This window comes from Lissotriton helveticus, chromosome 4_1 (assembly GCF_964261635.1).
Source record: "Lissotriton helveticus chromosome 4_1, aLisHel1.1, whole genome shotgun sequence".
In the NCBI taxonomy this organism is placed as follows: domain Eukaryota; kingdom Metazoa; phylum Chordata; class Amphibia; order Caudata; family Salamandridae; genus Lissotriton; species Lissotriton helveticus.
The window spans coordinates 1,042,332,828-1,042,477,006 of NC_136063.1; positions in this window are offsets into that span (position 1 = coordinate 1,042,332,828).

Consider the following 144,179-nt stretch of genomic DNA (forward strand, 5'->3'; position numbering starts at 1 on the left):
TATTAGTTCATTATTTTCTCATTGTACACTTGTGAACACTGTTTGTGCATAGGATGCCTCTAATTAATATCAGTTTAACTCCCAAAGAGAGTAATAAATAATCAATAGGTGACCAAGCTGTAGGAAGGTGGATACCTGACTATGGTTACCCCAGATTTTTTGCCTTGGGTTTAGCTGGTTTTTGACTTAGTTGCCCTGGGATCCTGCTAATCATGGCCCCAGGCTATCTGCTCTCTCTATAAAATGGACTCCATGTACCTTAGGTGCATACTTAATTGGATTTGGGTCACTCTTATGAGTCCCTGTACAGTGTACTATAGGTACCCAGGGCATAGGTGCACCCAAGGCCTACCAGGGGCTGCAGCATATCTTTTGCCATCCCTGGCTGGCCATCCAAACTGACAGAACTGGCTGATCACTCAGCTGGGGCAAGGTCGTGTAATCACCCCTTGCTTAGATATAGTATACCTATGTCTAATCTTATATCTGGACACACATGCACCTATAAGTCACTCCTATGGCAGGCCTTAGCAACCCTTAAGGCAGAGTGCTTGGTTTTATGTGAGATGGTGCTCTAGCATGTACTGAGCCTGTATGCAGCTTTCGGAACCATGTCCTTATAGCTGTTCCAGGATATTGCCATACCATATACTCTTAAGTGCATTATAATCCTCACGGTTATTGCTAACTTTGGTTTGGCTTTATCAAAATATGTCGTGTAAGGTGTCATATGCTTTGGAATACTACCCCCTCGCCAGTTCTGGCGACGGGGGTAGCATTTCACCCTTCTAGAGGGAGAAGACATGTTACTTCCATTAATCCCGGTTAACGTTAACCAGAGCCTCAGCATCACAAAATGGATGCTGCTGCCACAGACACAAGTCTGACCTCCTGCTGCTGGGAGCCCTTCCAGTGAGGGAGGCTTGGTCAATAGGTTTCCTGTCACAGGGAGGTGCTAGCACCACCCCAGACAGGAGCTAGTGGATTGGGGCAGGGAGGGCTGAATGAAATGAGGCACTGCCAGGGGGAACACAACGTGTCCCATGCATAGTCCAGTTCAAACCGGTGCTGGGGCACTCCAGCCCCAGCTCTGGCGTGAAACTGGACAAAGGGAAAGGGGTGTAACCACCCCCTTCCTGGGTCCCACCCATAGGAGGGACCTAGCAGGTAATCCAGCCCCTTGGAATAAAGGTAGGAGCTGTGTCCTTAGACTTTAGATCAACTCTGATATGAAACTCTGGACCATTCGACATCCTACTCGACGTAGAAGACTGAAGAATCTCCCTTGTGGTCAAGGAGTGACCACCCTGTGCAAGCAGGCACCATCAAGCGCTCAATGGTTTGCTTTATCATTGCTCCCGCTAGAGCTCGAACAACAGAGCCTGACAAGTACCAGACTTTCAGACATCCAACAGCCCGATCAACAGCCACAGCAAAGCTGAGAGCCGTGGAGGCGACGAGAGACATGGGACCGGCCATCTTGGAAAGCCAGCAAAGTGCTTTCTGTGCAGCTCCTGAGGCACTCTCGAAGCTGTGCATTGGGGATTGAGAAGGCTCAGCCCCGAGCATTCTTTGCACTGAAGATCAGCTCTCCACACTCACTGAGTGCTGCGTGGGGACCTTTTGCATTTTCCTGCATGACGCGTCTTTCCGGTCACTTGCCCGTTGGCTAGTGGCCTCTGTGAGGACGAACCTTTGAATTTTTAATGCTGGTCTAGTTGCTCCAGACTGGCCCTTGCTCCCCTGAAAAGGAGCAGCCCATCAGACCTTGCTGGTCTGATCCAGAAGCCATCTTCGATTCCTGCCTGGGTTGCATTTGCCAAGGCCTGTTGACTTCAAATTCAGATCCGACACCGCCGACAGCGAGAGCCTTTGTGGGACAGTCCGTATCCAGCTCCTGGTTGTCGTCGACACCTCCTGGTCTACGAGGCAGCGGAGACAAGCTTCATGACATTACCTGATCGCAACCCGACATCGCCTGGTTCCTTCCTGGTTCCTTCCTGGTCACTGCCTAGTGACCCAGACTCTGTCCCCTCTGCTTTCAGGTACTCTTCATCCTTGATCCACCCTTGGATCCAACCGGGCTCTTCTCTCCTGGTCGCCTGCAGCTTCTTTTCTCCAAGGCTCCATAGAACTCCACGACAAAAGCCGACACACTTTGACACCTATGCACCCGCTTCCTGTGGGTAAGGTAACGTGAGTACTGTGGTGCTCCTGTAGAGATTTACACTCCTAGTGTTCTAGTTTTAAGTGGTTAAGTTCTAGTCCAGTCGGAAGACTTCCAAATCTGCAACTTTCTAACTTTACGCACCCATTGACTTCTATAGGTGCACGCGTGTGCATTTAGACACTGCACCCGCATCCTGTGGGCCTCCCACTTCCTAACTGCTGTTAGTCCAGTGTAGCCCCAGCGATTCCCAAGGCCCTAGGCCTTACCACTGTTTGTAACGTGGTACTTATACCACTATTTTAGTATATGGTTTAACGGGCCACCGGGGCCTATCCATATTGTGCAACTTATTGTATCCTTGTTATACGCTTGTGCTTCTGTGCTCATAAAGAGTACAGAGGGTTGTTTAGAAATAAATACATATATATTTTGAATATATAACCTGTGTGGTGTCCTTTCATTTGGTATTAAAAGGTTTGCATATGGCAAAACAGCTGGCTTCACATGCCCTCTTGAGTTTAGCCTAAGACTGCTTTTGTCTATGCTACCACTAGGATAGCTGGTCTATAAGGTTGACTTTACAACCATCACCATAAGGGTTGTTTGGACTGGTGCAAGGTGCTCACTAGAATAGTGAACATCATATACCAGGCCAACTTCTCACACAAGCAACCTATGAAAGGGCCTTTCACTGCATGGCAACACATATTGTTGCATTTTTAGCAACCTCTGAACAGTTTGAGCTAGAAACATTTTTGGGTTAAAATCTGTAGATTATGTAGCAGATGCTGGATTGTGTGGCAAATTTGGCAAATCCATAATTATGGGAAAACCACCATGGCCGCACAATTGCATGATTTCAGTGGCACTGGCGATACATTTACCACTGTATTGCATTCAGGTGAATATACCATGTGACGGGGCACTTCTCTCCCAGGTAATATTTAGTCTATTTTCTAATCATGAGCTTTCTATCAGTTTTTAAATCGAATGAAAATACTTCCAATGTTGCCAAAAAAGGGAGTAGAGCAATACATTTTGAAAAGTGATTGCCCAAGAACAAATAATTTGTCCAAGTGGGAAGCTGGGATGAAAAAAAAGTTGCTCCTCGTACCACATTTAGTCCAATGAACCATAATTGCATTGTCGGTGATTTCCTTCCCTGAAAAATTGTCATTCTAGTCATAGAACCCGATTCACAAAGGTAAACTTAGACATTTTGTCTAAACTTAGACCAAACGTCTAGGTTTACGACTTTGGGAATGCACAAAGGGCATTCAAGGGTAGTATCTTTACGTCTGTACTCGGGGGGGGTGAAGATCTAGCCCGAGTGCAGACATAAAGATAGTACTCGTAAATGCCCTTTGTGCTGTGGCATCAGGGTTCATGGATAGCAAACTTATTGTTGTATTTTACTGCCCAGCATCATTTACTTGCACCAAAGCCATTACTATGCCACTTGTCCCTTCTCCCATGCACCTCAGAGCTGCGTGGGGCCAGGAAAAGATTATCCTCCCCTAGGCTTTATAGCCATTGTCCAGTGCTCAGAGACCTAAGAAAAGTAGCAGTCTGCCCTAGGCCTCACAGCACTGGACCATGGCTCAGAGGTTTGTAGCTATTGATAGCATAGCAAGTGCAGTGTCACTTTTGTCTTGTGGGATTTTGAGGTCAGTGCACCCAAATTATGGCTGCTGTTGGACTTGGGCCTTAGGGCAGGTTCACCCCTAATCTTTTTGCTTTTATTTGTGACCCTGTGTAGTGATTTTTGGGTCTTGGCGCACTTTTTCCCTGTGTCCCAGAGTAAAGTGCGTGCGTGTAGTATGGCTGGCCTGCCCTCCCATAGGAATGCATGGGGAATGTGTGTGTCCATGTTAGTTCCTGATGTGTGGGGAGTGCAGGCTCGAGTTTGGTATGTATGAACTCGTGAGAATGAATGCTGCGCAATGGTATGTGCGGCTTGTATGTGTCTAGAAGGGAAGTGCTACTTCTGGACATTGATGTATGTGTGCAGTGAGGATGCTGGAGGGTGATTGGCTGGAGCTGGCTGGCATGCCAGGCTCCAGGAAGTCTGGATGGGTCTGCCCGGTGGTGAGTGTGAGATCAGCATGAGTGATGTGTGGGAGGAGTGCACCTGGGTCCTGGATGGGCTGGGGTTTTCCCCACACAATGCTGGCTCCGCCCCCCTGTGGTTTGTCTAACGACCCAAGCCTCCCCAGTGAATGAAAGGGGTGGTTGGGCCATCAAGGGTACTCCCAAGCCAGCTGCAACTGGTTTCCCCCCACCCTGCACCCTGAAACAAAGGAATTTACAGTATAAAAATGGGGCTGTGTCCCCACAGAAGTTGTTCTACTTTTGGATCCTTGCCAGAGGGGGCTGTTGCTGCTGCTGGGGCCAGGAGGACCGCCACTTGGACTGTCTCCCTGCCTGGAGACCCAGTGTGCTGGCTCTGGCCCTGCCTTGCCCCCCCTGCCTGCCTCCAGACCCTGCTGGAGCTTTGCTTTTGGCCAGAGCGCCTAGAAGCGCTTTATTTCTCCTGCCTAGCGCCTGGAAGCGCTTTATTTTGCCCCAGCGCTGTGAGCGCTGTATTTTCGTCCTGTGGCGCTTGGGAGCGCCCTTTCCTGTGAGGCTAGCACTTCGAGCGCTCTATTTTGTGCAGCCGGTGCCCACCCGGCGTTTGCCCGCTTTATTGCCGATTTTCGGCAGAGCGAGTGCCCACCTCGCTTCACATTTTATTTCGAGACCGGAGCCCACCCGGCATTGCCCCGTCCTTGGATTTGTATTTATCACGAGGGAGCCCACCCCTCGGATACTGAGCCCCCGCCTGCCTGCCTAAAACGGGCCGCCGCGCTGCCCGCGACGACCCGGAAGTGCTGGGTCAGTCTGCCAATCCCTGCGAGCCCCGGGAGAGGCGTACCGGATGTCCCGCCCCCGGAGCCACGCAGCGAGCAGAGAAGCAGCCGGCCGGCCCGAGGCTCCCGAGCGAAGGGAGAGCCCCGGCAGAGGAAGAGCCACCCAGGAGCAGAGTCGGAGCGTCCCCGCCGTCCCGGTGAGTGAGAGGCGTCTGCATTGTGTGCAGAGCGGCCCCGGTTGGCAGCGGGCCGCTCCGCAGGAGAGAAGGGGCATTCCATGGTGATTGGAGCCACGAGGCTCCTTGACGCATTATTTGATTATGAGTCCCCCGTGAGGGACTCCAACGAGTGGGCCATTCTTGTGTGGAGCCCTGAGAGAGCTCCGGGGGCATTTCCGTTTTCGAGTCCCCCGGGAGGGACTCCCACGTCCCGCCCACGCCAGTGACGAGCCCCGAGAGGCTCTTGGGCATTGCCTTGTGTTTCGAGCCAGAGAGGCTCCCGCCCCTTGTTGATTTAGAGCGCTGAAGCTCTTTATCCCAGCCCACGTTTGTTTTGCGAGCCAGAGAGGCTCTGGGGACACGAGTGTGGTCAGTAGCCCCGAGGCTCCCACACAGTGTCTCCTCCCCACCAGTGTTCTTGAGCCCACGTGGCTCCAACGTTTGCCTACCGGTGATTTACAACTGTCCAGCACTTAGTGGACAGTTGCTACGTTTAGGCTTTTGTTCTGTGCTGCCTGCGCAGCCTCCCCTGACATTGAGACTCAGGGCATTCCAGCCCCTTGCGAGGCCAGTTGGCCTGAGGGACAGTTCTAGTGTGGTGCTACGTGCACCCTGCGCATTGTGATTTACTTGTGAATTTGATTCCTGCGCAAATGTTCTACCTGCACCTCTGAATGTGTTTTAATGTTTCATGTGCCATTGTTTGTTGTTACCTTTGCTAAAAGTGACCTGCTTAGGTGATTCTTTATGTGTTATTCCCCTTTGCTAAAAGTGACCTGCTTAGAGGAATGTTTGTTGTTTACCTTTGCTAAAAGTGACCTGCTTAGGTAATTGTTTATGTTTTATCCCCTTTGCTAAAAGTGACCTGCTTAGAGGATTGTTTGATATTACCTTTGCTAAAAGTGACCTGCTTAGGTAATTGTTTATGGTTTATTCCCCTTTGCTAAAAGTGACCTGCTTAGAGGAATGTTGATGTTTTATTGCCTTTGCTAAATGTGACTTGCTTAGGTGATTATTTTAGGTTTCCTTCCCTTTGCTAAAAGTGACTTGCTTAGGTGATAGGTTTTCCTTCCATAGGTCCTGATGTTAAGGTCCTAGTTCCCTGCGTGATTTCCCTACAGTGTCTAGGGTGGCGTAGGAGGTATTTACCCTTTACCAGTAGTTACTGGTTGTATGCTACATGTAACCATTTTATGTGCTAAGTGTTATACCTACAAGTATTATCTCTAAAAAGTGCATACCCCTGACAGTGGTCCAGGTGGCCCTGTCCTGTACATAATCCCTTGTAAATCTTGCCCGTGCCTGTTGGCACATTGTAAAGTGTGTGTGTGTTATCTAATGTGTTTTTATTATTATAATACAAAGGCTATTTTTGATATAACCTTGTGTGGAGTTTCCTTTGTGGTGGGCATAGGGTGTTGTCGCTGGGGTGCGCGCGCAAACACTTTACACATCGCCTCTGAGATTAGCCTTGCTGCTCGCGTCACGTTACCTAGAGGGTGAGCAGGGGTTATCTTGGTGTGTGACTCCCTTGCCCTGACCTTAGAAATGGCGATCCCTGACTGACTTGGCGTGAGCCGTGGCCGGCCGGGGGTCCCGTTTCTAACATTGGTGGCTAGCGGTGCGGATTGGACTTGCGTTTGCGTTGTACCACAGTGGCGACAGGCCACATTACAAAACTCTGCAATTTTAGATAACCACATTTTGGGGATTATTGTTTTTTAGAGAAGTTTAAGTATTTCTTCTCCTGAAAGGTGTCATTTTGTATTTGTGTCCAGTTCATTTGTTCCCCGCCCTGCTCCCAGAGTCTGGTACCTGTGTCGCTTATGGTCAGGTTGAGAAGTCAGGGGTGGTAGAAACTGCCTTACCGGTCCGAGGGGAGGGTGTGTGTGAATGAGTGGTGTGTTACACTGGACAGAGGAGTGCAAGTTCTCTGAGATAGGAATCTTGCTGAATTTTGTAATTGTGTACTCCTGTGTAAACTCAGACCCCCAGGTTCCCTGTGTCAAACTCTTCTTGAGAACGTCCGCCAAAATGGAGCCTGTTTTTGATCTCTGTTGTCTTTTTAGGTACAGTAGGTCAGAGCTGGTCAGATTCTGTGAAGAGGGAGGCATGGAGGTGAGTGAGTTGGATACTCAGTCCCAGCTTAGGGACAGCCTGATCCTATGGCAAAAGGGTCAGTGGGATCTGGAGCACAGTGAGAGAGATAGGGCCCGGGCCGCACGTCATGAGGATGGTGAGTCTGTGGAGAGCCCTGAAGAATGTGAGTTGTATGATGATGACAGTGGATGGATATCAGCAGATAGTGAGGACCCCATAGATAGGGAGTCCCTTGCTGGGTCCAGTGTCAGTACCAGTGCCCCATCCCTTGTCCTGTCCCCAGAGGAGTGGTTGGATAGGAGGGAAGAGCGGGAGCATCAGCTAGCGATGGAACAGCTCAGGTTGGAGCGCGCCAAGCTAGAGGCTGAAAGAGCCTTGTTCAGGGAGAAGGTAGCCCTAGAGGATAGGTTATCCCCTGAGTGCAGTTGTGGTTTTCTGGATTCCCCAGGGAGGGTTGAATCCAGTGGTGGCAGCTATTTAAGTGTTAGTGTAGACAGTCCCACTCCCAGTTCCCCGAGTATGGTACCTGTTTCCCTAGAAGAGGAGTATAGGTTGCAGTTCAGGGACAGTAGGAAACTGTCTCACCAGTCTTGGGAGGAGTTTACAGAGGACTGTCAGTGTGCACTGATTGAGTGGTTAGAGGTTCCCACGGAACATGATTTTGACAAACTGTTTTGTCTTATTCTCAAGGAAAAGGTGCTCAGTCATTGTCGGCCGGAGTTGCGGCAACACCTGTTGGGGTTGACCTTTGATCCTTGGGAGCTTGCAAAGGAAGCAGATCGCTGGGACAGTGCGAGAGGTTCTTTAGAGTCACTAGTGAGTGATTCCAACAATAGTGGGTCAGGTGTCTTCCAGCCCAGTGTGGTGGAGGAGGGTGAGAGTAGCCCAGCTAGGTCCCAGGTTAGTGAGGAGGGTGTAGGGGCTGACTGCCTGTCTCAGTGGAGCAGGAGTGAGTGCGTGACCGAGAGTCCCCAGATGCCCGAAGCCCTGTCACAGAGCCTGGATGGTTTCTTTAGGGAACACCAGGATGGGAACCTAGACTTGCCTGTTAGTTCACTTGAGGGAGATCTCCTAGTGTGTAGAGGACCTGGAGCATCTGTAAGCGGAGCTTCTATGGTTCTAGAGTCTGGCAGTACCGCTCCAGTGGGGAGGGTACAGGAGTCCAGCGAAAGGAGTGATTGGGGGATAGTATGTGAGTCCCCAGAAGTCCTGGAGTGCCAGGCATTGGTTCCACCAAAGGTTTTAGACCGGAGGTTGGAAGGCCAGGTTCAGGGTCCGCCTGACCTGAAGGGTGGGACTACTGTAATCAGTGTCCTGACCAGTTCTTTTTCCAGAGGTACCGCCCCGGTTGGGAGGGAGCAGGACTCTGGAAGGGGGTGCAGAGGGTGGGAGAGCCCACCTCTGACCCCGGTGCAACCTGAGGGGTTAAACCCTAGGTTGGGAGAATGTTGTTTAGAGGGAACCCCTCGCAGGAGGAGGAGGAACCCTAGAAGAAGAGGTAGGGGGAGGAGAGCCTTCCCTGAGACTCCTGGTCCACCTAAGGTTGTAGACCCTAGGCTGGAGAACCAGTGGCAGTCTAGCCCTGTCTTGCAGACAGGAATGGTGGAGAGTGGCTATTATGTGCCAGGGGTTACTACCCCCCACTTTGTGAGTAGGCAGGATCCAGTGGTACCTGGGTGGCCTAGGGCCTGGTCCTGGCCGAGGGCAGCTGGAGAGTACCAGTGGGGTACCCCAGTTAGTCCCTACAGTAGTTTTAGAAGGAACCCTAGGGGTTCACCGTGGCGTAAAACAGGAGGGTGTCCCTGCAGTTGTGGGCCCGCGTCCTTGTTTTATCGCCCCAAGCAGGGAAGCCCATCACGGTGGTGATTGGTCTGCCCTGCGTTTTGGCTGAAAGGGGGTTGTGTTGGACTTGGGCCTTAGGGCAGGTTCACCCCTAATCTTTTTGCTTTTATTTGTGACCCTGTGTAGTGATTTTTGGGTCTTGGCGCACTTTTTCCCTGTGTCCCAGAGTAAAGTGCGTGCGTGTAGTATGGCTGGCCTGCCCTCCCATAGGAATGCATGGGGAATGTGTGTGTCCATGTTAGTTCCTGATGTGTGGGGAGTGCAGGCTCGAGTTTGGTATGTATGAACTCGTGAGAATGAATGCTGCGCAATGGTATGTGCGGCTTGTATGTGTCTAGAAGGGAAGTGCTACTTCTGGACATTGATGTATGTGTGCAGTGAGGATGCTGGAGGGTGATTGGCTGGAGCTGGCTGGCATGCCAGGCTCCAGGAAGTCTGGATGGGTCTGCCCGGTGGTGAGTGTGAGATCAGCATGAGTGATGTGTGGGAGGAGTGCACCTGGGTCCTGGATGGGCTGGGGTTTTCCCCACACAATGCTGGCTCCGCCCCCCTGTGGTTTGTCTAACGACCCAAGCCTCCCCAGTGAATGAAAGGGGTGGTTGGGCCATCAAGGGTACTCCCAAGCCAGCTGCAACTGGTTTCCCCCCACCCTGCACCCTGAAACAAAGGAATTTACAGTATAAAAATGGGGCTGTGTCCCCACAGAAGTTGTTCTACTTTTGGATCCTTGCCAGAGGGGGCTGTTGCTGCTGCTGGGGCCAGGAGGACCGCCACTTGGACTGTCTCCCTGCCTGGAGACCCCGTGTGCTGGCTCTGGCCCTGCCTTGCCCCCCCTGCCTGCCTCCAGACCCTGCTGGAGCTTTGCTTTTGGCCAGAGCGCCTAGAAGCGCTTTATTTCTCCTGCCTAGCGCCTGGAAGCGCTTTATTTTGCCCCAGCGCTGTGAGCGCTGTATTTTCGTCCTGTGGCGCTTAGGAGCGCCCTTTCCTGTGAGGCTAGCGCTTCGAGCGCTCTATTTTGTGCAGCCGGTGCCCACCCGGCGTTTGCCCGCTTTATTGCCGATTTTCGGCAGAGCGAGTGCCCACCTCGCTTCACATTTTATTTCGAGACCGGAGTCCACCCGGCATTGCCCCGTCCTTGGATTTGTATTCATCACGAGGGAGCCCACCCCTCGGATACTGAGCCCCCGCCTGCCTGCCTAAAACGGGCCGCCGCACTGCCCGCGACGACCCGGAAGTGCTGGGTCAGTCTGCCAATCCCTGCGAGCCCCGGGAGAGGCGAACCGGAAGTCCCGCCCCCGGGGCAACGCAGCGAGCAGAGAAGCAGCCGGCCGGCCCGAGGCTCCCGAGCGAAGGGAGAGCCCCGGCAGAGGAAGAGCCACCCAGGAGCAGAGTCGGAGCGTCCCCGCCGTCCCGGTGAGTGAGAGGCGTCTGCATTGTGTGCAGAGCGGCCCCGGTTGGCAGCGGGCCGCTCCGCAGGAGAGAAGGGGCATTCCATGGTGATTGGAGCCACGAGGCTCCTTGGGGCATTATTTGATTCTGAGTCCCCCGTGAGGGACTCCAACGAGTGGGCCATTCTTGTGTGGAGCCCTGAAAGAGCTCCGGGGGCATTTCCGTTTTCGAGTCCCCCGGGAGGGACTCCCACGTCCCGCCCACGCCAGTGACGAGCCCCGAGAGGCTCCTGGGCATTGCCTTGTGTTTCGAGCCAGAGAGGCTCCCGCCCCTTGTTGATTTAGAGCGCTGAAGCTCTTTATCCCAGCCCACGTTTGTTTTGCGAGCCAGAGAGGCTCTGGGGACACGAGTGTGGTCAGTAGCCCCGAGGCTCCCACACAGTGTCTCCTCCCCACCAGTGTTCTTGAGCCCACGTGGCTCCAACGTTTGCCTACCGGTGATTTACAACTGTCCAGCACTTAGTGGACAGTTGCTACGTTTAGGCTTTTGTTCTGTGCTGCCTGCGCAGCCTCCCCTGACATTGAGACTCAGGGCATTCCAGCCCCTTGCGAGGCCAGTTGGCCTGAGGGACAGTTCTAGTGTGGTGCTACGTGCACCCTGCGCATTGTGATTTACTTGTGAATTTGATTCCTGCGCAAATGTTCTACCTGCACCTCTGAATGTGTTTTAATGTTTCATGTGCCATTGTTTGTTGTTACCTTTGCTAAAAGTGACCTGCTTAGGTGATTCTTTATGTGTTATTCCCCTTTGCTAAAAGTGACCTGCTTAGAGGAATGTTTGTTGTTTACCTTTGCTAAAAGTGACCTGCTTAGGTAATTGTTTATGTTTTATCCCCTTTGCTAAAAGTGACCTGCTTAGAGGATTGTTTGATATTACCTTTGCTAAAAGTGACCTGCTTAGGTAATTGTTTATGGTTTATTCCCCTTTGCTAAAAGTGACCTGCTTAGAGGAATGTTGATGTTTTATTGCCTTTGCTAAATGTGACTTGCTTAGGTGATTATTTTAGGTTTCCTTCCCTTTGCTAAAAGTGACTTGCTTAGGTGATAGGTTTTCCTTCCATAGGTCCTGATGTTAAGGTCCTAGTTCCCTGCGTGATTTCCCTACAGTGTCTAGGGGGGCGTAGGAGGTATTTACCCTTTACCAGTAGTTACTGGTTGTATGCTACATGTAACCATTTTATGTGCTAAGTGTTATACCTACAAGTATTATCTCTAAAAAGTGCATACCCCTGACAGTGGTCCAGGTGGCCCTGTCCTGTACATAATCCCTTGTAAATCTTGCCCGTGCCTGTTGGCACATTGTAAAGTGTGTGTGTGTGTTATCTAATGTGTTTTTATTATTATAATACAAAGGCTATTTTTGATATAACCTTGTGTGGAGTTTCCTTTGTGGTGGGCCTAGGGTGTTGTCGCTGGGGTGCGCGCGCAAACGCTTTACACATCGCCTCTGAGATTAGCCTTGCTGCTCGCGTCACGTTACCTAGAGGGTGAGCAGGGGTTATCTTGGTGTGTGACTCCCTTGCCCTGACTTTAGAAATGGCGATCCCTGACTGACTTGGCGTGAGCCGTGGCCGGCCGGGGGTCCCGTTTCTAACAGCTGCCTTTTACTATCCATTCAGTGGCCCGAAGGAATGGGTAGGAACATTTTACCTTGTTTGCACCAGCGCTCAATGCACTACTGATACGGCACAGGTTCCCCTACCCTCGCAACCATGTTCCTCCTCTGCCAGGCCTTGCATCACAGGACCATGACTGTGAGACCCCTTGCAGGGGAATAGCTAATAATAGTGCAGCAGGTGCAGTGAAAGTGGAATTCTGGGGTGCTAGGTCCCAGACATACCTAAATTATGGCTGCATTTACAGGAATATGACTGTGAGGCCCATGGGATATGGCCCCTCCTGGGTCTTATGTATCATTAGTGTGGAAGGTACAATGGCACTGGAGCCCAAGGTGTTTTGGACCATATTTACCAAAATTATGGATTCATTATACATCATACTTGTGGATTGGGCGAGGGTGGAGAGAAGAGTGGTCCATTTACCTCACCATCACCATGACCCATGGCACCATCGCTACACCACTAGCACGCTCACCTGGGCCTCGCAGCCATGATCCAGTGCTGCGAGTCAGGAGAGGCCTTCCCTACTCTGGACATCACAGCCATGAACAGGGTGTAATAGAACGGAAACCCCAAAATAAACTCAGTGATTTTTGGTAACCTCTATATATATATCTTCTTGGTGAAACCACAAGCACACTAAGTGTCCTGCAAAGTAATAATGGAAAGTTGACTTCACTCCCGGGTGGATGCCTAGGGATAGAGTGGCTGGAGCATCTTCTTCAATTTTAGAAGTTAGGGTGTGATTCTTTTCATCAAGGTATCTCAGCCATGGCCTCATGCTGCAAGGTCCGGTGGAGGAAGGGCCCTCCCCTTTGCATTGCAGTGCTGGACCATGGTGAGAAAGGCTCAGGGAAATACGCATCTAATGCACGAATCTGGAAACAAATTGGTAACATTTGATTGAACTTGTACGTTTTGGAGAGACCTAGGCCAAACCTTTCCATCCAGTGTGACTAATATAATGTATTTCCAGTTAATTGAAATGTAAAATATATGCGCTTATTTTAGTAGTGTTAATATTTATGTTTTTGTTTTACTGATATCTGCACCAAGAAAGATGTATCTTGCTAAATAGCTCAACCATAGACAATCGATGGAACTTCAGATCAAATTAGGGGGGGGCTCACCCATTCCCTCTCTCAAAAGTTCTTGGACAGGCCCTGGTAGTATGTTTATGCTATTTCACGAACATAAAATGTTCTTAATTTTGAAGCTTAATGCCTGAATGTGCAGGCTCTTAGACAGCTTTCACATGATTGTGCGTGGGTGCCTGCCTGCTTTCTTTCCATCCAAAAAGGTGTGGGAAGGAACAGAAGCCACCGTCTGTGATGCAGAACTGCAGATGCCCCTCTGTCGAACGACTTTTCCGGTTTCCATTGTGTTTGTTTCAGGCTCTGTATGACGCAGTAGCCCGGCTAGCCCCACGCCCACTCCAACCTCTATGTGCTAATATTGACCCCAGTGGGTGCCCAGTGAATAGGGTTGCGGTCGGGGCACGCGCAAGGGAGGAGTAGATAGCATCAATCTCGCGCCTCCAAGCTGGCATTCAATCTCCCGGGGCGCGCCTGCATTGAGCGCGGCTCGTGCATCTGTCTCCTGGCACCAGCTGCCCGCCTTCCACACCCCCTTTTTTAAAAGTCATTCATCATGCGCCATTATTTGTCATTGTAAAAGCGCGATCCTAATTGGAGTACGGCTAAGCCTAAAAGCAGAAGGAGGCTGCCCTGTTGGCGATGTTTTAAGTGCTCGCGTGCCCCTGATCCCAGGAGAGAAATTGTTTTAAAACATACATTGTCCTCGTGATCGTTTTTGAGAGTCTGCCTTCAGTCTCACCCCGACTCTAATTATCCTATGCAATGTTCACTGCAATTGTAGTTTTAGGAACCAGAAGTGCTTGGGTCAACCGCTCTAGAAGATGTGACTCCACTAGTTATATGAAATATGTATATGCTACAGCCGAACTCAGGCACAGATTCACATTTGAATCTATGTTAATGCCTCACACGTAGATTGACTATTTACTTTTGAAATGTCCTTATCAACGTGGCACGTTTAAATACAATCTTACATTCCGACAAAGATGAGAGGGAGATAAAAAAAATCAGAGGAATGTAATTTGCCCATCAACTTTCATGACAGTGCAGTAAGTCTGTTCTGGAAGAAAACGAAAAAAAAAACATTTTATTGCTTTAAAACAATCATGAGGTTTGCGCTTTAATCGGGGTGTGGTATTTTTTTATTAAAGTGAATTAATAATAAACCACGAAAGCCCCCTTTTAAAAAAACAAAACGTTTAGATCCAAGATAATCAACACAATATTTTTAAACTCTTGTGATCGACTTCTGTTCTGCGACAGTGGTAGTAGATTGATTGCTTAGAATGTGGCAATCTTATCGGCACAATAAACCGTATTTAAACCCAATTTACCTGCCGTTCATTGTGTTATCGACCTCGACCGGGGAATGACCGAGCAGACTCCGCAGGGAAGTGCGCCAGTTAAGCTTGTAACTTCATTTCAGAGCGTTTTCTCTGATTTGTTAGCTCATTCTATGTTTCCAGCAGGGATGAATGACTCTCCTCTGCTGTTATTCTGTACATCATCTGGCGAGAAAGATCCACTCACAGGATACTATTCAATGGACCACTATTATTTTTTTCACTGGGTCAAACTGAATTTCAGAAACAGATGACCCTTTCAACCCAAAGACTCTGCTGGGGTTTTGTGCTTTCAGTGCTCTTCTTGCACATCTCTCATTTATTTATGAACAGGCCTCTTACAGCAGCGTGGCACTGGCGATCACATGAAAGCTTGCGGAAGAATCGTTCTGACTCAAATATTTTAGAATAAATGGTCAAAAATAAAGCATATGAAGCCATGAGCTCACAACATTTGGAAGCCATGAGCTCACAACATTTGGAAGCCATGAACTCGGCATTGTTCTAGAACGTGTGTGCCCGAGCGACAGTTAGACAGTTAAAATGTGTGGGGCTTGAGTGCTTAATTTGAGCCGGTGGTTTCTGTTGCTTAGCACCGGCACTTAATTATCAACACCGGCCATTAGGACTATCTGCCACACGGTGATGCTGTCTGTCTAATGTACAGATCAGCACAACAACAGTAGTGTATTAACATAGTAACAGCACAACAACAGTAGTGTATTAACATAGTATACATTAAAAATGGCTAATACCTGCCTCCCATGCCATTGTTATAGCTTTGGGGGCCTGGAATAGTCTGAATTGTCACACCCGTGGGAGCGTGTTGGTTAGTAGTTGTGTTAGTACTGCCATTGACAGAGATGGCAGGGACAATGGGTTGTGCAAGTTTCAGAAGGCTCTTTGACGAGTGCAATGACACTTGGTTTTTTTTTTTTTACTGATTAAGCACTTCATTTGAGTCTAAAAGAGAGATTCAAGCAAGCGTAGCAGTCAGGAGCAAAAGCCAGAATGAAACAGTGGGCAAAAGGAGGATATAACACACAGCTGAGAGTTGGCATCCAACATAGCAGAACAGGAGGAATTGTGCAAGCTTTTTCATCTCTCAAGGCAAAATATAATTTAGAGTGCTCTCCATTCAAAGACAAAAAAACAATAATTTGGTACCATTACTATGTTGTGCCGTAATGCCATACCTTGCCTTGTAAAAGAGCTGACCATTTCAGCAAGATCAAACGGTATATTGGAACCAGGCACTCAACACCCATTAGGCTGAAAGGGCTTCACCGCCCTCCCCACCTGTCTTGTTCCGTAGCCCAGACTGAAGCTGTGTGTGTGTGTCTGACCCATGGAAAGCCTGGGAAAAGGACAGCTGGAGAAGAGAACATTGAAATAAAATGTTATTTTCTCTCGCAGTAGCCTTCACCATATCCTGTTATTTGCCGCATCCTCAAAGTAGGCAATGTGGGTGGGGAGGTCAAAGGTGATGCACAACATCCAGGACACAAATAAATACAGTGGGGGTTCTAATTGTGCAAGGCAATGTGCTTTACTGATCACCTTTTGTTTTAAAGAGAGACAATGCTTGCCCATTAAGTTGGGATGTGAGACCCCCCCACCCCTCATCTGCACTTCAAAGGCATTCTCTGCCATCTTCCTGTGCTCCCAAGTAAACAAGGCAGAAATCCCAAATTGTCTTTCTTTGCAATTTCATTTATGTAGTGCTTACTACTCTTGTGAGGTTTAATAAGTGGTAAATAAATGCTTAAAAGGTAAGAAAGAGTTCTTTTTTAATGCAGTCACATCCATCAATCCAGACTTTTCTGTCAATGGAGGGGTGGGGGGATTTGTGGTTTTGGTTCTAAAAGTGGCAAGTATTGACAAAACCATAAGAACCTGCTAAATGATGATGGCAAAATAGGAGGGTGTGGTAGATGGATAGCAAAAAAGGTTATTCGGAAGCAGTCTCAATCCTCCGGGTAAAATGCTCATGGCTGCCGGTCCTTTTTTATTTATGCAATTTAATGTAAAGCAAACCCTGACCAAAGGCATCAGGGTTCTTTACATAAGCACCAGATTACCGTATGCAAAATCAGATTTTTTTAGGCACAGGGAGATCAAGTGATTTGGCCAGGATAACAGGATGTTGAGCTGATGCTGGAATTCAGACCGTGTTCCCTAGTTACAAAGATGGCAGCTCAGGCTGTTAGGCCACATCTTGTCAGTTAGTATTGGCATCAGTGACTGCTGGTGATCGTTGAAAGTGGTGGGACATAATACCGCCCAGAAGTTTACCCCATTTTTAAAAAAAATTTGCCTCATTTATACTCATTTTCTCTTAGATTTAGACCCAGATTAATAATCATTTTGCACTGGGTTTGCATCACAAAAGTGACGCAAACCTGCGCAAAAGATTTTTTCAATTTACTTTCCAGTGCAAAACCAGCTTTGCATTGGAAAGTTGCCTGAAAATATTGTAGAGCATTGCAAAGCACTGCTTTGTGTTACTCTGCATCAAAGGGGCATTCTAAATGGTACTATGTACTCACATTCAACCACCAATAGTTTTTGACGTAAAACCTTATCTACTAACAATGGTATACAGTGTTTTGCATCAAAAACTCCTCTTGAAAGCAGACGTTAAAAATGAGAAATGCCTTATTTCTCCTACCCTGTTCCACTTTGCTTGTGTACTGGACTGAATAGCACAAATCCGAAGTAGGAAACGTTATAAAGTTAGTCAAAGCATATTATTTTGTACTGGAAGGGCACCCTTCCAGAACAAAACCTATGCTAGAATGATGCAGACATCTTTGCACTATTGCAGAAAGATGTGTGCGTAGGCCTCAGCAGCCTAATCGTGTGCTAGCGCTAGGGAGAGAGCAGGATAGTGCCATATCCTGATAGATAAGGCTGCTCCCGCCCTCTCATGCAGCACAGCAACTTTTTTTTTTAAATAGTCCTCATACATGCCACTAGAAGATATTTGCTCTAGATGGGATCTCTCTGTGCCTTCCACACAAACAAGCTCAATTTCCGCCCCCGATGTCTGTGTGCGGCGTAAGGATTCACCCAGAGGTAGGCTGTCTCCTTGTCCAACTCCCGTTCCCTTCGATGGACCCTCATAGGTACCAGGGAGGACCGGACCACAAACCTCTGGCATAATCATTGGGCCAATATTAGTTCTTCGACCAGGCCACTAATGCGGACCAGACCCGATCGGCACTCGCTTCGACGCAAGCCATGTCTGACTGACTGACCATCATGATATTTTTTAAACAATCAGCAAATTTAGGTGGTGCCTCCCACTTCCATTCTCTACATATCTCTCTCCTGGCGATAACTATCACGTAAAACAAAAATTGTGAAGCAAAGTTATTCGTTTCATATCCTGGTGGCAAACCAAAAAAAAACTATCTAGGACAGCATATGATCGACGTTGATAGGGCTTCCTCTAAAAAGCTACATACAGCCGCCCAATATCTGAAAATCTCTGGGCAGTCTATGAACATATGTTGATCGTCCGCTGCCGGATGTTTAAATCTCGGACAATGTTAGTTATCCAATGTTACCTTGGATAATTTAGCCGGTGTCCAGTATACCATGTAAGCTGTAAACAAGTGATTTCTCCTCAGGTTTGCTGGTTTAATTAGTCTCTGGGACATAGAGAATGAATCCGTCCATATTCTCTGCACCTCCTCAGGACTTCCGGTTAAAACATTACTCCAGAGGTTCGCCAGTTCAAAGTCCAAGCTATCCTTTACTCCGACAACTGTCCTGTACCAGAAGGAGACCTCCCGTTTCCAAGCTCCACTCCTACAGATGGAATCTAGGATCGGAGTATCTGCTCCAATCCCCACTGATTGTCTTGACCACCATGCGGAGAGCTGGTAAAACTTAAATCTGGTTAAGGACCTGTTAGTTAAATTCGTAAAGGACTCCCAATTCATAAGGCGCGAGTTAACACAAAGGTCACCCCATCTCTTAAAACCAGCCGCTTTAAGTGGTTGTGACAGTTGATCTAAAAGACATTCCGGGGTACCAGGGGAATCCCAAATTGGAGCCTGTACGCTGTAATAGGGTATCCCCAAGACTCTCCGGATGTAACCCCAATTCTTAAGTGCGGCCTGCAGAATCTTAAGGCGGACTTTTTTAGAAAATCTTTGGTCCCCGAATTTGAAAAGAAAGAATTCCAGACCCTGTGGCTGATCATGCAACATTGCCTCATAGAGGCGACCCTGTGAAGAAGAATCTAATTTATTGGTCAATATTCTAAAATTCTTAAAGTGGAAGGCATGGCAATATAAAAATAAATCGGGTAGGGCCAAACCTCCTATCTTCAACCCTCTCCTCAATTTCTTCCAGGCAATCCTGGGTGATTTTGCGGCCCATATGAACGATCCGATCTTCCCCTGAAGGCTGGCGATATCCTTAGGGTTAAATGGTAGCGGGATAGTGTTAAAAAGGAAGGTTATTTTAGGGAGAATAGTCATTTTCACGAGATTGACTCTCCCATATATATTCAGTGGCAAGCTTCCCCATCTTAACAAAAGCTTACACACTTCCTTCGCTACTATCTGCCAGCTGATTTTAGGGATATCAATCAATTTTTGAGTTAAATGTATTCCCAAATACCTAATCTTTTATCTAACCCCCTGTATAACAGTTAGGTTGTTTCAACCCATTATATCAGTTTTCTCCTTATTGATTTTGTAACTGGATATCCTTCCAAATTCCTCGGCCAGTTCAAATAGCCGAGTAATTGCCTCAACATGATTTGAAGTGTACAAGAGGAGGTCATCCGCATACAGGGCGGTATTAAGCTCTAGATCTGCAATTTTAAAAGGTGAAATAATACTGTCAGTTCTAAGTGTACAAACAAAAGGCTTAATGTAAACATCAAACAATAAGGGGGACAGGGGACATCCCTGCCTAGTGCCACTGGAGATGTTGAACCATTCTGATAAGCCACCATTAACTAGAACTTTTGCACAAGGGTTCCGATATAAGGATTTAACTCCTTCAATAAAGATCGATGGAAACCCGAACCTCGTCATGGTAGCCCAGAGATACGCCCAGTTAACCTGATCGAACGCGTTGGCTGCGTCGATTGCTATAATGGCGAGTGGCAACCCCCTTTCCTCTGCAAAATCTATTGCCCCTATTACCTTGAACGTGAGCTCATTGAGCTGCCTCCCAGGTATAAACCCTCTCTGATCTGGGTGTATGATCGTTTTTATAATTCTGGCTAATCTAGTAGCCAGTATCCCAGAAAAGATCTTTAGATCTGAGTTTAAGAATGAAATTGGTCTATAAGACTCAATTTTTTGTGGGTCCTTATTTTGCTTAGCTATCAAAGTTATGGTCGCTTCTGACCAAGAAAGAGGGATGCTATCCCCTTGTATAAAGATTCTATTAAAAAGTGTCCTAAGCACCGGAACAACTGTCTCTGAAATATCAGAGTATATTTCAACCGGCAGACCATCTGGGCCGGCAGCTTTACCTCGACTCATTCATTTTCTTAAATTGTTCTCTTATTTCCCCCTCCGTAATTTCACTAGCTAAATAAATGTTGTTTGATTCAGACAACTGGGGTAGATCTCTCTGGTTTAACCAGGCACTAACCTCCTCTGATCCAAGGCTACTCTCTTCTTGATATAAACCCTGCATGAACCCCCTAGCCTCCTCCCTAATCGGCTCATCCTCTGATATCGGTAGGCCAGACTCTCTTTGGATTAACATCTTAATATTATTTCTGACCCTCTCAGTCCTCGACTTCCATGCCAGGAGGGCACCACATTTTTCACCATACTCAAAGTTCTTTATTCTACTGACCTCCCACCTTTCCTTAATGATCTTATCGCTCCTGGCTTTAAACCTTACTTGTAATTCTAGCATCTCTCTCTCCAACCTCAGGATACTCTCCCTAGCTGTCAAGGCAGTCAGCTGTAATTCTAGTTCTTTCTCCTTTATAGCTTTAAGATCATCTATTTCTTTTTTCTTAATGATTTTCCTCCTGCGAATCATCAGTGAACTCAGTAACCCCCGAAGGTAGGCCTTGAAGGACTCCCAAACTATTTGTTCGGTAGAGGAACCTATATTAAAATTGAAAAATTCAATTATTTTCTCTTTTACCTCTACCTTCACTCTTTCATCCAGCAAGAGTGTTCTGTCCAGTGTCCATCTATTCTCTGTAGTCCTAGACCCCAGATTAAACACTAGTTCAACCACTGAATGATCAGAAATACCCACCAGAATATGGCAGACCGATACTATATCCGCGAGCCATACCTGATCAGCAAAAAAATAATCTATTCTGGAATATTGCTTGTACTTTTTGCTATAGAAAGAATACTTTCTTATAGCGCCATATTTAGCTCTCCACAAGTCCAGCAAGTTAAAATCTTTCATAATATTCCTAAGTGTCAAAACTGTTTTGGTGGGAACACAATATTTCACCCTGATGGTGCGGTCTAACTGTTTATCAAAGACCAAATTAAAATCTCCCCCGAGTATGACGGGGGCCGAGGTCTGTAATAAGCTAGCACCAAGTTTCAAAAGAGGACCAGAATAATCCTCATTCGGACCATAATAGACAGCGCAAGCAAAAAATGAGCTGTATATAGAGAGGGTTGCCACGAGCCATCTACCAGACTGATCTGTGTCCCATTTCTGGACCTTAATCCCCTTATTTGCCCTGACAACAATTGCTACGCCTCTTGTGCACCCCTTCTGCCTTGAACATAGTACATCCTGAACCCAACCCACTCTACCAAAGACTTGTTCGCATGCTTTAGCCTCTAAGTATGCAACACAGCAAATTTGGCTGCTTTGTGAGGGAAAGAGACTAAAGGCCAGATTATACAAACTTTCACACAATGCAGAGAAGCAGCCAAAGTTGATGCAACACAGCAACTTTGGCTGCTTATCTGCATTGTGTGAAAGTTTTTATAATCTGGGCTTTAGTCTCTTTCCCTCACTCACTCTAACTCCCGTTCTCTCACTTGCTCATTCTCGCTCATAGTCACCGGCACTCACTGTTACTTGCACACAAACACTCATACTCACTGATTCTCATTCTCACTTACCTACACACATGCCAACACTCACTAACTCTGGGCCCTGGTGTAACTGCACATACTACACCATTGATAACTACACCCACAATTCCCTATACCTCCCCCTCACAACCTCCAATCAATAATATGTTCTAACACTGTCAAAATCCTTCACTCACTCCCTCGCACTCACTCTAATTTATTCATGCACACTACCAAACTCTCATTCTCACTTTCACTCTCATTGACACTCTTAAACCCACACACTTTCACTCAATCCCATTTATTCTCAGTCATTCACAAGCATACTCACAAACACGTACTCAAAAGCATAGAGAAATAAAATGTTTGTTTTACCTACTTGGCCTACTTAGCTGGTAACTCGGAGGCTCCATGGCATCAGCTAAGTAGGAATCTGGTGCTGGACATAGCAACCAGCAAGCCATAATTCTCAATGAGGAGTCAGATGGGGAAGCAAGGGCCGGATTGAAAAGAGGAATAGCCATCTCAATACCTCTCTCAGCTTCTTGATTGGCAGGGCTACAGAAATTATGCTCCAGGTATTGTATGTCGTTTTAGATTCTGAATGAACTTCCCCGATTCATGCCCTTATATAGGTACAATTCGTGTTGCCCTTATATAGGCATAGAAATCCAGTCCTTATTTAGGCATAGCCCATGCTACCCAAATACAGGCATGGCTACTTCCATCCGTTCATCTACGTCACAACGAGTTCTAGGAAAACCAGACTCTTAAGCTGTTAGGGACTTCCCCTTGCTTGAATATTGATTTCTCCAAGAACTCATTTATTATGCATGAACAACTATTTCTACCTACAGCTAACCCCGAATTACTTGCAAACTACCGACCTATATCTCTCCTCCCCATCTTCTCAAAACTACTCGAAAGACGCATTCACTCCGCCCTCACTCTCTTCACCGAAGCTAACTCCCTTCTTCACCCGTCACAGTCTGGTTTCAGAGCCGGCGTTTCTACCGAAACAGCCCTACTGGGAGTAACCGAACCATCAGGAAACTCCTTGATAATGGTCAGACAGTCGCACTCATTCTGTTAGACTTGAGTGCGGCTTTTGATACCATCTCTCACACCAAACTTCTGGCCACACTGGGCAGAAACGGTATCCGTGGTGAAGCACTTAAATGGATTGAGTCTTTTTTGTCACACAGAACATTTCAGATTACATCCTCCATTGCGTGATCTGAGACGGTTAGCACCCCTCATGGAGTACCGCAGGGCTCAATTTTGAGCCCTTTGTTCTTCAATCTCTACCTCAAACCCCTGGCGGATATAGCTGACCGGTCAGGACTCACCCTTATGACCTATGCAGATGACTCTCAAATCATCTTTTCACTGTCAGAGTCAAATCCAATGGCCCCATCCATTCTCAAACAAGGGCTTCTAAATATCTTCAGCTGGATGTCCTCCAACCAGCTGAAGCTAAACGGTGATAAAACCGAAGTCCTTCTTTTGGGAAAAAAAAAATCTATGGAACACCGTCCATTGGCCCTCCGAACTTGGCACCATCCCCACCCCTGCCACCCACGTAAGAAATCTGGGGGTCATCATCGATGATGCTTTATCGATGAAACAACAAGCAAACAAAGTGGTAGGCGTATGTTTCACCATCTTGAAATGGCTGAAAAAAATCCTATGGTTGCTGCCCCTTGCCACTCAAAAGACCGTAGTCAACGCACTTGTTACATCTCGGCTTGACTACGGCAACATTCTATATTTGGGCTCAAACCAAGCTGTCATTAAACAGCTACAGCTGGTTCAAAATTCAGCCGCAAGATTACTTTGCAAGATCCCAAAAACAGCCAGCGTATCGAAACATCTGAATGACCTACATTGGCTCAGGGTTGAAAACCGCATCAGGTTCAAAGCCCTAAGTTACATGTTTAGGATCAAATCTGGCACCGCTACAAAGTATCTGCAATCCCTAGCGACCTTGTACATCCCGGGAAGAATACTGCGCTCCCAGACCGCAGCATACTTTGCAACCCCGAGATTCAAACTAGTGAGAATGGGTGGTAGATCCTTCTCTGTATTGGGGCCTTCCCTGTGGAACACTCCCCCCCCCCCCCATATTCGCAAAGAAGAAAATTACGCCACCTTCAGAAAAAACATAAAGACCTGGCTCTTCCAGAAATAAAATAAAATTATAATACCCCTGCTTCCCCCTTCGTCTGTGCATCGAAAGTCATCGGCACCGGGAAACCCTTTTTGGGTAGCTGTGCGCCATACAAATGCAAAAAATAAATAAATAAAATAAATTTCTTAGGGGTTCATCCATGACGTTCATATGCCCGACTTTACGTCAAAGCCGGCATTCCTAAACACGTTTAAGGTATAAACATACCCTCACTTGCTATGGCAAAGCATGGTGTGTTTCGATGCAATTCAACTACCTACTTGCCCGACGCAGCTCGCTACAGCAAGTGCCGAAGGAAGCAGACTCTCCAGCTGACACACTGACAAGAAGCTGACATCCCCCTGCCGAGAATCCAGCTCCAGTGTTTCTGACTCCCCTTGCGGGGTGTTGGGAAATTGAATCCCGAGACAGAGATACAAACGTCTTTCATTCTCAAGGTATGGAGCTGATTAGAACCTAGAGCAACCTATGGCAATTCTTGGCAGAACTAAAACTTATGCTAAGCAGCACTTACTTCTTCCCTGGTACTAGACCTAGGTTAGGTACATTGGGGTAGGTGTATTTTAGAAGCACCAGTTGAGTATTTTAGCCAGTGTTATTTATGTATGTATTTTTATGTCATAGCACCAGACAATGCTATTACAGTATTATTTTATAATACTATTCTTGCTGTACGCATTATACTTTGCATTCTGTCTAACGATTATAGCAGTTCACCTCTCTTGCACGAGAAAGAAGACTGTTCATAAACCCTTTTATTGAAAACTCCTTTCTCACTATTTCTCTGCACTCACTTTGCCACTGGATTCAAGCAAGCCTGGCTGAAGACGGCTAAAATGCCAGAAACCGGTCCTAGGAAGCTTGTTTCCGGTCCAGGGAAGGCATGGCTTGGCAGTTCGGGCTGGAATGTTCCCATGAGGCACAGGGTCAGACTGATTTGCATATGGCCATGTCTGAACTGGAGTGGCAGATTGGGCTAAAGAACGGTGATGGATTAAACCCAGATCTGTTGACTGGGTGTGAGTGTTTGATTGGTTCAGATGCTCCGTCCATCACCACCCCTTTTGTACCGCTTTGTTCGCCATAAGTTGGCAGGGTATGCTCAGACGTGAGTCCCTTGCTCACTTTGCCACTGGATTCAAGCAAGCGTGGCTGAAGATGGCTGAAACGCCAGAAACTGGTCCTAGGAAGCTTGTTTCCGGTCCAGGGAAGGCATGGCTTGGCAGTTCGGCCTGGACTGTTCCCATGAGGCACAGGGTCAGACTGATTTGCATATCGCCATGTCTGAACTGGGGTGGCAGAGTGGGCTAAAGAACGGTGACGGATTAAACCCAGATCTGTTGACTGGGTGTGAGTGTTTGATTGGTTCAGATGCTCCGCCCATCACCACCCCTTTTTGTACCGCTTTGTTCGCCATAAGTTGGCAGGGTATGCTCAGACGTGAGTCCCTTGCTCACTTTGCCACTGGATTCAAGCAAGCCTGGCTGAAGATGGCTGAAATTCCAGAAACCGGTCCTCGGAAGCTTGTTTCCTGTCCAGGGAAGGCATGGCTTGGCAGTTTGGGCTGGACTGTTCCCATGAGGCACAGGGTCAGACTGATTTGCATATAGCCATGTCTGAACTGGGGTGGCAGAGTGGGCTAAAGAACGGTGACGGATTAAACCCAGATCTGTTGACTGGGTGTGAGTGTTTGATTGGTTCAGATGCTCCGTCCATCACCACCCCCTTTTGTACCGCTAAGTTTATGCGATTGTCAGAAACTAATCCCTTCTTGTTTATTCGAGAAAGTTTCTAGTGACCTCTGAGTTAGTCGACACACACAATTACGTTTAATATACTCGATAGAGACATACTGACCTTAGTCCTCTGTCAAATCTATAGTGTATATTATTCCAATGCGCAGAGCCTATTGGGAATATAGGAACTACACTACACAGGGAAGGGCCAAATTATGCAGCAGCGTTGACTACAATTTGAGGCAGGAAAAGGCTAATAGTGTGGAGTAATGTGCACCATTTTGTGATAGAATCATTTTATTATTTTGTAGTTTTTACTTTTTCTGGGCAGACTTTGCACCCTGTTGTAAACTCTTTAACGCCTAAATATTGCAATAAGTGGCAGAAACGTGACCAGTCAACCTTTGCCAAGGGCATTCCGCTATGCAGCAAAATATGTTGCCTTTTCTTTAGTAATTTGTTAACCATTTGAGTTGGAAACAAAATATCTTTAGGTTAAAATCTGGAGATTACGCAGTAATGATGGATCATGTGGCAAACGCAGCAAAATCCTATTTCTGCAAAAAAATGCAGCAGCCAAACAATTGTGTATTACCCAGAAACCAGAGATCCCAGAATCAGCCCGGTTGAGAAACAAAAAGGCTTTTTGTATGTGCAAAGCCCAAGTAGTGATTCTGTAGCATGTTCTCAAATTGCAATTGGGGTTTTGTTATTCTGTATTAGGACGGAGTGTGTTGAGGGTGTACCTTCTAAATAACGCCTCGCTGTCCCATGTACAAATGTTTTGCATCAGAAATGCGGTCGCACAACATTTGCTTTTTACCACCAAATTCAATTTGGTGGTAACCCATTCGCAAATGGAAAGGGGTCCCCAGGGAGACCTTTCCCTTTGTGAATCCATGCAAAAAAGTTTGTTAAGAGCAGGCAGTGATCCCAAGGTCCACTGCCTACTCTTAAAAAATGAAACTGAAACGTTTGATTTTATTTTTATGAGGAAAATGGCCTGTATTTAAAAAAAAAAGTTGCTTTATTTAAAAGCAAACACAGATAAGTTGGTCTGCTGTTCCCTGCAGGCCACCATTCCTGTGTTTTTAGCGATGTCTAGTGGGTCGCAAATCCCGACCTACCTCATGAATATTAACAAGGCAGGTCTATTTGCAACCCACTGGGAATCGCAAATGAAACTCAATAGAGTTTCGTACATTTTAAAAGGTGATTTCCTAATTGTGATTTACATGGAATCGCAATTAGGAACTTGCAGTGGCCCAATGTGCCTTAAATTTGAATGTGTGAGATACTAGTGTAAGTAACAAAAATATACAAGCCGTCACTTGATGAATACAATTTTGCATAATCTCCTATCACCTCCTATAACGGGCAGTGCTCTGTTACTCTTGGGCTAGGTCCATGCTATAGAAATATCAGCACATGCATGCTTTTACATTGTGAACAGGTATCCAGCGTATTCTCTGTGGATACCCCGTACCTTTGAGCTGTACGTGAGCCCACCTCAATTTGTGCCAGCCAAATAGAAGGTCCTTTGATTTTCTTTTTCGCAGTTTATTTCTCACTCATCAAGTCTACTTCTTCTCACTGCCTGGTTAAGCACTTTATTGGGCACATTGGGAGATTCCTCCACACACATATTCTTGTTCCCTGGAAGAATGTTATCATTATTAATGATAACATTCTTCCAGGGAACAAGAATATGTGTGTGGAAGAATCTCCCAATGTGCCCAATAAAGTGCTTGCGGTTTATGCTACTTTTGATCAGAAAATACAGTTTTCCAGCAAGCCTTCAGTGCTTCCATATGCACAGGACTCACTTTGCACCAACCATCTTGCAGACATCCAATGCTCGCAGGTCTGGTGAACACTCTCTGAAGTCCATCAGTCCTCTGTGTCTCAGGGGAATGCATTGGTGAAGACAAAATATCTGGCTTTAATGTGCTACTGCATGAAAGAACAGGCATGAAGAAGTGCCTTTTCCATGCTATATCACATTAAAGCCAGACCTATTCGCCTTCCAAACGTGTATTCTAATACTGTCTCTGCTCCAGTGTGCGGAATGGTAGCCCCAACAATGCTGATAACTTCCAGCCTCCCCCCAACGCAAAGTTTGAGTCTAGTTACACCCCTGACCAGAAACCTCTGATGTGAAGGTTGATTTTATTATTTGTTCATTAGTCTGGACAGAATATGCCATGGGGAGATTACTGTACGCAAGAGGAAATAAAAAGCATCTGGAAGGAGTAGAAAAGGGCTGAAACGGTTCATAGGCAAGTCGAGTGTATGGGAGCAAAACCCAAACAAAGACCCAAGGTAATAAAGATAAACATTTCATGGAACTAAAGAGACAAAGAATTCTACAACTGAGAGAAGGTAGCAAAATGTCAGCAGATGACTTGCAATCCAAAGGGGTATGGGCAACATTCCTTGTACCCCGGGAAGTCACAGACAACAAAGAAAGACACAGCAGAGACACGAAAGAGAAAACTCAAAAATAGGTGTGTGGAAAATTAACTTAGTAAGGGATAGATGGGATCATAGAGGCAGTGGTTAAGAAAGGTGATAAGAATTGTGATATGAGAATTCAGAAGAGGTTCAAATTTGACGCAAAAAGGAGCATGAAGAGGAACAACACAACAGAGTGTTCAGCAAAAAGGGTAGCACAGATTCAAAAAGTGGGTGAAATTGCAGTAATAATAATAATAGCAATATTAACATGTATTTTTCCATAACACTTCATGCTGCAAATCTACATTTCAAGATGCAGCAAATAATAGAAGGTATACCCAATTTGTGTGAACGAAGAGCAAGAGTAGCGTTATTCAACCAAATTGTGCATTTAAAAGAGGTGAGGGAAATTAATTAGCTCCAGATCTGATAGCTTTGGAAGTTGTGAGGATAGTGAAAATACTATAGAATGAAGGGGCTGTCACAGCAGAATGTTGATTGCCCACCACCACAGTTTCAAAATGTGCAGAGGCATGAGAGACGGAAGAGAAAGGACACTCACCCTCCATCCCTTAGCTGACCTTCCACTCTGTAGTTGTGCGTTTTGACGAAGTCATGAGGCAGATAATAAGGTACAAAACAGTCTTGAATAATAGTAATGAGAATTCATATTACTAGGGAGGCAGAACTCCTTATTTGGGCAGGTGAGAGGGGCCTAGGATGGGAGGCTGTATTCCTTACAAATAATTCACATGATAACATGGACCAGCACCATATTATATGATTTCTAACACTAAATGTACGAGGGATACATTCAGCACACTGTCGGTACTCTGTGTATGCATACATTAAAAGGCGGCAGCCACATATCAGCGTCCTGCAAGAAACTCACCTAATTGACAATGAACTTCAATGGCTTAGTAAACATTAGAGAGGACAAACTTATGGGACAAATTATTCTTCGTATGCATAAGGTGCCTCCTTATTGATCCGTCTGGGAACACCATTCCAATCCCTTCGATCGATAATAGATAAGGAAGGAAGATTTGTACTTGTAGAGGGATGATTAAATGGTGGACACAGTCCTTGGGATACATTTATGCCCCAAATATGGAATGGGCAAGCTTTTGGAACCCCCTATTCAAGATCCTTGTCCAATGGGTGGGCATTCCATGGTTGCTAGGAGGGGGCTATAATAGAGTTCTAGATCTTTGTCTTGATCAATTACACCCACAGCTTCCTGGTGCCCTGGCTTGCCAGCACATGCAACAATTTATTCAGTGGATTCAACAGTGCTCCCTCCAGATGCATGGAGAACTCGTAATCCACACCTATGTCTATACTTTCACTTCTCTGCCCCCATGATTTATATCTTCGATTAGATTGTTTTCTTTGCTCTCCAGATTTTATCTTATGATTGACGCTTTGCGATTATCTGAGTTGGCTGATGTCTGATCATGCTGCCCACACCATAGATATTATGTTATGTTATTAGATTTATAAAGCACTTAGCTGCCCCAGCAATGGGGTGTCCCAGTGCTAAACACAGAAATAACATTGCAGGGTGGAGAAAGCAAGAGGCAATGACTAGACTAGGAAGAGCCAGGTTTTATGGCCCTTCTGAAAGCCGCATGGTTCTGGATACTCCTGATGGTCACAGGTAGGGAGTTCCAGACGGCATATACCAGCGCCCTGAAAGATGGGGGTATGCCACATTCCCCGGTCCCCACGTTGCGTCTTCCAAAGGACACACTAGCTGATTCAGCCTTCTGTGAGGAGCAGCGTATACATATTACCCGTTATTTTTAAGAAAATCCTGCCACTTTTAGAATGGGACTCTTTCAAGGTGGTAACCAAGGGTTTTGCATGCAAAACATATCTGGGGTTCGTAGAGAGCATGCCTGGGATTTGAAAGCAGCTGAGGAGGAAACAAAAAGCCAAGATAATCGTCACACTTCAGATGCAATAACCCATTGCACACTAAGTGATGCGAAAGCGCATTATGCATCACTGCTAGAATGCTTCTGATGTTATCACTACATTGAATATACAGCTGAAATTCATGGGATGGGTGAACAGCCAGGCTGTTTACCTGCAGAGCTGGTACTTGAAGAGGAACATTCTCCACAAATCATGGAGATTAAGCAAGATGGTGGGCCAGCCCTACAAACCAAAATTGAAATATTACAAGCATTTACTTCCTATTACCCTACACAATATCATTCATTACCTATGCCTTCTACAGAGGTCATCTAGTAATTCCTAGATCCGCTGGCCTTGCCAGCCATAAGTGCTATAACATGTAAGGACTAGATGGCCTAATCACTATAGAGGAAACGAAGAATGCTATACATAAACTGGCCCAAAATAATACTCCTGGTTTAGACGGTCTACCATTAGAATATTATAACTGTTTCTCAAAGTTTCTCGCACCAAAATTTGTTGAAATTTACAATGAAACCCATATCATAGGTTCGCTTCCAACTTCTCTACAAGAGTCACGTCTCATTCCCTTGCTTAAACCTGGCAGAGACTCCACTCTACTCTCCTCATATAGGCCCATACCAACATTAAGAGCAGATTATAAAATCCTTGGTAAGGTGTTAGTGGAGTGATATTTACAGTTATTGCCTACTCTGATTTATCCGGATCAGAACGGATTCATCCCAAGACCAGTACATCTAACAGCATCAGACATTTTTTTCACGTAATGGATCAGGCGTCTCTGCACTGCCCTCTCACAGTATGTCTTATATTAGACATTGAGAAAGCCTTTGATTTATTGTCTTGAGATTACTTATTCAAAGTACTGAGGGTCATGGGTTTAGGACGACGTCTCTCAGCCTATACAATGTTACTATACACAATCCTGATTTTAGAGTACGCATAGGAAGATTGATTTTAAAGTCTTTTACTATAGGCCGTGGAACATGTCGGGGTGCCCTCTGTTGCCAATCTTATGAATACTAGCTATGGAGACACAAGCTCTGTGACTTTGCTTGGGGAGAGGACAATGGGGTATCCCACAGGACGGAGAAATACATGCTGTGTCACTGTATGCAGATGACTTGCTGCTATATCTTCGAGATGCATCTAGAAGTTTGAACGACTAGCAGGATTATGGGTGAAATGGAGCTAATCATAGGTTTTCCCGCTAAGTCGTTATGCCTCGACTCGAGTAATCCAGTTAGGTTGGGATCCATTAGCATGGGAGACAGGCCCAGTTCGGTATTTTCAGGTATACTTTTATCACTCTCAACAAGACTTATTTACCAGTAACTTCCAGGGGGCATTCACGGCTATAAAATCTCAAATGCAGTTTTGGCAACGATTGCCATTGGCCCTAGCGGGCAGAGTATCCCCTTCAAAACTGATAGTCCTTCCTCGTCTACTATATTACTTTGCTAACGTTCCAGTAGTCCCTAAATAATGTTATGAATTTTGATTATTGTTCTCACAATTTATTTATTCTTACCTGTTTTTTTCCCAGTAGCAGCTGTAGGAAAGTAGTATCTACTTCTTATGGTTACCCCCAATTTTTGCTGATGTCACACTGTTTTTGGACAAGTCTGACTGGGATCCTGCTATTCAGGACCCCAGTCTATCTGCTTTCTCCCTTAAATTGCTATGTATGTACTTTAGGTACACTCCAGATTGGATACTGGGGTACCCTTATCAGTCCCTACTATATGGTACACCACGTACCCAGGGCATAGGTACCCCAGAGGCCTCCCATGGGCTGAAGCATGTATTATTCCACCCATGAGAGGCCATTCAAATTGACACGACAAGCCTGCTTCAGGAGACTGTGTAAGCTAGTGCTCTAAATCACGACACTTAAAAAACTATCAGTCACCCCTATGGCAGGCCTTAGCAATCCTGAAGGCAGGGTGCTGGGTTTTACATGAGAGGGTGCCCCTGCATGAGCAGAGCCCCTCTGAAGCCTTCGGAGACCATTCTCCTGGGTTGTCTGTGATGCAGCCAGACATATATGTTTAAGTGCATTATACCTCGCGGTAAATGCTAACTTTAAAATGGCTGCTTAGAAACATGTCGTGTTTGGTGTCAAACACCTTGAAAACATTCCTCCACACCAGTAACCGGTGTGGGAGGTATGATTCCACCCTTCCAAAGGGACATATGTGGGTCACCGGTCTACCTGGTACCAGCTTTCTCAACCCGGGAAGCACAAAATGGACGCTGCCAGCCACAAACACCATTCCGCTCTCCTGCTGCTGAGCCAAGTTTGAGCAGAGGAAGGCATGACAATAGGCATCCTGTCACAGGGAGGTGTGACCACCTCCCAGACAGGGTTTAGTGTATTGGGGCTGGGTGAGTGCACTCTGGGAGTGCCAGAAAGTCTGCACTGGCGGGACATTTGGTGTCCCTGTGCATAGTCCAGCTCAAACCAGTTATGGGAGCCATTGGCTCCTGCTCTGGTGCAAAACTGGACAAAGGACATGGGTGTAGCCATCCCTCTGTCCGGCCCCTCCCCTATGAGGGTCCACAGAATCTTTCCAACCCCTTCCCATGGGCATTAAAATGGGTTAGCTGGCTATAGGACTTCAGATTTTACCTTGACAAGATACTTCTAAAAAGAAACCAAGTACTTCAACTGCCTGCACAAGGCCGGACGACTGAAGGATCGCCCTTGGAGTAAAGCAGTTACTCCTCTGCAAAAGCAGGCACCTAAACGCATCTGACTGGTTTGCTTCTCCTGAGCTCCTGAGGACTTCGAAGATTTCAGCAACGCACATGGTGGGTTCCCGAAGGCCCCTAAGGAGGATCTGACCTCTCAGCGATTCTGAGACCAGTATCCTTCGTGGGCGCCGTGCCACCTGAACCCCTGTGCACTGCGCACATTTGCAATTGCATATGCTTAGTGACGATTCCCAAGCTTGTGCATTTGACTCCCTGTAGCCCTGACCATGAGCAGTAATTGCACTGAAGAAATCCAGCCTCCACTCACCGAGTGTCCTATGGGCTGGTACTTTTCAACTAGATTGAGATCTCCTTGCGATCCCTGGTCCGTTGGCCTGTGGGTCCTGGCAAGGGTCACCTTGTTTGTTCTTGGGCTTACCTGGTTGCTCCAGATGTGTTCTGGCTCTCCATTGCTTGGGGAGTCCCCTCGACCTTTCTGGTCCACACCGTAACCTGTTTACTCTAACCACGTGGGCTGCAATTGACAAGGCTTGTGGGTGCTCCAGCCAGATATCGACCCCTCAGCACGCGACATCCTTTGTGGGACAGTTCACCTCCGGATCCTGGTCATCCTCGACATCTCCTGGTCCCTGTGGCTGCAGAGTCAAGCAACCCTTTTTCGCATCTGAAGCATTTGACATCGGTTGGCATTCGTTTATCGAGCCCCTGGTCACCTGAAGTGACCCAGACTCTGTCCCCTCGGCTCTCAGGTTCTTCTCACCTAGAATCCAGGCTTGGTTTCCACCAGACACTCTTCGCCTTCCTGGCAGTAGTACTTCTTTGCAACTCTCCATTGAAAACGATGAAGGTTTCCGACACCACTTGACCCCTATGCACCCAGCTCCTTTGGGATAGGTAACATGGGTACTTCAGTACTCACTGGTGGGTTGGCCTTAGTACCTCCTTTGTTCCAAAGGGTTTGCTCGAAGTTCTCATAGAAGTGTCCTTAAACGGTAACTTTGCAACCATGACTTTCTCCTAGAGTTTGTATGGAGCACGCAGTCGTGTTTCCTCACAGCACCCATCCTCCGTGGGCTCCCTGTGTCACTCCTCTGGGTGGTTCCTTGGTGTCCCAGCAATTCTATGTGCTCTAGAGACTGTGTCTAGTCAAGTCGCAATTGTTATACCATTTTTTTAGTATATGGTTCAGTCTCCCCCTGGAGCCCGCTGTGTAATGTGCTACTTAGAATGTTCTATTGATTCAGTATTGTGTGCTTTGTGCCCTAGTCTCGTATAGAGACTAGTAGAGAGTGTTATAATAATAAATACATATTTTTATTCAACTACTGTGTGGTTCTCCTTTCATTTAGTATTTAGAAGGCGATATTCTGGTAAAACAAGCTGCTTTATATTCCTTCAAGATTAAGCCTGAAGGCTGCTCTCCACAGCTACCACTAGGATAGCTTTCTAAAGGTTATCTTTGACCTCATACATCATAAGGGTCGTGTGGACTGGTGCAGGGTGCCCACTTAAATTAGTGGACAGCATATACCAGGCCACCTTATCACAGCAGCACCTCCAGGGGAGCCTAGAGCTGACACAGGGGTACTGGGCCCCAGTTAGAAGCCCCTGTTCATTTCGCCCATTCATTTTGCTGTTGGCGTCTTTGCCTGGGCGGACACGCCCCCCTCTTCTACAAGGGTATATTAGGATGCAACATTCGTATCCGCGGAAAGTTTGTTAACTTATATTATTTCTTTGAATTATCATTGTTTTCTTGTTTGCAATTTTGTACTGTGTGATATCACATTACAGAAATTTCAAATGGAAAAGAAAAATTTGAATTTTTTTAAAATCTTTTTTTACAACTATTTTTTGATAAATTAAACTTTCCATAATTACTTTTAATAGTATGAACGTTGGGGGGGCGTTATTGAATTATTGCATTAGTGCATTTGTAGTGCGTGGGTCATTCTATGAGTATATGTCAACTGTCTAGCGGATTGCATAAATACATGCATACTGCTGGAGTAAAGGAATGAGTGCAACAGTACTGCCTGACAGTTTCTATGAGTGCTGGTATATTGCCGGGATAATTGGATAAATTCTTGCATAGTATCTCAGGGAATGGATAAGTGCATAGATTGTGCTTCAGGGAATTCATGAGTGCATAAGTAGTGTCTGTGTGAATGGTTGAGTGCAAGAGTAGTGCCCAGCTGATTGCATGACTTCATAAGTAATGCATGATTGATTGGATGTGTGCATAAGTAGTGCCCACTTGATTCTATGAGTGCATGGGTAGTGCCTAAGTGAATGTATGATTGCAAGACTAATATCTAGCTGCTTAGAACAGTCCATGGGTACTGCCTCAGTAAAAGAATGACTTCAAGAGTAATTCCTGGATCATTGTATGATTGCATGTGTAGTACCTAAGGGAATCGATGAGTGTATGGGTATTGCCCGAGTGAATAATTGAGTGCAAGAGTAGTACCTAGGTGATTTCATGATTGCGTTGGTAATGTCTGATTGATTAGATGTGTGTATAGCTAGTGCATCCTTGATTACATGAAACATTACCCCGTTGTTACATTTAAGTCCATTGGAAGTACTTTCATTCATGAATTGTATTAGTTACTCTTGCATTTCGCTGTCAGCATGAAGATAAATAATATGTCTAATAGAGAACCACTGTGATTGTACCGTAGAACATTCTTTAGTTTGTAAACAAATTAAAGTACACAGAGATTTCAACGTTTTGACCCGTAATTTGTACTATTTGTTTAAAACAAACTCCAGTGGCTGCTGTTATTTACACTCTCATTGTGCTTTCGAACAGCAGTTATTTTATCCTAAATAACCACAACTGCTGTGGCTTAAGAGAAGGCGTCCCGTATATACCAATTCTTTCACACCGTTATACATGTTGCTCTATACTTTTTTATCGTCCCCCACATGGGATTGTAGATAGCTTGCTACGGCAAAACAGATTTTAATAACATACGCTGACTCAAACCGCTATTGTTTCAATGCGAAGTGGCTCTCACATCAGCTTGTGAGACCTTCAAATAGCAGGTGGCTAAACCACTAAGTGACATTGAGTCACTGCTCAATATCAATCTCCCACTACATTTAGCAGAATTAATACACCAAATATTTAATGAGTCTGAAACCAAAGGCCTACCACATTTTAAACTTATCGACTCCGGCCTTGTTATCTCTTTTCAGGTTATTTGTGGAGTAATACCAGATTTTAGTAATTCTAATTTTCCAAGCACATTTGGCAGGTTTCTCTGGTGCTCTTGCTGGTTTGCACAGTGCTCGTTCTTCAGCTCCTACTACTAAATGGCTGCTCATCCTGTGGTGGATCCCCATCCAGGCCAATTATGGCTGTAACATGAACGAATGCTGCAACTTTTTGGATGCTTGACATTGGCGACACTTGGCATCAGCAATAGGCTGAACTTCCGCTACATCTATTTCACCTGTATGCAACCTGTGTTCTACTGTCTCTGGTGCCCTTTGAGTGCGACCTGGATGTCTGCCTCTCCACTACTTCACACGTTGACCTTGGTTATGAACTGATGGTGAGTCCATTGCTGGCTCATGACCATGTTTGTTCCGGAAACACACGCTTGATGGATGCGTTTAATCATGCAATAAAGGGGAACTGGAGTACGTGCGCTCAATTGCAACACCTCTTGCAGCGGAGTATCATCAAATACTATGCAGGTTGTCCTGACATGCTCCTGGTTGCACAAGATTACGATGACAATGTCTTTTCTTTCTGCTTGCTCAACTGGATGGCGACCCTCTTTGCTTGGAGAGGTGCGGATGACCTTTTAGAGCTGATTACATTCTGCGGTGCTTGTGAATTCTTGCATTTCGATGGATCTCCATAAGGACGCATAGGAACCCGTTGTGAAGGCCTGTTATTGCTGCACTTCAAGAACACCGTTTTTTTTACTTTTTCTCATTTTGTTTTTTGTTCCTTGCGAACTTTCAGATATTGACTTTTTCTACGATACCGCCTTTACAGATTCGGTTTAGCTCTGCTTATGTTTGGGTTCTGTTTGCCTGTGTGGTACAGAGCTGGCCAAGGGGAGGGGCGACCTAGACGTTGGTGACATTATCGACTTCACTAAGTTACTATGAGCCCTGCCGCATTATCAAGCTTTTGCGCATGATTACTTAAGGCTTTATTTTAGAAAAATACCTTGTTCCTACTTTTCACATGATAACGATCTGCTGTGTTTCTTTTGAGCAACTTTAGGAACTTTAAATTTAACATTCTGGGCAAAGTTGATAAACAATGTCCCTTGTTATTTTGCTCTGCTCATGCCCTAGCACCTGTATAAAATATACCAATGCAGTTGATGTTGAACACCAATACTGTGATACAATTGGTATACACGAATAAGTGGCACACACACTTGGACAGGAACGTTTCCAGGGAGAACAATGAAACAGAACCTATAATTTAGATTTATCATCTATATTGAAAGTTATATAGTCTGCAGACAAAGCTCAGAGATGTTCTATTATATAATACTACTTCTTTTTAGCAAGGTAGAGGGAGATTATGCATTATACTCATTTCTCCATTGTCTTATTAAGTTGACATCTGCCTTTATCAGATATGGACTAACTGCTATGCTGGTTATATTTCTATCATACACTTTTGTTTTTTTCGTGGCACATATACTGCACGTTACACCACATTACTTAAAATAAATATTTTAAAATGTTTCATGTCTGTGTCAGATCTTACAAGAGTGACAGTGGAACGGGTGTCTTGTTACCACAGTTCCTGAGAGATGTGAGAGTGTTGTGTTCTGGGTTGTCTAATCACTTGTTTCTCTGTAAGAGATTAGGAAAGCAAATGAGACAATTTAGCAAGTTGGTCCGTTGCTTATGAGCACTCAGGTAAGAGGATGACTCAGGCCCCACCTACTACGGTCTCATAATCGTACGCATAGATGTCACCTTAGGCTGAATCCCTGCAACAGCCTAAGTGTATGGATTACTCCATGGGTACTGTCTGAGGGAATGCTTTAGTGCAATATCATTGCCTTGGTGATTGCATGAGTACATGTGCACTGTCTGGGTGATTCCATGAGTCCAGGAGTAGTGCCTGGGTGATTATGTGTCCACATGGGAACAATTTGAGTGACAGTATGAGTACACGAGTAATGTCTTGGTCATTGCATAAGTGCATGGTTACTGCATGAGGGAACAGATGAGTGCAAGGGTAGTGCCTGAGTGAATGCATGAGTACATGAGTAGTGCCTGGGTGATTGTATGAGTACATGTGTACTCTGTTGGTGATTACATAAGTGCAGGGGTACTGTCTGGGTGATACCATGAGTGCATAGGTTGTGCCTGTGTAAAAGGAAAATGCCTGGGTTGTCCTAATAATCCTAAAGTTGTGCTACGGAGATTACATGAGAGCATAGGTAGTGTTTGTGTAAAAGAATGACTACCTAACTGATGACATCAGCAACATGACCAAAGTTACTAAATAGTATAAAGGATCAAGAATAATTTTTATTACAAACAAGTAACATATAAATGAACTCCAAACATTGGTTCACATTATCATACATATTATGTTATGTATTCTTACCTTTTTAGGTAATTTAAAAACATGACTCTGTTGAACTATTTTAGAGTAGTATTGTTCTAAACAAGATTACAACTCTTTGCAAAGTTCATCACTACCTACTATAAAGAAGAAAATTAAAAACTTATATAATGTAATGTATTATAGAAATTATACTATTACATTTTTAAGAGAACAACATTATTTTAGAATTACATAAAGTTTTCAGCTTCCCTTTTTTGCTGTTCTCAGATTCCACTTAACTTCACTATACACAGTGATTTAAACGTAGTATCATCATGGAACAGCGGAACAAAACACAATCAACTAGATTGTAAAAAAAAAATCATTGCAGAGCAATATTTTCAATATGTGGAGCTATGTATGTTCCTAACAACAGTTTCTCTATTACACCCTTCTTGTACAGTATGTTTATTATTTATCTCAAGGACATTTCCCAAATGTACACTCTCATTTACATCCGGTTCAATTTACAGACATATATAAACTATTAGCTTTTCAACACAATTTTTCCAAATGCAATACCAATTAGTAAAAATAATACTCCAAATAGTAATTATAATTAGTAATTGTTTCCAGTGCTGTGTACTTTCTGTTAACATCTTCCCTATAGGCCGAATGATGTCTTCAAAACTTTGGGTTCCAAAATATCCCATATAAATTTGTTCATTTGTGTTCACATCTTCCCTATATATTATTTTTATTGCACATTATAAGACAGTGTACAGACAATTGAAATTCATTGTCAAAAAGAGAAAACAAAAACATAATCATGCAATTCTTTTCCCCCTTCCCCCCTCCTTATAGGCCCTAAAACACCCACCCCAATGCCCACCCCATGGGAGTTGGCCACGCTCTGTTCGTCTAGATTTGGAGACTAAATTGATGTTGTCTTTATACCCATTTTTCGCAATACACCTAGTCAGAGGTGCCCAGATTTTAAGGCTTTTTATTCGGGAGCATAATCCCCTCCTTGCATAGATAGCTTTTTCCAAGTTATAATTTGCTAAAAGACAAGAGAGCCATTGCTGAAACCCAGGGGGATTAGGGTCTAACCATGCCAAATCAATACATAAACGGAAGATCGCCATACCAATAAACACTAATTCTTCCCTATCTAACACCTGCATGTTTTGGGCTACCCGAGCCCTATCAATGACGGAGAGAGGGAGCAATCTACTCCTAGGGCCGCCTTTAAAAAGTTGGTGATTTTTGTTTTAATTTGGTAAGCGCATAACAAAAGGCAAAGATGTGGATCATGTCTGCCTGATATAGTGCACACTGGGGGCAAAGAGTTCCTCTCCACGTCCCCCATTTGGCAATTCTTTTCAGAGTATAATATAAAGAAAACACGTTTTGTAGTATTCTGCCTGTAACCGGGACAGGATTAAAGTACTCTGTGCCAGTTTACTTGAGTGAAAGAATAGGTGTTTAAACAACAAGGAGGACAAAGTTCCTATGCCAGGGAGCAAAAAGTCACCCATGCATCGTGGTGCAAAAAGTCACCCATACTTAAAAAATTGGAAGAAAAAGAAAGAAAAAAGAGAAAGGGGGATTCCTAGGTATAAAAGACCCAAAATTATGAGAGGGAAAGACATTGTGTTTCCTCTGTTGCCCTCACACACCCCGAAGAGTGTCATGCTTCATCATCGGGCGTTTGCTCCTCGTAGGGCCGGCGCTGCAATTCCCTACGGGTCCCCCGAAGGGTCACTTTATCGGAGATCTTTTAGAGGAATGCCGGATGATGCATGCGGGTGTGCGGGTAATGAGTCAAGAGGAGGGTAAAGAAAAATCGTGCCAGTGGGATAGATTGAAATTAAAACAAGGGTAAACATGCAGCGATATGTTTAAAAGTATACCCTTGGCAGTCAATACTGCTAAAAATTATTGACCCAAGAGGCCTATTATGCCTAGGTGTCAATTGTCAAGGTCAACATGTTTCGCGCTTCCGTTGCCCATAGGTCGTTAGCGCTTCGTCAGGACCATAAAGAGTATGTAAAGTGCACGTGATTTAGTGAGTATAAAAATTACCCTCTTATCTCAATCAGGGTGGAGTAGAACCTGTGTACCCTTATCATGGTCACAGCTAATAGGTGGAAGCCAATCCTGAATGAAGCCTAGGAAATTGAAAAAGAACAAAACAAAGTAATAAGACAGCATCGATAACAACTTGATGCCGCAAAATGTACCACATGTGTGTACATCAATTACACTTAAGCAATAAAGTAGAAAGGCACACAGGACAGGTTGATCGTAACTGGTCAAAAAGAGGGGGGGGCTTTGTTTAATGTGGTTTTGGCCCCTACCCTACATAGCATCAATATTGAAAAAAGGCGGGGAGGAGTTTAAGTGGTCCCCAACCTAGTAAAGTTTAAAATATATGCTCCATACGACAAAGCAATCTGTCCTGGTTTGTTTACTTAAAACGAGCGTACAAACTGTAAAGTGATAAGTGCTCAAAGAATATGCTCACCAAGCATTGCGTGTAGTAATCCTACGTGGTCAGAATTATGGGCGCCCGCAAGTAACCGGGCTGTAAAAACAAACACAGAGACAGCAGCCTACAGGCACATTAGCCAATCATCTGAAGTGCTGGGCCGAGTGCTCACAGTGCAGGATATTGCATCTTTGAAGTACTTACATTTAGTTGCTTCTCACTAGGATTCCTTTCCTCCCCGGAAAAGGATACCGCCTCACACCTGACCCGGCCTGTGCATTTAAACCGGCGGTTTTGCCGATGTGAGTCTCCTTTCGGCAGAAGCGTGGTCTTGGGTAGGTTGCAAGAAGGCAGCACCCGCACTCATTTGTAAGTACTTCAAAGATGCAATATCCTGCACTGTGAGCACTCGGCCCAGCACTTCAGATGATTGGCTAATGTGCCTGTAGGCTGCTGTCTCTGTGTTTGTTTTTACAGCCCGGTTACTTGCGGGCGCCCATAATTCTGACCACGTAGGATTACTACACGCAGTGCTTGGTGAGCATATTCTTTGAGCACTTATCACTTTACAGTTTGTACGCTCGTTTTAAGTAAACAAACCAGGACAGATTGCTTTGTCGTATGGAGCACATATTTTAAACTTTACTTGGTTGGGGACCACTTAAACTCCTCCCCGCCTTTTTTCAATATTGATGCTATGTAGGGTAGGGGCCAAAACCACATTAAACAAAGCCCCCCCCTCTTTTTGACCAGTTACGATCAACCTGTCCTGTGTGCCTTTCTACTTTATTGCTTAAGTGTAATTGATGTACACACATGTGGTACATTTTGCGGCATCAAGTTGTTATCGATGCTGTCTTATTACTTTGTTTTGTTCTTTTTCAATTTCCTAGGCTTCATTCAGGAGTGGCTTCCACCTATTAGCTGTGACCATGATAAGGGTACACAGGTTCTACTCCACCCTGATTGAGATAAGAGGGTAATTTTTATACTCACTAAATCACGAGCACTTTACATACTCTTTATGGTCCTGACGAAGCGCTAACGACCTATGGGCAACGGAAGCGCAAAACATGTTGACCTTGACAATTGACACCTTGGCATAATAGGCCTCTTGGGTCAATAATTTTTAGCAGTATTGACTGCCAAGGGTATACTTTTAAACATATCGCTGCATGTTTACCCTTGTTTTAATTTCAATCTATCACACTGGCACGATTTTTCTTTACCCTCCTCTTGACTCATTACCCGCACACCCGCATGCATCATCCGGCATTCCTCTAAAAGATCTCTGATAAAGTGACCTTTCGGGGGACCCGTAGGGAATTGCAGCGCCGGCCCTACGAGGAGCAAACGCCCGATGATGAAGCATGACACTCTTCGGGGTGTGTGAGGGCAACAGAGGAAACACAATGTCTTTCCCTCTCATAATTTTGGGTCTTTTATACCTAGGAATCCCTCTTTCTCTTTTTTCTTTCTTTTTCTTCCAATTTTTTAAGTATGGGTGACTTTTTGCACCACGATGCATGGGTGACTTTTTGCTCCCTGGCATAGGAACTTTGTCCTCCTTGTTGTTTAAACATTGATTTTCGGAGCACGGACACTGGACCTTATAAGCTCCTTGGTCCCCCCCTCTCTTTTTGATATATATATTTAGCACGGCTGTTTAGCCGTGGGACCGTTAATTTTATTCTGTCCTTTCTTTCTTTTCTTTTCGTGAGGCACACGAGACAGGATTACTTTTTCAGTGGGACTTGGTTTCACAGTATACCTGGACTTCATTGCCATTGCGATGCAGTGAATTTTTGCCCCACTTTCGTAACTGTAGATGTGCGCAAGGTACGTAATGGATAACCCTTTAAGATAGAAATTTAACAAATTGTATTTTAAGAAAGTGCTGGAGTCCATTTGAGTGTTCACGATTAGGTAGCAGTATCACAGAGCTATATTACTTGCAGGACGAAGTGCGGTCCAGATATGACATTAAGATAACCCCGTTATGGTAAATTATGTGGCGATGGAGGGCATTGTACTTAAATTATTTCATTTTGCAAATTGCCTATATGTTTCTGGGTATTTTTTCAACAATTCCCGTTCCTTGATCATGTAGTGAGCCATTGCGCATGAGCAGGGGAGTAGTGTGCCCGATTAAAGCTCATGCGCGTTTATCTCCGGTGCTCACACATGCGCATTTAGTTGCTTCGCACTAGGATTCCTTTCCTCCCCGGAAAAGGATACCGCCTCACACCTGACCCGGCCTGTGCATTTAAACCGGCGGTTTTGCCGATGTGAGTCTCCTTTCGGCAGAAGCGTGGTCTTGGGTAGGTTGCAAGAAGGCAGCACCCGCACTCATTTGTAAGTACTTCAAAGATGCAATATCCTGCACTGTGAGCACTCGGCCCAGCACTTCAGATGATTGGCTAATGTGCCTGTAGGCTGCTGTCTCTGTGTTTGTTTTTACAGCCCGGTTACTTGCGGGCGCCCATAATTCTGACCACGTAGGATTACTACACGCAGTGCTTGGTGAGCATATTCTTTGAGCACTTATCACTTTACAGTTTGTACGCTCGCTTTAAGTAAACAAACCAGGACAGATTGCTTTGTCGTATGGAGCATATATTTTAAACTTTACTAGGTTGGGGACCACTTAAACTCCTCCCCGCCTTTTTTCAATATTGATGCTATGTAGGGTAGGGGCCAAAACCACATTAAACAAAGCCCCCCCCTCTTTTTGACCAGTTACGATCAACCTGTCCTGTGTGCCTTTCTACTTTATTGCTTAAGTGTAATTGATGTACACACATGTGGTACATTTTGCGGCATCAAGTTGTTATCGATGCTGTCTTATTACTTTGTTTTGTTCTTTTTCAATTTCCTAGGCTTCATTCAGGAGTGGCTTCCACGTATTAGCTGTGACCATGATAAGGGTACACAGGTTCTACTCCACCCTGATTGAGATAAGAGGGTAATTTTTATACTCACTAAATCACGTGCACTTTACATACTCTTTATGGTCCTGACGAAGCGCTAACGACCTATGGGCAACGGAAGCGCGAAACATGTTGACCTTGACAATTGACACCTAGGCATAATAGGCCTCTTGGGTCAATAATTTTTAGCAGTATTGACTGCCAAGGGTATACTTTTAAACATATCGCTGCATGTTTACCCTTGTTTTAATTTCAATCTATCACACTGGCACGATTTTTCTTTACCCTCCTCTTGACTCATTACCCGCACACCCGCATGCATCATCCGGCATTCCTCTAAAAGATCTCCGATAAAGTGACCCTTCGGGGGACCCGTAGGGAATTGCAGCGCCGGCCCTACGAGGAGCAAACGCCCGATGATGAAGCATGACACTCTTCGGGGTGTGTGAGGGCAACAGAGGAAACACAATGTCTTTCCCTCTCATAATTTTGGGTCTTTTATACCTAGGAATCCCCCTTTCTCTTTTTTCTTTCTTTTTCTTCCAATTTTTTAAGTATGGGTGACTTTTTGCACCACGATGCATGGGTGACTTTTTGCTCCCTGGCATAGGAACTTTGTCCTCCTTGTTGTTTAAACATTGATTTTCGGAGCACGGACACTGGACCTTATAAGCTCCTTGGTCCCCCCCCTCTCTTTTTGATATATATGAAAGAATAGGTGTCCCAAGGCCCCAATTTCCATTTTCTATCTTAATGCCCAATCATCCACATCATCTTTCATTAACCAGTTAAAGAGATTGTAAACTACTCTTATAGGGCCCGATTCACAGAACTAACTTAAGATAAAATCCCAATCTTACTCCCATTTTGGTATTTACAGAAGTCACTTACTCATTTTGGTATTCACAGAAGTTAGGAGTCCTAGCTTTTGGACTCCTAAATGCCTTCTGGGAATACCGAAAGTCTTAAAGTTAGGATTTTTCTCAGTTTAGGAGCAGTAAAGTTAGGACTCCTAAACTGAGAAAAATCCTAACTTTATGACTTTCGGTATTCATGAGTCCTAAAGTTAAGAGTCCTAGCTTTACTACTCCTAAAATGAGAAAAGCGTAGAAGTACAGTATTTTAATAGCCCTAATCCAATCCCCCCCTTGACAGAGTCTCCCATAAAAAGGCCAGGAGACCCTGGCAAAGGCTTTTTCTGCATCTAGCAGAATTAGTGCCATTGGGTCCATAGAAATGCTTGTAGCATCCAAAAGTGAAATAACCCTTGTTGTGTGATCTGTTATCCCTTGCCGTGGGATAAATCCATGCTGCCGGATGGAAATGACCTTATGAATAACTAAAGCAATTCGAGTGGCAACATTTTCTGAGTAGATCGTACTATCACTGTTAATTAGTGTTATGGGGCGATATGACCCCGGCTTGCATGATGGTTTATTTTTCTTAAGAAAGATTACTATTGTCACCTGTGACCAAGACTCTGGTGGTCTCCCACCCTTGAATACATGAATAAATAGCTGTGTCATGCAGTCCTTAAGTTGTGGTGAGAATTTCTTGTAAAATTCCAGAGGTATACTAGCTAGACCAGTGGCCTTGCCGTTGGGGAGGCTGTTGATGCATAATAATACCTCGGTCCATTGTGGAAGCTCATCCAGCCTTAGCGGGTCTTCCTGGGAGAATTGTTCTGTTGAGATTGAGTTTAAGTATACCGCAACATCTCCCGGATCCCCAGGTGAATCATCATGATATAACTTTAGATAGAATGAAAAACAACATTCCTAATTCCATCAGGGTCTGTGACCACCCCTATCACGGGATCTTCAACTTCTTGTATTGTATTCTTAGTTGCTTTTTGTCTAGCTCTAATTGCCAGGTGATGCCCTACCTGTTTGCTGCATTTGTACGCTTTCTCCCGCCATACTGTGAGTCTGTCAGCACATTTTTTGCAATTATCTCCATAATCGCTGACTTAGCAGCTGCCACTTTTGCCTGTGCTTCTACGGAGTCCCTCCCAGTCTGGAATAATGTGATCAGACCTTCTTCCACGACTGCCAATTTAGTTTGCATTTAATTTATCAGTGAGCATTTTTTTTCACTCAAAGATAGTGAAAATCTAAGGGTTTCCTCTCGTATTCCAGCTTTTTAACGTGTCCCATACAACCTCATTTCCTGCACACTCTAGATTCTCTGTAAGAAAATGAGGCACGCACACCCTCATATGATTGCAATATTCTTTGTTGATAAGCAGAGCTCATTCAAAACTCAATATGATGCCACCCCCACCTTTTAATGTTTTCCCATTAATCTCTACAATTAGAGGATTATGATCAGCCAGTATGCGTGGGGTCTTCTCGATAGAACAGTTGTGGAGCTGGGAGTGAGATACTAACATAAAATCTAATCTGGCATGACTGTGTGGAAAAGAAAAGTAGGTAAAGTCGGGATCAGAAGGATCTTGCCAATTCCATAGATCACAAAGCGCATGCGCTAAGCACAGTGTCCTTTGTGCCCGAACCACTTTCGGTTTCCTACCAGTGTATTGCCAACTAGTTTCTGAACTTAGTTTCTTGTCAGTAGGTATATTTATGTTAAAACCCCCACATAAGATTATAGGGAATGGCCATGCAGTCAATTCATTATTTATATGTTCAAACACTGCTGTCTCATATAAGGTGCTACCATAGATCGAGCATATCATGAGTAAATCACCATTGTTCCTGCGACATTTGTTTATTACCCATCTCCCTAGATGGTCTGCTGATGTTCGTCTAAATTGTAGGGTAGTATTAGATGACAAAATCGCGATCCCACGTGTCCATGAATTCTGTGTTGTTCCCCCCACCAATGTATAGCCAAGTGTTTTTAATAAGTGCAATTGAGCCCTTTCAATGTGAGTTTCATGCATACAGATAATGTCCCCCTTCAACAGTCGAAGCCCAGCTGCTGTATATTGTCTTTTTTGGGGTTGTTGAGACCACAAACATTAATCGTACCTATATGCAACTTACCCATCTAGCATAGAATAAACAAAAGAAACAAGTGCCTGTGAATATCCTCCCCATTGTGGCAAACCCCCCAGCCCCCACTCTACCCTCCCCCTCTTCTACCACCTGTAGCTGAGTTAACCTGGCCCAGCCCAAGCCAGGATGATGTCATCTGGTTAGTCATAACCCTGCAGCCCCACAAGTCTTCCCCCTCCCGCATTACACCCTCAGAAAAAAGCGTAAACCCGGTCTAAATATTTTAATCTAATATTGTCAATTAATGATCTAAATCAACTTCTGTATTATTAGCATGTCTCTATAGCTATACAAAGATAGTGGCCACAGAAGCTTTAAGAGATTGGGATTTCATTGACATAAAGTTTGAATCTGATAAACATCAAACTCTACTCCCATTTTTGCCAGTGACCTCCTGTAGATATGCCTGGGCCTGATTTTATTTCAGAAATAAAGCTGTGAGTGGCCCCCCATAAACACAACCTTTAGCGAGCTGGATTCTGCAGGTATACTTCTGCCCTAAGCTATTGGGAGCGATGAGTTATCTTAGCTTCCACCTACACTCCACAGTAGCAGGGGCGAAGTCAGGTCTTGTAAGAAACTTACTCCATCAAATTCTTTCTTGGCACTTGGTCTAGCCAAGTCATAGAGAGACTGGCGGAGCAAAACGTTTCCAAAGTATTGCAACATTGCACGTGGGGGGTCAGGAGTAGATGAGGGGCATTTTGATGGAGTTAGTGGGAATCTATGGGCTTGCTGGATATCTTTATCCCAGTCCAAGTATGGGCGGATCTAGCGGATCTCGCGTACGCGAATTTGCGTATTTACGGATTCGCAATCCGCAAAATCCGCGAACTCTCGCGGATTTGCGGATTTTTGTGTTTTTTGTGTTGGCGAGCGTTCGCGAGGATTTGTGGACCATTTCGCAATTGCGAACTTACTTTTCGGCTCGCAACGGCCGCGACTATGTTGTTTCTACGTCTGGTTTATCATCACAGGTTCACAGCACCCTCTGTTTCACCACTGCCACCCTCTGGTACACCCATGCCACCCTCTGGTACATCCTCACTGCCACCCATTAGGTTTGTTTATCACTGTAGATTATGGGGTGAAAAAAAGCAAGCACACCTGCCCTGCTTCAACTGCCATTAATTAATTTGGGGTTGATTAATGTGTCAGTGATTTTGAAACTTCCAGTCTGGCTGGCACCTGCTTCCTTCCTTATCTGTAATTTGCTTTCTGTTGCAGTCAAAGCAAGCACACCTGCCCTTCTTCAACTGCCATGAATTAATTTGGGGGTCATTAATGTGTCAGTAATTTTGAAACTTCCAGTCTTGCTGGCACCTGCTTCCTTCCTTATCTGTAATTTCCTTTCTGTTGCAGTGACATTTTTTTTTCACAGGACCTTTATGGTCTACTTGTAGCTATTCTATGAGCCTGCTGTTTGGGTCATAGCAGGGTCATAGAATAGTTGCAAATAGGCAACTGAACTCTGGAGGGGCCCCTCAGGAAGCACTAGAGTGAATGGTTACTAATGTTAAGTTTGAACTTTTGCACCTGCTGATTGCTTTCAGTTTAGCAAAAATCGTTTTTCTGCAATTTCGCGCCATTTGCGGGGCGCGAATCCGTGCGAGATCGATTTCGGAAGCCGCGAATGCGTGCGAATACACTATTTTTTTTTGCGGCGTGTATGTTCGCGTGATTTTGTGCATGTTCGCAAGGCGCTTGTAGCGATACGTTTGCGAAGTTACCCTAACGGTCGTACACGGGTGCGGCCATCTTTTTTGCGTGACGTAATTCCGTTTCCGGCCACTATGTGTAATCTCGCAAAGTGTGCTGCTCGCTAGTACAATTTCGCGCGTGATCGCGAGGAAAATCTCGCGCGAACTTACCCATGCGGTCGTGAACGGGCGCGGCCATCTTGTTTCTCATTCATTGCTATGGTTCTGGGCATGCTTTCTGTATCCTCTCTGAATCTCTTCCATCCTTTGCTTGTTCGAAGTTTTTTTGATCTATTTTACTTATTATCTATCCCTCTATTTTTCTAGCTCTATATTTTTGTGTTTTCTGCTACTTTTTGTTAATTTTAAACTACTTTTTTAAACTCTTTCCTTTTCTTCTTCCCTATTCTATTTCTTCTTTATTATTTACATTCATTTCTGCCCAGACCATGGCAAAGGGAGCCGGGAAGCACACTGAGAAGGGGAAGGGTCCCGCACCCCGTGCCCGGCTCCCGTGCGGGCGTTTGAGGGGGGAGCTAGTGATGCCACGGGAGATCTTTAGCGCGGTGGAGGTGGCCGCACTAATATTCCACGTCCAGCGCCGCCTCCCCAAGACCATCCTGGAAGGCAGCAAGATCGCAACCGGCTATGGCATCCGGGAGCGCCGGAAGCGGTGGGAGAAGGTGTGCCGGGCCATGTTTAAGCTCTCTGGGGTCCGGCGCACCTATAACCAGGCCACCCACCGCTGGACGGATGTCATGGACCGGGAACGCGACTTGCTGGACGCGCTCGGCGTAGAGGTCCCCGGGCTTGGTGAGTAGTAGTAGCTATTTCTAGCTATTTCATCACTACTCTGTTTTATCCGGCTCTGTTATTTGCAAATCTTTGTTCTTTACCAAGAGCAATAATGCTGCCGATTACATTGTAGGTAAATTATATTTCAAAATCTTCTATGCATTTCAGGTGCACTGCTCTCCTTCTCAGTAGCCTTGCTTGCTACTATGCTTATTTGTTTTGTATCTTGTGTTCATTTCATTGGCCTGAGAAATTATGTATGAGTGTAGTGTAAAGAACTGCGTAATGCTAGACACTAAGGGTCATATTTTCAATTACCGGCGCATCCCTGCAAAGTAGCAGGGATGCGGCAGTAATTGTGCGCCATGCCACCACCACCACCACCCATGGGCCCAAAACGTCACAGAAGCCTTACGCATCTGTGCCGTAAAGGCGGCGCATTGCTGGAGTTGCGTGCCAACGATGGCGCAGCTCCAGCAATGCTCTGGGGTGCCCTTTCTCCCCAATGCTGCATCAAGCCGTACGTCGGCTTCAAGCAGGCGCAGTGTTTCAGTCACGCATCATTGTCCTAAAAGTGACTGATTGACATCTTGTAGATTTCCCTCAGCCACTTTTAGGATTCGTTCCTGCGCAGGAACGCCCTCCCTTGCACCGGAACGCCCGCTGATGGCGCAGGGCTTTACAACGTGATGCATCTCCCATATGCGTCATTTTTTTTTTATATACGCCGCACCATGGCGCCTCTTTTGTTCTGCCGCTGCGTCACAAAAGTCACGCAACAATGGAGTAAAATGAGCCGCAAGGGACTTCTAAATCAGCCCCAACAGACTGAAGTCCAGTACTTCCTTTAGACACATGGCTATAAGAAGAAATAGTGGTGGTGGTCGGTGGATTGATAGTTTGAGTATTCACTGATCTGCAAGCACGATGGACTTCGTCTGTCACTTCGCGTGCTGCGGACTGCTGCCTGCCAGGCTTAGGCACACCTTTTTAGTAGTCTGTTTAGTGAGTTACATAGGAACTTTCAAAGTCAACGGTCCGCAAATCAGGCAATACGAATAACGTAGTATACCATATGAGCTTGGTCAATATATCCTGTGGAATAGTTGTCTATCTATTTGCTATTTCTCCAAAATATATTGTTATTGTTCTTTTGAAATGTTTGATTTGGTTGACAAATCTCATCCATGTTTTCTGGTCTTTCTTTCTTTCTTTCATGTTGTACATCAGCTCCCCCCAAGGGCAAGAGGACACAGGAGCAGGAGGAGGGTGCTATTCAGGAGGATGCAGGCCAGGATCGGGCAGGCGAGGGCTCCTTTGCTGGCCCCAGTAAGTTTTAATTTTAATATAGAGTACCTATTTTTTCCTAGCGTTCCTCATTCGATTTTTTTCTAAATCGTCTTTGATCTTCTTGTAGACTGGATCTAAATTCTTATCCTGCCTCGACTATGACTCCCTGTGGTATTACTAGATTATTCTTATTAGTCTGTCTGTGTAGCTAACTAAGATTGCACATTTGGCAATTCCATTGGACTCCCAGTCTAGTCAGCAATAGCTCTATGCACTGAGTGCAGTCCTCTGGGATTGTCCATAAAGTCTTCTAAATGTTTATGCTTTGACAATTGCCAACAATAAAAAGGTGAATGACCACCAAGAAAGAATAAGATACTACTTTACTTTTGGTTTGGATAGGAGGACAATCCATTCTACTACTGTTGCAGGGACAAATCTGCACAAACCGAGCTATGAACACTAAATAGTGCATTGTTTATCAATTATAATAGGCGCAGGTAGACTTTCTTTCCAGATACCTCAGTGATATCAGACTTTGAAGAACCTCCAATCTCCTTACTGACTAGATAGTGTGGCAGAGTCATTTAGCTCCCAAAGTCACCGATGATTGATCCCCAATGATGATTAGATTATCCAACGCAGGACAAGAGTACGGAGTCAGTCAAGAAGTGTCAGAGGCACTCATGCTTGCAAAAATTCCAAAACCTTTAGCTCATCCACTCTAGTCTGGAGGACCAAAAACCACAGAGTCTATTTAAGTTTAAAAGCTTTATTAAAACTAAACACATTTATTAAAATACACCTTGTCATAAAAGTAAAAGTTTAACTGAAAATGGAAAAGTGCTTAGTGCTAACGATTAATTGGACACATTTCTTGTGGTCGAGCTGAGCTCTCACCTGGTTTGAACTTGAGCTTGACCCTGATCGTGTTCTTAGAAGTCAAGCTTCTGTTAGGAGAAAAAGTGGCGTGTGTTAAAAATAAAAAGCAAGCATTCATCAGTTGTGCCAAAAAGTGCAGCAAGACAACAGCCTTCCCTGGAAAAAGGGACATTTTTACTTTAGAGTATACAGTTACAAATTATTACATTGTATTTAGTTTTTTTAACATTTCTTTATTCCTCCTAGACCGAATATTATATAGTAGTGAGTGGTGTATTTCTAACATTCTTAAATGTACTTTGTAGGTGTAACATCTGGTGGCGGGGCCAGCGCGGAGGTGGTGGTGTTGGACGAGGACTCTGGGGAGGATGCGGTGCAAGTGCCGGACGTTCCTGTGAGGGTTCACACGGTGGTGGCGGGAAGAGGTAAGCTATATATTCCTTACTTATTGAGATTGAAGACTGCATAGTGTGCTTTCTGCACGGGTGTATAATAAATCAACCAGGTAGTAGCCTCCTCTAAATGTACTTCGACTTAGCTGTGAAGTTTTTGGTGAGAAGAATCCCAATAAGATCTTAGATGAACTTGATGGATGGGATGAACGAAAAGCGAAACAAGGGTGTAAGTAAGTGAGGAAGGACGAGAAATTTTATGACGGCTGGCAAAGAAGAATGATATGTGTTTGCTTGGTCCCCAAGGTGGCTGGGAAGGAAAGAATATGGTATGGTGCATGGCTGGGTCAATGATGAAGCAAGGATGGGTGGAAGGAGAACAGCCTGGGTGGGTGAAACAGAAACAGTATGTGTGCATATACTTTGAATGGATGGATGCCTGGATTATGGTATTATCTGACTCTTAGATAGCATATGTGTATCTAGAGAGAGTAGATGGTCACTGGATGAACTAAGTGTTACCTTGAAGAGCATGTAACACCGCACCCGCACGTCCGTTCCAGTGTAGGGAAGGCATAGGGAAGGCAACTGGCAACTGGCAAGGAAAAGAAATTGTAAATTTGTCCAATACTACCATGAAGAGTAGCAGTAGTTTGTATTGCAACTGCAAGCACAGCATACATTCGGTTATTACGGTGGACACTCCGTACCTCTCTTAATAACTTTAGTTTAGTAGTAGTACGTCATTCATGTGTGGGTGTATCACTGTTCACTCAATAATAAGCAAAGCACCTAAAGTCATCCCATATGTCATCAAATACATCCCATGTGAAGTGATAGATAATCAAATTATTTAGCTTCTTCATTTTCCTTTTCTAGTACTCATTTGCACTGTAGGGTGAAAGGTAAATTAATTAAGCAGTAGCCCTTGTAACAGAGTATTCTCAGTGCCACCCGTAATAGAAAAGTAATAGCTTCACCACCTGCATGTACTGGACCGGTACAGTAACGCAAGTCTGTCTCACTCATCATGGTGTGCATCTGTTTTTCTCGGGTGCAAGTTCACTGCGCTGGCATTCTGCCGGCTTGCATAAGATAACGTACCAATTTTCCTAAACAAGAGAGAAGAAGAAGAATAAGACTGGTGTACTGTCATAGTCGACTGTAATGGAAGTCCATAGTGGTCGTAGAATTTGTTCATTAAACTCCCACTAATGTTAGAGCAAGGATGCAGAAGTGGGAGCCTGGGAGGTTAGATAGATACTGTCCTCAATAGTTATGTACTGTGCTTTCAATTTGCTACTTGTACTGTGACACAACTTTCGGCTCAATCACTTTGTGTTATTAATGTTGAGGAGCATTGGTTACAGACTATGTCTTTCTTTCTTCATATAGTTGCTCCTTCCAAATCGACATCACGGAGGGAGCAGGCTCGAATGGCCCGGCAACGGAGGCTGGATGCTACTGTCGCCGAATATCGGCGGCTGGTGGCCCTGGAGGAGGAGGACACGCAGTCAACCGGTGGAACCACAACATCCTCCACTGGGACAGCTGCATCCTCCTCCGTGCCCCCACGGGCTGCCAGCCAGCGCAGTGCTCCAGCGGTACGGAGCCGGGCTACCAAAGCCAACCGCCACCGCCAAGCAGCAAAGACACCATCTGCCCCCACAGGAGCTGCAAGGCACGCCAGCGCCGCCTAGGACTCAGAGTGTCCTACCTGGAGCAGGAGGTCCATAACTATAGGAACTTGGTGGAGGGCCTCCGCTTCGACCATGCCACCCTCCGCAAGGAGTATGATGCCCTGGCCGCTAAATTCACCAGCACCCTCCAGTAGTGTAGTGTCCCTTGCCCTTTTTTTAGAGACTTTTGGGGGGTGGGATTTGGGAGTTGGGTTCTTTTTGGGACTTTTGAAAGACAATCGTTGGGGTTAGGGAGGGTCTTGAGGGAGATTATTTTGTTAGGGCTACATAAATATACTTTTTTAAACTTTATCTGACCATACCTGTTTTTTACTGCTTTTGAGTCTGGTGGGTGGGGGTTTAACACTAAGTTTGTTTTCCTGAAGAGTCCTAGGACTTTAGTAGTACTACCGTCAATCTCTCGTCTAGTCCTAATACTCCATTATACTACCTCCCACCAAACGCTTATCTTACCTGTAATTTGTGTTTGAAATTAGGGCTAGGCCCAGGGCTGGCTCCACGGGAAATGGGGATTAAGGTTGGCAATCCTGGGCGGATTAAATGTCCTCATTGCGGTGGTACTAGTGGTGTGACACAGTGGCAGTTGCATGCCTATGGAAAAAAAGAAAACGAAACCTGGTTTGTCCTTACTGTAGCATTACAACGGTTACGGTACGATAGAGAATATAGCAGGTGACAGTACACTAGAACAGTGCCACAATGTAGCCTAACAAATGGTAAAGTATTGCAAGTATAACTAGTACTTGCGTTGAATTTATTTGACATTGGCTCCTACTACTACAAGAAATAGTACTGAAGCTGAGTAAGCCTAGAATATATCCTCGGATTCCTTCACCAGCCTGTTGCTATGACCTTATCCTCCCCAGCAAGTGTGTGGAATTATTGATGTCCTTTAGTCACACATCAAGCAAAACCACACAGCCGGGGAAAAAGGGTTAGGGTTTGGAAAATGGATGGGAATGGGGGTTTCTTTTTGGGTAGGTTTTGTTGAGAGAAGAAAAAAAAAGCACAGCATGGACAAACAATAATTGAAGATAAAGAAATGGCTGTTGGGATCAATTTAGAAGCAGAGAGAGGATCCAAGAAATGCAGTCAGACTCATAGAAGAAAATAATGGATACTGCATCTGTATGTTGTTGGAGTTGTCCTGTTGAATTTGGTAAGTAAGTTGCATGCAGCAAACAATTCCTCTTATTAGCGGCACTCCTCCATTCCAGCTGACGCTTCGTCCATCAATGTTGGTGACCACTGACAGAAGACACCCTGTCCACTGCCTGCCTGGCGGATGTTGACTGAAACCCGGCCTGTAATTATTGAACGGAAAACAGGAAGTGCTATTACAATACCACTGATAAATAAATATAAGGTATGTACGCTGTGTGGTGCAAAAAGTCACACTTTGATTTTCCTAATAGACAGTACAATATTTTTGAAATTGCGTACTCTGTCTGAGTCACCTTTTGAAGAATAAATAAGTATGGCCAAATTAATTTAGCGGATCTTTCCCCTCAAGCTAGGTGTACTGTAAACTGTGTTTTAGAACAAAATTAGACCTTCCCAGCAATGCTCCCACCAAGACCCTTACTAAAGCCAGTCGCAAAAATGTAGAAGACCCCCAATCAGATCTCAAAAAACGAGGCCTAGCAGAAAAATGGTGACAAAACGTACTTTGAAAGTAAAAGTAGGCCCAAATACCCCCTTACCCACCGTGGATTGTATTCAAACCACTTGCAAGCAAGCAAAAGTATCCATAGCCAGTTGCAAAAATCTAGAACACCCCAAAACACATGCAATCCTGCTGCTAGGGCTAACCCTAACGAACCATAAGTTACAAAAAGTGCCAAAAGGCTTTTCCTTATGGATTTTGTCCAAACCACTTCTATCCGGTATTATACCTTCCCAGGAATGCCCCAGACCCGCCAACCCACCTGCAAAAAAGCACGCAACAACACCCCCAAACAGCCAAAAAGCAAAATCTCATACTTACAATATCTCTCGGCCTTCGGTCCAAACGCGCTGTGCAGCTAGGTCATCATCATAACTCCTGTTTTCCACCACGGATTTCCTGAAAAGCAAATGCAATCAAGATTAGACTGTCGCAGCAGTGCTCCGACAGAGACACCAAAACCCACCCACAAACACCAGGAAGCCCCCCAAACAGGCCCCCGAAAACGCTACATTGAGCAAGATGTCAGAAGAAATAGCAAAAATAAATTCTGCATGGATTTAGTCCAAACCACTTCTATCCGGTATTCGACCTTCCCAGGAATGCCCCAAGACCCGCCAACCCACCCGCAAAAAAGCACGCGACAACACCCCCAAACAGCCAAAACACAAAATCCCATACTTACAATATCTCTCGGCCTTCGGTCCAAACGCGCTGTGCAGGTAGGTCATCAATCATCATAACTCCTGTTTTCCACCACGGATTTCCTGAAAAGCAAATGCAATCAAGATTAGACTGTCGCAGCAGTGCTCCCAGACCCCAAAAGTCACCCACAAACACCCAGAACCCCGCCAAAGAGCACCTCAAAGGCAAGCAAGTCAGCAAAAACGGCAAGAAATTTCCGCCTCATATTTGGTCCAAAACACTTTTATCCGTTATTAGAGCTTCACAGCAATGGGCCCAGTGCCGTCAACTCACCCGCAAAGAAGTAGAACACCTCCACAAGTGCTGAGTCTTTCTTCATTGGGCGTAATCCAGCCCTCTGCTTTGAGGGAAATAGGAGTCTGGAGGAGGAGGATAGAGGAGCATGTTCTTCTGAACTTGTGAACCTGGGGAATGTAGACTGCGGCACCTTCAAATCAATAAGCAAACAAGTGAAGACAGTTCTGCTGATGGGCTTGTTTTTGTGATTAGGTGATTAAAGTTTGAATTAAATTAACTGTGCAAAACAAAGAAAGACAGACACACAGGAATAAAAGTGAATACGGACGAAAAAGAAAGTTATTCATTCATTGTCTCATTTTCAGGGCTCGGTGTCAGGGAATAAGAATAAGAGTTTGTCATCATACTCTGCGAATTCAGGCTGGATGAGGTCAGCGTCACCGAACAGAGAACAAATTCCCTCATCTACGTTGCTGTCCTCCTCCTCTTCATGTGGCGTGCTTTCTCGTACTTTGTAATCTGGTGGTATGAGGTGCTGATTCATCTTGATCATTGTTAGCCTCTCCACATTTTTGGGCGAGAGGCGGCTCCGTTTGGGAGTTACAATGCCACCAGCAGCACTGAAAACACGTTCAGAAGACACACTTGCGAGTGGGCAAGACAAGTAGTTTATAGCCAGGTTGGAGAGCTGTGGCCACAATTGTTTTTTCCCATGCCAATACTCCATTGGCTCATCATTAAGAAAGACCTCTGTTGAGTCATTCAGATAGTCCTGCACCATCGACTGAAGGTCCTCAACGGTTCCTCCACTTTGCTTACTTTTTGCTGTGCCTGTGACCTTTTTTCGAGAACCATACCCAAGCCAAGATAGCCAATCCTCTTCAGCAGCCAATGTTACTCTTGTGTGTGGTGCAGATGGTCCGGTTGCCGGTGTCTTTAACGGCTGAGAGGTCACTTGTGCCACAGCCACAGGTGCAGAAGTGGATTCTTTTGACTGGGGATGGCCTGCTGATGCTGATGCTGATGTACTGCCTTCTCCTTCAATATCCTGCCGTTCTTTTTCAAACCTCTTGGCTGACCAGGCTAGCCAACGTTTGTACTTTTTAACATCTTCATCAGCAAAAGGAAAGAATGCTTGGCCTGCCAGCGCCTTTTTGTAGCGTGGATCCAGAATAGTAGCACAAATGTAATGCTTTTCTGAGTTGATCATTTTAAGACCTTCATCACCACGTAGGCGCTCTAATAATTTCTCCGACAAAACAAAAGGGTCTTTGTTTTTTTCATCTTTTTCTAACTCAGAAGACACCGCCTTCAGTTGGTGCTCCAGAATGCACAACAATGGGATAGCTTTTCCCAAATTACAGTCCTCCTTGCTGACTGCACGCGTGAAGACCTCAAAAGAACGAAGCATTTCTGTCAGGCTTTTAACTATTTCCCAGTGCGCCGCATCCATCCTCAGGTCCTTCTGAGCTGTACCCAGTGTTAAGAAATAGTGATCGAGTACCGTATACTGCTCATACAGACGCTCAAGCATGTAGAAGGTTGAGTTCCAGCGTGTTGCCACCTCCTGGATGAGTGATTTCACTGGCATTCGACGTTCATGTAGCAGGCTCCTCAGATGCTTCCGGGCCTTAAAAGAATGGCTGAAATGGTTGCACATTTTTCGGCAGGTGGCCATTACCTCGCACGCTGGACTGTCTTTATCACTCAAGAATTTTTGAACTACCAGGTTGATACAGTGCGCCAAACACTGCACTCTGAAATAGTCACCCAGCGCCATGGCCTTAACTACATTGGCGCCATTATCCGTGGAAACATAACCAATCTGGCGTTTTTTTGGGGACAGCCAGTGAAAGACCTTTTTGTTAAACTCGTCCAAAATGTTTCGTGCTGTGTGACTTTTCTCCAAGCCAAACATGGCTAGTGTTGCATGTTTCCGAGCAGCTTAAAAAACTTGGTCCGGGTCAACACCTGCGTTTAGCTTTGCTTTAACCCCTGAAAAAGAGACCCAGTGTGCAGTGATGCACATGTAATCAGCGCCTGCGCCACTGGTCCACATGTCTGTTGTCAGATGTATAGTGTGAACAGCACTCTTCTGCAAAGCTGCCCCAATCACCTCCAGCACATCTTCATGTAGTGCTGGAACCGCAACTCTGGCAAAATAGAACCTGCTAGGAACCTTCCATTTAGGGCAGAGCGCTGCCACTAATTCTAGAAAACCTACCGCTTCTACAAAAGAAAAAGGGAGAAGGTCCACAGCTAGCATTTTAGCCAGCTTAGTGTTATACAGACGCATCAGTGGGTGGTTGCGTTCATATGGCGCGTCTGAACAAAACATGGTTCTAATGTTGCCCTGGACCAAGCATTTACGGGATGATAATGACTTCTTTGACCCAATTATGCTCGCTGGTGAACTTTTTCGCGTTGGTGTCTCACTCGCTCCAACACTCTTAGTGTGCCTCACATGGGGTGTGCTGCTGACAGGTGTACTGGGTGTAAGTGAAGTGTTTGACACGTCTTCTTCCTCCTCGTCATCATCAGATGACACATCAACGTTTTTTTGACTTCCAATTCGGGCTTCCTTGATCGCCTTTAGGTGCGCAAACCATTGGACAGTGTGCTGTCTCTCAAGATGACCTCTCTGGCCTCCGGTACCATAGTTGGTACCTAACTTACCACGACTAACTGCAAGCTTACAAAGGGTACAAATGGCGAACTTTTCCCTTTTTGGGCAAACAGTAAAGAAGTCCCAAACTGGGGACTTGAAGTGTCTGTGGGGCCTGGAGGAGGCGGCGATACTGGTGGTGGTGGTCATGCTGCTAATGCCAGATGAAGGGGAGGATCTGGATTGCCCAACTTTTGTACGTTGTGCACTTTCACCGCCACTAATTAAGGTCGAGGTGGGTGGAGGTCCCTTCTTCTGAGAAAGAAATATGGAAGCGGTACGAGTTGGTGTACTACTTAACTCCAATGATTGTGGTTTTTCCACTGCCTCCTCGTCGACAACATCATCATCATCATCACGCTCAGCAGCTTTTCGGGCTAGGGTCAGAATGTCTGTTTGTTGCATGCCCGCTGGGGCTGCAGTGACCTTTATGATGACTGGGTCGTCGTTGTCAGAGTCTTCATCAGCAGCAGTATCCGCCACTTCTTGTTGAGCCTCATCATCACACTCCATAACTCTGAGACTTTGGACGAGCTTCCTTTTACGCTTAACTACCTTTGTCAGATCATGGTGTGCCTCACTCTCAGACGGCAGTGGTGCTGGTTCCCAATTTTGATCCGTATCATCAGAAGGAGGTGTGCTTGAAGAAGATGTAGACACCACCCTTGATCTCTTCCTTGCTAGGGGTGTGGAAGACAATGAATGATCATCAGGAGGAGTGTCTTCCTCAAATGATACCTCGCCTTGATTGTCGATTTCCTGATGTGCCCCTACTTCGGGAGGAACAACTATTGTGGGCACTTGTGACCCTCCATGCACCTCTGCTTGCGCATCTCCTTGCGCTGCCTCTCCTTCCACATGTACTTGGGCTTGTACTTGCACATGTGGTTTTTGTTGTGGCTGTGGTTGTTCAACACTCGTCAGATGAGTTACAACAACCTGTGTTGATTGAGGGACATTGCTGCTACTTTCTTGCGATGAGCTAACATCACTGGTCGATGGTGATTGAACAACTAGACTAAGTGCCTCTGCAGCAGTCAAGGGCTTGGACTTAAGTTGGCGTGGTGGTGGTGGTGGCACTGAGCCCAATGGAGCGGGGGTGCTGCTCCCAGCTTGGTCCCCAGCAGATTCCGCTGCTGCTACAGGCGTACTTTTTTTTTTCCGCCCAAAAAAAGGGGCGGCCGGCACACCAGTCTCCTTGGTAACTTGCTTCTTCTGCTCCTTACTGGCAACTTTCTTGCTAGAGGAGCTACGGGTAACTTTTTTTGGGGCCATCTTCTTCAGAGCAGGTCAGAACAGCAGGCAGCAGTTGCACGAGTTGCAGAGTTGTCTGTGTCCAGACGTGACGTCGCGTGACGTTATGCTGCACACACACACCGCTGCAGGACTTCTTCCTGGCACTGGTGGTTCTCTTGAGTCTTGTGCACCTAAAAGCAATGGAAGACAGAGGAACATCAGTTCAGTTATACACCCCAAAAAATCGAAAAACACAGAAAAATCAGCACAATCCCATGCCATCCATGATGTTTACATTCAAGACACCACACAAAAAGACTAGGCCCATGCAACACTCAGTACCCCTGGGCATAATGGATGAAAAGTAGGCAAAATAAGTGCAGGCCTCAGACACTGCCTCTCTTCAAAATGGCCCCTTGCACCCCAAGCACATGTTGCCTGTACCAGCCAGCACTCAAGATGGCCACCACCACCACCCACATGGCCAGGCCACCACCACCATCCACATGGCCAGTCCACCTCAAAAAAAACGAAAAACACCCCAAAATCACCACAATCCAATGCCATCCAGGATGTTTACATTAAAGAGAGTGAGACCCCACAGGCACACTCAGTCCATGCACCACTACCCCTGGGCAAAAGGCCACACCAGCAGCCCCAAAAAAACGACAAAAAACACAAAAAACAGCACAATCCCAGCCCATCCATGGCCTCAATGGTGTTTAAATTCAAGAAGACACCCCACAGAAAGACTAGGCCCATGCAACACTCACCACCCCTGGGCAAAGGGCCCCACCAGCAGCCCCAAAAAACGACAAAAACCACAAAATTCAGCACAATCCCAGCCCATCCATGGCCTCAATGGTGTTTAAATTCAAGAGGACACCTCACAGAAAGACTAGGCCCATGCAACACTCAGTACCCCTGGGCATAATGGATGAAAAGTAGGCAAAATAAGTGCAGGCCTCAGACACTGCCTCTCTTCAAAATGGCCCCTTGAACCCCAAGCACATGTTGCCTGTACCAGCCAGCACTCAAGATGGCCACCACCACTACCCACATGGCCAGTCCACATCAACAGTACACCGCAAAAAAACAGAAAAACACCCAAAAATCACCACAATCCAATGCCATCCAGGATGTTTACATTAAAGAGAGTGAGACCACACCACAGGCACACTCAGTCCATGCACCACTACCCCTGGGCAAAAGGCCACACCAGCAGCCCCAAAAAACGACAAAAACACAAAAATCAGCACAATCCCAGCCCATCCATGGCCTCAATGGTGTTTAAATTCAAGAGGACACCCCACAGAAAGACTAGGCCCATGCAACACTCACCACCCCTGGGCAAAGGGCCCCACCAGCAGCCCCAAAAAACGACAAAAACCACAAAATTCAGCACAATCCCAGCCCATCCATGGCCTCAATGGTGTTTACATTCAAGAAGACACCCCACAGAAAGACTAGGCCCATGCAACACTCACTACCCCTGGGGATAATGGATGAAAAGTAGGCAAAATAAGTGCAGGCCTCAGACACTGCCTCTCTTCAAAATGGCCTCTTGCACCCCAAGCACATGTTGCCTGTACCAGCCAGCACTCAAGATGGCCACCACCACCACCCACATGGCCAGTCCACATCAACAGTACACCCCAAAAAAACAGAAAAACACCCAAAAATCACCACAATCCAATGCCATCCAGGATGTTTACATTAAAGAGAGTGAGACCACACCACAGGCACACTCAGTCCATGCACCACTACCCCTGGGCAAAAGGCCACACCAGCATCCCCAAAAAACGACAAAAACCACAAAAATCAGCACAATCCCAGCCCATCCATGGCCTCAATGGTGTTTAAATTCAAGAGGACACCCCACAGAAAGACTAGGCCCATGCAACACTCACCACCCCTGGGCAAAGGGCCCCACCAGCAGCCCCAAAAAACGACAAAAACCACAAAATTCAGCACAATCCCAGCCCATCCATGGCCTCAATGGTGTTTAAATTCAAGAAGACACCCCACAGAAAGACTAGGCCCATGCAACACTCACTACCCCTGGGCATAATGGATGAAAAGTAGGCAAAATAAGTGCAGGCCTCAGACACTGCCTCTCTTCAAAATGGCCCCTTGCACCCCAAGCACATGTTGCCTGTACCAGCCAGCACTCAAGATGGCCACCACCACCACCCACATGGCCAGTCCACATCAACAGTACACCCCAAAAAAACAGAAAAACACCCAACAATCACCACAATCCAATGCCATCCAGGATGTTTACAGTAAAGAGAGTGAGACCACACCACAGGCACACTCAGTCCATGCACCACTACCCCTGGGCAAAAGGCCACACCAGCAGCCCCAAAAAAACAACAAAAAACACAAAAATCAGCACAATCCCAGCCCATCCATGGCCTCAATGATGTTTAAATTCAAGAAGACACCCCACAGAAAGACTAGGCCCATGCAACACTCACCACCCCTGGGCAAAGGGCCCCACCAGCAGCCCCAAAAAAACGACAAAAACTACAAAAATGAGCACAATCCCAGCCCATCCATGGCCTCAATGGTGTTTAAATTCAACAAAACAGTTGTATCATGCACCCCTAACCAACCCTGGTCCTACTGGATACTGTGGCTACCCACAATATATTTTATTTAATGTTCTGAAAAAGTTCCAAAATTGTAGTTGCAACAACTGTAATGCCCCAAACAAACTTACTTGTGAAAGTTGATTTCTAATCCAAAAGTGATCCAAAGAAAGTCAAAAAGGCCTCAAATCCAAATATCCAGCAGCACCCACAAAAAGTAATCCTTCCAGGTCAAGGTCCAAATGAAAGTGACCAGCACATGAAGAAAGCACTGGGAGGAGCCTGCTGGACAGGAACAGGAAGTTGGAGACTGTGGGGCACTTCCTTCCTCCCCCCCCCAAAAATGGACTCCTTGCAAAAAAAAAGGCCATGCAAATGTCAACCTGAGGAGTGATTCTGATAAAAATCATCATTTTCTGAAGGTTTATCCTGTTTGCTGGTGAATTTCTTGTGCAGAATTGCAAAATCTCTATTTCGCGAGTGCGAGATTGTTCCTGTCCGCCGCAACTACGTGTTCGCAATTGCGAACTCTCGCGAGGCGTGCTGTGCAAGGTGGCAAGCCGCGATTACGTATTCGCGGGCACCAAACTCCTGCGGGATCCCGCAGCAAGATCCAAAATGGCGCAGCACCCGCAAAATATGATCGAGAAAAACAACTCGGCAAACGCTAAATGACGGAAAGTGAACGCCGTGCACCACGCCGCGCGCCGCAATATTGTATCACCAAGCAAAAAATCCGCCGCGAGCGAATTCACGGATTTTCGACAAATTCGCGAGAGTTCGCGGATTGCGAATTTGTCGAAAATCCCAAAAATCCGCGATCGGAGCGGATTTTACACCCATGCTTAGAAGGCACCTTTGAGCAACGAGATCATGTATTTCCTGGGGTCTTTCCCTTCAGATCCTTCCGGAATACCCAAAACGTGAAGATTATTGCGGCGTTGTCTGTTCTTATATTCCTCCATTTTCCACATAAGATCCTTCACAATCCCCTCATGTTCATCGCCTTGTGCCTTCAGTGTGACTAGATATTTCTCTAGATTTTCAGTCCATGTTTCCACAGAGGTCATTCTGTCAGTGATTTCAGCACAGGTTCTGCCCACCTTCCTGACGGTCCCTTGTAGCTTTTTGGGTGCCAGGTGTGCTTTCTGGTTGTCAATCTTTACCTCCTCCTGGAAGCTCTTGATTGATTCTAGCACCACTGCTAATGCAGGATCACTCTTGGTCCCCAAGCCTCCATCCTTAACATTGCATGTTATTGTGCGGTTTACCCCTGAGCAAACTGTTTGATCTGACATAGTCGTGAGTTGAAATGCTGAATAGTCCCATCTCAAGTCCTCAGCACTTCCGCATTCGGGGGTCTCAAATCTCTTTCTCCAGCTTCCTTTCTTCTTTTGGAATTTTTTCTTGCCATAAGAGTTTGAGGATGAGTCTCATTCGGAGCTGCTGTTCCAGTTGTGGCCTTTCTCTTCGCTGGGGCAGTTATACTCAGGTCTGATATTTTGGATTCATCAGATAGGGAGTAGAATTTTTCCAGGGTGTCAGGTGTCTTGTGCAAGGGCCAAGGGGTGTGTCCAGTTTTGCTTCCAGGGTCCTTGCTGGTCAAAGTGCATCTGATATTGGTTGTTTCTGCATTATTTTGTGTTTCTGCTGTCCGTCTTGGGGCTCAGGGATAGTGTCTCTAATAAAGGTTTCTTCATTGTCAAGTGTCAAATTTAGGGCAGGATGTAGTTGGAGGCTAGGCCCTGATGCCGCCTCTAGGTTTGCTATGGTGTTGGCGGCAGCATTAGCTGAGGTGGCACCAGTTTGTTCATTTTGCCCACCATCCTCCTTTCTTTTTCCTCCTTTTTCCTCCAGAGCCCTGTGCGTGCACCCCTCACTTGGCCAAAGATATTAGTAATTAAAGGCTGAGATTTGCCCAAATCCCTTGGGGTCTTGAGTTGTAACAGAGTTTTCCTAGACACATCAGATTTCTCCTTATTGTCACCTTTCTCATTCTTTTCTCACCCCTTACCCTTACTCCCAAGTGCATAAGTTAGGCCTGGGTGTAGTTCATCGAGTTTTGCTACACGAAACTCCGCAAAGTTACAAAAAAACTCAGCGAAGTTCCGCGAATGGCGCAGTGCAGTGCGAACTGCAGTTTGTGCTTGTGTTCCTGCCACTTGGTAGACATTCTCCCCGAGAGGCAGCTCGCGCTTGCAAACATTCGTGATCTTGAACTTACCGTTCTCAATCGCGAGTGGAGAAAAAACTCTGCTGCACATCGCGAAGCAGAGTTTTCTGTACTCCGCGAGCTCCGTGGAGTGCGGAGTGCAGAAAACTTCACAAACTCCGCGAACGTAGCAAAGTTCACCATCCAGGCCTAGCATCAGTCTGTTTTTCACGATTTTCCGTGGTCATTGTGGCAGGCTGGGTGGAAGCCGTTGTTGCGAGTAGAGAAGCCTGAGTATTTTTAGCTTTAGAGGTCTTCCCACCCCGCCCTGCCATCCTTACTTGATTGTTGTAAAGTTGTCTCCCTTTGCAACAATGTTTTCTTTGCCTCGGCACCCAGAGAGCAGTAATCACAGCTCCATGCCAATTATGCTGTTCGGAGAATGAGAATGCGATTTCCTTTAGAGCCAGCAGGGCTCCGAGGAGTGCCAATAGTATCCTCGTCAGTAGGTCAGAACGGAATAACACAAAAACGCTCAAGGGTCAGAGCTATAATGACCGGCACAGATTTTCACTATTAATGATGCCTATTTAGCAAATGATTCCTCATGCGACAAGGTCAAGGATGTGACCCATATACATCCCCTGATAGTGACTAAACAGTCACTATCAATCAATCAATCATAGACATTTATAGAGCGCTCTACTTACCCGGAGGGTCTCAAGGCGCTAGGGGGGGGTGCTGCTACTGCCCGAACAGCCAGGTCTTGAGCTTCTTCCTGAAGGCGAGGTGGTCTTGGGTCAGGCGCAGGTCGGTCGGGAGGGAGTTCCAGGTCTTGGCAGCCAGGTAGGAGAAGGACCTTCCTCCTGTTGTCGTTCTTCGGATGCGGGGGACGGCGGCGAGGGCGTGACTGGCTGATCGGAGGTGTCGTTTGGGAGCGTAGAAGTTGATGCGGTTGTTGAGGTAGCTCGGGCCTTGATCGTGTAGGGCTTTGTGTGCGTGGGTGAGGAGACGGAAGGTGATTCTCTTGTTGACCGGGAGCCAGTGCAGGTCTCTTAGGTGTCCGGAGATGTGGCTGTGTCGTGGGATGTCGAGGATGAGTCTGGCTGAGGCGTTCTGGATCCGTTGGAGTCTCTTCTGGAGCTTGGCGGTGGTTCCGGCGTAGAGGGCGTTGCCGTAGTCCAGTCGGCTGGTGACGAGGGCCTGGGTGACAGTCTTCCTGGTCTCGGTGGGGATCCACCGGAAGATTTTCCGTAGCATGCGCAGGATGTTGAAGCACGACGAGGAGACTGCGTTGACTTGCTTGGTCATGGAGAGGGAGGAGTCCAGGATGAAGCCCAGGTTGCGTGCGTGGTCTGTCGGTTTGGGTGCAGTTCCCAGGGCGGGGGGCCACCAGGAGTCGTCCCAGGCGGAGGGCGAGGATCCCAGGATGAGGACTTCCGTCTTGTCCGAGTTCAGCTTCAGGCGGCTGGTCGACATCCACTCGGCTACTTCTTTCATTCCTTCGTGGAGGTTGGCTCTGGCGGCGGCGGGGTCGTTGGTAAGGGAGAGGATCAGCTGGGTATCGTCGGCGTAGGAGATGATGTTCAGGTTGTGTTGGCGTGCGATGGCCGCGAGGGGGCTCATGTAGACGTTGAAGAGGGTTGGGCTCAGCGAGGATCCTTGGGGTACGCCGCAGATGACTTCGGTGGCCTTTGATTTGTACGGAGGTAGGCGGACTCTCTGGGTTCTTCCGTCGAGGAAGGAGATGATCCATTCCAGTGCCTTCTCCTGGATTCCGACGTCGTAGAGGCGCTGCACTAGGGTGCGGTGGCAGACGGTGTCGAAGGCCGCGGAGAGGTCTAGGAGGATGAGCGCCGCTGTTTCTCCGTTATCCATCAGGGTTCGGATGTCATCGGTGGCAGCGATGAGGGCGGTCTCGGTGCTGTGGTTGGCTCGGAAGCCAGACTGTGAGGGGTCGAGGGATCCGTTCGTCTCAAGGAAGGCGGCCAGCTGCTTGTTGACGGTCTTCTCGATGACTTTGGCTGGAAACGGGAGGAGCGAGATGGGGCGGTAATTCTTCAGTTCGGTGGGGTCCGCTGTTGGTTTCTTGAGTAGAGCGCTGAGTTCGGCGTGCTTCCAGCTCTCAGGGAAGGTGGCGGTGTCGAATGAGGTGTTGATGATGTCCCGCAGGTGGGGTGCGATGACAGCGTCGGCCTTGTTGAAGACGTGGTGAGGGCAAGGGTCGGTCGGAGATCCGGAGTGGATGGAGTTCATCGTGCGGACGGTGTCTTCGGTGCTGATAGGAGTCCAGGCGCGGAGGGTGGTGGTGGGGGGCGGTGGTTCGGTTGAGTCGGGCGTGGCGTTCGTCGGTTGGGTGTTGAAGCTGTTGTGTATGTCCGCGATCTTGTTGTGGAAGTAGGAGGCGAGGGAGTTGCAGAGTTCTTGCGATGGGGTGATGTTGTTGTTTCCGGCGTTGGGGTTGGAGAGCTCTTTCACGATGTTGAAGAGTTCCTTGCAGTTGTGTGCGTTGTTGTCCAGTCGGTCCTTGAATGCAGTTTTCTTGGTGTCGCGGATCAGCTGGTGGTGCTTCCGGGTGGCAAGCTTGAGGGTGGTCATGTTGTCCGGTGTTGGCTCCCTTCTCCAGGCTTTCTCGAGGGCTCGGCAGTTCTTCTTGGAGCTCTTGAGTTCGTCGGTGAACCATGGGGCCTTCTTGCTGCCGGGTCTGCTGGGCGGGGTCTTCAGTGGGGCGAGTACGTCCGCGCAGTTGCTGATCCACTTCGTGAGGTTGTCGGCGGCCTGGCTGGGGTTCGCTGAGCTGGCGGGAGGGTGCTGGCTCAGGGCAGCAGCGAGCTGGTCGGCTGTGATCTTGCTCCAGCTTCTTCGGGCAACCTGTTGCTGGTGGTGGTGGGTCGTCGTTCTTCTGAAGGTGAAGTGGACGCAGCTGTGGTCCGTCCAGTGGAGTCCAGTGGCGTGGCTGAAGGTGATGTCTTTGCTGGATGAGAAGACGGCGTCGAGTGTGTGTCCGGCGAGGTGGGTGGGGGTGGTCACCAGCTGCTTGAGTCCGAGGTTGGCGAGGTTGTCCAGCAGGGTGGTGGTGTTGCGGTCGTTGTTGTTCTCCAGGTGGAAGTTGATGTCCCCCAGGAGGATGTAGTCAGCGGAGGGGAGGGCATGCGGGCTGACGAAGTCGGCGATGTCCTCGCTGAATCGTGTGCGTGGTCCAGGGGGTCGGTAGATGAGGGTGCCTCTGAGGGTGGTCTTCGGGTCGGTGTGGATCTGGAAGTGTAGGTGTTCGGCGGTGGTCAGGATGTCGTCTGTGCTGGTCGTGATGCGGATGGTGTCCCTGTGGATGATGGCGATGCCTCCTCCTATCTGGTTGGCAGTGTGGTCCCTCCGGGTGATCTTGTAGCCCTCTGGGATGGCGATGGCGATGTCGGGAGCTGAAGAGGCGTTCATCCAGGTCTCCGTGAGGAAGGCAACGTCTGGTGCTGTGGTGTCGATGAGGTTCCAGAGTTCGATGGCGTGTCTGTGGACTGAGCGGGTGTTGAGCAGGATGCACTTCAGGTGGTTGGTGCTGGTGTTCGTCTTGGCGGGTGCTGGTGCGAGGCAGGTCCGGATGCAGGTGAACTTGCAGGACTGGCAGATGAAGGGTCCGTGGGTGCGTCTCGGGGTGGCACGGTAGCATCCCGGGGCTCGTCCGTCGTTGAGTGCGATGAGGGTGGCGGCGTCGTACGTCCGGCGGGTGGGCTGGGGTCTGCGGAGGCCAGGGGTCCTGGCGCTGGGCGCGGGCCAGGCGCGGACGGGCGCAGACGGGCTTACCTTTGGCGCACCTTCGGCGCTCAGTCGGTGCTCCCGCTGCGCGCGTCCGCTGCGCGGTCGCTGAGGGGGCGTCATAAGAAGGGATCCTGGAGGGCGGGTCAGGCGGGAGGCGGGGAGCGCGTGGGCCTATCGGTAGGCGGGGGGGCGGGGTTGCGTCAAAACCGGCGCGAAATCCAGGCGGCCGGCCCTGCGGCGGCTGGGGCGCCGGGCTGGATCGGCGATCAGGCGGGCGGCCCTGCGGCGGCTGGGGCGCCGGGATGGATCGGCAGCAGGCAGCAGGTAAGTGGCAGGCAGCAGGCGGGGAGCGAGGGGGCAACCAGGCCGAGGGCACAGTGGTCGCTGCAAGAGTGGGGTCGGGGTCCCCTTAAGAAAGGATCCTGGAGGGCGGGTCAGGCGGGAGGCGGGGAGCGCGTGGGCCTATCGGTAGGCGGGGGGGCGGGGTTGCGTCAAAACCGGCGCGAAATCCAGGCGGCCGGCCCTGCGGCGGCTGGGGCGCCGGGCTGGATCGGCGATCAGGCGGGCGGCCCTGCGGCGGCTGGGGCGCCGGGATGGATCGGCAGCAGGCAGCAGGTAAATGGCAGGCAGCAGGCGGGGAGCGAGGGGGCAACCAGGCCGAGGGCACAGTGGTCGCTGCAAGAGTGGGGTCGGGGTCCCCTTAAGAAGGGATCCTGGAGGGCGGGTCAGGCGGGAGGCGGGGAGCGCGTGGGCCTATCGGTAGGCGGGGGGCGGGGTTGCGTCAAAACCGGCGCGAAATCCAGGCGGCCGGCCCTGCGGCGGCTGGGGCGCCGGGCTGGATCGGCGATCAGGCGGGCGGCCCTGCGGCGGCTGGGGCGCCGGGATGGATCGGCAGCAGGCAGCAGGTAAGTGGCAGGCAGCAGGCGGGGAGCGAGGGGGCAACCAGGCCGAGGGCACAGTGGTCGCTGCAAGAGTGGGGTCGGGGTCCCCTTAAGAAGGGATCCTGGAGGGCGGGTCAGGCGGGAGGCGGGGAGCGCGTGGGCCTATCGGTAGGCGGGGGGGCGGGGTTGCGTCAAAACCGGCGCGAAATCCAGGCGGCCGGCCCTGCGGCGGCTGGGGCGCCGGGCTGGATCGGCGATCAGGCGGGCGGCCCTGCGGCGGCTGGGGCGCCGGGATGGATCGGCAGCAGGCAGCAGGTAAGTGGCAGGCAGCAGGCGGGGAGCGAGGGGGCAACCAGGCCGAGGGCACAGTGGTCGCCGCAAGAGTGGGGTCGGGGTCCCCTTAAGAAGGGATCCTGGAGGGCGGGTCAGGCGGGAGGCGGGGAGCGCGTGGGCCTATCGGTAGGCGGGGGGCGGGGTTGCGTCAAAACCGGCGCGAAATCCAGGCGGCCGGCCACTAAAACATATATCACAAAAAATTGACCCGCACCAAGGTTTGTATACAAGTACTTAATTATCAGATTTCTATATTTCACAAGTGTTGTCGATGTTCAGAAGAAACTTCCCACAAATAAGAATCTCAAAAGAAGTTGATTAAAGATTTTCAAATTTTCTTTATTCAATGTCTCAATTAAAATTACCGAATTGCTGGCTGCCAACGCATTTCGTCACATCCGTGACTTCTTCAGGGCTCAATTGGTAATTTTCTGAAAAAGAATAGCGACAGCCACCATATGGTTTCTATGTTTTCACAATCTCATATGCTCAAAGTGATATGTTCGGCGTATCCCCATCTAACCACTCAATACAGTACAGGGAAAGTACCTCCTGTTCTTTTGTAGAGTTTTAGTCAATTATTTTCTCGTGGCCAAAGCTCATCTGTGTAAAGATGATTCCCAAAGCGTCCCGGTTTGTGTAAAGGTCGACCTTCTATCTATGTTTAAATTCCAAGTGGGCATCATTGCAATGTGTCCATCCTTAATTACACTTTAAACTCACAGTATAGTGTCTAGATGTAGTAGTAGGTCCAGCATGGAAAATAATAGACACTGTGGTGAAAGTTCTTCCAAAAAGAGATATTTGACTTGCAACACAAATTTTAATTTTGCTTTCCAGTTTTCTTCCATTTGCTCTACAATGTTGTAAATATTTTCCACGTCTTTCTAAAAGTAATGTAGACAACATCTCTGATTTACAATGTGAACATTTAATATCATGATTGGCTGCTTTTACTAATTTGTTAAAAAATACTGATTTGCAGTCTGGTAACGTTAAGTATATGACTCGTTCTTTGTCTATTTCAATGCTGGAAGTAAATGAACACTGTTCACATTTATGATCCCACCTGTAACTTAGTCCAAATAGGTTTTCGATCTGTATTTCTTCATGTTCTAATACTCCAAGCGTAACAATTAAAAATTCTTGTGGATCTTGTTGTTATTAAGAGTATAGGTCAAAGAACCAGTACATATATCAAAAAGATGCCGAACGCTAGAAGCAGTAAGCATTTTCACTTCTGTCAGTTACCAACTGTTGAAATGCATGATGTAGAAAAGAACAGAATCTTTTTTCACATGATTTCATTATGAAGATCTTCTAGCTAAAACACAACATTCAGAATCACATTAGCATAACAGTCGATACATGAACTATTTTCCAACTGGTATTGTACAAAGTTTTCAATAGTTTCCATTTTCTGTTTCTTTACAACTTCAACTTTCTCTTCAATTTTTTAATTTTTTCTATGCTCACTTAAATCTTTGACATATTTCCGTTTTGGACACACTACACGTTTCTCATATTTGGGATATTCACCTAAATCTGGTGTATAGTCTTCTGAAACAATTATACTTTCATACACAATTTACATCAGCACAAAACCTTTTCTCATCGAAGTCAATCAAATACAAACCAGACAATGTTCTGACTTAAGATAATGCAACATATGCTATTCCCTCTTTAAACACTGTATTTCCAATATTTACCAAAGCACTGTCTATACTGAGATGCTTGAATAGTTAATGCATATGCTAAAGACAGAGGAATGCCCAATCTGTCTTACCTCTTTAATCTAATCAAATTTCTAAATCAACAACTTTTCCCATTGCTCCATTTACTAAAGCTTATTCTGCATTCAAATGATGCAGTAAAATTACCCAACAGTTTATCGATAGATGTAAAAAAAATTCTAACAGTTTTAGATACAGACTTTTCTAAAAGGTGCAATTTAATGTGTAGTTTCTCTGTAAGGAGAATGGTCACTCCCTGCTGTTCAATTTTATCAATAGCTTTAATTTCAACTATTTCCTGTTTTTACAGTTTCAGAAGCTCTTGAATGAATGTAGAACACTCTTGCAGTGTAGGCATTAGACAAACTATAGACTTCTTTTCTCCAATCTTTTTGTACATTACTACAGCCACTGTGTTTTCAGTTGTAAATAAGTTCCTTAGTAGCTCACTTTCTGAAGCTTGTTTACCATGTTTTGTCAACACCAATTCTTATATCTTTAAGAATATTTCCATAATCTTCATCACTTGCTTGTCGCATATTCTTTAGAAGTTCTTTATATTCAAAATTTAACTAAATGTTTACATTTCCAATACTTCCGAAATATTTCCTAGTGTCTTCATGCACAAGTGTTTTAAAAACTTGTTGTCCTTTTACTGAGTTAGTTGTAGTAGATCTCCAAATACAATAAATGTTTTCCTTCAAGCATAGCATTGTATTCTGTTTTTAAAACCTATTGCATTCTCAAGTGTACAAAGGCAAGCATTAAGTTTGAACCCATACTCACCTCATTAATGATCAAAAGTTTCTTTTTCTTCAGTACTCTTGACACTTCATAACAAGCTTCTTCAGACAGCTTCTGAGTTTCCAATTTGTTATTATGTTCAACTGGTAATGTAATATGTAATGTAATATAACGTATAAAGCACAGTCTCCTGCCCTGGGGGGCCTTGGCGCATAAGTAATCTATTTAAAGTAATCTCTTTAATATTGTGTGCTGCTAATCCAGTTGGAGCTGTTACAACACAAGATAAATGTAAATCTGTAGTTTTCTGTAGATAACTGGTCAAAACTATAGTTAAAGAACTTTACCTGTTCCAGCTTGACCACTGATGTGTATAAGAATAGGTTTAAATGATAAACATTGGCATTCTTTTTTCATGCAACAAACCATGTTGTATCTGTTGGGTCACTTGTACATATTGTACTTTTTGTTCAATACTTAGGGGCTGATTCCACTTGGAAGGGCTCCGAACGCAAACAGGCCGTAAAAAGTACGAGCCGTGCGCGTGTTTTCTGACCGACTCGTACAGCTGTACTACCGAGCAAGTACGATGCGAGAAACGCGAAATCGCCGACCGAATGTTTTCCGGGTTCGTCCATAAGCAAACCGTGCCGTGCAATGGAGGCGATTTCTGACTGAGCCAATACGATGCAAGATTCAGACAGCTGGATCAAATCAGAGCCTCCGACACGTAAACGCTCCAGGAAGTGGACTTCGGGGTCTGTGCCGGACTCCCCTTCACCTGTAGTCATACGAGTTGATCACAGGGGGGAGCCAAGGGTCCCCCCTTCACATGCCTGTGCGGTGCGGGTGGCACAGATGCGACCCCACTACAGGGGGCCCCCTTGTGCGCAATGTACCCTTTTCATCAATGGGAGCCTATGTACGCGTCGTACAACAGGCTCCCATTGACTTCAATGGGGCTCCGAGAGACCCGTGTCCGTCAGTGCTTGTTCGCATCGCACTCGGGTGCTCAGAGCCCCGGGCACGAGCCGGTAAGAAAGCCCTCCGGATCTGAGTCGGTCAAAGCCTTCTCTCAGCGAGATCGGAATCGTCCCCTACGTTGTTCTTCTAAGTTTTCCAACTTAATATTATCCTGTTGTGCTTGCTGCATTGCAATTTCTACCTCATTGCATGGCTATTGCTGCTTCATTTTTGATTATTGGTTCTCCCAGTGCATCTTGACTCAGTGGACCAGAACTTTGACTATCTTGAGCCCTGTCTTTAGCTATTTCAGCTGCAATAATATTTTCTTGTTCAATCTCATCATTTAACATTTGTAGATATGCAGAGAAAATTGTGCATTGAATACTATTTTTACATGCATTAACAAAATCTTCATAGCAGTGAAAATCTCTAAGGAATTATGTTTCACTAGACCATGGCTTGAACAGTTGCAGAAGTGTTAAATAGAAAAATTCTCTCTTATCTGGAGTTTCGCAAATGAGTTTTCTGTGGTTAATAAGATTTCCTTCGGCATGTGTTTCTAAACATCCGTCACATCCAATTACTGAATATTTTCCTTGTTCTATATTTTCTGTAACATTTCTTTTAAAAGCTATAATTTTGAAATATATCATACATACATAGCTTTTCCAGATGTGGACTCCTTTTGGGATAGTATGTATCCAACATATTCGTTTTAAGAATGTTTGTACTTTCTGGCTCATTGAGTGCTAAGTATTTGATTTCTTCTAATGTTTTCGATACTCTATTTTGCGTGCAGGCAAGACTTAAACTTACCCAAACGATTCCTCTTGACTATGAAAATAAACTGGAAAAGCACAATCGATCCAAACATTCATTGGATCCAATCTCTCTGTGGGAAAGTATTTTCAAGCTAAAGCTGTATAATCTTCTGCTAAGCCACTTCTCTTGTGAAATTTCTTCCCACATTTCTTTCGTCTCTGTCTTTTCTGATTTCATTATGTATGATGTAACATAGTGTGCAATGGCAATTGAATTATCTGCAACATAATGAATCTCCATGTTTGCATTCCACATTTTTAAAATAACTGGATTGTAGTCATTAATATACTTTGACTGTTCTGTTTGTTTTAAGTTGTATGTATTTTTGGGAGATTTCCGAGTTATTGTATGCCTTACTGCTGACACAAAAGAATTTACTCTTTCTTTAGAAATTATTGGACGTGGGAATCAGAAACAACACTTTTTTTAGAATTTCCCTTTAGACTTGGATTTTCGTAGACAGTATTTTCCACAGCGGCGACTTTAAAAACGTAAAACTTGTTGTGTCAATCTCTTTTCTCCTCCTTCTCTTGGAATGTCACAGGTAATATACTGTTCGATGAAAGACAATACAGTTACATCAGTATCAGTTCCAAATTTTGGTGTATCTTTATCCATACTAGCATGTGTATATAAGGAGCACCTCTGGCTTGGTACTCTTTTCGCAAAAAAATCAGTAACTTCTCCAAGAGGACAATTATTTTTTTTGCAGCTTAAAAACATCATACTTTGAAACCTATAGTAAAATACCTGCACACATTTACAGGATCCAAAGAACAGAGTTCTCCAGGTGTCTTCATTTCAATAATTTTATCTTTGAATTTGCTTCTCATAGAAATTCAAGTTCATCTTCCCATGCATATTCAGCACAACTAAGTGTTACAAACCATGTTGGTATACCTAAGTTTCTTAGCATACATTTAAGTTCACCGTGATAACGAAACCAATATTCATTGGAACCACGTTGACATGCCATCAAATAAAGTAACTGTGATTCTAAATTTTCATCTCTTTGTTGAACTTTGTCCACAAATTCTTTTGCAAAAACTTGATTGATGAACTCCTGTTTTTAATATGTGTTTCACTGCATATGAAAGAGAAGGCAAATCACTTTCAAACAGAAGAGGAACTATATATGGAATGCCCTGTCAAAATCTAGGATCTTTAGGGTACAATCTTGTTGAGCTTTATTCTGAAGCTGGAATCCGTACCAGTCACTCACCAAATCATCCACCTTCTCCCTTTGGGGAACAGCTGTAGAAAACAACGAGCATCTAAGCTTTTTTCCCATACACTCATTGGAGTTCCCTTTGCTTTTTTAATTTGAAATAATTCAATGTTGTTTTCCTATCACTTCTTTTGAATATAGAGGATGTATTGTTTAATGTTCATAAACCACTAAACTGATGGACTTGTCCACTTTTTCTCTTTGGCCACTTGAAAGTTCTGATTCATCTTCTAAACATATTACCTGTTCATCAACATTTACAGTTGTATAATAAATATTATTCTCTACAAGATATAACGTAGTCTTTTGAAGTTTATTAACATCTAGAAACTCTTGCCACATTTTTCGACTCTTTGTTGGGACACCATTTACTACAATAACTACTGGCTCATTTATACAGATTGAATAAGAACTGACTCATAAGCATTCAAATCTGCCAGTTCCTCTGGAATAGCTACTAACTCTAAGTTGTTATGTACTGCTCTAGCTGGCATTTTGTTCTCTTCTAATTACGAACATGTTGATCCATACCTAATTCAAATCGACCTTCCGCCAACAAGCAAGCACCAAATTGCTGCCACTTATCATTCTTTTCCTTTTCACTTTTTAAATATAAATGAACATTCCTAGTTTGACTTACAAACAAATACAAACATAGGGGCCGATTAGGATGACGGAAGGACCACCACCACAGGGCCGGCAGTGGCGGTCCTTCCGTCATCTGACAGCAGTTTTCCCCTGCCAGATTATGATGGCAGGTGAAACCTCAGGGAAGCATGGCAGACACAAAGACCGTCTGCCACGGTTGCACAAGGTGGTCTGGTTCCGCACACCTTGCGGAACCAAAAGATAGGGCAGCATTACCACAGTGCCTTGCAGACAATGCCGTAGGACTTACGATATCCCTTTCCACCTGTCTTTTCATGGCGGTCATCCCACCGCGAGAAGACAGGCAGAAAGGCATTTCGGGGTCTGTATCTGGCCCCTCTTATTTTGGGGGGAGGTGTTGCTGCACTGGGGGGATACCCATAGTACCCCCCTGCATTTCCATGCACTTCGTGGCAGGCACCGCGTGGTACCTGCCAGGTAGTGCAGGGAAGTGCTGTGCATGCCATTTTAACATTGCATACAGTGCTGCAGCTAGCAGCACCGTCCGCAATACTGGCGGGCGCATCCTAATTGCAGTGATGGGACTGCCGCATGTCTGGCACATAAAGATGGAGGGCAGACTCAGGGTCCGCCTGCCATCATAATGAGCCCCATAGTTTGGTTTTTGCAGAGGACACGGTCTTAAACTTTGTAATGTCTTTTAAAAACTCATCAATACTAATCTCTCTTCCATGTTCTTCAACGTCTACACTTATCAAGCTCTCATTTTCTACACACTGCTGTGGTGAACCCAAAGAACTAAACTGTATAGTATCACACATTTTTTGTACATCTGATAATGAACCGTGTAAAAGAGCAGTGTTCATTTCACTTAAACATAATGCAGGAGTTTTTACATAGTACACTTTCCTTACTAACTTCCGCATTCCTGAGTGGCGTACTGCTAACATTAAGTGATGAAAAGTATTTTTAAACACTTTTCTTGAAAGACAAGCCAGAAAATGTCTGTGCAACTTACTATATTTTCTTACATTACATGGATCCAGTCCTTATAACATCCTAATCTTCTGTTTAACATGTTTTTGCATACTCTTGTAACATTTTTTGCAATATGTTAATAGATTCCAGTCGAATACTGCAAATATGCTACAATCCCACTTATATACAGAAGCTTGTGTATGCTACCCTTGCACTTCTACAGCTATTACTTCTTCCACACTGCTAACAACCATGTTTTACTTTTGGAATGGGACAACCATCTTTCATCTAATAGCATCGACCACTAGTATCAACTGAAAACGCTAATGTTTTCTGTTGAAAGTAGCTTTCATCATTAAAGAAAGGCTCAGTAGTACAAGTGTGCTTCCATTTACCAGTGAACGTTTTACAAAAGTTACTTCTATTAACAAGTCTTTTTCTTTTGCTCTTGTCTTTTATAAACTTCATTATTTTATCCAATATTTTGATTCTCTTCAACAGTAAAAAAAATCATTTTCGTTTCAAATCAAAAGCAGTATCTACTACACTTTAAATGTGTTGTTCTCCTTCTGCTTTGTTCTAAAACTCTTCTTTTTCCTATCATTGCTATTGTATTTCTTTAATTTCTCTGCAACTCCTTTAAGAAAGTGTTCAGTACTCTTACCAGATCAAACTTTATCCTTAGTAACATGTTCATCTTTTTGTAATGCAGTCTTTTTACTTTTCTTAAAGTACATGTGTTTTTTTGTTTTCTTCACTTTTTGTCTTTTCTTGCCATCTTGAATCTGTGATCCCCCCAAAAATCTGAAAAATAAAGAACAGTTTCAATAGTTTGTTACAAGAATTAACAATTTTAAATTAATTACATATGAATACTGATATTACCTAGTAAGCAATTATTTACAATTTCATTGCTATTCTCTGAATTACAAATAAAAAACAAAAGCGAACAAACAAGCAAAAGAACTGCAGAAAGAGGAGAAATAGTAGTGAAAGACAAAGAAAGAGACAGAAAGAAAAATACAATGTTTAGAAAAACCTAAAACAAATAAACAAAAAACATCCAAGGTACTAAAACATTTGAGAAATTCAGAAAGAGACAATAGAGCTGCAGAAAGAGGCAATAGCATTGAAGAAAGAAACAACAGAAGTGCACAAAAATGCAAGAGAATGCACAAAGATGCAACAGTGATGCTGAAAGAGGCAAGACAACTCCAAAACAGGGAACACAGGCACAGAAATAGGCAGGAGGGGTGCACAAAGAAGCAAGACAGGTGCAAAACAGGCTCGCAACAAACATGCTGAAACAGAGAAAAGGGGTCTAGAAACATACAACATGGGTGGAAAAAGAAGCAAGATGACAGCCAAAAGAACTAACGGAGGTGGAGATAGACCCAAGACAAGTGCAGAAGAAGCAACAGACCTGCTTAAAGTGGTAACACAAGTGCATAAAGAATCAAGACATCTGCAGAAAAAAGTGAGGTATAGAAAAACAACCAGAGGTGTACAAAAAAGCAAAATAGCTGTAAAAATGGGAAAGAGGCCTACATAGAGAAGCAAAAAAGGTGCAGAAACAAAGAAGAGCAGTACAAAAACAAGCAGCACAGTTCCAGAAACACACGGGAACGATGCACAAACAAACAACACAGGTGCAGAAACAAAGAACTAACATGCTGAAACAGTCCACAGAAGTATACAAACAAGCAACAGAACTCCAGAAATTAAAAACACCAATCTTTGCAATGTTAGTATTGTAAGTTCCACCATACTCCTCACACCATGCATACATCTGCCTGTTGCATTTGCTAATCCCATTATATATCTATTTGTATATATTTTCTATGTATGATGTCACTAGCAAAAAGGCGCAGACATGTACATGCATGCCTTCAGGAATATGCAGAGACTTACAACAGTGATATGTGAAGGTTTACTTCTTTGTATTTGGCTAGTCCAAACAGTCTGAGTAGTCGCCAAATAGTGAAGTTACAAGAGAAAACTCAGGGTTAAAATATCCTGGCAGAGAAATTAGTGATTAGGCTAGTTTGTGCGAGTCCGTGGATAGTTACACTTGAAGTACGCCGTATACATTTTGGTGTGTTCTTCAAATGGAAAGCGCAGTCTCTCTAGTAGAAAAGAGTGCATGGCCTAGCAACTAATTCAAATCTCTACTTGTACATCTATTTTCACACATGTTATACACCTACGATGGTACATCTATCAAACACATATATACATGTATTGGTATCCTTCTTTCATGTAGAATGTCACTAACAATTCAACAAAGGAAACTAATCACTAATAACTCTGCCAGCATGCCTTAAGCCTGACTTTTATCTAGCACCTGTACTATTCAGCAGCTACTAAGAGTGTAGAGCCTAGCCAAATATAAAGCATGGACCCTTTGCATGTCACTTTTGTGTCATCATATTCCTGAAAACATACATATATATCTGTGCTTTTTTGTTAGTGACATCATACATAAAAGAGTATACAAACACATATATATCTGTGCTTTGTAGGTCTACGATATTCACTTGCATAACATGTATGAAAATACACGGCTAGTGCCTCAGTAACTTAATGAGTGCAAGAGTAATGTCTGGCTGCTTAGAACACTGCATGGGTAGTGCCTGAGTGAATGGATTAATCCAACTGTAGTGCCTGCGTCATTGGATGAGTGTATAGATAGTGCTTCACAGAATGGATCAGTGCATGGGTAGTGCCTGAGTGAATGAAAGAATGCAAGAGTAGTGCCTGATTCATTGCACGATTTTGTTGGTAATGTCTTATTAGTCAATGTGTGCATAGGTAGTGCATCCTTGATTGCATGAGTGCATGAGTAGTGCCTGTGTGATAGTTTGAGTGCAGCAGTAGTGCCCGCATAATTCCATAAGTGTATGAGTGCTGCCTGAATGGAACGATCCATGCAAGGGTAATGGCAGCATCACTTGATGACTGCATACATACTGCCTGAATGACTGCATGAGTAGTACCTGAGTGAATGCTTGAGTGCAAAAGTAGTGACTAGGTGACTGCATGACTGTGTAGCCCATTAATTCAATGTCTGCACAGATAGTTCCTCCCTGTTTGCATGAATGTTTGGGTACTTCATTAGTGTCCTGGATGACTGCATAAGAACTGCCTGAGTGAATGGATGAGTGCAAGAGTAGTACCTGACTGATTGCATGAGTCCATAGTTAGTGCCTATGTAATAGCATGAGTGCAGGGATAGTGCCTGTGTGAGTTCATGAATGCATAAGTTGTGCCAGAGTAACTTCATGAGTGCAAGAGTATTGTCTCAATGCTTAGATCAGTGCATGAACAGTACCTCAGTAAAATCATGAGTGTAACCATAATGGCTGGATCATTGGATGAGTGCCACAGTAGTGCCTGACGGAATAGATAACTGCATAGGTAGTGCCTGAGTGAACATTTAAGTGCAAAACTAGTTCCTTACTGATTGCATGAGTACATGCATAGTGCCTCCGTGATCGAATCAGTGAAAACGAATTGCCTGGGTCATAGTCATACCTCAGCAAAGTGAGATTGCTAAGACGGACACTCAGGCAATGTACAATGGGCCACTATGTAAGTTGAAACTGTGGGCTGCTTTTTTGTGTAGCATGGAAGCCAATTGTGACTTTCTATGTGCTGTTCAGATGTCGCCAACAGCTCAGTGATGACCTCAGTGGTATTTTTCTACGCGGATAGGTCACTATTACCTTCCTTTTGCAAACGTGGGAAGAGGAAGCCTTGGGGGGAGGGGAGGGGGGAGTTGAGGGAAGTGTCATTCCCAGTCTCAGGATCTGCCGGCCCTGTATTGTATGCAGGTTCAGCAGGAGCCGGGAGCCTGACAATTACCTTCACTTATATTCAGGTGTGGTTCACCAGTGTGAAAAAAATCTGTGCGCAAAGTATGCAGGCCACATTTGAATATCTTTTTTATCTCCCTGGTGTTAATAAAACTTGTCTCTTGTAAAGCGCCCCCCCAGTATTTTCTGACAAGGCACAATCTGCAAACGTGGGCATTTTTTTTTTACGTTGGCCAAACCGATTTTGGATCCAAATTCAACCCTTAACCTTAGTCAGAAGACCATCCAGTCCTTTCAACATTATAGACAGCACTTGTGTGGACCGATTTTGGAACCCAATTCAACCTTGTACCTCAGTCACAAGACCATGTAGTTCTTTGAACATGACAGACCACACTCCTCATTTTACGAAGACGCCTAAATATATATGGTGCACTTCAACTATACCTTCCCAAAGACTCATACGAAGTACTATAATCACTAATCCCTTTGAGAGAATGTCTTTAATATCACTTTTGTCTTGGATCTTACGTACTCAGCAATTACTAAGAGTGTTGAGCCTAGCCAAATGAAAAAGAAGCAACCTTTCACATGTCACAATAGTAAGTCTCACCATATTAATGACACCGTGCATGCATGTATCTCTGCGTTTTGCTAGTGCCATCATACCTAAAAGAAACATACAAATATATGTATATCATATATTTGAGTCATACAAAGTAGCCTAATCACTAATACCTCTGCCAGCATGTCTTAAACCTCACTTTTCTCTTGCAGCTTGACTATTCAGCAACTACTCAGAGTCTTTCTACATTTCGTAACATATGTTAAACAGCAATTGTATCAGTGAAGGGTTTAGATTAAGGACAGGAAGAAATGGTGCTCTGGCATGTACGCTAGTAGTCAAGGATGAGATTGAACGTGCACGGTGCTAACAGGTCAGGGGGAACAAACCCAAACAAAACAACCCCTGCAAATGTGTAGGTACAGATCTACACAGTGAATATAGAACAAAGTCCTGTGAACACATATAAGGATAGTGGTTTTAGTGTAAAAACCAAAGTTAAATAGTTTCTCTTGCTGAAATTATGAAAGTTGACCTCAGAAGTATCAAAAATTCGTGTCTGATTGTTTGTACTTCTCGTAAAAAAATTCGATGTGGTTGCTTTTGGGTTGGACTGACCTGGGTTTTCTGATTCGCTGTCACTTATAAGTATGGTGTTTAGAGATGAGGAACTTGAGGAGACAGAGGCTGTCTCTACTCTAACAGTGTGGTTGGGTTTGGAAGAGTTTTGTACTAGTTGGTCATATTTTCTGGCAAATGTGAACACTCAGCCCTCTTTGTAATCTGCCTCGTCCCTCTTCAGTTGTCTCGTTATCCCATCCTTAATGTCATTTTGGTGTTTAGCAAGGATGTCATTCAAGATAGTGTAATTTTTCTCTGTTGCGTCTTTCAGGTTCAGCTCTTCTATCTCTTTCTCTAGGTTTGAAATTTCTAACTGCAGTTTGGTCACTTTACGTTCAGCGTTTTCTATAAGTATATGGATAAGAGTTGCTAGTAAGTGTTTCCTCCCATTGACCATTGACCCAATAGATCGTCGTCAAGGTCATAAAATTTTGGAAATATTTGTGAACGAAGTCCCCTGGGGACTCTGTTGAGCCGCAGGTATTGTTTTAAAGTTGCGCTGTCCCACCAACGTGAGTTTTCTGTTTTCTTTAATCTGTCTAATTTGATGAATTTCTCTTTGAGTCCTTCTATGCATTGTGATTGTTACTAGTGGCAGTACTGACCAATGGAATGCCTTTAGCTACATTTTCAAAAAGATCTGATGCAACCTTGTCCTTATCCATATCAAGTAAAAGCTAACTTGATTATGTTAAAAAACATTTATTTAGAGCGGTGCGGCTGTCCTTCCTGAAAAGCCAGTAATTGTATCGGTGAAGGGTTTGATTAAGGACAGGAAGAAATGGCGCTCTGGCATGTACGCTAGGAGTCAAGAATGAGATTGAGTGTGCATGGTGCTAACAGGTCAGGGGGAACAAACCCAAACAAAACAATCCCTGCAAATGTGTAGGTACAGACCCACACAGTGAATATAGAACAAAGTCCTGTGCACACATATAAGGATAGTGGTTTTAGTATAAAACCAAAGTTAAATAGTTTCTCTTGCTGAAATTATGAAGGTCGACATCAGAAGTATCAAAAATTCGCCTCTGATTGTATTTCTCGTAAAAAAATGTATGTGGTTGCTTTTGAGTTGGACTGACCTAGGTTTTCTGATTCACTGTCACTTGTAAGTATGGTGTTTAGAGATGAGGAACTTAAGGAGACAGAGACTGTCCCTACTCTAACAGTGTGGTCGGGTTTGGAAGAGTTTTGTACTAGTTGGTCATATTTTCTGGCAAATGTGAACACTCAGCCCTCTTTGTAATCTGCCTCATCCCTCTTCAGTTGTCTCGTTTTCCTATCCTTAATGTCATTTTAGTGTTTAGCAAGGATGTCATTTAAATGGTGTAATTTTTCTCTGTTGCCTCTTTCAGGTTCAGCTCTTCAATCTCTTTCTCTAGGTTTGAAATTTCTAACTGAAGTTTGGTCACTTTACGTTCAGTGTTTTCTATAAGTATATGAATTAGAGTGTTAGAGTTGCTAGTAAGTGTTTCCTCCCATTTAACCAAAAGATCATCATCAAGGTCATCAAATGCAGGAAATATTTGTGAACGAAGTCCCCTGGGGACTCTGTTAAGCCGTAGGTATTGTTTTAAAGTTGCGCTGTCCCACCAACGTGAGCTTTCTGTTTACTTTAATCTTTCTAATTTGATTAATTTCTCTTTGAGATTCAATGTGCACAGTGCTTACAGGTCAGGGGGAACAAACCCAAACAAAACAACCCCTGCAAATGTGTAGGTACAGACCTACACAGTTTTTACACTATAACCACTATCCTTATATGTGGGCACAGGACTTAGTTCTATATTTACTGTGAGGGTCTGTACCTACACATTTGCTGGGGTTGCTGTGTTTGGGTTTGTTCCCCCTGACCTGTTAGCACCGTGCACATTCACTCTCATCCTTGACTCTTAGCGTCAAGGATGCTGGAAGACTGAAGTGCGGAGAAATCTGGGTGGTTTACAATTGGCATGGAGTTGGCAGAGAACAGAGGGAAACCAGAAAGCCGACGCAGGCCAGACCAGGCCCGACATAGCGTCTTGACCGTGTCAACCTCTGCCCGAGGACGCACCACGGGCACGAACAGAGCAGTGGACCGGGGCCAAGGAGAAGCCACATCGGTCTCAACTACGACGTGGAGCTGATAGGGGGTGGGGTGAATCCAAAAGTGCAGGAAACTGGCCTGGGCACATAAGGCACAGGTCCTGAAATCAGGCGTGCCCATCCCACGGGCAGACATGGGGAGAGTGAGAATATCATAAGCTATCATTTTGCGAAAGAAATGAGAAATGAGGGGGATGGGGATGTTTAAGAAGAGATAAAGGAATTTAAGTAGGACCACTATTTTGGCTATTGCGATTCGGCCCACCAGAGATAGCGGAAGTCGGTTCCACGATGGCATCCGGGATTCAAACCAGCCTACCGCCCGCCCGAAGTTTGACCTCCATAGTTCGTCCAAATCCCTACTTAACCAGATGCCAAAGTAGCGCTTGGGGCCGGAAGCCTACACGGACAGAAAATCAGGTGGGAATGGCACAGTGGCATCAGTCAAGGTGAATAGAACAGACTTTCTCCAGTTCACCTGGATGCCCGAAAGCCCGCCAAAACGTATAATTTCCCGGACCAGGGAGATGAGGTTTTCCTGAGGATGGCGAACATATAGGGTAACATCATCCATGTACATTGAGACGAGTAGGGAACGGGACGAGAATTCAATACCTCTGTGAGTATGGTGCTGCCGAAGCCTGGTGGCCATGGGCTCCATCGCGATGGAAAAAAGCATGGGCTATAACTGGCACCCCTGGCGTATGCCACGGGCAATAATAATGGGGTCGGAAACCTGACCATTAATGCGAAGAAGTGCCGATGGATTGGTGTAAAGGAGTTTAACCTTACGCAGAAAGATGTCGCTGAAACCCATACGCGGTAGGATGTAAAATAAGAAGGGCCACTCCAGCATATAGAACGCCTTAGTAGAGTCGAGTAGGGCAGCCACTGCCGGCAGATTGTGATTAATTTGATGCAAGACAGAGAAAATAGTACAAAGGTTATGTGAGGTTGCCCTACCAGGAATGAAACCAGATTGATCGGGAGGGCAATGGTGGGCATTAGTAGAAGAAGACGGGAGGCGATTCATTTAGCAAAGATGTTGTTATCTATGTTTATAAGGGAAAGGGGGCAATAGGAGTTGCGACGGTCAGCAGGCTTGTCAGGTTTGAGAAGCAAGGTTATCAATGCTTCACGCAAAGATGGCAGAAATAGACCGGTATCAAAAAGACTCATTGTACATGGCCGCCAGATGCAGTTCCAGGATGTCAGCGAACGTTTTGTAGAACGAGGCTGGCAGGCAATTCAGGCCAGGGGCCTTGTCACCAGGTAGGCTATTGATGGCTGCCAGTATTTCTTTCCTGGAAAACAGCTCATCAAGGAATTTTTTATGGTAGTCTTCGAGCCAGACGAGGGCAATGGACTCAAAGTATTGATCAAACTCCTTCCGTGGCAAAGGAGTGCCGGCAGAGTAGAGTTGTTAATAAAAATAGAGTAAACTGCATTTTATATCCTCCGGGGAGGTAGTCCTATCCAGGCCGCCATCACTGAGGGCCATTATGTAGGAGGCAGCTCGCAGTGGGCGAAGAAGGTTAGCAAGAGTACGCCCCGGGTGGTGCCCCTCCCCGAAGTGGCGCACCCGACCCTCTCTGCCCAGAAGAGACAGTTCATGGCCAGCTTTATTCGGGAATTTGGTATGCTTTTGGCGTAGCAGCGCCAACATCTCAGGACTAGGGCGAGCTGCGGCATCCAGATCCTTAATTTCCTCCTCAAGCTTAGCCAGGGTGGAGCGAATAGAGCGGAGGATGCCTGCCTGTTTAGAAATACATTCGCCCCGAATGACGGCCTTGAAACCCTCCCATAGGGTGGAGGCGGAATCGACGGAACCCGTGTTTAAATCAAAATAGTTGGTGATCGCAGTATGTATGTCCGACACAAAACACAGAGTCCTGGAGGGCATTGGGAGGAAGACACTTAGTGAAGGCCCGTCACGGGGAATGAGGAGGCCTGAGACGGATCTGGACAGGTGCATGATTGGCGAAGGTGCGAGCCATGTGCACTGCATCAGTGAGCGAGGACAAGACATCCGGCAAGGTCAGCCAGAGATCAATTTGCGACCACCAGTCCCTTGCTGTGATCATTCAAGCCCCGGACATTCCAAGTACAGCAGACGATGTCAGCCATAAGGGGGCGGGTCAAGGTGCAGCACCTTGCGGCACGGACGCCAACCTACGCAGATTAGCACAGCACACATATGGAGCAAGGGAGTCAGAGGGCTGCAGAGTACTGCGCGGGTAGGGAGCAGCGCAGGTAAATAGAAACAGCTCTCGATGGATTTCCACACACAGGGCAATGGGGGAGAGGCACGCGAGTATCTAACTGGCAGGTGTGGCTCAAAGGGCAGAGCGCTCTGGCAGGTAATGAAAGCGCCCCACAAACCAGTCCACAGGGGGGCGCAGCATATAAGGGGAGGGAAGTACCAGTGGAGGAACTTATTGACCTGTAATACATGACCAATGAGTGTAAACAGAGCAGATCGGAGATCACAATGTTTTGTAAAAATAAAAATGAGACAGATTGCGGACTGAAATCGACTTGCAGAGAAGCTATGCAGGAAGCACAATGCAGTGTCAAGGACCATACTTGTAGAAGTAAAAACAAACAACCATACAGTGGCGAAGTAAAGCCACAACCCCAGTAGATGAGTATAAACCCCCACAGTAACCCACACCCACCACAACCAAACCAAACCCTACAGGAACACCCCCCAACCCCCCACCCAATCCAACCCCCCAATTAGGCTGAGTTTCCAACCCACCCCACCCCAGGAACCCACAACTGGGAAAGGGAAGGACAGCAAAGTAGAAGGGACTCATCCCATGGGGGCATGGCAGGGCTAGGCATACACCCCTGCAAGAAAGCAGGGTGGCCAAGCAGAAGTGGTGTTAGGCAGCCAAAACAGCAAGAATTAAGACAAAAACAAACAGAGTCTGCACAGTCAATCATTGTCACTGAGACGACCAGAGCCATCAGGCTGAGATTTAGAAGGAGAGGAGCGAGCGTCTTTGTCGAGTATTTTAGCGAATGCCATAGCCTCCTTCGGATCAGAGAAGACGAATGTTTTAGTGCCATGTCGGACTCTCAATTTTGCAGGGTATGCCAAGGAGTATGAGACCTCATGTTTCTGTAGCAGGCGCTTGGCGGGCAGAAATTCTCGCTGGGCTGCTTGGACTGTGAGGGTGTAGTCCGGGTAGAAGGAGAGTGAGTTGCCCTGGTGATTGATGGTGCCCTTGTCCCGCGCAGCCCGGAGTATGGCATCCCGATCACGATAATTCAAGATTTTAGCAATTATCGGCTGCGGGAGCAGCCCGGGACCAGGGCGCGGGCCAAGAGAACGATGAGCACTCTCCACAATAAACACTGATGAAGGAATATCTCCAAAGAGCTCCCAGATCAACTATTCAACAAAGTCCTCCATTTTAGAAATGTTGGTGGATTCAGGGAGGCCTGTGATGCGGAGGTTGCTCCAACGGGAGCGGGCCTCTAAACCCTCGTTCTTCTCATGGATGACCGCCAAGATTTTATCTATTTGGAGCAGTTTCTGATGATCCTGGGTGGTGGCATCCTCGGCATCCGACATCCCGGTCTCGACATGAAGTAAGCGGTTGTCGTGAGAGTTGACGCGGGCCTTGACCGAGTCCAAACGAGCTGATAGCTGATCCAGCTGGGTTGCGATGCCAGTCACTGTTGACTTGACGTCCAGCATGATTGCCTTGAGGTCGTCATCCCGAGTGGAGGGGGCATCCATGGTGACAGCAGAGACAGTCACCTCAGAGCAAGCGCTGTCCTGACGTGAAGATCTCCGGAGCTCAAATGCAACCTTGGGCTGTCTAGGGCAGTTTTCCCCATGTTGAGAGGACCAGCCGGCAAAAGCGGGGCTAACGCAGAGCAACCGGCGGCCCAGGAGAACAGGGACGCGAATCAATGACAGAATATCGACTCAAAGAATATCGACCTACAGAAACATCGACGCTGGAATATCAAAGGTAAGTATATCGACATCCTATCTACAACAAGGTAAGTACAAAAACATCGAAACTAAAATATCGATGTTAAAAATATCGTAATTCAAAATATCGTTTTTTCAGTTAAAAATAAATGTTGAAAATGAAGTAAATAATACTAATAATAAAATAAACATAGTTAAAATATTTCATGTTTAAAAATAATAAATGATACATATATAATAATAAAACATTAATTAAACATATACATAAAATATATGATATATACTTAATAATAACTTTTAATAATTATTTTAATTACTTATACATTATTTATAAACACTATAAATTACAAATACATCTACGTAAAAAAAATAAAAACATAAATAAAAAGTAAATCATTATTTAATAAATTAAAAAAAATTAAATCTACCTTCAAAATATTTAAAATTAATTAAATACTACATTATCTAAAATAATACAAAAAATATTAAATAGATAAATAAATAAAACTACTATTTAAAGTCCCAAAAAAACGACAGTAATTAAAATATTAGATAGCGAAGAAAGTAAAATTACTATTCCCACTCCAAAAAATGCAACAGTAGGGAAAGCGTTGAATAGCATAGGGGGTAAAAATTACTATTCCAACTCCAGAGAGTGCAACAGTAGGGAAAGCGTTGGATAGCATAGGGGTAAAAATTACTATTCCCACTCCAGAGAGTGCAACAGTAGGGAAAGTGTTGGATAGCGGGTGGGTTAAAATTACTATTCCCTTTTTACAAAAAAAAAAATTACTATTCCCACTCCAGTGAGTGGAACAGTAGGGAAAGCGTTTGATAGCGTAGGGGTAAAAATTACTATTGCAGCTCCAGAGAGTGCAACAGTAGAGAAAGGGTTGGATAGCGGTTGGGTAAAAATTACTATTCCCACTCCAGTGAGTGCAACAGTAGGGAAAGCGTTGGATAGCGTAGAGGTAAAAATTACTATTCCCTCTCCAAAGAGTGCAACAGTAGGGAAAGCGTTGGATAGAGGGAAGGTAAAAAATATTATTCCTACTCCAGAGTGTGCAACAGTAGGGAAAGCGTTGGATAGCGGGAGGGTACAAATTACTATTCCAACTCCAGAATGGTAAACAGTAGGGAAAGCATTGGATAGCGTAGGGGTAAAAAATACTATTCCCTCTCCAGAGAGTGCAACAGTAGGGACAGCATTGGATAGCGGGTGGTAAAAATTACTATTCTCAGTCCAGTGAGTGCAACAGTAGAGAAAGCGTTGGATAGCGTAGGGGTAAAAAATACTATTCCCACTCCAAAGAGTGCAACAGTAGGGAAAGCGTTGGATAGCAGGAAGGTAAAAATGACTATTCCCACTCCAGTGAGTGCAACAGTAGGGAAGCGTTGGATAGCGGGAAGGTAAAAATTACTATTCCCACTCCAGAGACTGCAAAAGTAGGGAAAGCATTGGATAGCATAGGGGTAAAAATTACTATTCCCACTTCAGTGAGTGCAACAGTAGGGAAAGTGTTGGATAGCGGGAGGGTAAAAATGACTATTCCCACTCCAGAGAGTGCAACAGTAGGGAAAGCGTTGGATAGCGTAGGGGTAAAAATTACTATTCCCACTCCAGTGAGTGCAACAGTAGGGAAAGCGTTGGATAGCGGGTGGGTAAAAATTACTATTCCAACTCCAGAGAGTAAAACAGTAGGGAAAACGTTGAATAGCATAGGTATAAACATTACTATTTCCACTCCAGAGAGTGCAGCGGTAGGGAAAGCGTTGGATAGCATAGAAATGAAATATAACATACTTATAAATAATGTTTGTATTTAAAATAATTAATAATTTAAATTTGAAATAACTCAAAATCATTTACAAATACACATTAATAATGATTAAAAACATAATTACAATTGAATAATTTATTAACAATAAATTAACAATAAATACCAATAAATAATAATTGAAATAATATTAGTTACCAAATAATAAATATTGAACAATAAAATATTTTTCAAAACAAACATATTTATTATTAAAAATTGATTAGCAATTAAAAACTTTTAACAATAAATTATTATTTATACCAAAAAATACTTTTTATAAATCATTAATTGCCAATAATTAAAAAATATTTTCCAATTAAAATAAATTACTTACCAATTAAAAAATTAATTACCAACTACACACATTAATTACCAATTACAAACATTAATTATTAATTAAAAATATTAATTACCAATTACAATCATTAATAACCAATTACAAAAATGAATTACCAATTAAAAAAATAATTACCAATTACAAAAATTAATTACCAATTACAAACATTAATCACCAATTAAAAAAAAATAATTACCAATTACAAACATTAATTACCAATTACAAACATTAATTATCAATTAAAAAATAATTACAAATTACAAACATTAATTAGCAATTTAAAAAATAAATTAATTAAAATAATTAATTGCCAATTAATAATTAATTAAAAATGAATTAATTGTCAATAGCTATAAATTAAAATAAATCATTACTTAATTACAATTGAAGTACTTAACACCCAATTCCCCTATAAACCCACTACCCGCTACAAAACTTAAATGCAAAAATTAATTAAAATGAATGTGTAATTCCTAAAAAATAATAATTATTTAATATATTTAAATTACTTCCCACCCTATTCCCCTATAAACCCACAACCCGTTCCAGTAATAAAACATAAAATTAACTTAAAAATATTATTATTAATATATAAAAATAGTACACATGTAATTTAAAACAAGTAAAATACTTAACAAAAAACATATAACACATACATATTAAATACATAATAAAATACATAACAGTAATACAAATATTGATATTAGTAACATCGAAATTAGTATCATCGATATATTTGATATCGATATTACTGACTTCGATATTACTTACATCGATATAAAAAAATTCGATATTACTTACCTTAGGGTCGATATTCTGTCCAACGATATTCTTGACCTTGATATTCTTTACCTTCGATATTTCAGACTCGACATTTCTGTAGGTCGATATTACAAACTCGATATTTAGACTGTGTACCTAGGGATGCGCCTCCCACTAGGAGCCGACAGTATCCGACAAATAAATGCCAAGCAGGAGCCCCCGATGAAGACTACAGCAGTCCGGAAGAATGGCCCCGGGGCTAGTTAGGGCGGCTGAGGTGGAGAGCCAGCGGAGTTCATGATGACCCTCCCTCGCAGCCCACCACAGGAGCGACGAGCAGCGAAGGAATGTGAGCTGAGGCCCCAGCCAGCCCCAGACAGGAGTGCCACAGGAAGGCCTCGGTCCCGCAGAGTCTCAGCAACCGGGGTAATGGAGGGTGCAGAGGAGCCAACATCCAGCACGTCCCTGAGAGGCGGTACACCAGCCGCAGGACTCGCACTATGCCACTGGGCCTGACCACCACGTGTCGAGGACTGGGATGATGCCAGGTGCCCCACAGGCCCCAAAGGAACAGGCGGAGGAGAGGAAGGTGCCCCCAGGGGACAGCAGAAAAAACAGGGCTGTAGCAGGGGCCCACGTCACCCCAGGGAGCAGCCTGAGCCGAGGAGTCTGTCAGTGAAGAGGGTGGGTGCTTCAAGGTAGGGCGCACGTGTGCAGGCAACAATGGTATCCAAAAGGAGGGCAGTGCCGACGTAGAGGTGGGGGGCACCAGGCTCCGGCGGCGACCCCCCGTGGAAGGCAGGCGGAGGGTGGATGTAGTGCATAGGTCCAAGATGCGGCAACACAGGACCCACGGCAGTAAGGGGGACACCAAGGTCCAGCGATGTCCCCCGGGCCAAGGAACAGGCCAATGGAGGATTTAGTTGAGCCGCCGCAGGCCAGGGCCAGATCCCCTGCCCTCAGTTCATTGGGGAGGGACCAGGGGCCGAGGAAGGCAGAAACAGCCGGGGAGCGTGGCGCCGAGCAGTTGGGCGCCGGACTCTTGCAGCACACAGGTCAGCCAGCTAGCCGGGAGGCCGATGAGGAGGGGGGGCGCCCGCCAAACAGAGGCAAACAATCAGCAGGGAGCCGCGGAGGGCCCGCCACCCACACCACAATGCCTGGGCGCCAGCGCCCATGAGATGCAGGAAACACGGGGGCGTACTGAGCGTTAGCTCCCAGGCCGCAGCACCCCGGGCAGTACGAAACAGTTCGGGAGGCCCCCGACCCCGCCAGTCGAGCCAAAGAGGCAACGTCACTCAACCGGTGTTGACGGTTGCCGTCCCCGGATCTGTCCCAGCCGCCAGAAGCAACAGGAGGCCTCTGCACCACACAGCGAGGAAGGCCGCCAACTGCCGGCTCAGGAACGTAGGCCCAGTATCGGCCTAGAATGTCTTATCTCCGCCCCTGGACCTCACAGATGGGACGCAGCATGATGGATCGGCGCTCCACAACCAGGAGAAACGGATGCAGCGTTGGAGTGAAGGTAAGGTGCAGATGCCTGCCGGATTATTGCAGATTTACCAGCTTGGCCGGCAGAGCCCACTCAAAGTGTGGCCATCTTGCAGCCGGCCAAGCCACGCCCCGCAGTTGATGGTTAACTGTGTCGAAAGCTGCGCTAAGATCTAAAAGAATGATGGCAGCGCAGCTTCCGGCATCTAGAATTTTGATGGACTCCTCCACCACTGCCACCAGTGCAGTTTCCATGCCCTGTTGCGGTCTAAAACCCTTCTGCGAGGGTGGAGACAATTGTTATTTTCCAGGAAAGCAGAGAGTACAAAGTTCACATGTTTCTCTGCAATCTTACTGATGCCTGGCAACAGAGAGATGGGGCGATAATTACTCCACACTTCTGGGTCCAAATTAGTTTTTTTTTAGGAGTGCTGTAACCATTGCCCGCTTCCATAAAGGGGGAACAAGTCCTGATGTAAATGAGGCATTGATCAGATCAAGAATGACTAGATCTCTGAAACTAAGTTTAAAATACTGGGGGGGGCAGGGCTATAGGAGAGCCCGATTTTAATTTAATCAGAACACCTTGCAGAGTAGTCAGATCAAGAGGGGGAATTTTCTTTAATTAAACCATCTCTGTCTTGGGACCTATTATTCCTCAATACTGCATTTTGTTGGGCTACCACCTGTGGAAAGGAGTCATATATGACTTGTATTTTATTGGAAAAGAACTCTGCCATTTTATTGCACCGAACTAAAGTATTATCAGATACATTAGGAGGAGAGAGGGGAATATGTAGTGCTTTCATAATGCGAAAGATTTTGCGTGGGGAGTTAGCAGCAGCTGTGATTCTCTCTTCAAAATTGAGAGCCTGGGCAGATTTTATTTCAGCTTTATAGGTTTTTATATCCTCTCTGTAATTCTCTTTATGACCTGCAAATAAATCCTTCCTCCATTTCCTTTCAGATCTTTTACAAGCCTGCTTGAGTTAACAGAGTTTTGGGGAGTACCAGGGATTACGCTTGGTTCCTGCCTTATTCTGTATTCCTTCTTTTGGGAGAACTATATTTAAAGATGACTCTATCCACTCATTAAATTCATCATTTGCAGTGATGTGATTCCGGTCAGATATTGGTCTAGAGTTTTCCAGGGTCATTGCCCATGACTCTATTGATAATTTAGAACATGTACGGGCCTGTCTTTTGGCTTCCATAGCCACCACAGAGACACCCTGCAGGGCCCACGTAAAAGGGATTAAGAGATGGTCAGACCAGGGCACCAGAATGGGGTCCCCAACCGAAAGACTCTCGAGGTTGGAAAAAATAGGATCCAATAAATGAACTATCGAGTGGGTAGGGCTACAAAAATTTTGCACAAATTGAAATGCATCTAACCCATCAATCAGTTCACTTGTGGCTGACTGTGAGGTGTCCTCAAAATAAAGATTAAAATCCCCTAGAAGCCTATAATTGGGCAAAGAGTTGGCAAAATAAGCTGCTATTGCAGGAAGACTTTTATTAAATTGGCCAAAGGGGCCCGGGGCGGTAAATCAAGATCCTCGGGAAAGTGCATACATGCGATACACGGAGTGTGAAGGAGAGGCTTTCGCAGTCTGGGAGGGGGCTTACAGAAATGCAGCAGCTAACTTCGGATTTATGAATAATTGCTATGCCGCCTCCCCTTCCTGACTCCCGAGCAAGCCTCTGAATCGCGTAGCCCAAAAGAAGTGTTTGAACAATGGCAGGATCAGCATCCCTATTGAGCCAAGTTTCTGTCACAAACAGTACATCGGACTTTCTTTCTCCAACAATAACAGAGTTTCAATAGCATGTTTCTGACTTGACCGACATTAAGTAAAAACATTTTAATCCCCGTGTTGGAAGGGGTGACTGTGAGAGTCCTAATCCTAGGGCACAGCTTAAAAGAACAGTAGGGGCAGTAGCTTTTGTTGCTGTCTAGCACCAATCGATGGGCACACTTACATGAAATTTCCCCCCTGCAGACATTGAGCTGATCCGATGTGTAAGAGAGCTACCTCCTGATTCCACAAGCCAATGTGAGACAGTCATTTCAGTAGTTCTATGCTTACTAAATTGGTCAAGGCTAGCCCTCTAGGGGCTCTCAATGTAACCAGGTTCTCCGTTTTTTTATCTAATCCACTTAGGAAACAATCTTTCAGGCAGATGTGACCTGGGTCCATTGACAAGATCCACGAAGGGTGTGGGAGCACATGGGTTGGTTTCCCCCAGCACAGACAGACATGGGCAGACCTCCAGTCTTGTCACAGCCCTTGAGGTGGAACGTCCAGTGTCATGTTGCACAACCCCAGCACTACTAGGTTTTCCAAAGTCAGGGCAAACAACAAGTTAAGGAGATTCCAATGAGACAGTTCAAACATATCTATCTGTGCTGATAGGAAGCCACCCAAAACAGCGATTTCATAATAAATGCCACTGAAACTAACATACTCTATTGGATACCATTAGAGAGGGTCAAAATGCAATTGGAAGAAGTTGTGGTTTCTTCTTGAGGAAATCAAAATGTGAAGTGTGGAATACTTTCATTTATCTCAGCTGTTGGTTATTCGGGGTGAAATCCCAATCCATCATTTCATTTTTTGCCAACCATACCACCTCCGACTAGAACTAGCCAAATGCAAATCAGCCTTGGTGCGGCTTCAATAGGACCAGTACAGCACAAACTACCAGGCCATGTCACCTCTGCACAGACACAGAAGCAAACCCAGACTGGTTGACAATATACATTTTTTCTCTGGAGAAAGTACTATAATGATGAGCTTTCATATTTAACATTCCAAAGTCCTTTTGTTGACTACATTCCCCTGCTAAATTGCCCAAAATGGCTGTGCACTTTCAGCAGTGAAAACCATATCTTTGTAGATTGCAAGAGAAAAACAGTGCATTGGCAAAGAACTGATTGCAGCTTTTCATAGACATGAAATGTTCACGGCTGTGGTTCTTTAAAACAAGCATTTACAATGCAATAGGTCTCGCATTTGCAAGAGTTTGAGTTATTGGCATTGTAAATTACAATGCGTTTTATATAAATGCATTTCATTGAAGGCACAGAATACGTAGAAAGTCTCTCTCATATCAGCCCTCACAAGAAAGTCGGTCTAAATTAGGGATGTCTTCCAGGAGGAATAACTCAACATGCATTCCTATGGGCAATTAGCTAATCGCAAATAAGGAACATGTAGGAATCGCAATATTTATTGCAATTCCTACATGAATCCCGTTTTGCAAGTCCTTAATAGCGATTCGTTATGAATCGCTATTAGGGGCTCGCAAAACGGGAGAATGATGAATCAGGCTGTAAAGGCTCAGTATTTGCAGCGAAGACAATAAATAGCTCCTCTTTATTTTAACGTTTGTTAGCCGTTTGGTTTTGTCTATACATATTTTTTTGTTTTTTTAATGAGAGCACTGAGAACTGCTTCGTTTTTTAGATTGTCTTTTACAAATATAGTACAAAATATTAAAACTAAGCGTGGGACTTCAGAGTCTAACCATCACGTCATTTCAAATAAATAAAAAGCATTGTCATTTACAATGCCAATAACTCAAACTCTTGAAAATGTGAGAGCAACTGCATTGCAAATGCATGTTGAGCTCTGAGACTGAGGTGACTGACAGCAGCTATAGGAAGGCAGGGACCGTGACGCCAGGCGGTGCATTTCAAAAGTAAGAGGGAGGAGGAGGCAGCTGCAGCCAAAACAGACCTCGGTCTTTGAATGCACAAAAAATGTGGCAAGATAAGAGCAAGATTTACAGCCCTGTTTACAACAGAGCTCTGTAAACCACAAGCACTAGTCTACAGTGCTCCATCATAAAGAAAGAAATAGTGCTCACAAGCTCTGAGTAACAACACATGTAATGGGGCAGTCTTTGAAAATGGATGGAGGCTTTAAAGCCCATATCCTGAATACAGCATGACAGACAGCGCAAGTGCTGCGTAGGCCAGACTTAAAAAGCAAAGCAGCCTCTGCATAGGGTTTTTACAATTTATCTTCAGATACACCGAATCCTGAATATGAAAGCATTTGGACACTAGTTATTTGATTAAATGTTTACACTCATTGTGGTACATGTGTATTTCCCACAATATCTCTTACGGACAGGCAAAGAGAATTATCTCGAAAATATCCATAGGTAGTATTACAAAAACAGTTCCTACTGAATAATGTACATCAAACAGAAACAGAAAAATACACTGAAGTGCTTTCACATTAAAGAGGTATATTCTCAGGTCCATCCTTATGGTTTGGCACCTTTATATAAATGCATTTCATTGAAGGCACAGAATATGTAGAAAGTCTGTCTCTGATATCAGCCCTCACAAGAAAGTCGGTCTAAATTAGGGTTGTCTTCCAGAAGCAAGGGAACATCCCCTCTGCATATACACCACGATATTCTGAACACATTTTCCGCCGTGGTACTCCTTTGCGGCTACCCGAAGTTACAGCTCCCTGGCATTTTTGGCAATATCACTGAAGCGCATTCTTGACTGACTCCACTACCTTACGTATCCTGATGTTGGCCTCACTGAAGTCGAAATGCCATCCACAGTACCTCAAATGGACTTTTGGACTACTGAAAATTACTAAAGGCTCTGTATTTACAGCGAAGACAATAAATAGCTCCTCTTTATTTTTACGTTTGTTAGCCGTTTGGTTTTGTCTATACATATGTTTTTGTTTTTTTAATGCGAGCACTGAGAACTGCCTCGTTTTTTAGATTGTCTTTTACAAATCTAGTATAAAATATTAAACCTAAGCGTGTGACTTCAGAGTCTAACCATCACGTCATTTCTAGAACTATTATGTCCATAGGTTGTATTTGTTCTAAACAAATGTATTATTTGAGTACTCGCACAGGGAGTACAGGTAGGGGCTGTTTAGGAGTTTGTCAGTATGATGATAGGACCGCCGCAGTGCCAAACCCACGCTGCATTAGGACATTATTAGTCCTTAGGCCCTAAATAAGCCCCAGGTAACCACTGTTTCTTTACTATTGGATGCAATACCAAGGTTCATTGGAGCGTATTTGGTCACTATTGTTTCCTCTACATGCCTTTCCAGTGACATCCCACCAACAGTACTAAACCAACGGGTGCAGCCTTGCAGCTTTTTTTTACTCACTGGTTCACATGTGGGTGGTGGGGCAGGAGCCCAATTTGTTATGAAGGTCTTTCCCCTTCGCCCAGTGTGTCTGGAGCACACTTACCCTGCACTTACATTTTGAAATAACCCAAAAAATATATAAAGTGATTGTGTCTACAGGAATAATAAGGGTAGGAACAAAATCCTACAGTTCTAGGCTTATGCCACACGACTGTTGAAGAATGTTGGCCTGCTGTGTGAACAGAGTAGCTGTACCTTTCTTGTCTAAGCCGCACTTTCCCATGAATGATTCCTGCTCTTGAACGGGACTTGTACAGGGAGAGAGGATACGTATTCACCACACATCGGTGTTCATCCCTGCATGTATGAAGTGATCCAGCGGCCTATAGAAAATATATCATAAACAACGCTATCCAACTTCATAACCTATAAACAAAAATCTATACTAAATATGGACCCATTTATAAACCTGACATATTTTGGGCCTACTGAATCAGGTGGTCAGATTAAATCTATATACATATTATCTACAAACTATATACATTTTATACATCTGCGGAAAGAATATTGTCATTAGAATAAAACTTAACCATTTAAACGACCACCATTGGCGACGTGATCTAGCTAATAGTAACCTACACTTCTGAATAACCAAGACCAGCTTGTTTGTCAAAAGTAAGATTTTATTTACTAAATTATGGTATATAAGTTGATAGTTTTATAAATGAATTTTATTTGCAATAAAGTAAGCATGATTGTAAAGAAATATGAGAAAAATACAATTTAAGCAAGTAAATCAAATTTAAAGTGAATATATAAAGTTTAGCATTTCTAAAACTTAATTCCCTAACTGAACTAAATAGATAGAAATTAAAGTAAAGTTCTTTGAGGATTCTTACGTGCTCCACGCAAAGTCCAACAGCACATCACCCTCATCGGAAAGTCAGAAAGCAGCAGCCAGCCCATCCCTAAGGGCTTGACTTTTTATACCTTTCTACGCTAACTAAACTAGCAAAGGAAAGTTTTCAGAAATCTTCGACGTCCCATTGGCTGAGAGTGACAAGTGACATGTCACCCACTTTCCAAAAAGTTCCATTAAATCATGTTTCATAAAGACCATTGTCTCTTCCACGTGAAACCAGGAGCTTCCTGAGTTTGCAACAAATGTTCAAATTTGTTCTCACTACGTTCAAGCGACTTCCGCGGATGCCAAGTTAAGGCTGACAAAATGTTCACTTTCGACCTTGGCCATGTCCGACAGAATGATGACAGCACATTAGTTTTTGCTTTGTGAACGCAGCTTTTGACGAATAATTTATTTCAGAATGGGCGTCTCGTGACTTTTGCAGAATTACAAGTCAGCTCTTTTCTGCGACTCAAGTGACTAGGCCCAAAAGCAGGCAACTTATGATTTCTAGTATAAAACAAACACAAGAAAAGTATTAATGTAAGAAATAATGTAGATTCTGTATCCACCCCTTGGTTCACTAATTATTTAACCCACCCGATTAATCAAAATGTTACCTAGCCAATGCAAACAAATAAAGCAGCGTTTATATCTACCAGTCTCCGTTATTCCATGAGACTCATATGCACCTAGAATAGTATAAATGACATCACACAGACAAGGAAAAGCAAAACAAGCACATGCTTCTTTTAAGTTTGCAGCAGTTAGTAATGACAAAAACGAAAACAATAAATTATTTTATTATTTTGCACGAACAAAAAGATGCAACATTTATGCACGTTTATGAGCACACATGTTAGTCCCCCCATGTGTAAAGTTTAATCTAAGTTGTATTAGCACGACATATCACAAATCATTAATATTATTATTCATGTTATGGAAATATGACTTCGCGAGTTTAAACAAAATTTTGTTTTCTATCTCGCTCCATCAACTCCCTCATCTGGTGATTAACAAATCACCACACCAGCACTCAAAATTTTGATAATTTAAATTTCTAAGAAATCGATTCAAATTCATTTGTATCAGTAAACCTAAAAGTCTGTTTCTGCATAATCTTTGGAATTAGCATAACGCTCTCTATGTAACTCCTGTAATTCGATCTCCCTTTCTTCTTCTTTTCTGAGTTTATAGATTCTTTTCTTTTCTTTCAACTGTTTCTTTCTTTTATGTAACAAACAACCTATTTTGGTCAAAATAAAAATGAATACTATTATAATCAAAGGTGCCAGAATCTTGCCAAGAATTGAACTTCCGATATTATGAAACCAGTTTTTAATTGCTTGAAACCTTTTTGAAAGTTTCCCTGTAAAATCATCTTCTTCTAAAGGAATTATTTCTGAATGCATTTGTGTAATATTCTTAATATACATTTCAATATTCTTACTTTCATCAGGTATATATGTACAACAATGTTGTACATGTAAAATGCCACAGACTCCTCCCTCTTTTGCTAGGAGTATGTCTAAAGCAAGGCGGTCTTGAATTACCATAGATCTAATTGCAATAACTTCAACATTTACTAATTGAAATCCATCAGCTGTGTCAGTTGATAATCTATCAACTATAGTGGACAATTTTCTGATTCTCCCTGCATTTAGGGTTATACCAACAAAAGGTATTACAGCTTGAAAAATATCTCCCAGAACTTCAGTAAAAGTTTCTCTTTTAGCTCTATTTACATAATTATGAATTTTAAACAATCCTTCTGAATCTCTGTCAACATGAAACACTTTAGGAAAAACAATTCCCACATAACAAGTTCCATACCAGTGGTCTGGAAGGTTGTAGTAGGCTTTGTCACCACAAACAAAATAAATCCCAGGAAAGATAGGATCCTTTCCACCTTTAAATCCCCAACCTCCCAAAATCTGATAAGTATCTTCACAGTTACTTGCACCTACAAAATAATTATCAAAAAGTGTATTGTCTCTTCTAATGCAAAGTTTTCCACTAACTGGTTTGTCTATGTGAATTGCAATATTTTCAAGCATTTTGCCATTTAATTTCTCATCCTCTTTTTGCCAGAAAGCTGACTTAGTCTGCTTGACTAATTCATTTCTCTTATAAATTGCTCTTCTCTCCTCAACCATGTTCAAAAATTTCTTTCCTTCAGCACTTAATTTACATGTTAGATTATTCTTGTAAGCATACTCGTAAGTGAGTTCATTAGTAACAAGGAAAAATTCTCTCATTTGTTTTGCTTTCTTATGCTTATTTAAAGCATTATCAATCTTAATATTTGCAAAAATTTCATCATAATTTGAATAGTAATATTCTAAACGTCCAGTTTGATAAAATAAACTAGTTAATACACTACATGTTACAGCATAAGTGAGAGGAAGCATATTATATGTTACTCCCTCAGAAACAGAAGCAGGTAACTTAACGCAGACATAGCAGTCTTTTGCATCCATTACCTTAACATATTCACTCAATAGCTTTGTGAATGTATTACTTGAAAAATCACCAATTGATTTATCTTGATGAATGTTAGGCTGATGATCAATAACTTTTGTAGACGCACTATGTTTAGTTTGACTAACCAGAGCTTTGCTTGTTTTGTTAACTTTGTGTAATTCTCTATTCATTTCTAAAGGGATAATCACAGCTAGAACCAACCAGAGCAGAACTAAAATGAGCAGACACACCAGAGTCATCTTACAGCATCTTTTAAAAACAGAACACTTTGAAGTGCTCTCCTTAACATAAGGCATTCTTGATTAATTTTAGCCTCAAAAAAATAAAAATAAATTTTAAAATTCTAAATTTATATTTACACCCCCCTTTTAATTTTTTTTTTTTTTTTTTTTTTTTTAAAACCCTAAACAAGATTTCTTCGACCTTATGTCATACATAAGTTTTCTTCAACTAAACAGTTTTTCTTCGACCTTGTGTCAACTAACAAATTTTCTTCAGCCTTTTGCCAATTTAATATTTCTGTACTTCAATTATTGTCACTAATTTCTTGGATTTCGTTTTCTTCTTCACTACTATCATATATGTCAATAACAGGTGGAATTACTAAGTAAGTCCACTCAGGAGACTTGTATTTTTGGTTTGGTCTTATTATTCTCTTCCCTTTTCTCGATATCACTTCAATTTTTCTTCCAACTCCAACTTCTTTTCCAGGACTCTTTTGACTACTGATTTCTTCAACTTGTTCTTTTGGCTTTTTGATCAATCTGACTCTCAATCTTCCACCTGGCCAGTAGTCTGCTTTTCTCACGTATTTCTTCTTTGGTTCAGAATTATTTGATTCTGACTTCCAAGTCCTTTTCTTTCTGTTTTCACTTTCACCTTCCACGTCACTTTCTTCAGTTTCGTAGTCTGAAATTTCAATTGACTCAGGAACTTCTCTATTCGGCAATTTCACTCCTTCAGGAACTTCACTTTGTCTTCCATCACTGGTACTCGGTAATTCGTTTTCCTCCTCTTCCTCAATTACCTCCAATTTCCCAGATTTCGGATTTTTGTTCCTTACTTCAGAGTTTGTTCTCTGCCTTTCGATACTCTCCTGGTCTGAAACTTCTTTTTGTTCTGCTTCTTTGTCTTCAATGGAGATAACCGAATCCTCAGTTATCTTTCCTTTTAACAGATTCTCTTCACCTTCAGAATCTATTTCAATTATTTCCAAGTCTTTTCTTGTCAGATTTCCATTCACTGGCACAGTTTCCAGATGTCGACTTTCTTGTCGATCTTCAGAATCTGGAATTATTTCACCTTCTCTTTCACCTTCTGCTTCAGAATCAGAATCATCAGTGGTATCACTTTCAACGTCAGAACTCTCAGGAGTTGGTACTGGAATAGTATGACTAGGATGTATCCAACGTTTCAATCCTCTGCACTTTACAGCATTAGTAGTGATCAAGATTATCTGCCTAGGTTTCTGCCATCTAGGAGCTAGACAATTCCTTCTCCGATGTACTTTCGTTCTGACCCAATCGCCAGGTCTCAGATCATGTGTTAAAACCTTTTCATCTGATTGGGCTTCAGTTCCCACCTGATTAGACACAGAAGTTACCATATCAGATAACCTTTTACAGTAATCCAAAATTGCACTGTCATTTATGCTCAACAGTTTACCTACAGGTACAAAAGCTTGCCTCATAACTCTTCCCATTAATATTTCATGAGGACTCAAACCTGTCTTTTTATCTGGTGTACTTCTTAATGACATCAAAACAAGTGGAAGAGCATCAGTCCACTTTATACCTGTTTCAAGACACATTTTTCCAATTCTGTTTTTAATTGTTCCATTTATTTGTTCAACTACTCCTGATGCCTCTGGTCTGTATGCACAGTGTATTTTCTGCTCAATGCTCAAAGCTTCGCAAATTAATTTCATCAGTTTGTTATCAAAATGGCTTCCTCCATCACTCTCAATAGTGACTGGAAAACCGTACCTTGGGATGATTTCTCTGAGCATTAGTTTTGCCACTGTAATTGAATCACAATGTCGTGTAGGGAAAGCCTCTACCCATCTTGAAAATAAGCATACAATTACAAGTACATATTTCAAACAATTGTGTAAGGGCATTTCGATGAAATCCATTTGTAATCTGGTAAAGGGACCACCTTCTCGACCAATTATTCCTGTCCCCACCACTGATTTTCTGTTTGGATTCATTTGTTGGCATGACAAACACCTTTGACAAAAAGATTCAGCAATAGTTCTAAACTTGGTATTGAACCATGTTTCTCTGAAAAGTCTAACCATAGAATCTCTTCCTAGATGTGCTGGACCATGATATAATCTGGCCATGTCAGCAATCAAACAATTTGGTAAGACTACTCTGCCATCTTTGTAAACCCACACTCCATCTTCTTCACGTGGTCTACAATCTGATCTTAACCATAAGTCTTTTTCATCATCTTCTGCTTCATTTTGTAAATCTCTAATCTCATGCCATGTTTCTACAACAGTTGTTAGCATTAATGAATTTGAATCAGTTTCTTTACTCCTCTCCCGATTGTATGAATAATTTTTCCTTGCGCAGTATTTAGCTGTTTCATCTGCGAAGGCATTTCCCTTGGAAATATAATCAGTTCCTCTAGTGTGCGCTGCACATTTAACAATGGCGATTTCTTTTGGCAATTGTATTGCTTCAATTAATCTCCTAATGAAAACTGCATTTTTAATTGGTGATCCTGCTGATGTCATGTATCCTCTCTGTGACCAGAGTTGTCCATAATCATGCACAACTCCGTACCCATACTGACTATCAGTAATGATGGTAACTCTTATATCCTTTGATATTTCACATGCACGAATTAAAGCAATCAATTCAGCCACTTGTGCTGAACGAACTCCTTCAAGACATGATGCTTCTTCAATATCTACGACTGTACAAACTGAATATGAAGCTTTTAAGACACCTCCTTCGGATCTTAAGCATGACCCATCTACAAAGTAGACAAAATCCGATTCAGACAAAGGTCTGTCTTTGATGTCTTTTCTTGGTTTAGTGCAGAATTCCATGACATCTAAACATTCATGTTCTGTTTCAATGTCATCAACAATTTCAGAATCAGGCAGTAATGTAGAAGGATTCAGATTTAAACATCTTGAAATCGAAACATTATCTGCTCCCAGTATGATTTTCTCATACTTTGTCAATCTGCTACTTGTTAAATGTTGAGTCTTACCTCTTGTCAGTAATATTTCAACTGAATGAGGCACAAAAACTTTTACAGGAAATCCCATAATGATCCCCTCACTTTGTTCGAGGCTGATACTTGTAGCTGCAACTGCTTTCAAACAACCTGGTAATGCTTTTGCAATTGGACCAAGAACTGCAGAGAAGTATGCAATAGGTTTCTTTAAATTTCCGTGTCTCTGAATTAACACAGATAATGCACATCCTTCTCTCTCACTGCAATATAGTTCAAAATCTTTTTCATAATTTGGCATACCTAAAGCAGGAGCTTGGCATAAGCTCTTTTTCAGGTTCTCAAAAGAATCCATCTCAGCATCATTGAGGATAATTGGATCTTTTACATCTGACTTTGTCAGTCTTTGTAGTGGTTTTGCAATTACTGAAAATCCACTTATCCATTGTCGACAGTAACCAACCATTCCCAAGAACATTCTGACCTGTCTTTGTGTTCTTGGTGGTAACATTGCTTGAATCATTTTTATTCTCTCTATTGTTACTTGTCTTTTTCCCTTTGCAATTCTGTGACCAAGATATTTTACTTCTTGTTTGCAAAACTGTAGTTTTGCTGGGGACACTTTATGTCCTTCTTCTGCAAGGCGATTTAACAGAATTATTGTGTCTGTTACACAATTTTCTCTTGTCTTTGCAGCTATTAACAAATCATCAATATACTGCACTAGCGTAGACCTACCAGGTAAGTCTAGGTCTTCTAATGATCTTTTTAACAGTTCGTTAAAGATTGAAGGACTTTCTGTATAGCCCTGAGGGATTCTTGACCATCCGAGGGTCTTACCTTGGAATCTGAAAGCAAATATTTCATAACTGTCTGGATGTAAGGGAACAGTAAAGAATGCATTGCAAAGGTCAATAACTGTATACCATTCAGCATCATGTGGAATCTGAAATAGAATTACTGCTGGATTTGGAACCACAGGACAACATGGAACGACAATTTGATTAACCTTTCTCAAATCTTGTACGATTCTAAATGTTCCGTTAGACTTTTTAACTCCCATAATTGGTGAATTACAAGAGCTACTCTCCATTTCTTTTAATACACCTTGCTTGATTAATTTTTCAATTATAGGTGTAATACCTTCAATTGTTTCTGTTTTCATTTTATATTGTGGAGTGTTTGGAAATTCTATTCCCTGTTTCAATGTAATTTTTACTGGATCTACATTTTTCATCAGACCCATCTCATTTCCAGTAAAATCCCATATTTCAGATTTCACTGTTTCTTTGAGTTCTTCTGGTAAATCTTTTTCTTCAAATGCAGGAAACAATTTTGTTTCTTCTGCTTCCATCATCATCATTGTCATTCTGTATAAACCATCTTCCTCCATTGTTTGTAACTCAACTCCATCAGGAGAACAATATATTCTACAATTCATTTTACATAGGATGTCTCTGCCCAATAGATTTACTGGACTACTATTACAAACCACAAATCTGTGTTTGTCTCTGTAATTTCCAATTTCAACTGGTACTGGATCAGTTAAGTCAGTTTTAATTTGTTGATTACTTACTCCGACAACTTGGATGGTATCCCCAGAGAGAGGTAGGTTTTTAATTTCCACTGATCTAACAGTAGAACGGGTAGCACCAGTGTCCACTAGAAAAGTGATGTCTACATCATTAACTTTCCCGTTTACAAAAGGACCAGACTGGTCAACCTCAAGAGTGGCTCCAACAACACACTCTTCCTCCTCTCTCGGGCACCGTCAGCAATAATCATCAGAATCGCTGTCTTGACTTTCTGTTAATAAGAATTGTTGTGAAGCATTTTGCATTTGAACCCTTTGCTGCTTTTGCTGTTTTTGTGGTTTTATTACCTGTTCACTTCCCTGAAATCCCACGTTTGGATTATATTTTTGAACTCCCCCACAATTCGGAAAAGGTGGTTGTGGCAATTGGTCTTGACGATTATTCACCTGTTGTTGTTGCTGTTGCTGTAACTGTCGCTGAATATTAAATTCGTTTAACCCCTGTTGTATCTGTAGCTGTCGCTGCAGGTCAACACCATTCTGCATCTGTGGATTCAATAAGGGATTCTTTAAGTTTTTAGGAGGATGAGGACACTCGTCTCTCCAATGTCCAATTTCGCCACAATTAAAACAAGGTAATCTTTGCTTCAACTCCTCAATCTTTGGGCTAAATTTCTTTGGGAAATTATTATTTTTAAACTTTCCTTGTATCTGGTTTGTATTTCCAGTTTGAACAAAATTAGTGTTCTTATTACCCATGCTGGCAATCTGTTGCTCAGCCACCTTTACCTGAGCCCACATGGCTTTCTCCTTCAGCTTCTTCTGTTTTACTTCTATTTCATCGCTACAATACTTTGCTTTTCTTAGAATATCATCTACAGATAGTGATTGCCATCCGACAATACTATTTCTGATCATTTCTCCAATTTCAGGTTTTAGTCCATAAACAAATCTATAGACAAAATGGCTCATGTCTTTTTCATCTAATTTTTCATAACCACTGTATTGTTTAAAGATTAACAGTAGTCTTTCATAAAAAGAATGAACTGATTCTTTTGTTTCCTGTTCTGTTCTTTCTATTTTAACCCAATCGACTTCTTTGGGTGGAATTTTATTTTTCATCCAAACAATTACTTTTTCATAAAAATCCATTACAAGTGGATTTGGAGCACCTGTTTCTTTAATTCGCTCAGGTTCTGTTTTTGGCCAACTAATCGATATTTTGCATTCTGTCCAAAGATCTGATGGAACAACAATGTCAAAAAATCCATCTAAATCAATCCACAGAACTTTTGACACTTTGATAAATCTATCGACTTGCCTGTACCACTCAACTGGTTTTTCCCTCAATTTCGGAAAGTCATTTGTAAATAACAGAATGTCCTGTCTCGACCAAGGGACATGAACATATCCTCCACCTGCAATTTCTCTCATTGGAAATTGTTTTGACAATTTTTCCAATCTTTCATCTTCCTTCTTTTTCGTCCATTTTACTCTCCATTTGTTCAGTTCTCCTAGCTTTTTGATATAGACAATCAAATCTTTAATGTGAACTATTCTTCCCATTGAGTTTAAACTCTCAATGTCACTTTCTGAAAAGTCTAATCTGTAATGCTTTGCAAAATTCTTTTGTTTACTCACATCGATTTCAAGTTCTGCTGCTAGATCCTCTAGTTGATCATATTTGTTTTTCGTTTTCCACTGTATGCTTTTGCAAATGAACAGTAGTTCATCATCTCGATAGTAATTTAAACTATCTGGACCAATTGTTCCAATTATTAATTCTTCGATATTCGCTTTTAGTTTGGCCACATCAAGTTTTGGTGTGGTTACCCTGACTTCAGGACTCCCTATATCTGATATAGCACCCATTGGTGTTTTTGGAGATAAATCCTCATTAAAGGTTAAATCAGGCATTCTCGATTTAGAAGAGTTTATTTCAGATAAGTCTGAATAAAATTTTTCAGCAGCCTTTTGAATTTCTGTATTTAAAGGAATAGTTAATCCAGTTTTGTTTGTTTCCTTTTGGTCAAATACGGGCTGAACAGGACCAATTGTTACTGGAACTGTCACAGCTTCCATACCTTTTGTCATTCTTTTTATTAATTCTTCTTTTGATCTTAAATATTCATTATAATCAACATCTTCAACATTTCTTGCCTCTCTTGAATAATCTTTTGGAGGTTCTCTTGCTCTTGGAGCCATTGTAAAATGTCTACCTTCATTTCGAGCATTCTCGAATTCTGGTCTTCTAGGTGTTTCAATGATTTCACAATTATTTTGATAAAGTTTAGGAGCTTCATTAATTGGAGGTGCACTCGGTGAAGTTTCAGTAGAAACCACCGGAGTCGACCATGATCTAGGAGGTCTCAAAGGCTGATTCTTTCTAGCAGTTGTATATATTTCTTCCATAACTGCATCCTCAGATTCACTTTCCATTGATTTCCCTGTAGGAGAACCCATTACCATTTCATGAATTAAATACAATCCTTCACTCATGTTTCCCTGTCTCCACATTCGCAATCTATCTTCATGAGTTTCTCTTTTCCAAGATGGATTTTTAGAAGGTCTTTTAATTCCACTAGCTTCTCTTTGTAATTGATACATCTCGTCTTCCCACTCAACTAAAGCTTCAAATTGAGTTGGTCTCGGTTTCGGAACAAGAGCATTCATTTTCTCTCGTAAATTTCTTAAAACTTTTACATTAAATGAACCATCATCAGGCCAAGTTAAAACACCGTCGTTTTTAGTATAGCGTTTCCAACTATCGAACCATAAGACAGTATGATATCCATATTCACCTTCCATATACGCTGCAGGTGTTTTATACTTATGAAGTAGTTTACCACCTCGCGTTTCGATTTTCTTGTCAGGTGAAAATAAATTCTTAAACTTCTGAAATAATGTTGGCTTTTTCTCAACATGTTTAAAATGATAACTCATTTTTAAGAGTTAAATCTAATTCACAAAATCGTTCGTAAAATATTTCCGGGATGTTCCGTAAAACAACCAATCCGTGCGCGAAACACACCAACAAGCCAATGACAGTTGAGCTACGTCACTTTTCTGCTCAACCAATAAATTTAGAGTTTTTCCGAAGGACCAATCAGCTCACAGGCCGTCAGAGACTCAAGAGCCAATCAGAATATAGCTTGTGACGTAGGTCACCCAATCCCAGCGCGGCTCTGTGACGTACACAGCAGCTGCGGTTTCTCGTTTCTCACTCCTGGCGCTTACCCCTCCTTCACAAAATCTTTTCACAGCGCCATTTTAAGAACACTTTTCAGTGTAAATTAATTCTTAACAATGACTATAAAGACAACATCTGTTCGTTTCACTATTTAGGATAGTTTACATACATTCAAGTATCCACACTTCGGAATAGACGGCGCTATTCACACTAAGGATAATATTCAATTGTCAGTAGAGTAACCTTACCCCACCCTTCTAACACGTATAATTATGAACTCGCTTTGCTCTGAACCCACCGCGAAGTGAAAGTTCTAAGAGTTCCACTTGAACATAAAATACAATTCAAACTCGCACTTTCACACTGAAATTTCCCTAATTTCAAACACACATGAAATCCGTACAGGACTCTCACCTGTTTATAGAAATCATGCACCGTTAGCAAAACAACGACGTTATCCGTACAGGGCTCTCACCTGTTTATAGATATGAAACATGTACCCGTACAGGACTCTAACCTGTTTATAGATAATCATGCACCGACGCTAATTTACCCTTCACTCAAGCTCGGATATAACTAATACTCTTATCACAGTGAGTTTTATGGAAGGCGCTTTGTCCCTATTCTCATGCTGCTTTAATTTCTTAGAAAACCCTCACTTTACAAGATTCAGACCTAGCCCTAAAACTGTGCTGTTCGGCGACAACACTATGGTACACGGCGATACCTCTTGTGATACTCGGTGATATCACTACAAACAGAACAGATGGCTTGCGTGACTAATTTCTCGCCACACAATCTATACCGGTATAGCTTACAGATAGCACGAAAAACGAACTCAACATGTGTTAAAACATCGATCCTATTTCCATACCATAACGCTTTAGTAACCCTTAGCAACCAACATATTACCTTGGTTACCCTTAGCAACCATCAATTTCTGCTACCAGAGAATTGATCCAGCGGCCTATAGAAAATATATCATAAACAACGCTATCCAACTTCATAACCTATAAACAAAAATCTATACTAAATATGGACCCATTTATAAACCTGACATATTTTGGGCCTACTGAATCAGGTGGTCAGATTAAATCTATATACATATTATCTACAAACTATATACATTTTATACATCTGCGGAAAGAATATTGTCATTAGAATAAAACTTAACCATTTAAACGACCACCATTGGCGACGTGATCTAGCTAATAGTAACCTACACTTCTGAATAACCAAGACCAGCTTGTTTGTCAAAAGTAAGATTTTATTTACTAAATTATGGTATATAAGTTGATAGTTTTATAAATGAATTTTATTTGCAATAAAGTAAGCATGATTGTAAAGAAATATGAGAAAAATACAATTTAAGCAAGTAAATCAAATTTAAAGTGAATATATAAAGTTTAGCATTTCTAAAACTTAATTCCCTAACTGAACTAAATAGATAGAAATTAAAGTAAAGTTCTTTGAGGATTCTTACGTGCTCCACGCAAAGTCCAACAGCACATCACCCTCATCGGAAAGTCAGAAAGCAGCAGCCAGCCCATCCCTAAGGGCTTGACTTTTTATACCTTTCTACGCTAACTAAACTAGCAAAGGAAAGTTTTCAGAAATCTTCGACGTCCCATTGGCTGAGAGTGACAAGTGACATGTCACCCACTTTCCAAAAAGTTCCATTAAATCATGTTTCATAAAGACCATTGTCTCTTCCACGTGAAACCAGGAGCTTCCTGAGTTTGCAACAAATGTTCAAATTTGTTCTCACTACGTTCAAGCGACTTCCGCGGATGCCAAGTTAAGGCTGACAAAATGTTCACTTTCGACCTTGGCCATGTCCGACAGAATGATGACAGCACATTAGTTTTTGCTTTGTGAACGCAGCTTTTGACGAATAATTTATTTCAGAATGGGCGTCTCGTGACTTTTGCAGAATTACAAGTCAGCTCTTTTCTGCGACTCAAGTGACTAGGCCCTAAAGCAGGCAACTTATGATTTCTAGTATAAAACAAACACAAGAAAAGTATTAATGTAAGAAATAATGTAGATTCTGTATCCACCCCTTGGTTCACTAATTATTTAACCCACCCGATTAATCAAAATGTTACCTAGCCAATGCAAACAAATAAAGCAGCGTTTATATCTACCAGTCTCCGTTATTCCATGAGACTCATATGCACCTAGAATAGTATAAATGACATCACACAGACAAGGAAAAGCAAAACAAGCACATGCTTCTTTTAAGTTTGCAGCAGTTAGTAATGACAAAAACGAAAACAATAAATTATTTTATTATTTTGCACGAACAAAAAGATGCAACATTTATGCACGTTTATGAGCACACATGTTAGTCCCCCCATGTGTAAAGTTTAATCTAAGTTGTATTAGCACGACATATCACAAATCATTAATATTATTATTCATGTTATGGAAATATGACTTCGCGAGTTTAAACAAAATTTTGTTTTCTATCTCGCTCCATCAGAAGCACGTGCGCAGATTTATGTCGGTGATGACTCTGGCCATGATCCAAGCACACATTTCCAGCAGGAGCAGATGCACATACGGTTCGACAAGCTTTGATGCATCTTAAATTGCGCATGCACAAGTTCCTTTAAAAAGAATTCCAAACATGCACATTTTGTTATTCCCACTTTATGCTAATGCACGTTCAAAGAAAGGTTTTGTGAACTGTGCTTTTTGACATTTGCAGACAATCCCGAAGAGTATTTTTCCTGCTATAATCTTCTCAAAGTGTTTAATAGTAGGGCTATTTTTTCAATCTCAATTGAATTAACTTCATGATTTACAATATTTTCCTCCCATTTTTCATATAACAAATACATGGAATGAACTACTCACGCCAGACAGGAGGCAACTGGAGATCTCTGGGTACCTCTGACGTCACCTACATAGCAGGATGCAGTCACCCTCGTACACACACTGATGGACCTGTCTGGAGGAGGAGCCTAAACCACAACAGTGTAGTCGAGGGGCATCTGGTCCCACCCCCATCTGCTCCAAGCTCTGCGCAGAGAATGTGAGCACTGGCATGGCCCCTGTCACGACTGCAGCAAGCTCTTGTCAAAGGGACCGCGCACTCATCTGGTCCTAACCTGCCTGCTGCAAGCAACACGTGTGAGTGAGAACACTTCATGCGTCCAGCCTGGAGCCTTGGGAGGGAGGGGTGGGGGGGGGAAGCCGACCACAAACCAGCTTTTGTGTGAAAAAGACAGCTTTAATGAAACAGGTGCACATTAACAGTATTAAACCTTGGCCAAACGCCTTACAAACTAAACCTCACTAAATACCCATTTCCTTAACCTCCGAACGCCACCACCGCCCCTAACATTTCTTTGACCCCGCCCCCACCCATACATTACATTATTACAAAATACAAACAATGCAAATCCCTGCATAATTGTCTAAACTTAACAATTCCAACTATCCATTAAACAAACCCCCTGGCTGCCCCTTGACAAATCTTGCTCCCCCAACTTATGAAAAATGCCCCAACAATTTATTCTGCCCAAAATCTCCTGTAGATGACAAAAATACACAAATGACCCACAACAATTCTGCCAAACCCGGCTAAAACACCACTGACCCCCGTACCGCACCTGTTGCAAGCGACACTACAAAAATACAACCCCTGTCCACCTGTTCCAACAACTACAACCAACAAAAAGGGGGAACTACCAAAACAGAGAAGAAATGCTACCAGGAAACTTAAAAAAGGAAAGGGAGGGAGGGAGGGAAACAAATTCCCTGACTAAACTCCCAGCCACCATGTCACCGAACCTAAAATGGTGGCTGGGAGGAGGAACCCAAAGCATTTATGCTTGGGCTCCTTTTGGGCTATAAAAAACAAGTGTATTCACAAAAAAAGACCTAGACCACAAAGGCATCCATAAATTAGCCACTTAATGTTGTACCATCTCATGCAATACTTCTGCAAATAACTCCTCTATTTTAATTAGTGAGGTAGGAGGCACATCCATGTTATGCCATATTTAAAAGAATATGCCCAATCCCTTGGAAAAAGTGATGACAGTTGTAAGACCACAAATAACACACACCTATGTGCCAAACTCAGGTAGGTAGAAAAAAGTGTGTATGAGCGAGATGGCGCCTCACGGGCGCACCACCAACAGGAACCTGGCAAGTACTCACCAGGATTGCCCTGATCTCATCATTGACACCATCAAGCTCAGAAGGAAGAAATGTGTCCAAAGACAAACAAAACAGTGTTTGTGAGAGTGTGCAGTGTGTAGAAACCACTAACAACACAGATCGTGTCAAAAACCAAACATATAAAAACCACAAACAACACGGAACTTAGCTTTATTCTGTCACTTTTGTGTTGGTTGTGGGCTCTAAAAAAGTGAGAATGGCTAATACCTATCTAGCCACACTCCACTTGCCGACATGTTTCATTGCCATTCACATTTAGGCAATTTCTTCAGGGCGTCACAAATTTTAAAGCCACTGCAATGGACATGCGTAATCTTCACAACTGAAACAGACATAGAAAACACATAATTGTCATCCTTCCATCTAAAAAGGCCATAAAAGAAAGGCTTTAAGTATGAGTGGTCCCAAACCGCACATAATAACACAGTATTTACCCTCAGTCGACCACCTTGGCGCATACCAGTCGAGAGGTCCAAACCCGCGTAGGTTTCTGAATGACTCCAGGTGTGAGTCACTTTTCCTTCGGTAATTTTTACTATGGGGAATAGAACATATATCATTTTTTATATGTATCTGGTCTATTGAGAGCGTTGTTACCCATCACTTTAATTTGTTGCAGGTCATTCCAAAACCCTTTTTTCCTATAGTCTGCCACTGTGCCAGTATCAATGTTTATAAGGGGCAACCTTCACATATCACTATTTATTACCCTTCCAATATCACAAGCCCATACAAAAGATGTGTATTTAAAAGTTGGTAAATGCTTTAATTATCAGCCAGATCGGTTTAGTGATATCTCTCGGCTTTTAACCACTTATCAGCGTTTCCGGTTCGTCACAGCATTGTGAACAGGAGCTTAGTAAAAAGTAAAACCTATATTTAGATGCGTTCTTATAGGCACCTAATTAGGGAGCATAAAGAAACCGGAAAATGGTAGATGTAAAGCTGTACCAATGATCCCGGAGTTCTATCGCGGCCTCTCAAGTTCCAGCGTGCCCAACCCCCCGTTTTGGATATCTTACTCCTTACCGATAGGAAACTGCAAAGCCGGCATTCACTTAGCCCGTGCGAAGTCTCGGATTGTTTCTTTCCGTTTAAAAATAGGTACTGGGCTTCACGTTTGTCTCGCGTAGTATCGCAAGAGAAAGTGTACTCCATCTTGAATCGGGCAAGGACCAAGTGGATACAATAGTCAACAAGTGATCTCGCGGGATCTCGCGATATACTCGATGAAACATCAAGACTTTGTTGTATATACAAGGCAAGACCCGCGTGTTTAGCAGTAGTACAGTCATAAACAATTTAAATAAATATCACACTGTTGTGGGAGGAAAAATCCTATTTACACGGAGGGTTTTTCTTTTTTTATATAAAAAAACCGGGAAAATATGATGTTGAACAAAAAGTTGTCCATCATAAACCCACCGACAGGAACTCTTAATTGGCATATGATTCATTCCATCCCAGGGCCTTAAGAGATAACCTGCCGGTGGGCCAGTTTCTTAGATACCGTAGAAACTGTTCCACCACAGACATGTATAATGAGCAGGAGCAGGCACAGGTTCTATGTGAGAAATTTGAAAAAAGGAATTACCCTGTGAAGATTATAAAACAAGCCAAGAAAAGAGCACTCAATACACCCAGGAGTGCTTTGCTGGAGGTTAACCAAAAAGAGAAGAGTGACTGTCTCCCAGTGGTAATGACCTTTGATCCATTGGCCACAAAAATAAGGCAATCCATACGCAAGCATTGGTCCTTATTGTCAAGCGGAGATTTTAAAATGCCACCGCCAAGGTTTGCTTTCAAGCGTTCAAGCAATCTAAAAGACAAGCTTGTTCATACCAGGACACAAGTCTGCAATGCCACAAAAAACAGTACAGTCCCTAATGGACATTTTCCTTGCGGTGGCTGTTCTTTTTGTCCTTTAACATCTAAGGTGACAAGTGTTATACTGCAATCTGGCAAGGAATGGTTCTTAAACCACTTCAGTAATTGTAATACCACAAATGTGGTATACAGGCTTGAGTGTGAATGTGGTTTACAATACATTGGACTTACCACACGCAAGATAAAAACGCGGATACAAGAACATCTCAGCACAATAAGATCAGGGAAACTCACCACCAAATTGGTTCAACACTGCCATACTAATAAACACTCTTTTAAGTGGGTGGTGTTAGAAAAAGTGACAGGATACTCCAGCACGGTAGAGCGGCTGCTCACCACCAAGGAGGCCAGATGGATCTATCAAGAAAAAAGTGAAAGGGTAGGGCTCAATGAACTCCTTGAATGGAACAAAGTTCAATAAGCCCCACACATGCGGAGAGCAGGCAATATTTGGGTACTTGTGTACATACTCATTGATATACAGTTAACACTACGTTTTGACCCTATATATGCGTAGATAGGGCGGCACTCGGTAGGAGGGTATATGAGAGTGGTCCCCACTACTGAATGTACTATATATATGTGATATACATTGGATCACTGACTAAATATCGAGGGACAAAATATCGACTAACCAAAATATAGATTCCAAAATTTCGACAGACAAAATATCGAATTCCTATCTACAAACAGGTAAGTACCAAAATATCGACCCCAAAATATCGTTTATATATATATATATATATACATTATAAAAATATCAATTTTCTTAAAATTAATGTAAAATTAAAAAAATATTAAAAATAAATAGCTAAAATATACTTATTAATAGTTAAATTAACTTAAAATTATTAAATAACTAATTTAACTTATATAAAAAAACATATCTGTTAAAACATATATAAATATTAACATAATATTAACAAAAAATACACAATATTATTACCGTAGGATAGCGGAGGTGTAAAAATTACTATTCCCACTCCTGGAAGTGCAACAGTAGGGAAAGCGTTGGATAGCGTAGTTGTAAAAATTACTATTCCCACTCCAAAGAGTGCAACAGTAGGGAAAACGTTGGATAGCGTAGGGGTAAAGATTACTATTCCCACTCCAGAGAGTGCAACAGTAGGGAAAGCATTGGATAGCATAGGAGTAAAAATTACTATTCCCACTCCAGAGAGTGCAACAGTAGGGAAAGCGTTGGATAGCGCAGGGGTAAAAATTACTATTCCCACTCCAGAGAGTGCAACAGTAGGGAAAACGTTGGATAGCGTAGGGGTAAAAATTACTATTCCCACTCCAAAGAGTGCAACAGTAGGGAAAGCGTTGGATAGCGTAGGGGTAAAAATTACTATTCCCACTCCAGAGAGTGCAACAGTAGGGAAAGCGTTGGATAGCGCAGGGGTAAACACTTACTATTCCCACTCCAGACAGTGCAACAGTAGGGAGAAAGTTGGATAGCGTAGGGGTAAAAATCACTATTCCTACTCCACAGAGTGCAACAGTGAGGAAAGCGTTGGATGGCGTAGGGGTAAAAATTACTATTCCCACTCCAGAGAGTGCAACAGTAGGGAAAGCGTTGGATAGCATAGGGGTAAATTTTACTATTCCCACTCTAGTGAAAATAAATTAATATAAATCTTATAATTATCAATTAATCAATTAATAAAAACGAATTATCAATTAAGAATTAATTATCAATTAAAAATTATTTAACAATTTGTTCAAAATAAATACCAATAAATTAATTAACATATTTAATAAATTCCTTCCCACCCTATTCCCCTATAAACCTACAACTCGCTACAGAAAATAAATTAATATTATTCACATAATTATCAATTAATCAATTATTAAAAAATAATCATTTAACAATTAATTAATTAGCAATTAAAAATTAATTAACAATTTAATCAAAATAAATACCAACTAATTAATTAATATATTTAATTAATTATAATTAAATTACTTCCCACCCTATTCCCCTATTAACCCACAACCCGCTACAGAAAATAAATTAATTTAATTCACATAATTATCAATTAATCAATTAATAAAAAATAATTATCAATTAATAATTAATTAATTACCAATTAAAATTAATTAACAATTTATTCTAAATAAATACCAATTAATTAATTAACATATTTACTTAATTATAATTAAATACTTCCCACCCTATTCCCCTATAAACCCACAACCCGCTACAGAATTAAATGACACAATAATTAAATAACATAAAATTAATTACTTAAAATAAATTACAAAAATATATACACTTTACACACACATATACTAACATAAAAAACACTTAAAAAATGTCAATATTAATAAAAATTTGATATTTTTAATAAACTATATTATGTACTTCGATATTTTGACTGTCTATATTTTTAAAATCAATATTACTTACCTTCAAAACGATATTTTTGATGTCTATATTCTGTCTATTCGATATTTTGTCCATTCTATATTTTGGACTCGATATTTTGGTTTGTCTATATTTTGGAATCGATATTTTGACCATTTACCTATACATTCCACATACCATCCAAATTATGAGGCAGGCACCTTAAAAGTTTACCTGTAAATTGATACAGTGATACTTTTATCCTTTACTTATTTTAATAAGTTTGGAATTAAAGAGATGTGAACAATTTCAATGTATTTAGGTGCTGACATACAACTTTTTGTTCAACATCATATTTTCCCGATTTTTTATATAAAAAAAGAAAAACCCTCCGTGTAAATAGGATTTTTCCTCCCACAACAGTGTGATATTTATTTAAATTGTTTATGACTGTACTACTGCTAAACACGTGGGTCTTGCCTTGTATATACAACAAAGTCTTGATGTTTCATCAAGTATACCACGAGATCCCGCGAGATCACTTGTTGACTATTGTATCCACTTGGTCCTTGCCCGATTCAAGATGGAGTACACTTTCTCTCGCGATACTACGCGAGACGAACGTGAAACCCAGTACCTATTTTTAAACGGAAGGAAACAATCCGAGACTTCGCACGGGCTGAGTGAATGCTGCTTTGCAGTTTCCTATCGGTAAGGAGTAAGATATCCAGAACGGGGGGTTGGGCATGCTGGAACTTGAGAGGCCGCGATAGAACTCCGGGATCATTGGTACAGCTTTACATCTACCATTTTCCGGTTTCTTTATGCTCCCTAATTAGGTGCCTATAAGAACGCATCTAAATATAGGTTTTACTTTTTACTAAGCTCCTGTTCACAATGCTGTGACAAACCGGAAACACTGATAAGTGGTTGAAAGCCGAGAGATATCACTAAACCGATCTGGCTGATAATTAAAGCATTTACCAACTTTTAAATACACATCTTTTGCATGGGCTTGTGATATTGGAAGGGTAATAAATAGTGATATGTGAAGGTTGCCCTTTATAAACATTGATACTGGCACAGTGGCAGACTATAGGAAAAATGGTTTTGGAATGACCTGCAACAAATTAAAGTGATGGGTAACAACGCTCTAAATAGACCAGATACATATAAAAAATTATATATGTTCTATTCCCCATAGTAAAAATTACTGAAGGAAAAGTGACTCACACCTGGAGTCATTCAGAAACCTACGAGGGTTTGGACCTCTCGACTGGTATGCGGTGGTCGACTGATGGTAAATACTGTGTTATTATGTGCGGTTTGGGATCACTCATACTTAAAGCCTTTCTTTTATGGCCTTTTTAGATGGAAGGATGACAATTATGTGTTTTCTATGTCTGTTTCAGTTGTGAAGATTACGCATGTCCAATGCAGTGGCTTGAAAATTTGTGACGCCCTGAAGAAATTGCCTAAATGTGAATGGCAATGAAACATGTCGGCAAGTGGAGTGTGACTAGATAGGTATTAGCCATTCTCACTTTTTTAAAGCCCACAACCAACACGAAAGTGACAGAATAAAGCTAAGTTCCGTGTTGTTTGTGGTTTTTATATGTTTGTTTTTTTTACACGATCTGTGTTGTTAGTGGTTTCTACACACTGCACACTCTCACAAACACTGTTTTGTTTGTCTTTGGACACATTTCTTCCTTGTGAGCTTGATGGTGTCAATGATGAGGTCAGGGCAATCCTGGTGAGTACCTGCCAGGTTCCCGTTGGTGGTGCGCCTGTGAGGCGCCATCTCGTTCATACACACTTTTTTCTACCTACCTGAGTTTGCCACATAGGTGTGTGTTATTTGTGGTCTTACAACTGTCATCACTTTTCCCAAGGGATTGGGCATATTCTTTTAAATATGGCATAACATGGATGTACCTCCTACCTCACTAATTAAAATAGAGGAGTTATTTGCAAAAGTTTTTCATGAGATGGTACAACATTAAGTGGTTAATTTATGGATGCCTTTGTGGTCTAGGTCTTTTTTGTGAATACATAATTTGAGTGGAGGGCGACCTATGACCTTTGTTCCCTCTAAGCTCCTTGTTGTTAGTTATAGTGTGGACGGCGGCTCAGCCGTGAGAGCATTCAGTTGCCCAATAGCTCTTTTCCTTTGTTTTTAACACGTCATCATTTCCTCCGTTTGAGTGTCCCTCCGCACTTAATACTCAGCTGACTATTAATCTGGACTATGGACAAAAACTGTCTAGCATTTACAGACGAACAGATAGCCGCAATTTTAGCAGGACCTTCACTCCTCTCTGACTCTCCATTATTAGGGAATACAACAGTCAGAGAGGAATGGGAAAAACTCAGTAATCTTAAAAAGAAACAAGTAAGGATAGCCCTTCATGGGGTGTTAATGTCTGAATATTATACATCAGGAGCCTCACCAGCGAGTCTTCTGGTGAGAATAGAACCTAGGATTTTTTTGGATGATAAAAAGTTCAGGTTAGATTGGAGCTATATAGCCAACAAATGCACCAGGGATTGGCTAATTCTTATTATTAGCACAGCTCAACGACTAAGTGAAGAACTTTTGAAAGAAATTTTAGAACTAGAGGAAAGCATCAGTCGTGATAACACCTTTACTAATGCTAAAGAACACCTTAGCAAAATACAAGACGACCTGAACGAATACAAGAATTACATGATCAACCAAAAAATCAAGGGGCTCCAAAGAAATCTACAAAAATATTCACATGAATGGGCATTTCCCTACGTTACTGACACACTCTATCAGTCAGGCCCAGAACAAGTCAACCAAAGTGGGCAACGCAGAGGGTGGGGTGGCAGACAACAACAAAGACGCACTCCTGCAAACTGGACATTTGACAATACATCCAGCGAGGACGAACAAGATAGGCCTCAAACCAATAGAGTAAGGTTTAATCCCCAGGAACAAAACAACGCTGATCTGGGGGTATTACTACGCTCTTTTTTAGGTCAGGGTCAAGGGGCCAACAGGGGGGCAGGACAAGCAGGGAAAGGAAGAGGACGTGGCAATCGACCTCCACCTCAATGGCAGGCATTCTCCCCACGACAAACCCGGAGGAGGGGCAGACAACCCCTATAAACAACATAGTGGTAAATTTGTCACACCACACCTTGTCAGAAAGTGAAGTAGGAGTGCTGAATAAAGGACTAGGCTTTGTCCCTACACCCACCCATGATTCTTTTAAATGTAGAGTAGAATTTTTTGAAACAGTTCGAAAGATTAAACTAAAAAAATTCTTTACTAATCAACCACAGGATAACCAAAGGGGGTTTAATCCCAACTTAAGAAAACCTTCCACATTTATGCCACCTGGTGGGTCTTTGGGTCCTGAAATTGCGGTTTTTGAGTCTAAAGTGCTACAAGACATTGAATTGCTAGAAACGAAAGAGAGGAACATTAACCATAAAAACATGTCCAGGTTAAATTGGGAAGCTGTTAAGAGCCTGCAGAATAATTGTGATCTGACTATAAAAAGTGCGGATAAAGGGGGAGCGGTAGTTGTGCTTAACACTTGTGACTACGAGACAGAAGTCTACCGCCTACTCAATGTCCGCGCAAATTACCAGCCATTAAATAAAGATCCTACCCCTGAATTACTTACTATCATAAAAGGGATGGTAGGAGAGGCAAAAGAGAAGAAATGGATTTCCGGTAAGGAAGCGGAGTTTCTGGTGAATTCCAACCCCAGAACTCCTGCGTTCTACATTCTGCCAAAAATTCATAGGCCTGCCCGCCCCCCCCCCTGGGCAGGCCTATTGTGTCTGGGATACAATCAGTCCTGGAACCGCTATCGCAATTTGCGGACTACTTTCTGCGAGAATCTATGGTTACACAGAGATCCTTTGTTAAGGATACCATGGATATCTTAAACGTCATCAAGGATATGCCCTTTGATCCATCTACAGAAATATTGGTAACCATAGACATCGAGTCCCTTTATTCCTGCATTCCCCAGGACGCCAAGCTAGTGGCAGCAGCGCACGCCCTGAGGTCGCAGGAATGGTTCTATGACGCACCCCAAACTTTCGTTTTGCCGTGCATTGAATTAGCCCTAACTAGAAACTTTTTTAGGTATAAGGACAAGATGTTTCTTCAGATTACAGGGACTTCCATGGGGGCTACAATGGCGCCCAGTCTGGCCTGTATATACGTAGGCCAGTTCGAGGAGCACGTGGTCTATCCCTCCACCAATCCCTTCAGAGACCATGTGCGTCTCTGGAGGAGATATATAGACGACATGCTCTGTATCTGGACCGGAGATGAACCCAGACTCCTTGAATTCCTTAACTGGCTTAATGTGCAAGATCAAAGCCTTCGCTTCACGTGGTCTCATAGTCGGGAATCAGCAGTGTATCTAGACTTGGACATCACAGTCAGGGAGGGTGGCCTCCTCACAAGTGTCCATCATAAACCCACTGACAGGAACTCTTTATTGGCATATGATTCATACCATCCCAGGGCCTTAAGAGATAACCTGCCGGTGGGCCAGTTTCTTAGATACCGTAGAAACTGTTCCACCACAGACATGTATAATGAGCAGGCACAGGTTCTATGTGACAAATTTGAAAAAAGGAATTACCCTGTGAAGATTATAAAACAAGCCAAGAAAAGAGCACTCAATACACCCAGGAGTGCTTTGCTGGAGGTTAACCAAAAAAAGAAGAGTGACTGTCTCCCAGTGGTAATGACCTTTGATCCATTGGCCACGAAAATAAGGCAATCCATACGCAAGCATTGGTCCTTATTGTCAAGCGGGGATTTTAAAATGCCACCGCCAAGGTTTGCTTTCAAGCCTTCAAGCAATCTAAAAGACAAGCTTGTTCATACCAGGACACAAGTCTGCAGTGCCACAAAAAACAGTACAGTCCCTAATGTCCCCACCTTGCGGTGGGTGTTCTGTTTGTCCTTTAACATCTGGCAAGGAATGGTTCTTAAACCACTTCAGTAATTGTAATACCACAAATGTGGTATACAGGCTTGAGTGTGAATGTGGTTTACAATACATTGGACTTACCACACGCAAGATAAAAACGAGGATACAAGAACATCTCAGCACAATAAGATCAGGGAAACTCACCACCAAATTGGTTCAACACTGCCATACTAATAAACACTCTTTTAAGTGGGTGGTGTTAGAAACAGTGACAGGAGACTCCAGCACTGTAGAGCGGCTGCTCACCACCAAGGAGGACAGATGGATCTATCAAGAAAAAAGTGAAAGGGTAGGGCTCAATGAACTCCTTGAATGGAACAAAGTTCAATAAGCCCCACACATGCGGAGAGCAGGCAATATTTGGGTACTTGTGAACATACTCATTGATATACAGTTACCACTACTTTTTGACCCTATATATGTGTAGATAGGGCGGCACTCGGTAGGAGGGTATATGAGAGTGGTCCCCACTACTGAATGTACTATATATATATGATATACATTCTACATACCATCCAAATTATGATGCAGGCACCTTAAAAGTTTACCTGTAAATGGATACAGTGATACTTTTATCCTTTACTTATTTTAATAAGTTTGGAATTAAAGAGATGTGAACAATTTCATTGTATTTAGGTGCTGACATACAACTTTTTGTTCAACATCATATTTTCCCGTATTTTTATATAAAAAAAGAAAAACCCTCCGTGTAAATAGGATTTTTCCTCCCACAACAGTGTGATATTTATTTAAATTGTTTATGACTGTACTACTGCTAAACACGTGGGTCTTGCCTTGTATATACAACAAAGTCGTGATGTTTCATCGAGTATACCGCGAGATCACTTGTTGACTATTGTATCCACTTGGTCCTTGCCCGATTCAAGATGGAGTACACTTTCTCTCGCGATACTACGCGAGACAAACGTGAAGCCCAGTACCTATTTTTAAACGGAAGGAAACAATCCGAGACTTCGCACGGGCTAAGTGAATGCCGGCTTTGCAGTTTCCTATCGGTAAGGAGTAAGATATCCAAAACGGGGGGTTGGGCACGCTGGAACTTGAGAGGCCGCGATAGAACTCCGGGATCATTGGTACAGCTTTACATCTACCATTTTCCGGTTTGTTTATGCTCCCTAATTAGGTGCCTATAAGAACGCATCTAAATATAGGTTTTACTTTTTACTAAGCTCCTGTTCACAATGCTGTGTCGAACCGGAAACGCTGATAAGTGGTTGAAAGCCGAGAGATATCACTAAACCGATCTGGCTGATAATTAAAGCATTTACCAACTTTTAAATACACATCTTTTGCATGGGCTTGTGATATTGGAAGGGTAATAAATAGTGATATGTGAAGGTTGCCCTTTATAAACATTGATACTGGCACAGTGACAGACTATAGGAAAAAGGGTTTTGGAATGACCTGCAACAAATTAAAGTGATGGGTTACAACGCTCTAAATAGACCAGATACATATAAAAAATTATATATGTTCTATTCCCCATAGTAAAAATTACCGAAGGAAAAGTGACTCACACCTGGAGTCATTCAGAAACCTACGAGGGTTTGGACCTCTCGACTGGTATGCGCCAAGGTGGTCGACTGAGGGTAAATACTGTGTTATTATGTGCGGTTTGGGATCACTCATACTTAAAGCCTTTCTTTTATGGCCTTTTTAGATGGAAGGATGACAATTATGTGTTTTCTATGTCTGTTTCAGTTGTGAAGATTACGCATGTCCAATGCAGTGGCTTGAAAATTTGTGATGCCCTGAAGAAATTGCCTAAATGTGAATGGCAATGAAACATGTCGGCAAGTGGAGTGTGGCTAGATAGGTATTAGCCATTCTCACTTTTGTAGAGCCCACAACCAACACGAAAGTGACAGAATAAAGCTAAGTTCCGTGTTGTTTGTGGTTATTATATGTTTGGTTTTTGACACGATCTGTGTTGTTCGTGGTTTCTACACACTGCACACTCTCACAAACACTGTTTTGTTTGACTTTGGACACATTTCTTCCTTCTGAGCTTGATGGTGTCAATGATGAGATCAGGGCAATCCTGGTGAGTACCTGCCAGGTTCCCGTTGGTGGTGTGCCCGTGAGGCGCCATCTCACTCATACACACTTTTTTCTACCTACCTGAGTTTGGCACATAGGTGTGTGTTATTTGTGGTCTTACAACTGTCTTCACTTTTTCCAAGGGATTGGGCATATTCTTTTAAATATGGCATAACATGGACGTACCTCCTACCTCACTAATTAAAATAGAGGAGTTATTTGCAAAAGTTTTGCATGAGATGGTACAACATTAAGTGGTTAATTTATGAGCTCGCTGCTGCTAATCCGGTGCTGCTGTTTGCTGTGTTTTGGAAGAAAACCCTCGTCGCTGGAAGGTCGCTGCTGGCATTTTAAAGCGCTACTTACCTGAAAGTGCTATTGGGCAGCGCTTGAAACCAACTGCTCGCGTTTCCCGCTGCGCGGGAAACACTCGTGTTACTGGGCTGCAGGGCTTTAAGTGGGATGAAAAAACTGAGGGGTCTCTCAAAGGGGCGTGGCCAGTGTAATTAGGGGCGTGGCTTTAAAACACTTATGTTCAAAATCTGTGCTTAGCATAGTGCGCCGCCCAACATGTATTTTGCTGTTTCTGTCATTGCATCCAGATATAAGATACAACAAGTAACATCATACCTACAACAAGTCAGGACTATTGGCTTTGTCAATGGTTATTAGTTGCATAAGATAAATAAGTTGCAACTATGACGTGTTACATATAATATTGAAAACACTTCCACTTAAAGCCCTGGTGACCGTAACAATGTTGCTGTTCCTGCAGTTTAAAAAAGAGAAGGGAAATCCTGAAAGAAAATGACTCTCTTTCAGGATTTCCCTTTCCCTACAGCTCACCTTGCATGACGTCATGTCGTAACTTCTCCACTAGTTGAGAAGTAAGCAGTGTGGGCAGCGCACATCGGTGTGCCTGCTGTCTAGAAACGGGTCTCTATCGGGCTCTGGCACCCTGGCACTTTTTTCCAGTCTCGGGAAAAAAAACGGACCGCCTGTGCCAGGGCTCAAAACAGAGCCCGATAGAGACCCGTTTCGAGGCCCCCTGAAAAAAACTGCCGGTGCTCAGACCCCTTGAGACCCGGCCCACTTAAAGCCCTGCTGGGCTGGTAGGTGGACTGGGAGACCAGGAAACTGCAAAATCCACAAGCCATCTGGGCCTGGAGCACCTCCCCACCACGCCCCCCTCACCTGGCTATAATTCTGCAGCAGGAGCGCTGGGGAGCGGAGCTCGCTGCTGCTAATCCGGTGCTGCTGTTTGCTGTGTTTTGGAAGAAAACCCTCGTCGCTGGAAGGTCGCTGCTGGCATTTTAAAGCGCTACTTACCTGAAAGTGCTATTGGGCAGCGCTTGAAACCAACTGCTCGTGTTTCCCGCTGCGCGGGAAACACTCGTGTTACTGGGCTGGTAGGTGGACTGGGAGACCAGGAAACTGCAAAATCCACAAGCCATCTGGGCCTGGAGCACCTCCCCACCACGCCCCCCTCACCTGGCTATAATTCTGCAGCAGGAGCGCGCATCGCGGGACGCGCGCGGGCGGCACCGGGCTAAGCCCGGGCAAAGGGCGGGCCCTCTGTGGTCCTCAGTGGCCGAGGTAGGCCGGGCTGGGCCCTGGTATTTTCCATTTTTTATTCTAAGTAAGTTCTTATAAGGTTCGCAGATCTGTAAACTGTGAGGAAATAAATTCTGTCGCCTGGACGAACGTTTACTTCCTCTCCCTGTGGATTCATATTCTATTGACTGTTTGTTTATTTAAATAAACAATTATATATCCTGGTTTTATAAGCCTGCTGCCTGGCTAGAGTTTCTCCAGACATCATGACTGCAAAGAAATTACGATCTGGAAGAGTCCTAGGGGGGAGGTCATGTATAAAAACAAGATCTAACCCCCTGAGGAATAAATACGAAAATAGTGTACAACTTAAAGGACAGATGCAGTTACTGCAAATCTGGGAAAAACCTGTGAATAAATCCATGGAAGTTCCAATAACAACTGATGTTGAGACAATAACACAGTCGAAACCGCAGTCTGATGTAGTGAAAGATTCGAAACTTGATCTAACGACGGAAACAAATAAGCCTTCTCGGACTCAATCTAACGATGCAATCCTCCCAGTATGTTCATCAAAAGGAGTCGATTCAGATCTTATGTTAATAAATTCGGAAGTACTTCAGCATAATACTCTTAAGGGCATTGAAAATGCGGAGGAGGACATAGGCGAAGTCTCTATTTCGTCCAGTATCGATCTCGAACTTTGTGGTCGCTACATGGACAAGAGAATTTTGAATCTGCCTGAGCCTAGTAAAACTCCAAATGGAGCAACGCCATCAGGATTACTGCTATATAGTAGCACTCCCTCTGTAAAATCCAATTACATCCCCTCAATGCAGAGTGATTTGAAATCTCCACAACTTAATTTATCAGGGATCTGCTCTTTTTCTGCATCTGGTTACCCAAAAAATGAAAAACCGATCTCTGACTCTCTGATAGCACTTGAACAATTACTGGGTTCTATACTACTCTTACTAGGTACATTTGCAGTGAGTTCTGATTGCATTTTGGCCTCAGTTACTGAGATATTGAAAGCATTGCTGGTTAAAAATGCAGAGAATGTGTCTATTCCCCCTACTGAATCTGTTATCCAAAAAGTCTTAGACAGCAATAATCCATTGAGAAAAAATGTACCGTTGGGGATGACTTTAAAGGTAGATATTCATGAGCCCTCCAAGACCCCTACCCCATCTTCCTTAAATCAGAGGAAAGAATTAGAACCTACCTTGAAGGAAGAAAGCTTGGTAGAGGTTAACCAAACTGCTGGAAATGAACTTTTTCCCATCTTTAATCAGGAGAAAAAAGAACCTGAAGGAACTTTGACAACTAACAGAACAGTAAAAGAAAAAAGTAAAGGGAAAAATAGGAAGCTTGTTCGTAAGTACAAGAAGAAAAGACAGAGGCAAATTATTTTTCAAAAACACATAATAACTGAAGTGCCTGATGTTATAGAAAGTGCAGATAGTTCAATATTGGATACTCCCGATAAAGAGGTAGTGGGTTGTATCACTAACACTGTAGTAGAAGGTACCTCTGTTGACGGTACTATGAATGGGATAGTTCCATGCTCTGAGGTAAATGTTATAGAACCCCAAGCACCAGTTGATGAGGGTACAAGAAATATGCCTATAGTAACAAGGGTACTTAATCCATCTGCATATACTTTTCGGCTCCAATCTGAAGTGGCTACGAGTTCAACTTTTCAGCCATTGAAAGTTCCTATTACATGTGTGGATACCTTGACATTGGATTTTCTCCCCTATTCGATTTAGACCTAAAATTGAACAGATCTTGGTTGCTTAATTGCTTTAAGGACATTGAAAGCTTAAAACTTATTCTGTCAAACGATATTGATTTGGTCTCACCAATAAGATCTGAAAATGGGCAACGAGCAAGGGTAAAATTTTACTCAAAAATAATTGCTAACCTTGTCTTCCAGCAAGCGGAAGTATTTCAATGTAGAGGGATTGCTGTGTTACCTGTTTTTAATAATGGAAAGAGTATTTTCTTTAGAGAAGGAAATACAAAGTTGGGTTCTAGGCAGGAAGACCCGTCCACCTGTAAAAAAGATCTAAAAATCTGGGTCTCTAGAGGTAAACGCATGGTTTCTCAGGTATTCCCTCTTCCGGAGAATACGGATATTCCTCTAATAGAAGACAATCAGATGTGGAATTGGATACCAGGAGTTTTATCGAATAACACATCGAACAACTCACGACTATTTCAACATCTTTAACAGACAATTAAAAATAGTCTCTTGGAATGCTGCAGGCCTTCATAATTGCCCAGAGAAGCTTGATTTTTTACTTTCTTTGAACGCAGATGTGCTATGTATTCAGGAAACATGGTGTAAAAATCTCCTATATGGGGGGAAAGATTATTTTGTTCTGGAGGCCGCCGCTACACCTTCTAAAAAAGGCCATGCAAAAGGTGGAATTGCCTGTTTGTTATCTAATTCTTTACAATGGCAATTTTCCCATTATAAGGACACTAGTAATCTTTTCCAATCAATAACTATCAATAATCTATTGCCAGTAGGTAGACGGTCTTCGTTTATAATTTTAAATGCATATATTCCACCTGAAGATACTTTTAATATTGTCTTAAAGCGATTGTTTTCTTATGTAAAACAATTATTAGAGCTCGATCAGCCCCCATATATCCTACTCGTGGGTGACTTAAATAGCAAAGTGTCTAACTTAAGTTTAGACATGTTTAGAAACAAAACTAAGGAAGAAGCATATAATATACCTCAAGCTATCTTTCCTATCAAAATAAAAACTAATAAAAGAGGAAAGATACTGCTTGAAGAACTTAGCTATTTAGAGGGGCTAATCGTAAACGGTAGGATGCCTTCCGACACTCCTGCTAATTTTACACATGGGTCATTTAGGGGTGAATCCATTCTGGATTATGTAATTACGGACTATGATACGTTCTCTTTCATTCGAGATATAATGATCTCACACTCTTCTTTGAGCGACCATAATATGATCAACATAACTGTCGCATTAAAACCTCCAGATACTAACTCTTGGTCCCTAGTGAATAAAGGAATTTCTATTAATTGTAAGTCTGGAAGATGCTTCTCGGATTCCATCACTATGAAGGATGTACAAAATATTCTTGCCCAAACTTTACTAGAACTAGATGAATGGCAAGGTAGGGAATTTCTACACCTCGAAAACTTTCTGAAGAAGCTTACCATGACAGCTAAGAAAATTAGAAATCCTAAAAAGTTGCACTTCCCTCCTAGTATATTGTTAACTTTAAATAAGGAAATAAATAAACTTGTGAGACAACAGTACCTTAATAGAACTAGGGAAAAGGAGCATAAGTTAGCTTTATTAAAAAGAAGGAGGGTCAGATTGAGATCTAAATTAAAAAGAGAAAAAGAAGATTCTCTCTGGATTAGGTTAAGAGAGGCTTCGGCCTACAACAAATCAATAACAACCCCCATCCCTATCTCTATTGCGGAAGATGTCTGGATATTATTTATATCTAGTTTATATGCATCTAACGGTACAGAGGGGGATAACTGGGACCTAGCCCCAAATAGAGAGCATAACATAGAACTCCCGACCGAAAAATCCATTGCTTCCGTGATAAAGAGTATGCGCTCTTCCGGAGCAATGGGCCCGGACGAATTGCCCATGTCAATAATTAAGCAAGACGTCGCCTCCTGGAGTAGGATTCTTCTCCCAGTGTTTCATGCATGCTTCATATCAAGATCAGTCCCCAATTCTTGGAGGGGAAGTATATTAATCCCCATATTTAAAAAGGGAGAGCGGGATAAGCCCACGAATTATCGTTTAATAGCTCTATTGGATTCAATAGGAAAATTTTTCGCGAAATGTCTTTTAATGTTAATGACTGAATGGGTAGAATTAAATGGTATTTTACCCCTGGAACAAACAGGATTTCGCAAAGAGCATGGAACTCTAGATAATTTGACATCATTACAGGTGATTGTAGACAAATATGTACGTGTTCGAGGTGGTGGCATATACGTAGCATTTATAGATTTCTCCACAGCGTTTGACAAGGTGGATCGTCCAACGCTGTGGAGAAAGCTGGCTGTATTGGGTATGCCAGTGCAGTTACTTGAATTGGTAAAATCTTTGCACTCGAACACGTGGTGTAAGGTGCTACAAGGCGGAGAAAGGGGTCTTTCTCAATCTATCCCTTCTCAGAATGGGTTAAAACAAGGGTGTATACTGGCCCCTATATTGTTTTCACTATTTACGGCAGACCTACCATCTTCCATTGCAGTTTGTGGGGGATTAGCCCCGATAATTGGAGGGTCATCTATATCGGTTCTAATGTATGCGGACGACATTCTCGTTTTAGATCTAACCCCGAAGGGCCTGTCTAATCGCCTGCATGCATTGAACCAATTTGCAGAAGCACATCACATGAAAATTAATATATCGAAAAGTAAAATTATGTGCATTTTTGGAAAGAAAAAATGTAGGTCTGGAAGCTATAGTTGGGCTATAGGTGGTCAGAAACTAGAGGTGGTTAAAACCTACATCTTCTTAGGTAAAATAATTTCAGCAAACCTAAGTGAGAATCCCCACATTGAACACAATTCACGTAAAGCATTGGCCCATGGCATGGGGTTATGTTCCTTGTACAATGCTACAGGGAAGAGACATTTTACACTATTTTTGGATGTATTTAGAGCAAAGATACCTGCAACTCTACTGTACGGAATCGAATTAGTGGAGTTAAAACAATGGGGATTCTTGCAAAAAATGGAAGGAAAGGTACTAAGAAAAATTTCTTCCCTCAATACAGCGTGCTCTGTATCTTCATGCAGGCTGGAATTCGGACTCCGAAGTTGTTGGGTACAGGGGTTGGTTGCCCTCGTAAGATGGGTAGCCTGTCTGGCCAGAGGTAAATCGGGTTCCTTACGAGATGCCATTAAAAGGGAACTCCTGGGCAACTTTAACGAGTTTTCTCTGTTAGTAAAAAACTTTAGAAAAGCAGTAATTCTGTTAGAGTTGGATGTAAGCACTTTATTCTTACTTACTCCCTCTGAGCTAAAATTTAAATTAAAATGTGCATCTTGGGAACTCTGTTATAAATTGGATATGCTTTCCCAATCAAGAAAAAAAGAAAGGGAATCGCTGTGAAACACATATACACCAAAGCTGGCCCAACAATACCTTACTTGGAATATTCCTCATAGAGTCCGTAGGTTATGGTACCTTTTAAGACAAGATCTGCTTCCACTAAATCTCCTTTTAGCAAAGTGGTATGGTGTATCTCCAATATGTAATCTCTGTCATAATGCTGTACAGGATCGTAATCATGTCTTGTTCATTTGTCCCGCACTGCGCCCATTGCGCTATAAATGGTTAAAACCAATTTGTCTACAACTAGGAATCTTAAATGTAAAAACTTTTTTCCATGCACTTTACTGTCCTCCAAATGAAATGTTCTGTTTCAGAATTTTTAATTTTTTTAAAGGGTTTTTAGATATTTATTAATGACACATAGGGAGATGTTCGATGATTGCTCGACCGGTGGATAAGAAGTGTTTCCTTTCCGTCTTGCTTCGTGACTCATTGTAATTAATGTTGTATAATTGTGCGTTTATTTTTATGTGGCCCTCATCGAGAGCCAAAAAACATAATAAACTTTTGAACTTTGAACTTTGGTTAATTTATGGTCTAGGTCTTTTTTGTGAATACATAATTTGATTGGAGGGCGACCTATGACCTTTGTTCCCTCTAAGCTCCTCGTTGTTAGTTATAATGCTATAAAAAACAAGCTCAAACACAAAAAAACGCCTTGCTCCCTGCAAATCCCCTACCCCCCCACCTCCCAAACCGCCCGGGGGGACCTCCCTGCGGTTGGCTGCTCCCCCAAGCCCCCCTTGGGAGGGAGGGCTGGGGGGGAAGCAGACCACAAATCAGCTTTTGTGTGAAAAAGACCGCTTTATTGAAACAGGTGCACATTAACAGTATTGAACCTTGGCCAAACGCCTTACAAAACTAAACCTCACTAAATAACCATATCCTTAACCCCTGACAATTCTGCCAAACCCGGCTAAAACACTCCTGCCACCCAGAAAGCCGGGGGGAATGAGAAACGCCCCCCCCTTTCTGCCCCCAACTGAACCAACCATTATGGAACTTGCTGCCTAGCCGACAAAATCCTGCACTTTCAAGCACCTAGACAAAACTTCCCTTAACTCCAAAAGGTACAGACCCATCCCCATTCTGGACAAGTGTACGCCGTCACTCCTAAAAAACACAACTGCATCAAAACGAATATCTCTGTGGGTCACTCTCCCAAAACCATGGTCTCTACAAAATCTGGAAACCTCCAAGTTCACCTTCTTGAGCGCCCTGTCAATCGTTTTAGGCTTACGCGCACCCCTTCACGTCCTGCGTGGCACCAGCTCCGTTCATAAAACATGGCAACCTGACCACTGCTCCTTTAAAAGTGTCAAATCTCTTTTGATTGCCCGCAACAAAACAACTCCCTTAACTCCACACACCTCATTTTCGCCTAAATGAATTAAGAGCACATCTGGGCACCGACCCACAACCAACCACAAATTCTACTGAATAAAATCCCAAAAATGTCTCTGACTAAACTACCACCCACCAGGTCACGAACCTAAAATGGTGGCTGGGAGGAGGAGCCCAAAGTATTAACGCTTGGGCTTCTTTTGGGCTATAAACAACGAGCCCAAATACAAAAAACCGCCTTGCTCCCTGCAAATCTTCTACCCCCCCACCACCCAAACCGCCTCGGGGGGACCTCCCTGCGGTCGGCTGCCCCCACCAAGCCCCCCATTTCTCCACTCACTCACTCACACATACTACACGTGGGGAAACTGCCGACATCATATCTGTTGGGGGCAGGGGGTGGACGGGCATACGTTACTGATTACAAACATGGAGAACGAGGTGTCTGGGTTCTTTCACACTGTTTTTCTTCGCATACGGGGACTTTTGCTTAGCCTGTTTTAAATTCAGCACTAACAAATACCAGGACGCAGTGGAAAACAGGACTGGCTGGACACTACCTTCTCACCCGATAAGGAAGATTTACATACACTTTCTCTACAAGTACAACTATGCCCTTTGCACAAATTTTATAACAGACAAACACGAGGCACATTTAGACATCCATAGTTCCAGATATGTGAAGCAGGGGCCAACAGAGTCTGCAATATCCCATCCACCTGGTGGGAAAGAGACCCCCGCCTCACAGCGGCATGCTATGTGTGTGGGCAGCATTCACTGGGACAACACAGAGGGGGAGGAGCGGGGGAAAGAATGGATAACATCCCGTTAGCCAAACTCCATTTGTATCGCAGAGTGGAACCTACAGTATCGGAGTAAGTCTGACACTTGTTCCATTCTATTCTCTGCACTGGAAATTGAGATCACAGCATTCACCCTTATTCCGTGCAGATTGCACAAAGATCAGAACACGCTGCTCGTCTCCTGCCCACCACCAGGAGCAAGCACAGCTCTTCAATTGTAGCAGGGGGTGAAAGGCCACTCTCAGTCCGACTTATGAGACACACACAGGGTGTATGGAACTCAACATACAAAGCATGCAGGGTGAATGCCTTTGCTTGCCTGCTGCAAGACCACAACTGCTCAGAGCTAGGGGTAATTCCAGAAACTTTCACAACTCCTCCAGAGCTAAGCTGACCCTGTGGCAGCAGAGGTCTGCGTAGATCCCCATATGAAGAGCGCCCACACCTATACGACCCACTTTCACATTACAGCTCACCAGACAATTATTTACAAGTTTCTCGCTTCATTGGCAGCGGCGGTGCAGAGAGGCGCTGTCCGTGAGACAGTTTTCACTCGTCACCTAACACTGCCAGGGACAGGCCCGAAAAATTATTTTTGTGTACCTTTTGAGAGAGGGCACAAGAATGAGTAACTACCAGGTCACCGCCTACAGAAATATAAGTAATCCACCAACTAACATGCCCTGAGGCAAGGGGTCCTAAATGGTTCAAAGAGACAGTAGCAATACTCTGTTGGTTTTTTTTTTGTATGTGTTTTACTTTCTGGCACTTTCAGGCATGCGTCAAGATGGGACTGTGCAAACAACAAATACCAGACTGCAAGAGGTGATAAGGAGCTTGTTCGCACTGCCAAGGCTCCTCTTCTATCATTAGAGGGATACTGCTTTGCTTCCCTAGTGACAATTCTGTCAGCACCTCCCAAGTCGGAACGCTATATATATTCTTTATTTTTATTGACAAAAAGAACCGTACCTCTTACATGCAGAATAATAGAGTTGCCTCCTATTGGGGTTATTGCTCGTATATTATTTCCGTGGGACATGTTATCAGCCTCCAGAGGCCACTCACTTGCCAGACTGTCTAGCTCAGTCGCTGCCTTGGGGTCCGGATCTGCGCTGCACAATGAAACATAGTGAACACTCCCAGTTGAACAGGGCTCGCAACTCCCCCTCGAGCAGTCAGGGTGCAGCGCCCGTGGGTATGGCTGTCAAAACCACTCGCACAGTACACAGTAAGACCTGAGGTAGGACATGCACTTATGTCCTAGGGGCAGCCAGCGCACACAGAGTACAGTGGCGAGAGCTGGGACAGGCAAGGTGCTGGGGTGATGTTGCCAACCCTGTTCCAAAAGTAATTAAAATATATAGAGGAGTGACTTACCAAGCTACAGCCTGAGGAGCGGCTGCAGCTCCTCTGTTCCCAGCTCCATCTGAATACAAGAAGCACACAAGACGTCAGCGGTTCTTTCATTTAGTTGCTTCCCTATGAAATGGATCCAAAAAAGAAGAAGCTCACAAGTGGTGCGCACGAGCGCCACAGCGATACATGTGGTTTCAATTATCGCGCCTGTGTCTGGGCAGATAATTGAAACCGCATGGCAGCGGTGCGCGTAATAGACACCAATAGGCCATGGGCAGAGCAATGCGCCCGCCTATGGCAAATTGCGTGATGTCTTTGATAGAAAGACGCACGCAAAGGCCAATAGCGTGGGCCAAAAGAAAAAGCACACGCACCAGCGTGTGCGATTCCTAGGTCCATTTTCAAACCCCCTACAGGAGGTATCTCGCTGCGCGAGCAGAAGCTGCACATTGCAACACAGGTGCGAGACCTAAAAAAGGAACAACCTCTTGGCTTTGCCAATGCTTGATTTAATTGTTACTCAAGTTTTGTAGGAAAAAGTAGAGAAAAATGACCCAGAAAACATTCCTTTTAAATTGTATTAGACCATAAAATGGTACCTGCCGCAGAGTCCATGTCTTAGTTGAAGCGCAGTAATAGAAAAATGGTTAAAGTTCCTGACCTTCACTTTTGTTGCCACTTACATAGTTTTTTAAGCAAAGTCACAACTGCTAAAAACAGGGACAAACTGTATTTGCACCCGTTTGGGCACATGCTCTGTTGACATGAGTACAAAAACTGCTGAACTCTGTGCTTACGTTTACACTCACTTCCAGGCCTTACTTGGTTGTATTTGCCAAGGAAAAATAATGTGGAGAGGGTAATGGCACACTAGAATCATGCCATTCGCACATATTACTTTGTGATAATTAGGGCCTTATATATGGCATTTTGGTGTAATACAGCATAGCAAGGCAACTAGCTGCGCTGACCTACGCTAAAGTGAAAGGCCAGGAATGCACGTATTTAAGGAATACGGTGCATTCCTGTTTTTCTGCCTGCGCTGTCACAGTTTCAGCAGCCTAGCGCCAACGTAGGCACATGGTGCAAGGGTATCTCCGTTGCAGGCAGCATTGTTTTTGTGCAGGTAGGGGCACGTTCCTGCACAAAATCAATCCTAAGAGGCATTTTCCCCTTTCTAAGTGTGCTGCAAAATGAAAAGAGATAAAAACCGAGGAGAAGTTAAGTTATTTCTCTTCGTTACGCCTCTCTTCGGAAGACATACAGATTTGGCCCTTCCCCAGGTTTACATTTGTGCAAATCTTGGGTAGCGTCAAATTCCATGAGTTTTGCATGGGAAAACCCACCCCAATGTCCATGGAAGACCTCTTGGATGCACAGTAATGCTCATAATGTAAGAGGCCACTCAAAGTCACACAGGGTGGCTTTGTGTGGCTTCATAAATCTTTATGAGAGCCTTGCATCACACATGTGATGCAGGGCTCCCATAAATAAGCTCCAATTACTGCACAATTTAATTAGAACACAATCGGTACAGGGGCAAATTTAATCTTGCTTTAAGACACACTAATAGCGAACAGGTCTAAATGACACGCATATGTGTCATTTAATGTTTTTAAATCAATGAAGACCAAATTCAAGCTTCCATTCAATGACACCAGAGAGGTCTCAGAATTATATATGATATTGAAACAGCAGTGTTCTGTACCCGAGTTTGGTTAAAGTTTGGTTACCCCAGTCTTCTGACTGGTGAACCAGACACTTGCTGAAGCACTTGCCTACACTTAATGAAGGCTGGCAGGTCGATACAAAACGGATTCAGATATACCCCCCTTCCTTTGTAGACGTGGAGCTTTAAGTCGACGGTGAGATTGTTTCCTGGGACAATGACGCATCTAAAATAAATTCGATTGGAAGTCGTCCTGCCAGGCTCAGAATTAAGCAATTTACATACATTCAGGTTCCCCCAGGACCATGGTCTGACCATGGATGTTTAATTAGTGACAGGGTTTTTAAAATGTTGATTGAACACTGCAAACATTCCTTATTCGTCTTGCAAGACGTTACATGCTCCTTTGATTATGTGTCAAAAATACTCTTTCAGGCAAATACGTTCTGAAAGTGAATTATTAATTCTGTAATGTTTGTAACTTGATGGCTTGTTTTGTCATAATAAACACCAGAAAACACACTCCTTCCTTATTGCTTTCGGTATATTTTTATATCACTGTTAGAGCATACCTTTGGCTCTCTCTTTATTTCTTCCAGATTCCTTTCACACTAACTAGCAGCCACAATTAGATTCCCCTGAAAATGTTAGGTGTACAAACTGTCCCTTTTTACACCTGCTAATAGAATAACATTTCGGTTTTAGGCCTTATTATAGAATAACATGGACAAATGGTATTGCGACCAGTTTTAGGTCTGCCGTTACCCAAGACCTTTTGATTTTACTAAAATGTACATTATACATACTTCAAGGAGCTTTCAGCCACCTCTCTTCATCCATTGGTCTGTTGTTTAGTCATTCAAATGTTGCTTCTGCCCACTACAGCATACAGTATAGGACAATGGGTCAGCCCACTCCAGCAGCTGGTCACCTTCACTTCATGAGACTGCATTTTGCTCTTTCACCATGAGTAAATTCACACCCAAGATTGTTCCCATTCAGTGCCAGTGTTTTTGTTATTTGTACTGTATAATCACTTTTGTGCAGCCCTTGTGTTGGAGCATGAAGTGATAGCAAGATGTTTTCTACCAGATGAGAGTACATGCCACGTTCCAACTTTATCAGTTCATGTCCCCTGCCAATCAATCAATCAGGATATATAAATGGCGACAATTGACCCACTAGGATATCCAAGCACTGAGGGCATTGCTGTTGGGTTCAATTGAACAGCAAGGTCTTGAGCCCTTTCCTGAATTCCAGGAGAGAGGATGAGGTCCGTAGGTGAAGGGGTGAAGGGGGAGGTAGTGCATGGTTTTCTCCACGAGGTAGAAGGAGCGTTCTCCACGGTAGCTTCAGCAGTTGCCGGGGGTGTGTGTAAGGGATAAGGAGGCGGGGATCTGGTCTCTGGAGGACTGGTGGAAGTTCAGGCCGTGGTGGTAGTACACTGGTCCCTGGTTGTGAAGTGCTTTGTCGGTGTGGCTACACATCTTGAACTGGCATCTCTAATGAATGGGGAGGCACTGGAGTTTGTTGAGGTGAGGGGTGATGTGGGTCCATTTGGGGAGGTTGAGGTTAAGTTTGGACTATGAATTATGAATGGTCTGTAGTCTCTTCAGGAGGTGAGTTGTGATTCCCAGGTAGAGTGCGTTGCAGTAGTCCAGTAGGCTGGTGATTAGGGCTTGAGTGACAGTACGTCTGGTGTTGATGGGGAGCCATTTGAAGATCTTAAGGGGCATGCGAAGAGTGAAGAAGCAGACAGGGGATACTGCGTTGGTGTGGTTTTTCATTGTGAGCTTGCTGTCCAGAATGATACCAAGGTTGAGTGTGTGGTCTGTTGGGGTGTGTACTTGTCCTAGTTTGGAAGGCTACCAGAAGTCATTCCACAGGCAGGAGACGAATGTGCATCGCGAAATTTAAAGACAGCTTTCGTTCAAGTCTACTGAAAGTTTCCACTACTCACGATTCCAGCTGCCTTATGCAAGGGGAAAGGGTCATACTCCACAAGGGAATCAAATACACAGCGATAAGCCTACAACGATATTCAGGGCCGGCCGCATGAAAGAAGAGCATATCAGATGAAGAGCAGAGCTGGAAATCTATACTGTTTGTCCACAGGAGTGCGCCAGAGAGTTGAGAGAAGACACCAGAGATCGCCATTCCGAATTAGCAGTAGCAGCAAGTGAGATGTTATCCAGTATTTGGGTGTCTTTCATAGATTCACATGCCTGAATCATTCCCCGTCGTCGAGACGGGAGCCTCCGGTAAATAAAAAAGTAATGTCCTATAGACATACATAGAGAAAATAGGCCCAAGGGTCTCCCCTTAGTGGCCTTTCCTTGTCCTTATGTAAAAAGGACCAAACTCTTACAGTCAGCCAATCAGCTCCGACCTCCCTCTAGGACCTCCCTGGGAGGAGCCCCAGTCCCTCAGATTTTCTACCGCACGTTGTGCTAAGGGAGTCTCCTCTGAGCTCTGCTCAGATTCTGTGTTTTTTTTTTCACTTAATTTGGCTTTTCTACTATGGATTATCTTCAAATACATCTTTATCTTCAAATACTTTCTTTAAAGAAGGTTTTAACAAGGGAAAGAACGGAAGAATTCTGTTGGAGCCTGCACTTCTTGTTCCAAGAGGTGGCTCTGCTCGGTTCCTCGCACTCAGACCAAAGGCTACAAGGTATGTTGCTTTTTCAAGTGACTTTTGAGGGGTCGTGACAGAGCTGTTAATATGCTTAAGGCCAGAAAGGAGGTATTATTTTCTCCACTTACTGCGATGAGGTGTTGCCCTCGAAGTCCAGGAGACCTCAATAGAGAATCTCCTCAGACTCAGCCCTCAAAGTCCAGGAGACCTCAATAGAGAATCTCCTCAGACTCATTCCTCAGAGTATCATCCTGGGAAGGCCCTAAACAAGACCGCTCAGGGGTCTTCCGGGCGCAGTCCTTCAAGGGTCTCCCCACTCTGTGGGAAAGGAGAGTAAAGGACTTGCTTTGGAGAAATATCGGACAAAATAGATGACGTATGAGCCGTCTATATCCCCTCCTCTGGTCATAGGTTCGTTCAGAAAGGCGTCGTCTATACCTCCTAGAGGTACAGCCTAAGAAGCCATCGATGTCAAAACCATCATCATTACAATGAGAGCGTCGATGACAGCTTCGACGATGACGTCGACGACGAGACCATAGACGTCGACGGCGACACCGTCGACGATTGGAGCGTCGAGAGCGTCGACGACTAGGACATCGACGTCAACGACGAGACCGTCGACGACGCCATGGAAGTCGACTTCGACACCGTCGGCGTCGACGACGGCGAGCACGTCGACGACGGCGAGGACCGTCGACGACGACTAGGACCGTCGACGACGAGGACCGTCGACGACGGCGAAGACCGTCGACGACTGTGAGGACCGTCGACGGCAAAGACCGTCGACGACGACGAAACCGTCGACGAAGAGACCGTCGACGTCGAGACCGTCGACGTCCAGACCGTCGCCGTCGACGAGGACCGCCGACGACGGCGAAACCGTCGACGACGAGACCGTCGACGTCGAGACCTTCGACGTCAAGACCGTCGCCGTCGACGAGGACCGCCGACGACGGCGAAACCGTCGACGACGAGACCGTCGAGACCGTCGACGTCAAGGCCGTCGCCGTCGACGACGAGTCAGTCGACGACGAGACCATCGACGTCGGCGACGCAACCATGACGTCGGCGACGCAACCATCGACGACAGCCTCTCGGAACGAAGGTCTGTCTACGGTATCAAGGATGGTTTCATCTACGAAGACTACTCGGCATGTCTACGGCCTGTCTACGGTTCGATGATGGCCTCACCTACGATGATGGCCTCATCTACAAAGGCGCATTTTTGTGGGCGCGTCTGACAGCCTGTCTACGGCGGCCTATCTATAGCGTCTACAGGGCCTAGTCTACGAGGACCTAGTCTACAATGGCCTAATCTATAGTCTACGATGGCCTAGTCTACTGGCCTACTCCATGGAGGCCTAATGATCGATGGCCTAGTCGTCTACGAAGGCCTAGTGCTCGATGGCCTAGTCTACAATTTTAGTCTATCTATAGCGTCTACAGGGCCTAGTCTACGAGGACCTAGTCTACAATGGCCTAATCTATAGTCTACGATGGCCTAGTCTACTGGCCTACTCCATGGAGGCCTAATGATCGATGGCCTAGTCGTCTACGAGGGCCTAGTGCTCGATGGCCTAGTCTACAATTTCCTAGTTTACGACGGCCTAGTCTATGACGGCCTCGTCTACGAGGGCTAGTCTAAGGAGTCGACTGCTCGCCTGCGACGCCCTGTCTACGGTATCGAGATAGCCTCATCTACGTAGGCTCATCTTCGAGGACTCGTCTACGGCGGCATAGTCATCGACGACATCGTCTAGGACAGCCTGTCTGGTCGACCAGGGCCTTCTCTAAGATGGCCTAGCCTAAGCTGGCCTCATCTACGCGGGCCTCGTCTACGTGGGCCTCGTCTACGATGGCCTAGTCTACGAGGGACTCGTCTACGATGGCCTCGTCTAGGATGGTCTAGTCTATGATGACCTCATCTACGACAGACTCAGCTACGAAGGCTAGTCTACGACGGCGTCGACGGCCTTGTCTACGAGTAGTCTACGACGACGAACACGTCAACGAAGGAGGAAATCCACCAAGTCTGTAATCTCTTTTACGAGGGTATAGTCATCTATGACTGCGCGTCTACGATGGCATAGTCTACGACGGCAACCTCGTCGACGAATTCATCGACGAAGAAGGAACTCCACCACTTCTGGAATCTCTTCTAAGGTGGTACGGAGAGCTGCTCAACGTTTTACGATCTCCATGACCTCTCAAGAACAGGCCTGCTTCTGGTACGTCTTCAAAGAACCCTACAAGAAGGCAGTAAGGTCAATACGGGTTATCCATTACCTATAGTCAGAAGTGGTATGGGTCCGGTAGTGCCCCTCCTATGTATCACTGGTGATCCCTCCGTTGGAGAAGAAGTATAAGGCGCCAGATACAGCACCGGCGTGCTTGACAGGAACTTTCTAAGCCGGACTACGTAGTGCCACAGGCGCCCTAGAAAAACTCCGGGGATCCTTCGGCCCCGTTGTCACCTCCTCCTGATAAGGAGAGTCTAAGAGTGGACAACCTGACGTACAGGTTTTCCTCTGTGAACGTTCTAGCGCTCTTGGTACGCTAGCATGGAAAAATTGTGGGCACACTGGCCCCATACCAGCCGGAATTCCGAATACCAGCCGGAATTACCAGACTCATCCGATGCAAACAATGTTGTGGGCAGGCCAGATGAGGGCCAGTCACTATTGGCGCGAAAAGTTAACGAAACAGACAATGCGAGAGCTTTGGACACTCCTCAGTATATGGACCTGTCCTTTAGTACAAATGGAGGAAGAAGAAGGTCTTCCCTCAAAGGAATTATCAATTCCAATCTTCCTGCTCTTCAGGCCAGAGTAGACCACAATGCCTTCAGTCGCCGACAATAGCAAAACAAGCTCCCATCCTCTGAGAAATTGTCTTCTCATGGAACGGGCAGCAGAGATATCAGGATATACAGCTGCGTCTACGTCTGGATTATGCTGTAGAATGGAGCTTTAGCCAGAGTTCCTCCTCCTCAAAGGAGCTATAGCGAGAGTACCTCCTCCTCATAAGGGAAAAGGTTTTTTTTGTTCCCGCTTCCTTTTTATATCCAGAAAAAAGATAAGAGGAGGAAACCAACATTGGGCTTCAGAGACTTCTACACCCTCCTAAATGAGGCAGTTGTTTCGCATAGTAACCCATGAGGTCCAGCAAACAAGACGTTTACTTCCATATCCCACTTCACAGGAATCGCTCAAAGTATTTACGATTTGCAGCAGTGGGCAGACATTTACGGTTTCACATTCTGTCTTTCGAGCTCAAGTCTGCACCACACATATTCACGAAATACAGTTCCCTGGGAGCAACATAACTAGGACACCAAGTCTTTCGGTTCTGAAGGACTGCCTGCTCATGGCTTCATCCTTAATAGACGTGTCCAGGTCTCCCAACGCCTGCTTTCAGTTTTCGATGCTTGGATCTCATCCTCAATCAGGAAAAATCGGTCCTGAGACCTTCTCACTACATCAGTTTCCTAGGTACATCGGTTTCCTAGGTATAACCCTGGCCACACGGTCAACAAAGGTTTTCATATCAGAGAGTGATAGTGTATCCTCCTGATTCCTCGCTCTCAACTACGAACAAGACCTCTACAGGAGGCGCTATTGAGGCAGTGGTTAAAATCTACAGGGTCATCTTGCCACATAAAAGGGAATCCTCACATGGCCGGAGTCCTACAATGAGGAATATCCTCTCAAAAACTATCTCAAGGCTTGTCACTCCTACTTCCGGCGGTTCCTCACGTCGTCACAAAATGCGGAAGGTAGTCTCCTATGGAGAAGACACTATATATCAGTCTGCCTGAACTGCTGACGGTCTTCCTGGGCCTTTAAGCTTGCCTACCAAGAATAAGACGAACAATGGGCTCACCGATGCGTTCAGCAGGCAGAAACCATTGTAACGGGGAGCTGGACCAACAACTCATTGGCCACATCTTCTCCAGATAAAACACGCCACAAATGGATCTACTTGCGACGTGAATGAAAGCCGAATACCCACACTTCGGTAACTGGCTAGGGAATGCATCTCCAACCGCAGGGCGCAATATCTTTGCGTAGGCCTTTCCGCCATTCCCGATGCTCCCATTGTCCTCAAGACAAGGTTGGTGGAGCCTGGTATTCTGATTTTAATAGCCCCAATTGGGCAGAGGCGACATTGGTTCACAGAACTCCACCACCTATCCCTGTAGCCGCCGATCCACCGGCGGCAGTATCTATCTCTGCTTACTATGATCGATAATGCAGTTCGACATCAGGGTCTGAAGTCTCTCTGGTTGGTAGCCTGACCCCTGAGTTCAGGGTTCCACAATCGAAATAATCCACAAGACTGAGTTCAGAGTTCCACAATCGGAATAATCCACAGGACTGTAGACATTCTTGCCAGAGCAAGTGCGGATAGCACGTGAACATATTCCCGGAAAGGGAAGCGCTTTGTGTCTGCGGTGTAGACCGCAGAAATATGATTTTCTCCACATCACTGGTGCAAATATTGCCTTATCTATCCATTACAACACACTTGACAGTGCTATCTCGTTATAAAAGAATTCAAACGAGCCCATCGCTCTGGTCAAGCGGGTTGATTAAGCAAGTTCTGAAACGTTTATATAGATCTTTCCCGCCAGTAAGGATGTTGCCACCTCCTGGCGTCTCAATGTGGTTCTTACCAAGCTCATGAAACATCCGTTCAACCAGTACACGGAGCTGACCCAAAGTATGTCTCGTGAAAAATCCCCACTAAGAGTCAGTGGGCTACAGGCGGTTTTCTATCCAGAAGAGTGAGCGAGCTCCAAGCTCTGTCCATTCAGGAACCATACATGCAGTTCAGGAATGCTAGCATGGTGCTGAGACCGAATCCAAAATTCATTCCAAAGGTGCCTTCAGACTTTCGTCTCAATGAGCCAACAATCCTTCAAACTCTCTTTGCGAACCCTTCAACCGCAGCAGGAATGGCTCTACATTCTTTAGATCTCAAAGATGTCTCAGGTTCTACCTTGATAAGTCTAAGACTTTCAGAAACTCTTCACAACTGTTCGTGACATACAGCAGACCAAGAATGGGCCTGTCCCTCACGAAACAAAGCGTCTCAATATGGATCTCATCAACGATTGCATTCTGCCATGACCAGGCCGGACGGCCTTTAACGGAGCAGGTTACTGCTCACTCCACCAGGGCGATGTCCACGTCCGCAGCACTGTTCGCTGGGGTACCAATCTTGGACATTTGCAGAGCGGCGACTTGGAAGTCACCACACACTTTCTCCAGACATTACTGCCTGGATATCGAACTTCAGAAGGATGCGACAGTGGGCCAGGCAGTGCTTCGCCATCTCTTTCAGTGATGTGGCCCTTCCTACATCCCGCCATCCAGGTATGCACGTTCCTTGCTATTGTGATGTTACTGTTATGCTGTCCACATGTTGTATGACGACACATACATTGTCTACTGTGACTACAGAGCAT